The following is a 107,787-nucleotide window of genomic DNA, read 5'->3' as shown; positions in this document are numbered from 1 at the left end:
TTTTCTCCTTTCTCCCTGTTTCCCTTGCTCTCTCCCATCTCCTCTCGTCCTCTTCTTATTACTCTTTGATTTCTCTTTTTCTCTTTCTCTCTCTCTCTCTCTCTCTCATGACGTCTGTTTCTCCTATTTTCTCTTTCTTTCCTTTTTTTTTTTCTCCTTTTTTCTTATTTTTTCTTTCTTTCTTTCATTCTTTCTCCTTGTTTCCCTGGCACTCTTTGGTCTCCACCAACTCTGATTTCTTTCCTCCTTTTTTCTCCTTGTTCTCTGCACTCTCCACCAAATCTGACGCCAACTACCTAAAATGATTTGGTTTAGTTTAGTTTTAAGAGAAAGGATTTTAGTCACGTTTTTAGAGATTTTAACATAGGGTGTTCTTTGTCATTTTTATAAATTTTTTATTTTAAAAATTTTAGTTTAATCTCTTATACTTAATGAAACCCCTAAAACGTCCCTAATAATTCGAGCCTGACTCGACTTGTTAGGCAGGCTCGAACTCGGCTCGTGTTCTCTCACGAATCGAGCCAAGTCGGCTTGATTTCAAACGAGGCGAGTCATTAACGAGCCGTACTCGAGTCGAGCTGAGTCGGCTCGTGAGCGGCTCACCTCATTGAACAGCCCTAGTAATTGCCCTTTAAAAGGTTGAGTTTCAATATTGATTTTTTTTTTTTTTTTTTTTTTTTGCCTAGCCTATAGTAATTCAATAATATTAGTTTCACTGACACTTCTCACTAACATCATATGACAGTTTGTAATTAGTTTAGTCAGGCGAGACTCATTGTTAGATAGATGAGACTTATGCGAGTTTATAGTAATTTTAGGAGTCGAGTCTGATATAACATTATTAAATCAATATTTTAGTTTTAAATAAAGAATTTTTTTTTTACCATTCCCATTGGTGTTACCATGTCCATTCTAATAATCTAATTCCAATTCCTATTTCCTTTTTCTACTCCCATTCCCATTCCATTTCCTATTCCCATTCCCATTGTCTTTGAATTTTGCAATCAAAGTAAAGAAAGTGGCTACTTTAATGTAGGACAATAACTCCAAACTCTAACTAAGAACGAAAATATCGTTTTTCCCATTGCCTTTGTCATTGTCATTAGCATTCCCCTTCCCATTCTTACTGCCATTCGCTTTCCTCTTCCTACTTCCGTTTACAATACCATTCTTATTCGCAATTCCATCACCGTTTCAGTTCCCATTCCCATTCCCATTCCCACAACCTTTTATATTCTGTTATTCCTATTGCCAATTCCTTTCCTATTTCCATCCCCATTCCAATGTCCATTTATTTGCCCATTTCCATTTCCATTCTCAATATCATTTGGATTCCCATTCCCTGTACCTTTCATATTCCCATTCTCATTGCAATGTCGATTCCCCTTTCCATTCTCATTACCATTTGGATTCCCAATACCTTTTCTATTCTCATTCCAATTCGGATTCCCATTTCCATTTCCCAATACCATTCCCATTCCGTTCTCAAGACCATTTGGATTCCCATTCCCAATGCCTTTCGTAGTCCCATTCCTGATTCCCAATGCCATTCCATTCCTGATTAAATTCCCAATTCGATTACTATTCACTTCCCATCCCATTCTCAATACCATTTGGATTCCCATTTCCATTGGTATTACCATGTCCATTCTAATTTCAATTTCCATTCCTTTTCCTACTCTCGTTCCCCTTTTCTTTAAATTTTGGAAGCAAGGTAAAGAAAATAGTTACTTTAATGTGGGCTAATATCTTCGAATTCCGACTAAGTAGTAAGTACAAAAATATCGTATAACGGTTATCTTTATCTGTCTCTACTATAATTTTACTGTGGCAAAAAGAAAGATTGGACCAATATGTCTTATGAGAAGACTATCGAGCAAAAAGATATAAACGGTAACTTGATGTAATATTAGTTAGTATACATCTAGATATCTGTGTTGGTGTTTTATGTTGTGAAAAGTGATTGGTGGAGGAAACTGCCTTCTTTCATGGAGAATTAGGTTTTAATGTGTTCTCATATCTTGTTTTCCTAACTGGTTAATTACTAGATGTGAAGTTCTAGGCCCTCGGAGATTTATTAAGGGATGTGCAAACTTATCTGAACACTAAAAAAAAATGTTATACTTATAACTAAGTCATACAAACAGACAAAAAATAAATGATAAAGTAGTTATTTTACATGAATTTTATCTTATTTTTGTCTATTTGTATGACTCAATTATAAGCAAAAGTTTAAAAAAAAAAAAAAATTAAAAATTAATACGATTCTTACACTTGGTGATCTTTGTGGTTGTTGAAGGCTAAACGGTTATGATAGTTAGTTTGAGAGGGCGGTTTGCATGGAGATGGTGGGGTTCACACTTTACACACACTGGTAGGGTGACCTAAACCAACACACTTTGGCACAAATGGTGTGAATACTTAAATTACAAGTATGCCATTCCCTTCCTCTTTTCTTATATGTAATTCTGTTCATATGTCTTTTGCATTAATATTCCGAACACTCCTTCTCTATAACAGTGAGAGAAAAGACATTCATTCTTTCCTTTTAAGACTAGCTCTTGCAACATTTCAGTTTGATAGGAGGATCTCGTACAATTCTGTGCTTCCAGTACTACTTATTTCAATTTTCTAAGGTTAAAGTTTTATCCATAACCTGTAGTTACTTTTTGTGAAATTTATTCTGCTTACATGTATTGTTTTTCTCATGCAGAGATTAGACTCCATGGCAGAGGGCGCAGATTCTGGGTTTCCCCAAACTGTGGAAAACAGCAATAAGAACTTTTGCTGCGGAGCGACAAAGGAGAGAACAGTTGAATAATAAGTACACGGCCTTTAGGAATTTGGTTCCTAGCCCTACCAAGGTACACGTTTCTGCTTCTTTTTAATTTCATTGTAATGTTTATATTATATCATACCAGCTGCTAATATAACAATTTTACACATATAACAAAGTTCGATAGAGTCTCAATTGTGAGAGATGCTACTGAGTACATCAAAGAGCTTCAAAGAACAGTTAACGAGCTCAAATTACTGGTAGAGAAAGAAAGATGTGGTGGAGAGAGAAGCAAGAGGGACAAGACAGAAGACGATGCTGCAGGTGGTAACATAATGCCTCTTGGTGATCCCAAGCAGCCCTACAATGGTTTCAGCTTCAGTTGGATCTCCACCGTGTTGCCTGTGGCCACGTTGGCCATTACTATAGCTTTATATTTATTTCTTAATTATGATGATAGGTATTAGACCTTAAATAATAATTTTAGGTTCTTATAATAAGCTTATAATTAAATTTGTAGGAAATTTGTTATAGAACATTGCGTGGTATAAAATTATAATATATTTGGCATCTGATGGTGGCCTGAAAATTGAGTGAAGCAAAATGAGGGAAATAGCTGTTTCTGGGGAAGCCATTTGTGTGCTTTGCATTTCTTGTTTTGTTGCAGGGTTACTCTAAATTTCCAAAATAAAGAGACAAAGATGATGAACAAGTTCTGATCAATATTTGAAGACAATAAGATTTACGTATGGGTGGAAAAGGGGCTCCCTAAAATCGTGCAATTTGAAGATAATACCTTTTCCTTTTCCGTGCAAAAAAATCCTTATTTTCAGCCATTGTCAGAATTCGAAGATATTATCCCACATTGAAGTAGCCACTTTCTTTAACTTTCTCACAAAATTTCAAGGCAGTATGAATTATGTGTTGTTGGAAACAAGCCAGCCTAAAATCACTAAATTTGATAACATAAGATATTGATTTTCGAAAGAACAAAAAAAAAAAAAAAAAACCAGGATTTTCGGGGCTGTCTTCAAAATAATAAGATATTATAAAACATTGAATAGCTCATTTATTTAGCTTGCTTGCGAAATATGAAGACAATAAAAGTTATGTGTTTTATCCCTTGTTTTTCAACCAAAAAAAAAATCAGTGTTTTCGATCGTCAAAATTTGAAGACAATAAAAATATGAGGAAAAAAAGCCTTTGTTTTTTGCCGCATAAAAAATGGGTATATTCAAGCGTCGTCAAAATTTGAAGATATTATCCCAGGTTGAAGTAGTTTCTTTCTTTAGCTTTATCGCAAAATTTGAAGGCAATAAAAAGTTGAAGGTAATAAGAGTTTTGTGCAGTTGGAAATGTTCCATAACATTTTCCTCCCATAAAACATAATAAGAGCTGTGAAGATTCAAGCGGGATTAAAGACACAGTCCAAATATATAGAAAATCAATTGGAAGGTGGAATGAAAGCTACAGAGGTAGATATGCTGAGTTTGGTAGTTAACGCGAGGGTGGAGGACTAGAATGAGCCTCTCTTTTTTATGGTTGTCCCTGTCCGTTGCCGTATTGAACTAGGAAGGAGCGCAATATTAATATAAATGAATAAACTAACACACTATCCTAGCCTTCTACCTAAACTAACACACAAATGGTGTCAATACTCAAATTACAGGTACGTCATTCCCTTCCTCTTCTCTTATATGTAATTCTGTTTATATATCTGCATTATTCCAAACACTCCTCTCAAATTACATGTATTATTTTTCTCATGTTGACTGATGCAGAGATTAAACTCCATGGCAGAGGGTGCAGATTCTAAGTTTCCTCAAGCTGTGGCAAACAGAGAGAACGCTTGATTAATAAGTTGACGGCCTTGAGGAATTTGGTTCCTATTCGTACCAAGGTACACGTTTTCTTCTTCTCTCTAATTTCATGGTAATGTTTATATTATATCATACCAGCTGCTAATATAAGAATTTTAAATATTTATAACAAAGTCCGATAGAGCCTCATTTGTGGGAGATGCTATTGAGTACATCAAAGAGCTTCAAAGAACAGTTAACGTGCTTAAATTACTGGTAGAGAAAAATAGATGTGGTAGAGAGAGAAGCCAGAGGGACAAGACAGATGACGATGCTGCAAGGGATGTTGAGAGGAAGTCCTACAATGGTTCCAGCTTCAGTTAGATCTCCACCATGTTGCCGGTGGCCACGTTGGCGATTACGATAGCTTTATATTTATTTCTTATGATGATAGGTATTAGACGTTAAATAATAATTTTAGGTTCTTATAAAAAGCTTATAATTAAATTTGTAGGAAATTTGTTCGGAACATTGCGTGGCATAAAATTACAATATATGTGGCATCTAAACAAAATAAAAGGCTTTTAGAGATAACTTCTCAGATTTTGTTTGCTGAGATTTTATTCAAATTTATAGTAACCATTACAACATGATCAGCAACTACCTAATTGTGGATAAGATACAGGAGAAAGTGCATGCTGATTTAATGCTATAAAATAGGAACAACTGAAGACTAGTTCCACTCAACCTCAACAGTAACCCATGAACACACGTTGCTTAAACGTAGGCTTTGAAGACTGAATCTTGAACTTGTCAAAGGTTTATCCAACTTCTTTAACTCGCCCTCTCAAACGAAGGGGTGATTCTACCACACCAAGTTTGTCACGCAAGAATTCAAAACGAGAATGTGACAAGGCCTTCGTAAGACAATCTGCAATCTGATCATGTGAGGGTACATATCGGATTTCTTGCTGTTTCCTCAAAACCATGTCTCTAACAAAGTGAACATCAATCTCAATATGCTTAGTTCAAGCATGAAACATGGGATTCGTTGCAAGCGCGGCTGCACCTAAGTTGTCAACCCATACAATTGGCCTGGAAGAGAGAGGAAACGAGAACTCTTTCAACAAAGAAGTCGGCGAAGACAATTCTGCAGCAAGATTAGCTAGTGATCGATACTCTGACTCTATGCTTGATCTAGCTACTACATGTTGCTTTTTAGAAGACCAAGAAACTAATGTGTCACCAAAATAGACACAATAACCTGCTATTGAGCGACGATCATCAAGACAACTAGCCTAGTTTGCATCAGAAAACCCACTTAAAAGAAGTCTGTCATTGTGCTTGATGTGCAAGCTGACAGAAATAGTGTCGTTTAAATAACGAAGAACTCTTTTCACTGATTGCTAATGAACCATTGTGGGTTGTTGCTGAAATTGACTCAGTTTGTTCACAGTGAAAGCTATGTCTGGGCAAGTGTGTGTAAGATATTGGAGAGCCCCTATAATCTGTCTATAGGATTTAGGATTCTACTTGATTTCACCATCTTGTTTAGATAGATTTTTACCAACTGCAAGTGGCATTGGGCAGGCTTTGACATGTCCCATTTCAACTTTGTCAAGTAATTCTTGAATATATCTTGATTGTGTAAGATACATCCCAGTTTCATCCCTGCAAACTTCAATTCCGAGAAAATAATGTAGGGACCCTATGTCTTTGGGAGCAAAAACCTTATTTAACTTGTGAATGACAGTTTGCACAAGTTTGTTATCATTGCATGTTATCAATATGTCATCAACATAAATGAGAATAAACAAGACTTTGGTTGTAGATTTGAAGAAGAATAGAGAGGTGTCACATTTGGAATTACAGAACCGCCAATCAATTAAAGTGTTCCTTAACCTGTCAAACCAAGTGCGTGGAGCTTGTTTAAGCCCATAGATAGCCTTGTCAAGTTTACAAACAAAATCTGGTTTCTTAAGATCAACAAAACCCTCCGGTTGCACCATATAGACATCTTCAGCAAGTAAACCATTAAGAAATGCATTATTTATGTCTAGTTGTCTTATCTCCCATCCTTTGGAGACAACTAGAGTGAGCATAATTCAGACTGTAGAAGGTTTAATGATAGGGCTAAATGTCTCAAAGAAGTCAATACCAAGGGTTTGGTGGAATCCCTTGGCAACTAACCAAACCCTTGGTAACTAACCTTGCTTTGTAGTGTTTTATACTCCCATCAGGGTTGTATTTTAGCTTGAAAACCCATTTGCTGCCAACCAAGGATTGAGATGTAGATGATGGAACTAGATGCCATGTCTGATTTTGTATTAGAGCATTATATTCAGTTTGCATGGCCTTCTTCCAATTACTATTGCTGAGAGCTACTGAGACAGTCATAGGTTCCATAGAATTCAGACTTTCATTGGTCTCGACAATACCTATGTAAAGGGATTTTCGCTTGAATATTCCACTCTTCCCTCGAGTCATCATAGAGTGGTTGTTGTTTTGAGTGTCGAAACCTCTTTGCCTCTCATTTGTTCTATTTCAGGTTCAACTTATGACTCATCTATTTCTGCTTGACTTGAGGGCTGCATAGGTTCTGCATTTAAGGGAACTGTAGTGGCAAAATCTTGAGATAAATCTCTTGGTGAGATAGAAGTTAAGCCTCGGGAATTTGATGATGCTATTGAGGAAGTTTGATGTTGGCCTCTACGAGCAGAATCTGTTATGTGATGACAAGAACTTGATGGTGAGTGCCATGACAATGGTGAAGAAATAATGACATGATTTATTGTTGTTTTGGTATTTAGGAACCCAAAATGGAAGGGAAAATCTTTTTCATTGACTACTACATGTCTAGAAAGATATATTTTTCCAATGGAACTGAGACATCTATATCCTTGAAGAATTCACTATAACCAAGAAACACACACTTTGTTGAATGAAATTGGAATTTATGAGTTTGATATGGTATAAGACATGGGAAACAGCTACAACCAAAAATCTTTAGAAATGAATAATCTGGAACTTTGTTAAATAATTTTTGCATCGGTGACATATTTTGAAGAATAGGAGTTGGCAATCTATTTATCAAGAAAACGGCACTCTCAAAAGCTTCCCACCAGAATTTTAGTGGCATTTTAGCCTGTGCTAAGAGAGTTAACCCCATTTCAACAATATGCATGTGTTTCTTTTCTGCTCTACCATTTTGGACTGAGGTATATGGACAAGTGTGTTTGAAAATGATTCTTGACTGTTGAACTATTTGAGAAAAGGGTAGATACTTGGTTCCACAATCAGAGTAGAGTTGTCTTATTTTAGTTCCAAATTGATTTTCGATAAGATTTTTGAAATGACTAAAAGCCTGAACAGCGTCACTTTTGAGTTTGAGAGGATAAATCCAAGTGAAACGACTAAAATCATCAATGAAATGTATATAAAAACGATATCTAGAGGATGAAAGTAATGGTGCAGGTCCCCAAAGATCAGTGTGAATTAATTCCAATACGGATTTTGCATGTGAATCAGAATTGTTAAAGGGCAAAGCATGTGATTTTCCAAATTGACAAGCATCACAAAAATTTATTTCATTTGATTTGAAATTGACATTGACATTGCATTGTTTTAAATTTTGAAACAATACTCTTTTAGATGGATGGCCTAGTTTCCTATGCCATTCATCCTCTTTTGAGAAATAAAAAAGACTGACACATGACTCTGGACTTGACAAATTAGCAGAAAGAGAAATGGCTTGAGAACATGAAGGCTTTGATTGTGAAGGTTTTGATTTTGTGATGTTGGACTGATTTGAAATGGAAACAACTTCAAGCTTGTACAGACCATCTTCAAGTTTTCCTTGTAGCATCATTAGTCCTGTTAGCTTGTCCTTTACAAAACAACCAAAAGAATTAAACTCAACATTTACCTTATTATCAACTACCAACTGTGATATACTCAGCAAATTCTTTGTGATATTAGGCACACATAACACATTATTAAGTAATAAATCTTTCTGCTGAGTGGGTAATTTTAAGTTACCGAAGTGACTAATATCAAGCTTGTTTTCATTGCCTACCACAAGAAAATTCTTACCACTATAATCTTGTTTTTTATGCAGATTTCCCAAATCATTGGTGACATGATGACTTGCTCTAGTATATGCATACCATGAGGGATCTTCAAGTGTTTCAGGTGAGGCAATAAAAGCATTTGTTGACTGGTTTTTGGGCTGGTCAAACTGATTTGATGTGTTGCCCATGAAATTCTGATCAAATCGGTTCCAACAAATTAAGGCAGTGTGCCCTATTTTGTTACAAATTTGACATGTTGGTTTACTTCCATTACTTCTTCCTCCTTTTTCACTAAATCTGCCTTTGGAGCCTTTACTATAGTTGTTGTTTGGTGGTTGACTCTGCCTTCTGCCATAACTGAAGTTGGATGACTTGTTTTCAGGTCTATTTATTGCAATATGGGTTGTAACTTGGCTCAAATTGTTGCCGCCATTTTGATAGGTATTGAGTTGTTCTAACCTGCTTTCAAAGGTTAGTAGAGTAGTCTACAACTCAAACCAGGATAGTGACTCTTTGTCACGAGTTGAACCACTATTGGGGTGTACTCTGCATCAAGACCACTCAAAATTTGGGTGATTAGATCAGACAAGGATATTGGGCTACCTACTAAGGTAAGGTTGTCTGAAAAGGCTTTCATGGTGGTCAAATATTCCTCAATCTTCATTCCCCTTTTCCTTGTTTTTTGCAATTCACCTTTATAGTAAATGACTCTTGACTTGGTGTGTGCACCTGAGAGCTCCTTCGTGGCATCTCATAGCTCCTTAAAAGTCAATTTCTGCATTAGCTGAGAAGCTATGTCTGGATTCATGGTGTTGTACACCTATCCTAAGAGCAACTGATCATTTGAAATCCAGTCTTCATAATCTGGATTGGGTATTTTCACTGTACTGCCTGGTGTGGTTCTTGGCAGATATTCAGGAGGGCAAGGCTTTGTGCCAAAGATATAGCCAGCTAATTTGTGGCCTCTAATAACAAGTAGGACCAGTGTTTCCCATAGAAGATAGTTGGTTTGGTCAAGTTTGATGGAACTGTAGGGAGTAAGTGAGATTTTGTTTGAAAGTTGCAAATCGGATAAAGAAGATGCATGGTTCACTAGTACTTGGTGATTTACTGTTGCTCGGAATGTTTGGAGGAGTAGCCATGAGGGTGATGGGTCAGCGTTTGTTTTTGTTATTGTTGATGGCATTGGCCAAGATCTGCTCTGATACCAAAACAAAATAAAAGGCTTTTAGAGATAACTTCTCAGATTTTGTTTGCTGAGATTTTATTCAGATTTATAGCAACATTACACCATGATCAGCAACTACCTAATCGTGGATAGGATATAAGAGAAAGTGCATGCTGATTTAATGCTACAAAATAGGAACAACTGAAGACTAGTTCCACTCAACCTCAACAATAACCCATGAGCACACGTTGCTTAAACGTAGGCTTTGAAGACTGAATCTTGAACTTGTCAAAGGTTTATCCAACTGCTTTAACTCATCTAAATCTAATGGTGGCCTGAAAATTTAGGGAAGCAAAGTGAGGGGAAAAGTAGTTTCTGGGGAAGCCATTTTTGTGCTTTGCATTTCTTGTTTTGCTGCAGGGTTACTTTTAATTTCCAAAATAAAGGTAAAGATGATGAACAGGTTCTGATCAAACTTCCAAAGCATGAAACCAAACTAGCAGAAGTATTAATGATTCATGGATCATGATGGTAACTACTTGTATATGTGTATGACAAGAATTTTTTTTTTTTTTTTTTTTTTTTTTGTCATCGGAGGTGTCCGAGCCAGTTTGCACGTACCTCAACTAATCCATTAGGGTCATAAAGTTGACAGTCGGGTAAATCCTCTCAGTGGCCACCCCTATTAGTAACCTAAATGGATCAAACTCAAGACCTCTTAAGTAATACACCCAAGAGTCTTAATTGACCGTTGGACCATCCAGTGGTGGTTTATGACAAGAAGTATTCCCTCCTTCAATTGACGAAGCGAGAGTCACCCCTCATAACGCCAAGGTCTTCGTGTTGATCTAATTGAACCTGGTCGTGTCATTTGCTCCATGAAATTCTTCTAATTTTTGTTTATTTAAATAATGATGAATCATAGAAAATTAAATTTAATCTTCTTTTTTACTTCGTGAAATGAATTTTCTTATTTATTTATTTATTTGAAAGCTTAATGTTTAAGATTATTATATATAGTTGTGGCCTTTTTTTGATGGTTTATTTTGAAGAATGGTTGTAATCTCTTCCTCTCTTTGTTATATTACCTTGCGTTTGGCACACTACTTTCCACTATCTTATTCCATTATTCTATCCTAAGAAACCAAAAATGCATTTGTTTTAATATTTTTCAAGATCCAATCATATTTTATTCAACTCAAAACATTAACAATTACTTTTCTCAAAAAAAGTTTTAAAAATAACAAAAAACACCCACACTTACCCAAGCCACTATCATCTGCCAGTAGCCATCTTTGCTGCTACTGCCACCACCGACCTTCGGCGTCGTAACAACGCATGATAGCCAGATTTGGCCGATTGTGAGCCATCCCGACAGCTTTCGACCACCGTCCGACGATAGTGGCCAGTTGTTGGCAATAGTTGGGTGGGTGAGGATTTTTTGTCAATTTATAAACTTTTATTGTAGGAAGTATTTAGTTAAATTAACAAATTTAGAGAGTTAAGACAATCTACTGACTCCATTTGATTCACTATTTTGATGCTTTTTAGAATAGTATTTTGAAAAAAAAAAGTAAAGTTGCGTTATCTTTACAAGAAAAATAATTATTAATGTTTTGAGAATTGAATAAAGTATAATTGGATTTTAAGAATATTGAAACAAATTCATTTTTTTGGTTTTTAAGATAGAATAGTGGAATATGATAGAGATATTAGTGAACCAAAGGGGCCAATATTTTCAGAAATTATTTTTAAAAAATGTATCAAAAACGTTTTCTGAATAATATCCTATTTTCTAATAATGCTAATTAGAATAGAATATTATTCTAAAACACTAACTAAATGGAGTATTTTCGTAATCGACTTTCCTTTATGCTAAACTCTTATCTTGATGTAAGTATCTCTTCCTCTCTTTATGCTAAAGTCATCACCATCTGATGATAAAATATGAAAATGATAAAATAAAGATTAATCCTATATATAATAACAAAATATAAATGATAAAGATTAATCTCCAAAAAGGGAAGTAGTTGGCCAAATCAAATCTCACCTAACATGATCTCGTTAAAATAGAAACTAAACTGTTGTGTAATTCTGTGGAGGAGTTACAAAAAGTGAAGAAGCTAGCTACATAAACCAGGATCATCAGTCTGGGAAAGAGACTTTGATTTTTACAAAATTTAATTGTCCAACTCATCCCTAGTGTTTACTAAGAGCAAAGTTTAATTTCTAAGAACAACTCTCCAACAACAAAAAATGAGAAATATTGTTCAGATTTATCTCAGTATACTTGGGTGTCAATATTTGTATGTTTGAACGTCATGGGAGGATTGAATGTCAAGCGCATAAGTAGTTCTTTGGACTGATATGGATTTGATTGATTGATTTTAGCGTCCGAGGGCTTTTGCAGTGGCACCCTCTGTCAATGAAATATCGTTAATTTTAACTACTGAATGGCATATTAATCTTTACATAAATAAAAAATTTCCTCTTCGCTTTCTTCTTCGTCTCTCTCCTTCCTCTGCTTCCTAAGATCTATAACAAGAGCCGAATCCACCACCCGCGTCGACGCCCGATCTTGATTTCGGCTTGAAATGGCCGCACGTGAGGCCCCAAACACCGCCGCAAGGGCTGGCCAGCGTTTGAGGTTTGACGTCTGGCAAAAGCGCCACCATAAAAGCCTCGCATTTGACCGGGTGTTTTCGCTTGATAGTGATTGGATTAATGGCTCTCAGTGATGGTTATGGTTGTTTAGAATAAAGAAAGTTCATCGAGGATGAAGAAGAAGACGTGTGATTTTTCAAATTTTTTGTTGCTTGTGTATGGAGATTGGCGATAAGACAAAGAGTGATTATGCCATGGCTGCCCAAATTGGCAGCGCTAGGATTTCTTCGAAGAGGAAGAAACCCGTTTTCAAACCTGCAGGGATTTGTAAAGTTTAGGGGGCCCGATCAGATATTTTCCTGTAAATTCAAAGTTTTTAGTTGACTTAATTGTGTTTTTGGTAGTTTAAAATTTTCGATTACTACTAGTCTACAAGGAAGTTATCATTGCGGGGGCAAACAAGCTCAACTCAGTCTTCAATGGCGTCTTCTTTTCTGGCCGCCGTCGCCGGTCAAGGCAAATATGATGTGTTCTTGAGTTTCAGAGGCGAAGATACTCGCAAGAACTTTACCGATCATCTCTACGCTGCTTTACATCAGAAAGGAATCTTCACATTCAGAGACGACGAAGAACTCGAGAGAGGAACGGAAATTTCATCGGAGCTCTTGAAAGCCATTGAAGAATCGAGATTTTCGATTGTAATTCTCTCGAAAAACTATGCTTCTTCCACGTGGTGCTTGGATGAGCTTGCGAAAATTGTTGAGTGCATGGAGGTGAAGGAGCAGAAGGTTTTTCCGGTTTTTTACGGCGTAGATCCATCGGAAGTACGGAAGCAGACCGGAGAGTTTGAAAAAGCTTTTCGTAAACATGAAGAGGAGATCGATGAGGAGAGAATTGAACGGTAGAGATCAGCTCTCGGTTGACTTGGCAGAATCTCTGGTTATCATTTGCAGGACAGGTAAGAAGAGAAGTAGATGATTTTTTTATTTTTTTATTTCTGTGTTTTGAGTAGTTTTATACATAAATTTAAATTATACTGCTCACATCCATATGATTAAAAATTTTTAAAGTTATTTTAATAATCAATTTAAATTCATAATTCTCAAAAAAAGCAACATATTGAATACAAATTTAAAATTAAATTCTTGATTAATAATTTGAAGATGGATTAATTAGAAATTTAATTTATAAAGTTTCAATAGTGGTAGTATACTAAATTAAAGAAAGAATATTAAGAGTTTCAAATGTTTTTTAAAATAACTTTAACAAGTTGTGATGCCCTTAGTTAGGGATGGCAAACGGGCAGGTCAAAGTTGGGATCGCCATCCCCATCCCCAAAATAAATAGCATCCCCGTCCCTATCCTTGAGTCGGACAATTCAGAGACGGGGCGGGGATCCGGAATGGGGATCAGGTGTTCACAAGGATCTGATCCCCAAATTTAAAAAATAAAATTATTTTATTTTTTATTTTTATAATTTATAGTAACTTTTTTTACAAAATATTAAGTTTTAAGAACTCTCTTTTCAGTTTAATCTAAGTCATATATGTGAAATAAAAATTTGTTTACATTCAATGTTACTAATTATATTAATATTTATATTCAACATTTCAAATTATGCACTAACATACATATTTAAAAGTCTTATTTTCTAATTGTACAAGAAAAGAAACTAATAATTTACATTGAAGATTATTGAAAAAAAGAAAATTCATAATCACATACATGCACAATATTTATATAAAATTGGACATGCGCACACATTTTGGATAGAAGTTTCCATATATACTTCCATTAGAATTATAGTTTAAGTTTTTAAACACAATTAAATTCAAAAAGTTTAATTGTTACTAAGTTGTCCGTGTTAATCACATGTATATCAATTAAAACATATAATTTTTTTTTTAATTTATTAGGAAGGTAGGTTCATTTTTTTTTTTTTTTTTTTTTTACCTTTTTTTAATGATTTGGAATTAATTATTGACATCTTAATACAGACTAGAATAAAACATATTTTTAATTCATGATTTTTATTTCTTAGTATGAAATTTTGAGTATGATATTTTATAGCATTTATAAATAAATAATTGTTTATATATCTACAGTGTTCTTTAAATATTAATAGGTCTAGTTCCTTTGCAAGAACAACTCCTTTCTGAAGTCATAAAAGAAAGAAATTCACAAATAAACGATTATCAAGAAGGAATTAATTTGATAAGTAGTCGGCTTTGTAGGAAAAGAGTTTTTCTTGTTCTTGATGATGTTGATCAATTAGAACATTTGCTTGTAAGCCATGGAATAAAATGTATATTCAAGGTTGGAAGATTGAAAAATATTAATAAAGCTCTCAAGCTCTTTCGTTCAAAGGCCTGCAAAAAAAAAAAAAAAAGACACCCTCTGATAAGCATGTTGAGCTCTCCAAAAGTGTCGTAAGTTATACACAAGGACTTCCATTAGCTCTTGTAGTGTTGGGATCCTATTTGTGTAATAGAAGTGTGGAGGAATGGACAGTGCCTTGGATAGACTACGGGAAGTTCCAAATGAAAAAGTTGCAAAAGTGCTAAGAATAAATTCATCATCATAAAAAAAACGGAGAACTGCTATTTGGGATTGTAATATTGTTATAAAATAAAAAATATATTATACTAATTAATGTAAATGATATGTGTAGATGCAAAAAATCTACAATTATGTAAATAAAGTCTGATCCTGTGAGATTGAGGCCACTGACAATGTATTATACCTACACAAAGAGCAAACAAACGCGGAGCTTATTTGGACATCAGTGTGGTGTCTACCATAAATACTCCGACGCTCAAGTTAATAAGGATGAATAAGACAATTTGGTGAGGGTAAGGAAATGAGGGGTTACTAGAGGCCAAGTCGGAGACTAAAACCATGACGTAGTAGGATAGCTCTTAGAAGTAAGAGCATGTGTGTAGGTAGGTAATGTTGAGGCTATATGCCTAAACATGGGAGTGACCTTTGTTTATATAGTAATTGTAGGATCTTTGTATCTTGATAGGACTCTGAATCCTTAAGGGAAGAGATCTCGTGAATAAGAAAGAGCATGATTCACTTGACTTGATAATAACAAGAGTCCTAATTTGCCTAAGATTCATAATCTTGTCATGAGCTCTGATGCTGATTCAATCAAAATTTGATCTCAAGGTTGGACGGATATTGTGGAACATTATTGTCTAAGCCTAATAAGGTCTCATATGATTTTAAACTCCCACAATATGTCAAAATATATAGGATTACCATATGAATTTGTAAGGAATAGTTTATATAATTAGTTTTTTTTAATGTAACATTATTATTATTTATTTAAAAAACCTGAGTTGATGCAATCACAATTGGGCCTCATTGGGGTTGGAGGCCCAGCCCAAAAGTAGTTTTAAGTAAAATTTTATTTAGATATATTCTTACAAGCATTAGTGAAGGTAAGACGTACTACTACGTAGACCGTTTTTTTTTTTTTTTTAAGAAAGTAGTATAATATATTAAGATGCATATAAAAAATTCACAATAATAATATACAAGCTAAATAATGTAATAATTTGAAATACAAAACTTAGCTAGATAAAAATCTTTTTGGGAAATTTAATGAAAATTTTGAGTCATTTTGTTTCTATTAATAGTCAGTTTGAGTGGGTCATGCCATTTTCTTTCAAGGTTACTGTGTAGAACACTGGGTGGCCAGCGAAAAAATAATTTAATAATTGACTGGCATTCTCGTTGACTTAAAAGTCCTTTTTATGTCTTTTTTCACAATGTGATTTCACAAAAACAGCCTTTATCCTCCTCACCAAGAAAGACTCGTGAATACTCAACTCAGTCATCAATGGCTTCTTCCTCTCGCTGTCAAGGCAAATATGATGTGTTCTTGAGTTTCAGAGGCGTAGATACTCGTAAGAACTTTACCGATCATCTCTACGCTGCTTTGCATCAGAAAGGAATCTTCACATTCAGAGACGACGAAGAACTCGAGAGAGGAACGGAGATTTCATCGGAGCTCTTGAAAGCCATCGAAGAATCGAGATTTTCGATTGTAATTCTCTCAGAAAACTATGCTTCTTCCCCGTGGTGCTTGGATGAGCTTGCGAAAATTGTTGAGTGCATGGAGGTGAAGAAGCAGAAGGTTTTTCCGGTTTTTTACGGCGTAGATCCATCGGAAGTACGGAATCAGACCAGAAAGTTTGAAAAAGCTTTTCGTCAACATGAAGCAGAGATCGATGAGGAGAGAATTGAAAGGTGGAGATCAGCTCTTGGTCAACTTGGCAAGACCGCTGGTTATCATTTGCAGGACAGGTACGAAGAGAAGTAGATGAATTTTTATTTCTGTGTTTTGAGTATTTTTATACATAATTTTAAATTATATTGCTCATATCCACTATGATTAAAATTCTTTTGAGTTATTTTAATAATCAATTTAAATTCATAATTCTAAAAAAAAAAAAAAAAAATCAATATTTTGAATACAAATTTAAAATTAATTTCTTGATTAATAAAGAATATGATAAAAAAGATGAGATAAAAATTTTATGGGCTTTATGACATATTAAAAATATCAATAATGAATTTTTTTCCCATAAATTTAAAAAAAAAAAAATTTCATGGTAAAAAAATTCAATGATTTAATTTATAAAATTTCAATAATGGTGTTTTAAGTGACATCGAGCAAGTGTGACCTATTGAAGGATATACTGAACAAGAGCTTAAACGAGTTGTGTTAGACCTCTGTAACGGCAACTCAGATATTCAAGAAAAGTATCTGACTTGGCTAGGTGTAAAGCGACTTTTGGATGCTATCCAAAAGGCTTTTAGTCAAGGATGCACAAAGATTTTGTGTTTTATTTGCCGGATTTCAACCATTGAAGTTGTCGAGCTGGAACTTCGGAATAAATGGTTGGAAAAAGTTGAGGCGGTAATTCCTTATTGGTACCGTGAATCCCAGCCGGATCTAGATCCTGAATCATATAAAGAGTCGGACCTTGCAACTGAGTTGAGACCTGATTCAGATTGACCATGGGTGGTCAAGATGTTCTAGATCAGTTTGCGGCCAATCTGTGGGAAAAATACCCTGGATTACCTCCTGGATATGCATAGTTCGTAGCTAAAGGAACCCAAGGTGATTGGGAAAAGGCGTAAAAACTCTTTATGAAAGGTGTTAAGGAAGAAAACTTTATTTCTAAGGTGGATGGAAAACGGAAGGTTGATATTTCAGAAATTTTTACCTCGGATGTTGAACGAATCAGCAAGTATTATGAGGAAGAAATGAAGAAACAAAGGAAAGGAGAAGAAACTGGAGGATCGAAAATTACTCTAGGTCCTAAAAAGGTGGAGCTCGATGAGCTAATCTCGAGACTCGGGGAATCTGAGTTTAAGGATGATCCCCTTGAAGGAATTCGTAATCGTTTACATTCTTTCGAAGGATTCCTTAGGGAAATCTCCAAACCCGAATATAAACCTACTTATCCTACAAGGATAAGGTCAAAATTTATACCTGGGGGAATACCTAGAATGGTGGAGATACCGTCTAGCGGAAGTTTCCTAAACATCGATTATGTTACGAATGTGGCGGATGCAATCGAAGCATGGGAAACTGTTAACTGGGTTCATTTGCAAAATAAGAATTTTGGACTCAGTGATACTTATAGGTTTCTAAGATCCACACTGTAGGGAGCTGCATGAAGCTTTTGGAGAAGTCTAGAAGCTGGTACGGGTCTGTTAGATACTGTAAGGGACTTGAAGAATGTAGAGGCTATTTTTGCACTCTTCAAGGATATGCTCTGTAGAGAATTTACTGGGATAACTATTACCAGTAGGAATCTCGCAGAGGTAGTTACCTTAGAAGCTTTGACAAAGCTTAGGCTTTGTGGCATGTGTCTGTTTGAAAATTTTGTCTGTGAATATAGACGTTATTTTTATCAATTGCCTAGTGATACACAAGAAGTCATGAAGAATACTTTCTTTGCTAAGCTTCCCCAAGGATGGGATAAGGCAGCAAACGAGGCTTTTAAGCTTCTACTTGAAAAGAATCAGGTTGTTGATTCTTTGGGAGGAAGAATAGAAGCTGTTAGACAACTCGTGAGGACAAGATGTTTGAACGTCAAGTTAAATAAAGAAGCAAAAAAACTTGAGTTCAACGAATCTTCTTGTCAAAACTTAGATGGAGTGCCAGGACAATATGGTTGTGAGTCGAGGAATCCGACTAAACATCAAGATTGGAAAACCCATATGAAACAAAAAAGATCGTTTGGTAAAAGGAATTTTAAGCCGAAACGTTTTCGTAATATGGTAAAAAGACTTGTTACTAATAAACGGAATCTTCCAGATCATGGAAGGTTTATTAGGCAAACAGGGAAAGGTAGACTTAATGCTAAGGAACGCGGAGCGCGTAAGTTTTGTGCTACTTGCCCATCTGGAAAAAATGCAAACGATTGTAATTGTTGCTGGATTTGTGGTGACAAAAATCATTTTGCGGACAAATGCTCTCATAACGAAAAGAAGAAGGTAGTGGTACGATTTTTGGAAATCAACGCGAAAAGCCAAACTTTTGAATTTGAGCCAGTTTGGGGATACGAAATTGATTCGGCTGATGAGGTTTATGAATTAATTTTGAATTACTCTAAAGATTCAGATTATTCAGAGGATGACTCAAAAGATATTCCTTTTGAGGAACAATCTTCAGCGCATACGTATATTCATGCAAAAGGCTAGTAGTCTTAATGAATATCTTAGGAATAGTGGAATTGGTGATGAGGATGATCTTATCCCAATTAGAAATGAAGATGAAAACCCACAAATATTATTACAATTAATCACTAAACAACCTAGTTAATTAATTGGAGAGAAAAATACATAGATCCAGTTTTAATTAATACCTGGGTATCAATCTGCTTGAATGAACATTTCTCTTTGCTTCGAGTTTGCAATTTAAAAGTAAACAAGAGATTGAGAGAATGAATTTTTCACAAACTGAAAATATTATTAATTTTTCTCTAAGTAATAACATACATAAGCTCCTCTTTATATAGAGAAGTCCCGGATTTCAAATGAATTGAATCCGTAGGATAAAGAAAAACAAAAGTCTAAAGATGTACAAAAGTCTTAGTCATTAAAGATGACTTGACTAACAATCTAATAAAAATTAAAGACAACGACACTAGGGTCCACATGTCTTCCATGTGTCTTACAAGAAATACATCACAAACGACTAAAAATACAAAAGATAAAATATAATTACTATAGAAGTCAACATCCAATGCCTCTTTAAATTTGGGTCGTTGAAATCTGTCGGCAAAATCCTGAATGTCCACGTATTATTTTCCGCTTATTTGATACACGTTAGTGTATTACGTGTTGGACGTTTCCGGTTGTCCAAATCTCCAACCTCTTAGATTCGCATCAACCTTTGAAGTTATCCACTTCTATCAAATCGATAAAATCCTTCATAGTTTCATCTTCTTGTTGGGCTTCCTAGTCGTGGGCTAAGACCATCCTTAGAAGATCAATAGTACCTTCCATCAAGGCCTATCTTGGTAAATGGGCTAAATCAAACCCTTCTAGTAGCATTCTTAACTCGGTTTGGTTATGTTGAAAGAGCGTATCCTGGATCACTGCATGGTATTACTGTCACTATCTTATTATGGATATGGACAATAGCCAATTTGGATTTTACCAGTAGCATTTTGGCAATATGCAACCTGGTCCAATCCTCTTCTTTCCTCTGAAATTCTTCTAGTGCATAAGAACCAATTTTTATCTCACTATTTCACATAATTCGGTACCATGGTTCTCCTACAAGAAATTCTCATATCTGTACAGGCTGAATATTGTAGCTCTCTTGCAATGAGGAAGTAATCATGCAAGTGAATGTGTCGACTTTCCGATTCAATACACAGAGCGTTTGCTTAACCGCATCTGGCATATTCGGGTCCACCATTGCTTTCTGTACGTCAATTTCCATTGTATCGATCCATCCTTTATTCAAAAGATCTCTAGAATAACCTTTTCTAAAGAGTTTCCATGGAACGAACAATTCCATAGCTCCATTAGGATAAACTGCTAACCCTTGGACTAAATCTGTCAAAAGTATATTAGGTGTCATTGTCTTTAATTTTCCATTAAAAGAAAATATATTTCTTGTAAGACACATGGGAGACATGTGGACCCTAGTATCGTTGTCTTTAATTTTTATTAGGTTGTTAGTCAAGTCATCTTTAATGACTATGATTTTTGTACATCTTTAAACTTTTGTTTTTTTTATCCTACGGATTCAATTCATTTGAAATCCAGGACTTCTCTATATAAAGAGAAGCTTATGTATATTTTTACTTAGAGAAAAATTAATAATATTTTCAGTTTGTGAAAAATTTATTCTCTCAATCTCTTGTTTACTTTTAAATTGTAAACTCGAAGCAAAGAGAAAGGTTCATTCAAGCAGATTGATACCCAGGTATGAATTAAAACTGGATCTATGTATTTTCCTCTCCAATTAATTAACTAGATTGTTTAGTGATTAATTATAATAATATTTGTTATACCGGTATAACAAATATTATGTGGGTGACTTAAAATAAAAGATATATTAAACTAATTAATGTAAATGATGTGCAAAAAATATATAGAATTATCATATTGATTTGTAAGAAATAGTTTGTATAATTAGTTTTTTATTGTAACATTATTTTTATTTATTTTTTGGAATAAATTATATTTAAGATACCTGAGTTGGAGTCACAATTGGGCCTCATGGGGGTTGGAGGCCCAGCCCAAAAGTAGCTTTAAGTAAAATTTTATTTTAGACACATATGAATCTATTTAAGATATGTGAGAACAAATAAAATTTATAAAAATGCCCTATAACAGGTTATAGTTGGCTTAAATTGTACAATGTATACTGGGTTATTTTTAGGATTATGAAGATTAAAATTGATTATGAATAATTTAAACCTAGGTGAATACTTAGAAAGAGGCAAACAAGTGATGTGATACTCTTGGTAGTTTTCTAGATTTTTTTTATTAATGCCCAATTTATAAGACATTTAAAATTTCAAATAATTTATTAGCAAATATTTCCTTAAGTATATTTTCACTAATTAATCTAGTTAATGAGCTTAAGTTAACCTCTGTCTAGGCTTGATTTAATTTCACTTTCTTTTCTTTATTATTATTATTTAATGCTTTGGAATTAATTATTGACATCTTGATACTGACTAGAATAAAACATATTTGTAATTCATGATTTTTTAGTATGAAATTTTGAGTATGATATTTTTATAGCATTTATAAAGAAATAATTATTTATATATCTACAATGCTCTTTAAATATTAATAATCCTGAAGAGCTTCCTCTCACATAAAACTTATAGGTCCACCAGAGTTGTTTTGAACCGTTTTTATTGTTTGCTTATTTACCTATAAGGCTTCGAAAACCAAGTTTAGAGCAAATTAAAACTTGCCAAATTGATCATTTTTCCTCTCTCTATTACTCTTCTTTTCAGACATGAATCGCAATTGATCAAACAAATTATTGAGGAAATATCAAAACAATTAAAATCAGTTAGTACCAATAAGGGTCTTTTTGGAATGGAACCTCGTGTGCAGCATTTAATATATGGTTATTTACAAACAGAAGTGGATGATGTTCGCTTCATTGGCATATGTGGGATGGGAGGAATAGGTAAAACTACAATTGCTAGAGTTTTATATGAGACACTTTCGGATCAATATGAATGTAGCAGCTTTGTTGCCAACGTTAGAGAAGTCTCTGGATCAATAGGTCTAGCTCCTTTGCAAAAAGAACTCCTTTCTGAAGTCATAAAAGAAAGAAATTTACAAATAAGCGATTATCATCAAGGAATCAATTTGATAAGTAGTCGGCTTTGTAGGAAAAGAGTTTTTCTTGTTCTTGATGATGTTGATCAATTAGAACAATTGGAAGCATTGGCTGGAGAGCATGAGTGGTTTGGTTCTGGTAGTAGAATCGTCATTACAACTAGAGATCAACATTTGCTTGTAAGCCATGGAATAAAAGATACACATATATATAAGGTTGAAGGATTGAAACAAGATGAAGCTCTCAACCTGTTTGAATCAAAGGCATTCAAAAACAAGAAACCCTCTGATAAGTATGTTTGGCTCTCCATGAGTGTCGTAAGTTATACGCAAGGACTTCCATTAGCTCTTGTAGTGTTGGGATCCTATTTGTGTAATAGAAGTGTAGAGGAATGGACAAGTGCCTTGGACAGACTACGGGATGTTCCAAATGAAAGAATTGCAAAAGTGCTAAGAATAAGTTATGATTCCCTAGATCAAATAGATAAAAGAATATTTTTAGATATCTCATGTTTCTTTAATGGGAAAAACAAAGATCGAGTCATGGAAAAACTAGATGGTTTTGGTTTTAATTCAGCTATCGGAATAAAAGAACTCGAACAAAAATCTCTAATAACCATCCAAAATAATGAGTTGTGGATGCATGATTTGATACAAGAAATGGGTTGGGAAATTGTTCGTGAACAACATCGTGATAACCCTGGAAAATGGAGTAGGTTATGGCTTTCTAAGGATATCTTTCGTGTTTTGAGAGAAAATATGGTAAGAAATTTTTTAAGAGAATGAATTAATATACCATTATTTCAATATATGGCAGTTCATCAAGGTAACTTCTCTATTATTTTCATTTATTTATTTTTATTTTTTGAAGGGAACAGATTCAGTTGAAGGAATGCTACTGGACCAGCCTGAAGTTGAAATTGTAAACTTGAATGGTAAATCCTTGTCTAAAATGAACAATTTGAGACTGCTCAAAATCAGTAACGTGCACATTTCGGGAGACCTAGAGTACCTCTCAAATGAGTTGAGATTTCTGAAATGGCACAAATATCCTTCATATTCATTGCCTTCAAGTTTTCATGCTCAGAATCTTTGTAAACTCAACATGTGTTATAGTCATGTCGAACATCTTTGGAACGGAATAAAGGTATACATATTAATGCTCAATCTCTCTGAATGCATATCAATTATTAAGTTATGAAATCAATTTTTTGGTTCTTTGTAGTCTTTTGAGAAGTTGAAAATCATGAAGGTTAGTCACTCTTACAATCTGATTAGAACACCAGACTTCACACAAATTCCGAATCTAGAGAGGCTTGATCTTGAAGGGTGTATAAGTTTGCTTGAGGTTCACGAATCCGTTGGACTGCTCACAAAGCTTGTGCTTTTAAATTTGAAAGACTGCAAAAATCTTGTGAGTTTCCCAAGCAGCGTCTGTGGTTTGAAATCTCTCAAGAATCTGAATCTATATGGCTGCTCGAAACTTGAAAAACTTCCCCAGAACTTGGGGGAAGTCGAGTGTTTGGAGGAGCTAGATTTAAGTGGGACTGCAATAAGAGAACTGCCACCCTCTATTACTCTCTTGACACATCTTGAAAAGCTGTCTCTCCGTGGATGTAATGGGCAACAAAACAGAACATGGACTTCTTCCATCTGGTCATTGCTTTTGCCGAAAAGATACCAAGATTCAATGTGTTTATCGCTGGCTAATTTGATAGGTCTGAAGTCTCTTAGAACATTAGACTTGAGTGATTGCAATCTTTTGGAGGGAGCAATCCCCAATGATCTTTGTTCCTTAGTCTCTTTAGAAACTTTAGATTTAAGTAGAAACCATTTTGTTAGCCTGCCATCAAGAATGAATCAGCTTTCTAAGCTTAAAAATCTTTCAGTGAACAATTGCCAGAGGCTTGAGTCTTTGCCAGAGCTTCCATTTGGAATAATTTTTATTGGGGCACAAGCTTGCGTTGCATTGAAAACATTCTCAAGTCCACTAAGTCCAANGAAAAACTAGGGGATCCTGTTGGTTGTGCACCTCTGTAATTTCTACTGGTAGAATCCATTGCTCCGTAGGGTCTGCTTGATTGAACCTCGGAAGGACGCGTATGAGGCTTTAGCTGATTCTGGCAAAGAGTCCATCGAAATCGACACCACGAAGCATGCAACCAAGAACTACAATACACAAACCTCAACCACTTAATCTGGAAACCATAAATCATCAAAACAAATGATATGAACATGATCAAGGCTCGAATGAACACAAAAACCAGATCTTGATCACAAAAATCACAGCTTTCTGACTAGACCAAGCATTGATCCAAAGCAACAACGTAAACCCAGATACATAAAGCAAGATCACAAGGTAAAAGAGTGAGAACCCATCAAGAAAAACACAAGAAAACTAAAAAAAAGGGTATGCGATTTCAATGATCAAAACTGCAAAAGCTTTTCCTGGATCGAGAAATGGAGTTGTCGTCAACGAATGGAGCTGTTGCCGTCGATTGCTAGGGAGGAACGGAGCTGTTGTCGTCAATTTCCGACGAGGGAGGAAGACGTCATCGATTTCCGGCGAGGGAGTTCAGTTGCGACTTGGTGAATGCCAAATTTTGCAATTTCAGACTTAGGGAGTGGAGTTGATTGCGATTTGAGTGGGATTTCAGAGATAAATTTTCGAAGAGAAGCTGAGAAATCTGAGAGAAACTAAGAAAGAGAAGAAGCTGAGAAACAGAGAAAGGAAATCGATGGAATGGGCTGCGATTAGGGGTTTTTGAAATCATACCGGTTTATCCGCCGATCCGGTTGGACCCACGGTTCATTGACTTTATCCGAGTTTTGACTGGGTTAAAGCGGCTTAATGACCAAGAGATAGAATTTTGTTTTAACTAGATTAGATGGATTTGAGATGATCACGTATAATATGTTACATAATTAGTTTTTTTAGTGTTTAAAAACTGAATAACCAACATTTAACCTCTTTTTAAATGTAAAGAAATAAGAACCACATATGTGAAGTAATGCAGTTAATTAATTATTCTAAGTATAGTTAGGATTATGTTATATATACATGTTCATTTATTCTATCATATTCATCATCAAATAGAGTTGTTGATCATCACAGTAACGTAGTATCTCAATTGATAATGGAAAGCTCAATGGTGAAGATTGTCGTCTTGAAGATGATAATAATGGTAGTTTTAATTGTTGGTACATTGATTGAAATAAGTGAGGCTGGAGTTCCATTGTGTTGTAGATACAATCCAGAATGCTGTGAGAAGCTCTTATCTCATCCCGCTGTCAAATTCCCTACTAATAATTAATTAACTTCATGTTATGTAATTTTATATTATTAATGCTCGTATGTATGTATAATGGTTGTGAGGAAAATCTTACAACCATGTAATATTTGATGTTACACCACATTAAATGTATTTATATTAAGTGATGTAATTTCTTTACTTAATATATATATATATATATATTAACATCTATATTGTTTATAATATCTCCCATTTAGCATTGTTACTCAATATATATAATCTCTTTTGAATCAAATCCGATAGATTAGCTGCTTTTGTTAACGCATTCTTCCATCTTAACACCTTTTCTAAGCTTGCTCTTCATCACTTGTTGGGTTGTTATTTAATTAATTACATTGTAAAGTGGGAAAGATTTTTGATAAGAAAGAAGAGAACAGTTAGAAACAAGGATCAAGGAAAAGTTTTCAGCAAACAAAGCTGAACAAAAATCTCAAGTGTTAAATTAGCCCTTGTTCCTCTGCTTATCCGAAAAAGTCCTCTGCCTCTTACCGTAAGTTATATTAATTGTAAATTAAAATTACTTATGTTATAGATTTTATTAATAATTTGTATCTTACATGAAAAGAAAATAATTTTAGTTTCCTTGAAGTTTATTTTTACTTTTTAGGGAGAAGGAATTAGCTTAAAATAACAAATTTATTAAAAAATGAACTAACTAAATTAGACTGGAAGGTAATCAAATTCTCACGTAATTAACTAATGAAAGTTTTATGAAAATTATTAAAATTACTCGAAGGTTGTTGATGTAGAAATCTCTGTTTTAAAAAGGGGACCAAACCGGCAGGTTGGACCGGGACCCTGTAGCTTCTCTGGTCCGGTTCAGGTTTTAGGGGGGTTTTTATAATATTTCAAAATTATAAGGGTTAATGAATTTTATAAGAGTGTTTTGGAGATATGTCAAAAGTTTAGGGATTAATTGGTAATTTTTTTGGGGCATTTTTGAAATAAATAAGAATTTTAGAAATACGGCTTAATAAGTGATCTATCCGATGATGCATTGTGTTGTCCAGGAAGAAAAACATCATGCCAGGAGCAAAATTTAATTAAAGCAATTGGTGATATTGATATATAACAACCATCCCTCTTATTCACTTATGTTTAATTTGAAAGCAAATCATTCCATTGTGTGACTGGTTCTGATGTTTCCTTACAGAATAATACTACATATACATCATTCCCATACAACATTTTTCATACAACATTATGTGGTAAGATGTGACTGGGTGAAAGTATAATTTTAACTTTAAAGTTTAATTTTAACTTTAAATTAGTCAATCATATCTTGCCACATAATGTTGTATGAGAAATGTTGTATGAACATGATGTATGTGTAGTATTACTCTTCCTTAAAATGCAGAACTAAGGACATTCAAAAGGCTACAGCAATCAAGCACTAACTTATCAATGGCTGAAACTTCATTCAGAATATTGAAAGAAAGAAAATTGATGCTGATGAAACAAGTTCTCTCAGTGTCAGGTTTTCACATTTCCTCGATTAAATTTCGCTATCTAGCATGCTCATTCCATGATTTGTACTTTCTTGTCACCACAATGCATCATCGGATATGCATTGGATAATGTCTATCATCTATGGCAATTTATTTTCAAGAAAGCACATTGCAACAAGGAAACAGAAATATAGACCTGAGGAAGCTCACCAAGCAAATGTGAAAAACTAGACATTGAGCACTTGAGCGCCAATGAAGTTTCAACCATCCACCCAATTGAATTTGGTCCTGCATAACTTTTAATGCCCGAAAATTTGATGATTCTTTGTTCCTTCTTTAATCAGAATAGTAGATACGATGTGGTAGCATAAAGGGTAAGTATAACTAATTTGACTTGTCCATCTCCTTTCAATTTTAGATTCTTATATGAGTAATACTATATATACAACATTTTCATATAATATTTTTCTTACAACATGATGTGGTACAAGATGATTGGGTGAAAATTTAATTTTAATTTAAAATCAACCAATTATCTTTTACTACATTATGTTGTATGAGAAATGTTGTATAAAAATGTTGTATGTATAATATTATACTTCTTATAGGAGTCCCTAGCTATGGGTGGTTATTTTTATACCTTAGGTTTAGGTTTTGTTAAGGTAATCATATTATGAAATGATCTTGGTCCATTTTTGGGACCAAAAGTTGAAATTTTAAAGAAATAATGCACTAATTTTTTACTCATAAGTCGCTAAATTTATCTTGTTCTAGAATATAAATAATGTTATTGTGATATTGGTTGATGATGGTGCTTTGCGGTTGTGCTTCTATCTATGGAGGCCTTTCACTTTTGAATTTTTTATTAAATTTTTTTTTTTTTTAAAGAATATTATATGTTGAGGAAGAAATGAGTTTTCTAGACCAACTCAAACCCACTCCAAACCCAACAAGTTCAACCCAATATCGACCTAAATTTTTATGGGTCAAGCCCAGTTGAGTTGGGATGGGCAAGAACCAGCCAGCCCAATGGATTCTCTTACCATCTGAACTAAAATGTTCATTTCATTTTCGGAAAAAAACTTATTTCAAACCCTACTTAATCGATTTTTAAAATTAAAAACTAAATCTTTTTAAATTGAAATTTATATTAAAAAAAACATATTTGAACATTAATAATATTATTGTGGTTGTGAGATGCCAAAGCATTTATTTAAGTTCTTACATATTTTAATTGTAAATTTTCTTCTTTGTAATGCCTTTAATATATTAATAATTGTTTTGTTGGTTTTTTGAGAAAACTGGAAAACGGGGTTTTTTTATATATTTAAGAAAATAAATCTTGTTTGTCGTTTAAAACCAACGAGACACTGACTTACTCATGACAATGTTTTATAGAGATCGAATTTCTCATCAATGTTCACTACTTAATTGTATTTATATGTAATTAAGCATTGATTTATTTTTGGAAAAATACAATAAAGAATAAAGAGTTTGTCTAAAACTATGAAAAAACAAATATGACCAAAATCAGTGATGGAGTTAAGATTTTGTCGCAACGAGCGAAAATTTCAAATATTATCATCCATGGAAAGTTGTTAATAAATCTTTGTATACAAAATAATTTTGTATTTACTTTATAATAAATTAAAATACATTTGATATTCCAGAAGAACAAAATAAAATTAAAAATGGTGATATTGCTTGGACTTAGCCAATTTTGATAAAATAAAATAAAGGGGTGCTAATGCAAAAAACATAGAGTATAAGTGTACACAAAAAAGAGGTAAAAGTTGAAACTAGGGGTGGAAAAAAAAAACTGAAAACCGAACCGAAAAACCGAACCGAAAATCCTGTTTTTTTGGGTTTCGGTTCGGTTATTAAAAAAACAAAAAATCCGGTTCGGTTTTTTTTGAAAAATAAAATCCGGTTACCCAGAACCGGTTTACTAAACCAAAAATTTAAAATTATTTATTTATTTTTACTTTTTACGTTTTTTAGTTTTTACTCTACAGTCTACTCTTGTCACTCTCGTCTACTGTCTAACACTAACACAACTCTACAGTCTACTTTTAAAGTTTACACAACACTCTACAACAGTCACCACTCAACAGAATATAGATCTATACTCAATCTCATTTCTCTGATTCTCAGATTTCTCACCGCCGCACGCCATAGCCGCAACCGCAGCTGCATTCTCTGTCTCTTATTCTCTGTCGGACTCTCACGCCGCACGCCGCAGCCGCATGTTCTGTCTCTCATTCTCTATCCGACTCACCTCACGCCGCACGCCGCCACGCCGCAGCCGCATTCTCTGTCTCTCATTCTCTGTCGGACTCACCTCACGGGTCACTCACCTTAGACTCAAACCTCAGTATTTAGTAAGTCTCCCATCCTCTCTCAGATCTGTGTTTCCGGTGGGTTTTAGATATGGGTTTTCACTTTTCAGATCTGTGTTGTCACTTGTTTATTCATGTTTATTTGCTGCCAAACTGAAGAAATTTATGAATTACTTTTAATATATGATCCCAGCTCATCCGACAGGCGACAGATTAAAGATATACAGGTTCACTCTTTTTCCTTATGAAATCATATTACATAATGATGTCTACTGTGTTCTTGTGTCTGCATGATCGATGCAGCCACCTTATTTGAATTTAGTCTGATTAATAGCCACATATTATATATGAGTTAATGAGTTATGGAGAAAATTTAATTTTCCTTCTTCAGATTGAATCTAAAGTCTATATGGGATTGCTTTTTAAAAGTAATGTCTTCTCCATGTGAAAGTGACATCAAGAAAGCAATGTTGAATGTTGATGATATTTGAAACTTTTTTAATGATGTCTACTGTGTTCTTGTGTCTGCATGATGCAGCCACCTTATTTGAATTTAGTCTGATTAATAGCCATATATTATATATGAGTTATGGAGAAAATATTATTTTCCTTCTTCAGATTGAATCTAAAGTCTATATGGGACGGGTTGTTTTGTTTCTTTCTTATAAAGCAATGTTGCACTCCCATTATCTTCCTTCTTTGTCTTCCTAAAAGTTGCTCAATTTGTTTTGTTTGCTTTGGAATATTCATTTGTTAATGACTCCTGAAGCAGTCTTGTGTTATTTATATGAATATTCATTTGTTAATGACTCCTCTTCGGCGGTACAAGTGAAGTTGCAGAAAGGGAATACGTTACATTACAGTTATCACGACGAACGAAAGTGAAAGCAAGAAGGAGATCTATATAGCAAATCAAGTTTCATTTCTTTTTGAATTTTGAGGTCGCTTATTTACTTATTATGCCATATGAAAATATCTACTTTAATTTTCTGGTTAATAAATAATCTAATTGTCTAAGCAATTTGCACTTTTCTTTGTAGATTATTAACTTTTCCCGAGTCTTAATTTCTAGTGCATTTAATTTGTGAATTCTAGCTTTCAAAATGAAACGGTGCAATCCTATTGAAGGACTGAAAGAGGCATACGAGAAGTTGTCCTCTCCTAGGTAATTTAATTACTTCATTTTTAGTGTAATTGTATTTTATTTTGTTCATTATTTGTATTGATTTTTATGTATAATTAATCGTTTCAGGAATTCAAGTGAGGAAGTCCCAAGTACTACTGATTTAAAGAGGGTTAGTGAGCTTTATTACATATGTAATTTTGTGTACATGTTGAAATAGTTAATGCATATTCCTTTTTTATGCCATTGTATATATCTTCGACTAGTGATAACAACACATCCACTTTTGACACTTCACATGACACTCAAGCACCTACACCAAGACCACCCATACCTTCAGGTCCTAAACGTGCGAAATCTACCACTAGTAGGAAGAATACGTCTGAAATGTGGGATCATTTCACAAAAAATGAGTGTGAGAATAAGGATGATTTGACGGCAACATGTAACTATTGTGGGAATGTTCTTGCTTGTCCAAGTAAAAGTGGTACAATCTGTCTACGTAACCACTTAGGTAGGTGTAAAAAGTTTCCTTTGAATGTGGTGGCATGTGCTTGGAGTTTGACGGTTATTGCTTGCTTGGAGGCCTTTTTTGGAATCTTTTTGTGGATTTGTTATATTTATATTTGCTAGTTTGAAATCTTTTTGTGGATTGGCATGTGTTTGCTAGTTTTAATCATGTGTTTGATTTACATTTCATTTTCGATCCGTAACAAGGTTGCAATCATATGATAAATTTATGCATAACAGCCACTCATTATCTTGGTGAAATTGTAATAATTTGCCAAAATAAATTGTCGAAGATAAGGACAAACAATAATATGCTCAGCGGTGTCTAAATGAGATTATTGAGTGACTTTGAGGCCATAAATTAAGGTTTTCCAACAAGCACTACCTGTATGGCACTTGTATTATTTCCCATGAGATGTAGCTCTTCAATTACTGGAAATGAAGGCTTGATTATTTCAACCTGAATATCAAGAAAAATATGGTATTTCAAAATTGAAGTATATGAATAAAACATGGAAAGAAAAGAGGGAAGGAGAAAATAACCTGCCTGCACCCAATTTATACCAGTATTGTTTAAAACTAAAATGCAGATGCCTTTTAGACTTTTAGTTGTGGCAGTCCAGGGATATTCTTTGACATTATATTGTTAGAAAAATTGATAGCAGTGAGACCTGGTAACCCATAACTGTTCACAGATGGCATGTATCATGTATTTATTTTTGCAATCTTTGATTTGTAATTTTAAATTATTAATATTTGATGTACATTAAAATTATATGAATTCAAATTATTCAATTACAATAAATATAATTTTAATTCAAGTTAAAAAAAAAATTGGAAAAAAAATGGGCCAAAAACCGAATTGGGCCGAAAAATGCAGCCCATAATTCATAATTGGGCCAAAAAATGCAGCCCAATATATAACCGGTTTAAAACCGGTTAACCGAATAGAATTTTCGGTTCAGTTTATAACCGATTTTTAACCGAAACCGGACCGGTTTCGGTTCAATTATTTTTTTGAACCGAAAACCGGTTAACCGGTTTTTTCCACCCCTAGTTGAAACAATATTTTACTTATAAGTTCAATGAAATAAGATAAATTGAATTACCTCACAGTCGGTTTATCGGTGGGAAAATCGACACCGCTGTGAGGAAAATCTGCTTTGGGTAGTAAGATAAAGCTAGATTTAAGCATTTCTCATAAAGAAAACACTATAACTTTTATATGGTATAACTTTTGTATTCTTTTTACTTTATAAAAGTTTGAATTAGAAATTGTGTGCATTTGTTTCCCTATTTTTACCCTATCATATTCTTATCATTTCAAAAATACACATTTGTTGCTCTATTCTAAAAATAGTATTATATTTTATTAAATTTTAAACCCTCTAAATTTGTTAATTTAACTAAACACTCCCAAAAAAGTTTAAAAATTAATAAAAACACCCCCACCCATTAATCAAAGACTGTGATGATGAAGGCTATTGTGTTGAAGATGATAATAATGGTGGTTTTAATTGTTGGTACATTGATTGAAACAAGTGAAGCTGGAATTCCATTTTGTTGTAGGTATAATCCAGAATGTTGTGAAGATGATAATAATGGTGGTTTTAATTGTTGGTACATTGATTGAAACAAGTAAAGCTGGAATTCCATTTTGTTGTAGGTATAATCCAGAATGTTGTGAGGAGGCCTTATCTCATTCCAATGTCAAATACTCAAATTCCCTACTAATAGTTAGTTAACTTCATGTTATGTAATTTCATATTGTTAATGCTTGTATGTATGTATAATGGTTGTGAGGAAACTCTTACAACTATATAATATTTGATGTTACACCACATTAAATGTAAATATAATAAGTGGAGAAATCTTTTTATTTACTCAATATATATAATCTCTTCTTCTTTTTCTTATATATATTAACATTCATATTATGTATAATATCACCCATTTTACATTGTTACTCAATATATATATAATCTCTTCCTTGAAAGGGATTTGAGAAGGAAAAATTGATTAAGGATGTTTTGTAATAGATAAGGGATTTATCTTGACATTATTGACAATTGCTTTAAAAATAATAATAATAATGTCGTAGTTACAAACTTCTCATTCAAACTGATGTAGCAACCTTGTATGTTTATCATATAATTTCTTTTAATTATTTAATTCATTTTTAATTTAAAATCATCCAATCATTTTTTATTACATCAACTTGTATGAAAAAATTTAGATAAAAAGTTTATAAATATAGTATTATTCTTTCTGTATTGATCACCAATAATTGAGATATGGGTACCACAGTATATAATAGAAGTGGGGGGTTATTTTAAATTTAGATAAAAAGTTTATAAGTATAGTAATGTATTGATCACCAATAATTGAGACATGGGTACTACAGTATATAATAGAAGTGGGGGGTTATTTTTTAGAGCATTTCTTGCATGGGGAATGAAGACGAAGAAGAAGACTGAAGAAGAAGAAGAGCGCAGATTTTCTCGAAGTGACTTTTTTGGTAGTGGTAGTAAGTTAAACATGAATAAAGAAATTAGGCATAATTATTTAAATATATAATTATATACGTCACCAATAAAGCTACGGACACCAAAAATTTTGCATTGAAAATGTATACCGGCCTACGTGTACGCGTGACTCACACCAGCAGTCAGAAGCCTGATTTTTTTATAAATATTTTTCTAGTGAACGCCCGTCCATGGCATATGGACGACCGTTCACTCACATGGACTCCCGTTTATATTATATGGACGGGGTCCATATGCCATGGATGGGTGCCCCCATTTAAAGGATGCCTATCCATAATTAAAATACAATAAAAAAATTTTATAAACATTAGGGACGGCCGTTCATCCGTTATGGATGGTTGTTCCTTTATTTTGGACGGGGGCCCGCAAATAAGGGACGCATGTCCTTAACCAAAATATGAAAAAAAAAAAAAAAAAAAAAACTTTGGGGATGGTCATCCAAACCCTTACGTTGGTCCATTATTTTGGTTTTTATACAGTGAGTGCGAGAAACCATGCATGCGAGGCTAAATTGTATGATATTCAGACGACGGTGCCTTTGAAAGAGCAGCATAAACTGTAATATCGTCCTTTGAAGCTTGGTACCTAATACTAGCAACACAGCAAAATGCTTAAAATTCTTCAGGCGAAAGTAACCATCATTACCATCACTACTCTTGGGAGCACACAGACAAATATACGGCAAAATAGAACTCACCCAGTAATATAACTACGAGTCAGAAGGTACTCATCAAGTTTCTTTAAACCAGAGGCTGAGTTAAGATCACCGAACACGACTGCCATCTCCAGCAACTGAGGTTTTTTCTGGAACTACAATCATAGAAATCAAAACTTAAGCATCCATTTCCTTTACTCGAACCATAAATTTTGAGAAACTAAAACTTATAGCAACATTAAGCTATCTCCAACAGAAACTATCATTTTTAGTTGCTTTAAACACTGAAAACTTAGAAAAATTAACCCCCAAAAAAAAACTTTTTAATCTGTAAAATTAATAAAGTGGTACAGAAGATCATAAGAGCTCCAATCGCTTTGATAACAAATAAACATACAGCAACCTTAACCAGAGGATAAATTATTATTCGAACAAATCTTCTGATAACAAATAAACATACAACAACCTTGATTTTTCATGCAAGTAAAACTAAACCATTGATTAACCGTACTCAAAAGCGCATTCATGAGACGGACTCCAGTCCATAAATATCCATGAATATCTTCAACTTCCCCAATTAGCTCTCTCACTTCATTAATCATTCATTTCTTCTCCNAAAAAAAAAATCTCTAAGAACCCTAAGTCTCTCTCTTGGCCAAATTTCTTCTTCCCTTGGTGTGGATACTCTTTTGCTTAATTTCTCTTGAAATTAAGAGTCTCCAAGGTTGCTAAGGACTTAAGGTAACATGTTCTACCTTACTTATTTCAATTTGATTGAATTTTTTTTTTAAACTATGACTATACTTGTTATAGCATGATATGCTTGATTCTCCATGCATCCATCTTTTAGTATGTATAAATCTTTAACCAAAAAAATAAAAATAAAAAAAAATAAAACCTCGTCTGGTTCTGGGTACACTACACAACAAAGTATCGAATTTGAAGAGAATAAAGTGAAGGAGAGTAGCAAACTAATGAGACCTCTCGATAGTTTCTTTTAGTTTTTACCCCAAGTTCAACGCCAAATGCCAAAGGAAAAGGAACCCAATACAAATACAAAGCTTTGAGTTGAGCCTAAACATGTTTAATGGACAATAAAAATGAAAACTTTCGTTTACTTAATATTACTACTTCTTACCCACCCACACCCCACTCTGGATCCATGGGAAATGGAGTAAACACTAAAAAGCGACCGAGAAAGGAAAAGAAAAGGTTTTTGCTACTTAAAATATCAAAATTCACCATTTTTATATGTGCTCTTTATGGAAAAACAAGGAGCAGGAAGTGTTTTGCTGAAGAAAAGGCGACATGGAAAAACAAGGAGCAGGAAGTCTTGGCAGACTGCTCGTTCTTTCTTGAAGATGAAGACGCAGTAGTGGCTGCTGTAACGGCTGCTATGGCAGCAGCCACTGCAGCCACTGAAACAGCAGCGTGGAGCTGCGCATTCTGGGCTCTGCTTTCTTCTTTCTTCTTCTCCTGAAACGTGCTTGAAACAGTTCAACCTTCAAAATAAGTACAACCTAAGAGAAAATGGATCCGTCAGCACTATTCGCCGACTAGGCATGAAACAAAATGCAACTGCAGCTATCATTTCAAACAACAAAGAAACTTCTATATCCAAAGAGACTTGGAGCTACTAATCAAAGGTGTGATTGAATATCATTTCCTGTGACAATAAGAACACATCACTCTTTCATTAGTTTAAAGGCATAAGTGGTGCACATGTAAATAGAAATCCAGTGATACATTTGATTCCTCTAAAAAATAGTTGCACTGATTCAAGCAGTCATCAACTAACAACACCATAAATCTAGCCAGCTTACCTGTACATTCAACAGAAAGTACAGGTATCATGGTAATACAGTTCTAATGTTGTCTACTTCTCAGGTAAAAGACTCCTCATGCAGTGTGCATGAATTTTACTGGAGTAGAAACGTGCTTTTCAGGAGAAGAAGAAAGAAGAAGAAGAGGTTTAGAATATATATATTTTTTTAAAAAGTACGGACGGGCTCCCGTCCAAATGTAAGGGACGCCAGTCCAAACGTAACGAACAGCTATCCAAAATTTATGAACGGCCGTCTCCAAAGTTTTTTTTATTTTTTTTATTTTCATATTTTGGTTAAGGACGGGCGTCCCTTATTTGCGGGCGCCTGTCCAAAATAAAGAGATGGCCGTCCATAACGGATGAACGGCCGTCCCTAATGTTTAAAAAATTTTTTTATTGTATTTTAATTATGGACGGGCATCCTTTAAATGGGGGCGCCCGTCCATGGCATATGGTATATGGGAGTCCATGTGAGTGAATGGCTGTCTATATGCCATGGACGGGCGTTCATTAGAAAAATATTTATAAAAAAATCAGGCGTCTGATTGCTGGTGTGAGTCACGCGTACACGTAGGCCGTACACATTTTCGGTGTAAAATTTTCGGTGTCCGTAGCTTTATTGTATACGTCACATCGCCTGCTTTATTTTCCCATCAATTATTGGTTAAAACATGGACTCGACAACTACCTCTCACATTAGTCAATTTTTTCACGTAATATAATAGTTTATGTAATCTTTCAAATCTTCACATTTCAAATATACTCTCCCCTTTTATGATAATAGTGGTTTTAGGTTGATGCACAACTTTTACTGAAGTAATTTTTTCTCCCTCGCTCTATCTCTTCCTGACTCCCTCAGAAAATACGGGTGGAAAATATTTGGTTTTCCGCTATCTATAAGTTTGAAAGTGTTCTATTCTTCTATCTCTATTTTTTGGTTACTCATCATGGTTGAACAATGTCATAGTAGAAGTGTGCTTGGGGATCGATTTGAATATTTTTCCAACTTTAGAAGCTACGAATGAAGTTGATGACATAGCTAAGGAAGTTAATATGCACGTGAGTCGGAAAAACCTCACAAATGAATAAAGACAAACTATTTTACAAATAGGTTCCACACAAGAGTAATCCTTCTTAGACTCAGTTTAGGAGATATGAAGAGTTAAATGGTGTCTGAAAGAGAAAGAAAGAGAGTAGATGTGAAGAGTTTAATAGCGTTTGAAAGAGAAAGAGAGAAGATAGAGGGGCCACAAAGAGAGGAGACAAGTGTCAGAGAAAAAGTGAATAACTTTTTAGTCAAACGCCTTTTAAAAAAAATAATAAGTTTAGAATGATTATTAATATGAAATGGAGGGAAGAATAATTTTGTTATTGTATGGACAAAAAAATCTTACTAGATTTTGTCAGACCCACTAAAAAAACAAACACTATATACGAACCAATGCCATATCCCAATTTCGATTGAACCAAAAATAGTTTATAAACTCTTCTTCTACGGGAGCTTTCAGCTTTTTTCTCCATAGAAATTTCCATACATGAATGGAAACTATAACAGCCAATGACTGCATCACTCAGCGCTTAATTAAGTCGCAGGCATATTTATACATTGCTCTACAAATTTTTTAATAATCTTTTATAAATTAAAAATTTTGATTTAAAAAGGTGTTGATTGGTTAACATTATGTTCAATCACATCAACCCTATATTAGCCTTTACTTGGCATCCATCACGCTATTGACCACTTTTAATGCCATTAAATCATAGTAATTCAGACATGGAAACAATAGCAAGCTATATATATTTTTTCATATAACACAGATTTGGAAGGTTTTATTTTTAAAACTTCTAGGACTTTTTAAACGTCAACCCCGAGCCATTAAAGTTTTAAACTTTTCATTTTCACTCTCAAAATCTTCGTCGTTGTCTAGTTCTTCTTTTTCTTCGAGTTGGCTACTTCGAATTCCTTCATTTCTTACATTTTTTTTTTTTTAAACTACGTCATTTTGTCTCTGTAACTGTCGGCGGCCAGGGAATATCGATCTTCAGACTTCGTTTTTTTCACTCGTTTTCATAATATGTGGTAAAACTCTTTAAAGAAGCTAGTTTGCCAAAGTAACAGATTAATGATGTCAACTTGGAGTAAAATTAAAATGGTCAGCATAATTGAACATAAATATTGTTGAGAGTAGGTAGTGCGGCACAAACTTTCCAGGAATTGTAAAATAATGGAGCTGGACTTGTATTTTGTAGTTGCAAAACAAAAATAAAATAAAATTAATACCTTCTTACACCTGCTGATCATGGCATCTGTGTGGTTGTTAAATACTAAATGGTTATAATAGTTAGTTTGAGAGGACGGTTCGCATGGAGATGGTGGGGTCTCCACACACCGAGAGGCTGACCTAAACTAATAGTAATTTACAGCTCCCACCTAAACTAACACACACAAACGGGGTGAATACTCAAACTACAGTCTACAGGTACGTCATTCTCTTTCTCTTTTCTTATATGTAATTTTGTTCATATGTCTGCACTATTTCAAACACTCCTCTCTGAAACAGTGAGAGACTCTCTGAAACAGTGAGAGAAAAGACATTCAAGTTCGATAGAGCCTCAATTGTGGAGATGCTATTGAGTACATCAAAGAGCTTCATAGAATGGTTAACGAGCTCAATACACATACCTAAAACTGATAAAACAAAAAACAAATCTAATTGTGGCACCTTGATTAGTGAAAGTTTCAACAATTTAAGTTTTTAAAAGTTTTAAGAACGAATAACATAGAGAAAGTGAAAGAAAGTATGAGAGAGTAAATAATTTTAGGGATAAAATCATAAAAAATAGATGGACGTAGAAAAGAGTGGAGAGAGTTTTAGGGTGCGTTTGGCTTATTATTTCATACCCTATTCTCAATCCTATTCCCAAAATATTTGTTTGTTTAATTATTTAGGAAATACTATTATATTTCTTTAATTTTATTAATTTCATTAAATACCCCCAGAAAAAAGTTTAAAAATTAATAAAAACACCCCCACCCATCCATAATTGCCAGATTCCGGCAACCACCGTCGGTGATAGCCGGAATCTGTCACAACGGCCTACAAACGACCGAAACATGTTGGTAATTCACCGATCTCGCCTTTTCTGGCCAAATTGACGGCCATATCTTTGATCTGGCTTTTTGCGGCCGTTGACGGCTAGATCTGGCCTTTTCGGGCCAGATCTGGTCAGAAAAGGCCAAATCGACGAACATCTGGCCAGATCCGACCAGTATGCGTCGTAATGCTAGATTCCGACCAGATTCTGACGGTGGTGGCCAGAATCTGGCACTATGGGTGGGTGGGGGTATTTTTGTCATTTTACAAAATTTTTATATATTGGGGAGTTTAGTTAAATTACCAAACCTATGAGGTTTTTTTGTTAATTTTTAAATTTTACCTCGTAATAATCATCCTATTCAACTATCCAATATTATTTCCAAAATCATATCTAAAATAACAAACAAAATGCACCCTTAAACTTTTAATATGATGAAGGCGTAGAATATATATATTAATAGCAAGTTTTTTATGAGTCTAGATATATGTATAATATTTCTCATTTTTTTTTTTAAATTTGAAGGTAAGTTTGGATACATATATATATATATTAATAAAAAAAATTTATGAGACCTATATAAACAATTTTTTTTTTTTTAAATGTGAGGGTAGGCCTGGGCCTACCCGCTAAGGGGCTGGGTCCGCCCTTGCGTCCCTGTAGGGAAAATTGCTAGCTCTACCTTTAATTACTAAGTACAAACTAACTCCTCTGAACTAAGACTATCTCCAACCCATTGCATCAAATTAGTGCAAGTTTCACACTAAATTAGTGTGATTTTTTATGTGAAACACTATTGCATCTCTAATCAATTGCATCAAATATTACATTAAAAAGAATATTTTCTTTCTTTTTCTTTTATTGTAATAATCAACAATTAATCTATTTTACTCATTATTTTTATATATATTAATTAAATATTGGGAATGATATTTTTATTAAATAATAATTACTTTGAAAATTATACTAATTTAATAAAATTAAACATTACATTTAGTATAGAAAAACATTACATCTAATATAAAATGATACAAAAAAAAAAAAAAGAGACAACAACAACACAAAAGTAAAATTTCATATTGATAGTAATTTAATGTTCCGAATTAGTATATTCTTCCCACATATGATCAATTAATGCATTTCGAAGAGCATGATGAGCCTTTGTATCCTTGATTTATCTATGTCGAGCAAGAAAATTTTGAAATTGGACATTTTCATCTACGACAATTTCAACTTTGGGAGTTGGCGCTTCTATCTGATCCTCAATCGATGCATCAACATTACGATCATCCTCGATCATCATGTTCTGCATAATAATACACACAATCATTATATCATGTAATATATTTTTTCCCCAAAAACATGTCAGTCCTACCACAATTGCAAACCGCGATTGGAGAACTCCAAACGCATGTTCTACATCATTCTTGTTTCATTGCAAATAATTTTTTTTTGGGACCACGTGGATCATGAATAGTTTGTACGAGAGTAGACCACTTTTGGTATATACCATCAGCTAAATAATAACCCATATTATACTCTTTTCCTTGAATGATATAATGAGCGGGAGGAGCAATACTTTGAGTAAGGTTGCCAAACAGATGAGATGCCTCCAACACATTAATGTCATTGTTGGAACCTGGCAAACCAAAAAATGCATGTCATATCCAAAGATCATAATCAGCTACAGCCTCGAGAATAATAGTTGAAAATTCACTACGACTAGCATATTGTCTTGCCCAAGCTATTGGACATTTTTTCCACTTCCAGTGCATACAATCTAAACTACCCAACATTCTTGAAAAACCACGTTGTTCACCAAAATGAAGTAGCCTTGCAACATCATTGTTATTTTAGTTTATGTTGTATTTTTTTTTTTTTTAGTGTTTTTAAATTAGTGTTAATTTTTATTTTGAGTTATTGTAGTTTAATATTTGCATTGAATAAAGTTTTGTTTTTAATTTTTCATCATTTTTTGAATTATATAATTATTATGAATTTATTATTATAAATATAACTATAAATAATAATCAAATTAACTTAAATATAAATAACAAAAATAAAAAAAATATTTTTTATACTTTTTGAACAGTGCCACTCCAAATTGGTGTGCATGAACAGTGTTACACCAAATTTGGCATGGCACTATACATGGGCATCAAATTGGTGCTGGGTTGGAGGCCCCTTTCACGCTATTTTGGTGTTTTTACACCAAAATAGCGCTGGGTTGGAGATTCCCTAATGTGTTATAGTATGATAGGATCACTTAAAATAAAAAATAAAGATTGGTTGACAACTCAATTTCAAAAAATTTCTCTTATAACCTTAATATGATAGCTCTCAGTTTTTTTTGATGAACTTTGAATTTTGAAAAATTCATCATCATAAAAAAACCGAGACCTGCTATTTGGGATTGTAAGAGAATGTTTGTGAAATTGGGTTATCACTATAATATTGCTATAAAATAAAAAATATATTATACTAATTAATGTAAATGATATGTGTAGATGCAAAAAATCTACAGTTATATAAATAGGGTATGATCCCGTGAGATTGAGGCCACTGACAATGCGTTGTACCTGTACAAAGAGCAAACAAACGCAGAGGTTACTTGGACACTGTAAAACCCCCCTCTAGTCAGGTATCCTCTGAATATCCCTCAATGAGAATCCCGGGGATACATGTCTGTAGAACGAGTTGTATTTAGAAAAAATCTGTCTAAGGATAATAATAATAATAATATCCAAAACATGCATATAAAATGTCATGCAGGATTAGAGCTGGGCATTTGGGACCGGGCCCAAAAGCCCAACCCCAAAACCCGGTCCTAGGACCGGTCCTTGAGGAGGCCTGGTCCCAAAACGGGATCAGGCCTAAGGAGGAGGGCCCGGGCCCTCCACTTGGCCCGAGGCTGGGCCCAAATTTTTTTGTATTTTATCCTTTTAGTCCCCTATAAAATGATATTAAACCCCTTATTAATTTAAATAAGTATAAATTACAAGGGCTAAAATGAAATTTTACAAAATTTATTAAAAAAAAAAAAAAAAGAAAAAAGTATTTTAACTGTTTATAACCGTTGGCTACCAACGGTCACAGCAGTCAGCAGCCAACGGTTATAAGATAATTATAAGTTTTTTTTTTTTTCATCCCCCCCCCCCCCCCCCCCAAAAAAAAACAACTACACTATAAATAACACCTAAAATCTTTCATTCTTTTCACATTCTCTCAATCTCTCATTCTCTCAATCTCTCTACTCCAAATCTCCAATCAATTTCTCATTCAATTTATATTTATAATTTATTCATATATTTATTTATATTATTCAAAAAATTTCTTTTTTTTCAATATTATCAAATTTCATATTAATTTAATTTTCTTTCATTTTAATTATTATTATTTATCATAAATTTATAATGTCTTCCCAAATGAGTTTTACGTTCCATCCACCGAAGAAATTGAAGGCTTCAATCCATTTTCACCCTTTCCTCCAGAGGAAGCAGCTGCAATTCCACAACCACATCGGTCGGGACGAGGTGTAGCCAAACACATGCGAGCTGCGAGAACGGGCACGAGCATAGCCCAACCCCCCGACCGTCAAAGAGGGTCGTGTCCGATGTTTGGCGATACTTCACAAATCAAAAGGCCAAAGACAAATGGGGAGGGGGAAGAATCGTGTGGGATATGTAATTGTGGAACCATTATGGCGCTAAGAGGGGACTTCGACGATGCGACGACACGTAGAGAAGAAGCATCCCCAAATAAATGCATCTTCAAGCGAATCAGGTAGACAAATTCAAACTCAACTAATTTTAATCAACAATCCTCAACTCTTCAACATGGCAATACAATACACATGTTGTACGAGAGGAAATAGCAAGATATATAATTGCTACGGACTCTCCCATTTGTTTATTTGAAAATCCTTTTTTTGTTAATATGGTTTAAAACTGCATTTTGTCTAGCATATACCCCTGTTAGTAGAAGTACAAGTAGAAGGATATACTAAAACTTATAACAAAATAATAATAAACTTAAAAACGAATTTCAAAATTTTAGGAATATATCATTGCACTTACATCGACATAGGAGCTTGTAGATCAAAAACCGATTTTTTAACTGTACAGTACATTTCTAGATAATAATTGGGGGTTACAACAAAAACTGATAGGTTTTAAACCATTATATGAAAAACATAGTGCTGAAACTATTTATTTTACAATTCTTGAAGTTTTGCAAGAATATTTATTACTGATAGAGTTGTAGCGCTAACGCTTGATAATGCAGCTGCTAACACTGCGGCAATCTCTTTATTTGAAAAAGGATTGGATCCGCTTGGTGAAGGCAAATTTTATCACCAGAGTGTGCTTCTCACATCATCAATTTGATAGTAAAAAGGTTAGATGCTATACATTCAAAGAGAAGAGGGGCGTAGAGCTATCGGTTTATCGTCGGCGGTAGCAATAAAAGATGGCAGGAGTACGTCAAATATTGAAGCAAGATGAGCCACCGGTTCGACCTTTGAAGTTATGTACAGACATGCCTATCCGTTGGAACTCTACCTACTGATGTTGGAAAAAGCTTTGCCAACCGCGAAACAAATTACAGATTTCGTCAACCGAAAGAACACATCCAGAGGAAGTTGTCAACTACAATGATTGGGCGGTTTGTGAACTTTATTCATTTCTTAAAATTTTTTATGATGCTACTAATACATTAAGTGGTATTTATTACAACTACTAATTTAGTGTTAGATATTTTAGTTCAAATTGCTAAAACTTTTGCTCAATATAGAAATGATAACATTTTACGTGAAATGTTTTAAGTATGGAAGAAAAATATAAGAGATATTGGTTAGATATTCCATTCTTATATGGTTAGGCCTTTTTCTAGATCCTATGTTTAAATTATCCGTAATTAACTGTGTAATTACTGAGTTAGGCCGGCATTTAGGATATGATTTTACTTTTATTGATTGACTTTAAACACAAATTGGATAGACTTTTTTCTTTATATCAGAAAAGATACAATGGAAGTGGAAGTGGAAGTGGAACGTCTAGGAGAGGCGATCAGGACCTTGATGCAGCCCCCCTCAAGGATCAAGCAAGTGGGCGTATGTGGAACGTGACGGAAGCTCCAGCTGTACATACATGGACCAAATGAGCTGACTCGCTACCTACAGGTGGACCTGACCTTTATGACGATGAAGGAGCAACTTGATATGGAATTCTTCAATGGTGGAACCAACATGAAAGTCGATTCCCCTATATCCCAAATAGCACGTGACATTTTATCTGTGCCAGTTTCTACAATGCATCCGAGTCAACATTTTCAACGATGGTCGGATTGTTGAAGACAGAAGATGTTCTTTAACCGATGAGATGATTGAAGTGATAACGTGTTTACGGGATTGGACTCATGCAGAAAGAAGACTACAACAGCACCCTGAAGATCCCGAACTATTCGAACTCTTTAGGAATGCAGATTTGAATAATGTAACTAGTGTTGACGATGAAATTGAAGATGAATAATTTAATAAAAAAATTATTTAATTGTTTATTTGTGAAGCGTGAATGTGTGAAATGTGAATATACATTGTTAAAAATAAAATTAACTATTAATTTATTATTTTCAAATTAATTAAATTTTTAGAAACTTCTAATAAACCCCTACAAAATACTAAAAACCCCCTATAAAACTTCATTTCGCCCCTAAAATAAAACAAGATTGGGGGGGGGGGGGGGAATTATCCAAGCCCATAAGACCGGTCCTGGGCCCATAGGACCAGTCCCGACCAGGCCTAGGGCCTGGTCCGGGTCCTGGTTTTTCTTATGGGCCTGGGACCGGTCCCAGGCCCATGAGTGACTGGTCCCATTTGGGACCAGTCCCAAACGGGCCCAGGCCTGGGCCCATAAGGGACCTGTCCCTGCCCAGCTCTATGCAGGATCCAAACTTATAATTTCAAAAACTTTAAGAATTTATTCGGAAATTACACAATCTAAACATATTTATAGGGTGGAAGCTTCCAAAAGGTGTTTCATAAACATTTATCATTTACATCAAGATAAAAACATCAAGATGACAATAAATCATCTCCCCTCATGTGTAGCCCCGTTGTCTCTAGCATCCTTCGCTTCTGGTCTACTTGCAAAGGAATCAACAATGAAAGGGTGAGCGCTAATCGCTCAGTAAGGAATTATCCATTTCATTCTAAATGTGCTATTTGACCTTTATTTTAACATATTTGTTAACACACCACTTATCTTTTACATCTAGGTATACTTTTTTTGTTTTTGTTTAATTCATATATTTTTCATCATTTTATCCCATGGCTATATAAACATCAATGTTTACAAATACAAATAAGTATGTAAACATAGTACATACACATCACATGTCATGATATAACATCTAAAATCATCTAACATGAGTATAAATCATCTCATGATGTAAATAGCATAATAACTCATGTAATGCAACTAAATGCATATGAACCATTTAACATCTAGCCGATCGGACTTTTCTTAGTGTCTTAAGCACTTCATATCATGTAGCCTCAAATTCATCTATAGCTCATATCATTGGGAGGTGTGCTTACGCGTTATTTAGCATCTAAAGCATATATTCATCTTTCCTTAACCGGTATACGAAAATATGCTTATGCGTTTTCCATCATGTCTATATGCATCTCTAACATCTTATGACATGTAAATACATATTTTGGTGAGCTTAATACTTTTAATTCATCTATGGATTATCAATCCATTTACATTACCGCTTGCTCACATACCTCATCTTAAAACATGTATTACATTGCATCTTCATGTCATTTTATAACATTAATCATGCATTGACATCATAATCATGTATATCTTTCAAAGATCATCTAACTAATAGATAAACATTAGCACATGACATAATTACAATAATACAGTAATAATCAATTCATAATCATAAGAATTGATCATGTTAAATCTTAAACTTTAATAACCAGAAGTTTATATTTCCGACCATTTTCCATCCATTTTTAAAACGAAATGGCTCTTGGCATAAACATAAAAGTTGTAGGGCTATCTCTTAAATTTCTGGTGCTTTAAGAATCATCTCATTTTGATTTTTATAATGCAAGTTATGGTTGAAATACTGAAACATATTTAACATAATCCCTAAGCTTACTAAGTCTGAATTTTTCATATTAAACTATGCCACATCAATTCCTATTGATAATTAACCAATAGATCAACTTATGGATCAAATAAACCTCCCCTTAATAGTCTTTAACATCTTAAAGAAAGTGTAAAATCTCATTCCCATAATCATCAATTATTGTTATAATATTATAAACTAATGCAAACAACACATCAACACTTCTAATAGCAATCATTCAACACCATGTGGCCTCCAATACTACAAGTTTTGCCAGAATCAACATCAATACTTCATTTTCTTCAATTAAGCATAACAACTCATAAAACATAAATTCAATAACTTCATGTATAATGAATTCAAGGCAATAAATAATATGAATGAGTTCAACTACACTTGTCATCAACTAATTCTATGCCTTAAAGCCTTAATTTAAGGTTTCATAAAAATCTACAAACCGTAGCATAATCCCTAAAGTCATGAGAGGTTCTTCCTTACCTTTTTAAAGAATTCCTCCAACAAATCCTTTGCCTTTGTCTTCTTTTACACCTTAATCCTACATGTATAACATTATACTTCAACATCTACTTCAAATATTCAAATCATATCAAAACTAGGGTTTTTAATCCTTACCTTAAACCCTTCAACTTGAAGATCCAAGGCTGCTATCTTGTTCTCCTTGAAAAATTATGTAAAACTCCTTTAAAACTTAGAGAGAGAAGACTTGTTTCATGGAAGATTTGAGAGAAAATGGAAGAAAGATTGAAGAAATGCTCTCTCCCTTGGCTTGAACGAATTTCCTCTCATTTATAGGAAAATATTTCATTTATTTTCCAAAATTATACTGTTGGCCCAATTATTTTAATTGTATAACTCATAAATCCTTAATTCTTCATATAAGGGCATTTTGGTCATTTCGTACTAAACATAATTATTACTTAATTAATGCCATTAAATGCAATTAAGCCTACTCATCCTTGACTTTTTTAATGCTTATCCATAGGCAAAATCACTATTTTTCCCCTAATGCCTTTCTATGGATAATTGATTCATATCGTTCTAAATGAATTGACTATTTTGCCCTTAGTTAGATTTTATGCTTTTTAACATAAAATTAACATCTAAAGGACTGTTTTGAGTTAGGAACATACCTTTGACATCTTGGGTATTACAGACACTAGTGTGATGTCTGTCGTAGGCACTCCGACGCTCAAGTCAGTAAGGCTGAATATGACAATTTGGTGAGGGTAAGGAGATGAGGGGTTACCAGAGGCCAAGTCGGAGACTAAAACCACGGTGTAGTAGGATAGCTCTTAGGAGTAAGAGCGTGGGTGTAGGTAAGTAATGTTGAGGCTACATGCATAAACATGCGAGTGGCCTCTATTTATATAGTAGTTGTAGGATCTTTGTATCTTGATAGGACTTTGAATCCTTAAGGGAAGAGGTCTCGTGAATAGGAAAGAGCATGATTCATTTGACTTAATAGTAACAAGAGTCCTAATATGCCTAAGATTCAGAATCTTGGACGAATTAGGATAAAGTAAAACAGGAAACACGCTACTTACCTTAGTCTGGAAAGCCTAGCCTTAGGTGGGCCGCTGGAGTCGCCCATTTTGGAGGGAAGTTGGATCTGGAGGTCGCAGTTCGGCCTAAGTCATGAGCTCTGATGTTGATTCAATCGAAATTGGATCGCAAGGTTAGGCCGATGTTGTGGAACATTCTTGTCTGGGCCTAATAAGGCCTCATATGGTTTTAGACCTCCTCAATATGTCAAAATATATAGGATTACCATATGAATTTATAAGGAATAGTTTGTATAATTAGTTTTTTTTTTTAATGTAATATTATTCTTATTTATTTTATTTGATTATATTTAAAAAACCTGAGTTGATGGAGTCACAATTGGGCCTCATTGGGGTTGGAGGCCCAGCCCAAAAGTAGCTTTAAGTAAAATTTTATTTAGATATATTCGTCTTAGTATTAGTTGAAGCGCACTTAGACAATTTTTTTTTTTTTTTTTTTTTTTTTTTTTTTTTTAAAGTAGTATAACATTTAAGATATATATAAAAAATTCACAATAATAATATACAAGCTAAATAATGTAATAATTTGAAATACAAAACTTAGCTAGATAAAAATCTTTTTGAGTGGTTCATGACTTCATGCCATTTTCTTTCAAGGTTCCTGTGTAGAATACTGGGTGGCCAGCGAAAAAATAATTTAATAATTGACTGGCATTCTTGTTGACTTAAAAGTCTTTTTTATGTGATTTCACAAAAACAACCTTTCATTCTCCTCTCCAAGAAACACTAGTGAATACTCAACTCAGTCATCAATGGCATCTTCCTCTCGCGGTCAAGGCAAATATGATGTGTTCTTGAGTTTCAGAGGCGAAGATACTCGTAAGAACTTTACCGATCATCTCTACGCTGCTTTACATCAGAAAGGAATCTTCACATTCAGAGACGACGAAGAACTCGAGAGAGGAACGGAGATTTCATCGGAGCTCTTGAAAGCCATCGAAGAATCGAGATTTTCGATTGTAATTCTCTCAGAAAACCATACTTCTTCCCCGTGGTGCTTGGACGAGCTTGCGAAAATTGTTGAGTGCATGGAGGTGAAGAAGCAGAAGGTTTTTCCCGTTTTTTACGGCGTAGATCCATCGGAAGTACGGAATCAGACCGGAAAGTTTGAAAAAGCTTTTCGTCAACATGAAGAAGAGATCGATGAGGAGAGAATTGAAAGGTGGAGATCAGCTCTTGGTCAACTTGGCAAGGCCGCTGGTTATCATTTGCAGGACAGGTACGAAGAGAAGTAGATGAATTTTTATTTCTATGTTTTGAGTATTTTTATACATAATTTTAAATTATATTGCTCACATCCACTATGATTAAAATTCTTTTGAGTTATTTTAATAATCAATTTAAATTCATAATTCAAAAAAAAAAAAAAAAAAATCAATATATTGAATACAAATTTAAAATTAATTTCTTGATTAATAAAGAATATGATAAAAAAGATGAGATAAAAATTTTATGGGCTTTATGACATATTAAAAATATCAATAATGAATTTTTTTCCCATAAATTTAAAAAAAAAAAAAATTTCATGGTATAAAATTTCAATAATAGTGTTTTAAGTGACATCGAGCAAGTGTGACCTATTGAAGGATATACAGAACAAGAGGTTAACTGAGTTGTGTTAGACCTCTGTAACGGCAACCCAAATATTCGAGAAGAATATTTGACTTGGCTAGATGTAAAGCAACTTTTGGATGTTATCCAAAAGGCTTTTAGTCAAGGATGCACAAAGATTTTGTGTTTTATTTGTCGGATTTCAATCATTGAAGTTGCCGAGCTGGAACTTCGGAATAAGTGGTTGGAAAAAACTGAGGCGGTAATTCCTTATTGGTACGGCGAATCCCAGCCGGATCCAGATCCTGAACCTATAAAGAGTCGGACTTTGCAACTGAGTTGAACGTGATTCAGATTGACCATGGGTGGTCAGGATGTTTTGGATCGGTTTGCAGCCATTCTGCAAGAAAAATACCCTGGATTGCCTCCAGGATATGCACAGTTCGTAGCTAAGGAAACCCAAGGTGATTGGGAAAAGGCGGAAAAACTCTTTATGAAAGGTGTTAAGGATGAAGACTTTATTTCTAAGGTGGATGGAAAACGGAAGGTTGATATTTCAGAAATTTCTACCTTGGATGCTGAATGAATCAGCAGGTATTATGAGGAAGAAATGAAGAAACAAAGGAAATGAGAAGAAACTGGAGGATCGAAAATTACTCCAGGTCCTAAAAAGGTGGAGCTCGATGAACTAATCTCGAGACTTAGGGAATCTGAGTTTAAGGATGATCCCCTTGAAGGAATTCGTAATCCTTCAAATTCTTTCGAAGGATTCCTTAAGGAAATCTCCAAACCCGAATATAAACCTACTTATCCCACAAGGATAAGGTCAAAATTTATACCTGGGGGAATACCTAGAATGGTAAAGATACCGTCTAGCGGAAGTTTCCTAAACATCGATTGTGTTACAAATGTGGCGAATGCAATCGAAGCATGGGAAACTACTAACTGGGTTCATGTGCAAAATAAGAATTTTGGACTCAGTGATACTTACATGTTTCTAAGATCCACACTGTAGGGAGCTGCAGAGAGCTTTTGGAGAAGTCTAAAAGCTGGTACGGGTCTGTTAGATACTGTAAGGGACTTGAAGAATGCAGAGGCTATTTTTGCACTCTTCAAGGATATGCTCTGTAGAGAAATTACTGGGATAACTATTACTAGTAGGAATCTCGCAGAGGTAGTTGCCTTAGAAGCTTTGACAAAGCTTAGGCTTTGTGACATGTGTCTATTTGAAAATTTCGTCTGTGAATATAGACGTTATTTTTATCATTTGCCTGGTGGTACACAAGAAGTCATGAAGAATACTTTCTTTGCTAAGCTTCCCCAAGAATGGGATAAGGCATCAAACGAGGCGTTTAAGCTTCTACTTGAAAAGAATTAGGTTGTTGATTCTTTGGGAGGAAGAATAGAAGCTATTAGACAACTCGTGAGGACAAGATGTTTGAACGCCGAGTTAAATAAAGAAGCAAAAAGACTTGAGTTCAACGAATTCTTGTTGTCAAAACTTTGATGGAGTGTCAGGACAATATGATTGTGAGTCAAGGAATTCGACTAAACATCAAGGTTGGAAAACCCATATGAAATGAAAAGGATCGTTCGGTAAAAGGAATTTTAAGCCGAAACGTTTTCGTAATATGGTAAAAAGACTTGTTACTAATAAACGAAATCTTCCGGATCATGGAAGGTTTATTAGGTGAACAGGGAAAGGTAGACTTAACGCTAAAGAACGCGAAGTGCGTAAGTTTTGTGCTACCTGCCCATCTGGCAAAAACGCAAAAGATTGTAATTGTTGCTGGATTTGTGGTGACAAAAATCATTTTGCGGACAAATGTCCTCATAAGGGAAAGAAGAAGGTAGCGGTATGATTTTTGGAAATCAACGCGGAAAGCCAAACTTCTGAATTTGAGCCAGTTTGGGGATACGAAATTGATTCGGATGATGAGGTTTATGAATTAATTTTGAATTACTCTAAAGATTCAGATTCTTCAGAGGATGACTCAAAAGATATTCCTTTTGAGGAACAATCTTCAAATCTTCAACACATAGGTATATTCATGCAAAAGGCTAGTAGTCTTAATGAATATCCTAGAAATAGCAGAATTGGTAATGAGGATGATCTTATCCCAATTAGAAATGAAGATGAAAACCCACAAATATTATTGCAATTAATCACTAAACAAACTAGTTAATTAATTGGAGAGAAAATACATAGATCCAATTTTAATTCATACATGGGTATCAATCTACTTGAATGAACCTTTCTCTTTGCTTTGAGTTTGCAATTTAAAAGTAAATAAGAGATTGAGAGAATGAATTTTTCTCTAAGTAAAAATATACATGAGCTTCTCTTTATATAGAGAAGTCCCGGATTTCAAATGAATTGAATCTGTAGGATAAAGAAAAACAAAAGTCTAAAGATGTACAAAAGTCTTAGTCATTAAAGATGACTTGATTAATAACCTAATAAAAATTAAAGACAACGACATGGGGGTCCACATGTCTCTCATGTGTCTTACAAAAAATATATTACAAACAACTAAAAATACAAAAGATAAAATATAATTACTATAGAAGTCAACATCCAATGCCTTTTTAAATTTGGGTCGTTGAAATCTATCGGCAAAATCCTGGATGTCCACGTATTATTTTCTGCTTATTTGATACACGTCAGCGTATTACGTGTTGGACATTTTCGGTTGTCCAAATCTCCAACCTCTTAGATTCGCATCAACCTTTGAAGTTATCCACTTCTATCAGATCGATAAAATCCTTCAGAGTTTCATCTTCTTGTTGGGCTTCCTGGTAGTGGGCTAAGACCATCCTTAGAAGATCAATAGTACCTTCCATCAAGGCCTGTTTTGGTAGATGGGCTAAATCAAACCCTTCTAGTAGCGTTCTTAACTGGGCGTGGTTATGTTGAAAGAGAGTTTCCTGGATCACTACATACCTGTCTGGTATTACTATCATTATCCCATTATGGACATGGACATGGACATGGACAGTAGCATTTGCTTTTACAAGCTCTTCCAGTTTGGATTTTACTAGTAGCATTTTGGCAATATGCAACCTCGTCCAATCATCTTCTTCTTTCCTCTGAATTTCTTCTAGTGCATAAGAACCCATTTTTACCTCACTATTTAACATAATTCGGTACCATGGTTCTCCTACAAGAAATTTCCATATCTGTACAGGCTGAACATTGTAGCTCTCTTGCAATGAGGAAGTAATCATGCAAGTGAATATGTCGACTTTCCGATTCAATACACAGAGCATTTGCTTAACCACATCTGGCATATTCGGGTCCACCATTGCTTCATGTACGTCAATTTCCATTGTATCAATCCATCCTCTATTCAAAAGATCTTTGCAATAACCTTTTCTAAAGAGTTTCCATGGAACGAACAATTCCATAACTCCATTAGGATAAACTGCTAACCCTTGGCCAAGTCAGTGGACATCCAGGATTTTGCCGACAGCTTTCAACGACCCAAATTTAAAGAGGCATTGGATGTTGACTTCTATAGTAATTATATTTTATCTTTTGTATTTTTAGTCGTTTGTAATATATTTCTTGTAAGACACATAGGAGACATGTGGACCCTAATGTCGTTGTCTTTAATTTTTATTAGGTTATTAGTCAAGTCATCTTTAATGACTAAGACTTTTGTACATCTTTAGATATTTGCTTTTCTTTATTTTACGGATTCAATTCATTTGAAATCTGAGATTTCTCTATATAATGAGAAGCTTATGTATATTTTTACTTAGAGAAAAATTAATAATATTTTCAGTTTGTGAAAAATTCATTCTCTCAATCTCTTATTTACTTTTAAATTGCAAACTCGAAGCAAAAAGAAATTTTCATTCAAGCAGATTGATACCCAGGTATGAATTAAAACTAGATCTATGCATTTTTCTCTTCAATTAATTAACTAGGTTGTTTAGTGATTAATTGTAATAATATTTGTTATACCGGTATAACAAATACTATGTGGGTGACTTAAAATAAAAGATCTATTAAACGAATTAATGTAAATGATGTGCAAAAAATATATAGAATTATCATATTGATTTGTAAGAAATAGTTTGTATAATTAGTTTTTTAATGTAACATCATTTTTATTTATTTTATTTAGCAGATAACATTTGGAATAAATTATATTTAAGATACCTGAGTCGGAATCACAATTGGGCCTCAATGGGGGTTGGAGGCCCAGCCCAAAAGTAGCTTTAAGTAAAATTTTATTTTAGACACATATAAATCTATTTAAGATATGTGAGAACAAATAAAATTTATAAAAATGCCCTACAACAGGTTACAGTTGGATTAAATTGTATAATGTATACTGGGTTATTTTTAGGATTATGAAGATTAAAATTGATTATGAATAATTTAAACCTAGGTGAATACTTAGAAAGGGGCAAATAAGTGATGTGATACTCTTGAAAATATAAAAAATTTTTTTAATAAAAACCAAATTAAAAAAAAATTAAAATTTTCAAATAATTTATTAACAAATATTTCCTTAAGTATATTTTCACTAATTAATCTAGTTAATGAGCTTAAGTGAACCTCTGTCTAGGCTTGATTTAATTTCACTTTCTTTTCTTTATTGACATCTTGGTACTGACTAGAATAAAAACATATTTGTAATTCATGATTTTTTAGTATGAAATTTTGAGTATTATATTTTTATAGCATTTATAAAGAAATAATTATTGATATATCTACAATGCTCTTTAAATATTAATAATCCTGAAGAGCTCCCTCTCACATAAACTTATAGGTCCACCAGAGTTGTTTGGAACCGTTTTTATTGTTTGCTTATTTACCTATAAGGTTTCGAAAAGCAAGTTTAGAGCAAATTAAAACTTGCCAAATTGATCATTTTTCCTCTCTGTATTACTCTTCTTTTCAGACATGAATCGCAATTGATCAAACAAATTGTTGAGGAAATATCAAAACAATGAAAACCAGTTAGTACCAATAAGGGTCTTTTTGGAATGGAACCTCGTGTGCAGCGTTTAATATATGATTATTTACAAACAGAACTGGATGATGTTCGCTTCATTGGCATATGTGGGATGGGAGGAATAGGTAAAACTACAATTGCTAGAGTTTTATACGAGACACTTTCGGATCAATATGAATGTAGCAGCTTTGTTGCCAACGTTAGAGAAGTCTCTGGATCAATAGGTCTAGCTCCTTTGCAAAAACAACTCCTTTTTGAAGTCATAAAAGAAAGAAATTTATAAATAAGCGATTATCATCAAGGAATCAATTTGATAAGTAGTCGGCTTTGTAGGAAAAGAGTTTTTCTTGTTCTTGATGATGTTGATCAATTAGAACAATTGGAAGCATTGGCTGGAGAGCATGAGTGGTTTGGTTCTGGTAGTAGAATCGTCATCACAACTAGAGATCGACATTTACTTGTAAGCCATGGAATAAAAGATATACATATATATAAGGTTGAAGGACTGAAACATGATGAAGCTCTCAACCTGTTTCATTCAAAGGCCTTCAAAAACAAGAAACCCTCTTATAAGCATGTTTGGCTCTCCATGAGTGTCGTAAGTTATACGCAAGGACTTCCATTAGCTCTTGTAGTGTTGGGATCCTATTTGTGTAATAGAAGTTTAGAGGAATGGACAAGTGCCTTGGACAGACTACGGGAAGTTCCAAATGAAAGAATTGCAAAAGTGCTAAGAATAAGTTATGATTCCCTAGATCAAATAGATAAAAGAATATTTTTAGATATCTCATGTTTCTTTATTGGGAAAAACAAAGATATGAGTCATGGAAAAACTAGATGGTTTTGGTTTTAATTCAGCCATCGGAATAAAAGAACTCGAACAAAAATCTCTAATAACCATCCGAAATAATGAATTGTGGATGCATGATTTGATACGAGAAATGGGTTGGGAAATTGTTCGTGAACAACATCGTGATAACCCTGGAAAATGGAGTAGGTTATGGCTTTCTAAGGATATCTTTCATGTTTTGAGAGAAAATATGGTAAGAAATTTTTTAAGAGAATGAATTATATACCATTATTTCAATATATGGCAGTTCATCAAGGTAACTTCTCTATTAATATTCATTTATTTATTTTTATTTTTTGAAGGGAACTGATGCAGTTGAAGGAATGATACTGGACCAGCCTGAAGTTGAAATTATAAACTTGAATGGTAAATCCTTGTCTAAAATGAACAATTTGAGACTGCTCAAAATCAGTAATGTACACATTTCGGGAGACCTAGAGTACCTCTCAAATGAGTTGCGATTTCTGAAATGGCATAAATATCCTTCAAATTCTTTGCTAACATCTTTGGAACGGAATAAAGGTATACATATTCAGTAATGCTCAATCTCTCTGAATGCATATCAATTATTAAGTTATGAAATCAATTTTTTGGTTCTTGTAGGCTTTTGAGAAGTTGAAAAGCATGAAGCTTAGTCACTCTTACAATCTGATTAGAACACCAGACTTCACACAAATTCCGAATATAGAGAGCCTTGATCTTGAAGGGTGTATAAGCTTGCTTGAGGTTCACGAATCCGTTGGACTGCTCACAAAGCTTGTGCTTTTAAATTTGAAAGACTGCAAAAATCTTGTGAGTTTCCCAAGCAGCGTCTGTGGTTTGAAATCTCTCAAGAATCTGAATCTATATGGCTGCTCGAAACTCGAAAAACTTCCCCAGAACTTGGGGGAAGTCGAGTGTTTGGAGGAGCTAGATTTAAGTGGGACTGCAATAAGAGAACTGCCACCCTCTATTACTCTCTTGACAAATCTTGAAAAGCTGTCTCTTCGTGGATGTAATGGGCAACAAAACAGTACATGGACTTCTTCCATCTGGTCATTGCTTGTGCCGAAAAAATATCAAGATTCAATGTGTTTATCGCTGGCTAATTTGATAGGTCAGAAGTCTCTTAGAACATTAGACTTGAGTGATTGCAATCTTTTGGAGGGAGCAATCCCCAATGATCTTTCTTCCTTAGTCTCTTTAGAAACTTTAGATTTAAGCAGAAACCATTTTGTTAGCCTACCATCAAGAATGAATCAGCTTTCTAAGCTTAAAAATCTTTCAGTGAACAATTGCCAGAGGCTTGAGTCTTTGCCAGAGCTTCCATTTGGAATAATATTTATTGGGGTACAAGCCTGCGTTGCATTGAAAACATTCTCAAGTCCACTAAGTCCAACTAGTTCTGCAAACATCTTGTTCCAGTTTTTCAATTGCTCCGAACGGGTCACAGATCAAGGCAGCACGACCAACATCACGTTGGCAGTTATGTTCCTGAAACTACGGCTTCAGGTCAGTCTCTTCTTGCATCCGTCCCTAATTACTTAGAATACTTTGTCGATTAAAGTTAATAATTTGTATATCTAGAGCTACATTGATCTACATATTTACATGCAGGAACTCTCTAGTCAATCTGCTCAATTTCATATTTGCCTTTCTGGTGGTGAGATTCCAGAGTGGTTTAGCCANATTACTCTCTTGACACATCTTGAAAAGATGTCTCTCCGTGGATGTAATGGGCAACAAAACAGAACATGGACTTCTTCCATCTGGTCATTGCTTTTGCCGAAAAGATATCAAGATTCAATTTGTTTATCGCTGGCTAATTTGATGGGTCTGAAGTCTCTTAGAACATTAGACTTGAGTGATTGCAATCTTTTGGAGGGAGCAATCCCCAATGATCTTTGTTCCTTAGTCTCTTTAGAAACTTTAGATTTAAGTAGAAACCATTTTGTTAGCCTGCCATCAAGAATGAATCAGCTTTCTAAGCTTAAAAATCTTTCATTGAACAATTGCCAGAGGCTTGAGTCTTTGCCAGAGCTTCCATTTGGAATAATTTTTATTGGGACACAAGCTTGCGTTGCATTGAAAACATTCTCAAGTCCACTAAGTCCAACTAGTTCTGCAAATATCTTGTTCCAGTTTTTCAATTGCTCCGAACGGGTCACAGATCAAGGCAGCGCGACCAACATCACGTTGGCAGTTATGTTCCTGAAACTACGGCTTCAGGTCAGTCTCTCCTTGCATCCGTCCCTAATTACTTAGAATACTTTGTCAATTAAAGATAATAATTTGTATATCTAGAGCTATATTGATCTACATATTTACATGCAGGAACTCTCTAGTCGATCTGCTCAATTTCATATTTGCCTTTCTAGTGGTGAGATTCCAGAGTGGTTTAGCCATCGGAGTCATGGAGCCTCAGTAAGAATCCAACTACCTCCACACAAGTACAATGATAACTTCATGGGATTCATTGTTTGTTTAGTGTTTTCACTGTCTGATTATTCAGATCAAATAAGTGAGGAGTCGCGACAGTTCTTCCAGATTCGATGCTTGTTAGAGATTAAATATATAGTTTCTTTCTCTTTCACATTTCTCACCCCTAATTCCTCAATTGTCGAGTCTGATCACCTTTGGCTAGGGTATATTTCACATACAGAGTTTGAAGGTATTTCAATAAGGAAAAGTTGGCTTCATGACATTAAAGCAAGCTTTAAAGTCTATGGACATGGTATGCAAGGATGCAGTGTCTCTGTGAAAAGGTGTGGAATTCATCTTCCTTACAAATAGGAAAACAGAATAAGATAAATTTGGAGACATAGTTTATATATTTTTATGGGATAACTCTTGAATTATTTCTTTAGAGATTTTAAACATCATTAGCATACTAGTTTTGACATAAATCCTCCGATTTAATGATGCTGATTATCATTTGTCATGATGCTAACAGTTTCCTTTCAGTATTTGTTAACAACTGTGACAAACATATGGATTCTTGATTTGATTTGTTAATACTTAGATATGTTATGATAGAAATTGGTTTATTTTAATGTCTAAAAATTTGATGATTCTTTGTTGTTTTTTTAATCAGAATAGGTACAACGAAGAATAGTAGATACGATGTGATAGCATAACTAATTTGACTTGTCCATCTCCTTCAATTTCAGATTCTTATATAGGAGTTCCTAGCTATGGGTGGTTATTTTAATACCTTAGGTTTAGGTTTTGTTAAGGTAAACATATTATGAAAGGATCTTGGTCAATTGTTGGGACCCAAAGTTGAAATTTTGGAGAAATAATGCACTAATTTTTACTTATAATTCACTAAATTTACCTTGTTCTAGAATATAGATAATGTTATTGTGATATTGGTTGATGATGGTGCTTTGCGGTCTATGGAGGCCTCTCACTTTTGATTTTTTTATTAAAATTTTTGTTTAATTGTTTTTTTTTTTTTTTTTTTTTTTAATATGTTGAGGAAGAAATGAGTTTTCTAGACTAACTCAAACCCACTCCAAGCCCAACAAGTTCAACCCAACATCGACCTAAATTTTTATGGGTCAAGCCCAGTTGAGTTGGGATGGGGAAGACCCAGCCAGCCCAATGGATTCTTTTATCATCTGAACTAAAAAGTTCATTTCATTTTCATTAAAAAAAAAATAAAAAATGTTATATTATTTGAACCCTACGTAATCAATTTTTAAAATTTAAAACTAAATCTTTTTACATTGAAAGTTATATTAAAAAAAATATATTTGAACATTAATAATATTATTGTGATTCGTGAGATGCCAAAGCATTTATTTAAATTCTTACATATTTTAATTGTAAATTTTCTTCTTTGTAATGCCTTTAATATATTAATAATTGTTTTATTGGTTTTTTGAGAAAACCGGAAATGGGGTTTTCTTTTTTATATATTTAAGAAAATAAATCTTGTTTGTTGTTCAAAACCAATGAGACACTGACTTACTCATGACTAAGAAAAAAGAAAGGAGAATAAAGAATAAAGAGTTTGTCTACAACTACGAAAAAAGCAAATATGACCAAAATCAGTGATGGAGTCAAGATTTTGTCGCAACGGGGGCAAGCGAAAATTTCAAATATTATCATCCATGAAAAGTTGTTAATAAACCTTTGTACACAAAATAATTTTTGTATTTACTTTATAATAAATTAAAATACATTTGATATTCCAGAAGAACAAAATAAAATAAGAAATGGTGATTGCTTGGACTCATTGTTTTAAAAGCCAGATCGGAGGGCAACTGCTCTGCTGCCCGAGTCACGGTTCAACCGATCTAACCAGTTAGACCGTCGGTTGGACTGGTGACATCATCAGACATTATAATGATGTCAGCATATTTTTTAAATTTTTTTTTTTTTTTTTAGATTTCTATTTTTTAAGAAGACAATAACAACTTAATTACTATCAAACATAATTCAAAGTTCAAATTCAACAATAATCTCAATATAATTTAAGTATTTAACAACAATCCAAAGTCTAAATCTAAACATAATGTTGTATTTATATATTAAATGATAAAATACATAATAAGTAAGAATATAATTCTCATATTAGACGCCACTGAACATAAAGGTAATCAAACTATAACTTGATGATGAAATTTCTGAATCAAGGTCAGAGAATATAACCAAAATATGGCAGGGACAACATTCCAAAATCAAATATACTCGAAAGGTGGGATTTACAATAGAAAGAATAATAATTTCATTCAATAAAATGTATGAACAATTAAAATACAACACTTCAGCATACACACGAGATTATGAAAATCATGTTGACAAAAATTGTTGGTTTACAGTTTACACACTAAATTTTATTTGCACCTTTGCCGTGAAAAACTAGGGGATCCTGTTGGTTGTGCACCTCTGTAATTTCTACTGGTAGAATCCATTGCTCCGTAGGGTCTGCTTGATTGAACCTCGGAAGGACGCGTATGAGGCTTTAGCTGATTCTGGCAAAGAGTCCATCGAAATCGACACCACGAAGCATGCAACCAAGAACTACAATACACAAACCTCAACCACTTAATCTGGAAACCATAAATCATCAAAACAAATGATATGAACATGATCAAGGCTCGAATGAACACAAAAACCAGATCTTGATCACAAAAATCACAGCTTTCTGACTAGACCAAGCATTGATCCAAAGCAACAACGTAAACCCAGATACATAAAGCAAGATCACAAGGTAAAAGAGTGAGAACCCATCAAGAAAAACACAAGAAAACTAAAAAAAAGGGTATGCGATTTCAATGATCAAAACTGCAAAAGCTTTTCCTGGATCGAGAAATGGAGTTGTCGTCAACGAATGGAGCTGTTGCCGTCGATTGCTAGGGAGGAACGGAGCTGTTGTCGTCAATTTCCGACGAGGGAGGAAGACGTCATCGATTTCCGGCGAGGGAGTTCAGTTGCGACTTGGTGAATGCCAAATTTTGCAATTTCAGACTTAGGGAGTGGAGTTGATTGCGATTTGAGTGGGATTTCAGAGATAAATTTTCGAAGAGAAGCTGAGAAATCTGAGAGAAACTAAGAAAGAGAAGAAGCTGAGAAACAGAGAAAGGAAATCGATGGAATGGGCTGCGATTAGGGGTTTTTGAAATCATACCGGTTTATCCGCCGATCCGGTTGGACCCACGGTTCATTGACTTTATCCGAGTTTTGACTGGGTTAAAGCGGCTTAATGACCAAGAGATAGAATTTTGTTTTAACTAGATTAGATGGATTTGAGATGATCACGTATAATATGTTACATAATTAGTTTTTTTAGTGTTTAAAAACTGAATAACCAACATTTAACCTCTTTTTAAATGTAAAGAAATAAGAACCACATATGTGAAGTAATGCAGTTAATTAATTATTCTAAGTATAGTTAGGATTATGTTATATATACATGTTCATTTATTCTATCATATTCATCATCAAATAGAGTTGTTGATCATCACAGTAACGTAGTATCTCAATTGATAATGGAAAGCTCAATGGTGAAGATTGTCGTCTTGAAGATGATAATAATGGTAGTTTTAATTGTTGGTACATTGATTGAAATAAGTGAGGCTGGAGTTCCATTGTGTTGTAGATACAATCCAGAATGCTGTGAGAAGCTCTTATCTCATCCCGCTGTCAAATTCCCTACTAATAATTAATTAACTTCATGTTATGTAATTTTATATTATTAATGCTCGTATGTATGTATAATGGTTGTGAGGAAAATCTTACAACCATGTAATATTTGATGTTACACCACATTAAATGTATTTATATTAAGTGATGTAATTTCTTTACTTAATATATATATATATATATATATTAACATCTATATTGTCTATAATAGTTTGCATTGTTACTCAATATATATAATCTCTTTTGAATCAAATCCAGATAGATTAGCTGTTTTTGTTAACGCATTCTTCCATCTCAACACCTTCTCTTCATCATGCTTCCTAACATCTGACGGATCCACGTGATAAAAAATTGGCATTACAATCATATCTCTCAATTCTTTGTATTCAATGATCTTTTCAAGTTCTTCAAGGCATCATCTAGACGTGACATGCCCTTCCAGAAGATAATGACTTGATGGCATTCAAAAGTGTTTTTGAAATTTCATCTCCTCTTTCATGATCACAACTATAAATAAACTCAAAACTATATAGAGATGACTTGTAAAGTCATCACTTGTATCCTCACCTCTCAAACTAAGAAAAACATGATATTTTTTTCCTTTTCTCTAGTGTAATATTTAAAATTTAAATGCTTCTTTTAGTGACAGTATGCTCTCTTCGCCTGATTAATTTTTATCAACCTTCACGGCAAAACGTAGTATTTATTTTCTTCAAGTTCCCACAAATCACCATTGCCAAGCTTGTAAGAACTCCTCGTGTGTTAAATTAGTCCTTGTTCCTTTGTTTACAGAAAATTGTAAATTAAAATGACTTATGTTATAGATTTTATTAATAATTTGTATCTTACATGAAAAGAAAATAATTTTGGATTCGTTTGGTTCATTATTCTGATACTTTTTAGAATAATATTTTGAAAGAAGTTAAATTTGATGGATATTACGATGTAGTATTTGGAAATTAATAAAATACCCCATATGTTTGTTTATTTATTAAACACCCCTATAATACAATATTAAAAGTTAACAAAAACACCCCCAACCCACCCATTAAATACGGACAGCCGGCCACCACCGCCGCCGGAGGGTTGTCGGAGTCGCCGTATCAGCGCATGACCGGCTGGATCTTGCCAGTCGTGCGCCGATATGACCTTCTTCGGCTAGATCCACCGTGGATCTGATTGGAAAATGTCAGATATGGCCATTGACGGCCAGATCTGGCCGCATTTGGAACGACAGCCAAAGATACGGCCATCATTGACGGCTGGCTACGGCCAAATATTTGGCTATTGATGGCCAAATCTTTGGCCGTAGATCTGGCCTTTTCCGGCCAGATCCATTGTGGATCTAGCAGGAAAAGGCTAGATCAGCCAGATTCAACCGGAGATTCCGACCAGCTTTCGACAGTAGTGATCGGAATCCGGTAAATGTGGGTTGTTGGGGTGTTTTTACAATTTCTTAAAAAAATTTGGGGATGTCTAATTAAATTAATAAATTTAAGGGGGTTTAAAAGAAATTAAATAATATAGAATAATATTTTGTGAATAAGCCAATTTTACTGTTTAACTTTATTAGGAAAATGCAGAATAATATTTAGAAGAGTGTATCAAACAGAGCCTTTAGTTTCCTTGAAGTTTATTTTTATTTCTTGCTTTAATATTTTCACCTCTAAAATTATAAAACCAGGCCTATTGATACGTTTAGGGAGAAGAATTTGCTTAAAATAACAAGGCTCCATTTGATACACTCTTCCAAATATTATTCTGTATTTTTCCAATAAAGTTAAACAGTTAAATTGACTTATTCACAAAATATTATTCTATATTATTCAATTTCTTTTAAACCCTCCTAAATTTATTAATTTAACTAAACACCCCCAAAATATTTTCTAGAAATTGCAAAAACACCCCACATTTACCAGATTCCGTCGAAAGCTAGCCAGAATTTGGTATAATGGCGCACTACCGACTGAATTTGGTCGATAGTACACCGATCTAGCCTTTTCTGGCCAGATCCATAGTGGATCTGACCGTCAACGGCCAGATCTTTGCCATAGCCAATCGTCAACAACGATCGTATCTTTGGCAGTCATTAACAACCAAATGCGGCTAAATCTGGCCGTCAACGGTTAGATCTAGCCATAGATCTAGCCTTTTTCGGCCAGATTCACGGTGGATCTGGCCAAAAAATATCATATCGACACACGACCAACAAGATCCAACCGATTATGCACCGATATGGCGACTCCGACCACCCTTCAACGACGGTAGCCGGTTGTCCGTATTTAATAGGTGGGTTGAGGATGTTTTTGTTAACTTTTAATATTTTATTATAGAGGTGTTTAGTAAATAAACAAACGCATGAGGTATTTTTGTTAATTTCCAAATCCTACATTGTAATACTCATCCAATTTAACTTTTTTTCAAAATATTATTCTAAAAAGTATCAGAATAATAAACCAAACGGACCCCAAATTTATTAAAAAATGAACTACCTAAATTAGATTGGAATGTAATCAAATTCTCTTGTAATTAACCAATGAAAGTTTTATGAAAATTATTAAATGCCATTTACTCGAAGGTTGTTGGTGTAAAAATACGGTTTAATAAGTGATCTACCTGATGATGCATTGTGTTGTCCAGGAAGTACAACATCATGCCAGGAGCAAAATTTAAATAAAGCAATTGGTGATATTGATATATAACAACTATCCCTCTTATTCACTTATGTTTAATTTGAAAGCAAATCATTCCATTGTGTGACTGGTTCTGATGTTTCCTTAAAATGCAGAACTGAGGACATTCAAAAGGCTACAGCAATGAAGCACTAACTTATCAATGGCAGAAACTTCATTTAGGACATTGAAAGAAAGAAAATTGATGCTGACGAAACAAGTTCTCTCAGTGTCAGGTTTTCACATTTCCTCAATGAGTCCATCGATATAGATTTCTTTTATTCTCTTTTTCAGAAATGGAACTCTTAAGATACCATTCATGTGCAATCTTTTCTTAGACAAGTTTACTGAAAAGAACTTTTGATTAGCATACGTAAATGGGATTTCTTCAACAAATTAGGTGGAAAGCTCGCAAAGCAAATGTTAAAACCTGATATTGACAAACTTGTTTCAGTAGCCAAATTTTCTGTTTCTTACAAGGTCCCCAATGAAATTTATACCATTGATAATTTGGTGCCGATTTGAATGCTTTCACCTCAAGCGTTTCGTCTGGTAATCAGTAATAGAACTTCTAATTCCACAATGGAATGATTTGCTCTCAAATAACCATCAATAAATGAAGAAAAACATAGAGCATTTAGAGCAGGTATAAGTAACGATGCTATAGTTTGTTATCTATTACCAATTTCCTCGATTAAGTTTCGCCATCTAGCATGCTCATTCCATGATTTGTACTTTCTTGTCACCACAATGCATCATCGGATATGCATTGGATAATGTCTATCATCTATGGCAATTTATTTTCAAGAAAGACACATTGCAAGAAGGAAATAGAAATATAGACCTAAGGAAGCTCACCAAGCATGCAAATGTGAAAAACTAGACATTGAGCACTTGAGCGCCAATGAAGTTCCAGCCATCCACCCAATTGAATTTGGTCCTGCATAGCTTTGGCCTTCGGTATTTTCTCTGCTTGGTAAAGGAGTTTTAAATTCTTGGCATAGCTAGCATGAGTAGCAAATGAATTCTGGATATTAAAATTTAAAAGAAGCATAACAGTCAAACAATTCTCTATCCACTCTCAGATTGGAACATGAATAAATGAAGAAATAAAACAGATCAGTGACTGAGAATAACTAACCGACTTAATCTGAGCAGCAGGCAGCCCATTTGAATCCTTTACAGAAAATTCTCAGCCAATATACCTCACTAGGAAATCCATTCTGCATATGAAGAAACACAACATAACCAGGTAAAACTTTCTGAGATAAGCTTTTAATTGAACACACAATAAATGGAAGAATTGGGAGAGGTTACCAAGCATAACTAATTAATTTGATGTTCCAGGCAGATACACTATTTGACTCATTTCTGATAACTTCCTGATACTATTCTCCATGATACCCAATTTGTTTCATCACCATCATTTTTTCTTTCTTACAATGTCCTCAATGAAGTTTCTGTCATTGATAAGTTAGTACTTGATTGCTGTAGCCTTTTGAATTTCCTCAGCTAATCAGTAACAATATTTCTAAATACTAGCCTCACTAGCATGACTAACAATTATTGAATCAGTTCTGCAGTTTAAGGAAACAACAGAACCAGTCACACAGTGGAATGATTTGCTTTAAAATTAAACATCAGTGAATGAAGAAAAATATTGAGCATTGAGAGATTATAAGTAACCATTTGAGTCCAATGATCAATTTATCAGTAGGCGTCATCCACAATGAAAGATTGTAACTTCTTTTTCCTTCCTCTGTGAAGAGAAAGTAAATAACTAAATAAAAAACAATTATGGTATCTCAACAACTGAAAGTGCATAAGAGGGATAGTGTATGTAAATCATGCTATACTTGTTATATATCACCAATTTCTTTAATTAAATTTTGCTTCTGGCATGCTCCTAACATGATGTTGGACTTCCTGGTCAACACAATGCATCACTGGATGATCACTTAACACGGAAAGCAAACTGTGACATGAAAAAGAAACTATTATATTGAATCACAGATGACAGTAATGATATTCTATATGCCGTGGATAGATCCTTTCACCAATTACAAGTTCTTTTCAGCAACATTGTCAAAAACCAAAAAAAAAAAAAAAATGGCCTAGTGTCAATAACAACATATTTTTTCAAGATAGTCAAAAACAAGAAGGAAATACAATTATAGATTTGAGGAAGCTCACCGAGCAAATGTGAAACCTAGACACTGAGCGCTAGAGTATTTTCTCTGCTGATTGGTAACAGAGCTTTTAAATTCTCAGCATAGCTAGAATGAGTAGCAAATGAATTCTGCATATTAAGAAAAAATCATAACCAGTCAAACAGTTGTATGATATGCTTTCTGATTGGAACATAAAGAATAAAGAAAGAACAGAGCGCAGTGACCAAAGCATAGCTAACCAATTTGACTTGCTGGTTAGGCACGCCAATCAAATCCTTTCCAGTAAATTTCCAGTATAGTTAGCCTTAGAAGCAAATCAATTCAGCATATGAGGAACACAACACAACATAACCAGTCAAAATTTTCTGCAATATGCTTTGCCATTAAACATAAATAAATAACACTCATCTTTTCTGATCTTGTTAATTTTGACCATTCTATTTCATGGTTAAAGAGAGGTTTTACTAATATTTCCTAAAACATCAAGGAAGGTGAGAGATAATAAATCTTATAAGGATTTATGTTTGTTGAGTATCATAACAAATTGCCTTTGCGTGTGTGCTCATAAGTCTTCTTTCTGCCTGCAAAGTGTTTGTATTGTGTAAAAGGTAAGAGAGTTTAAATGGTTCAAGTTAGCAAGTGACGATCTTCCTCACTCTCTGCCCTCATTATAATCACAATTTAGCTTATCAAATTCAAACCCATCTTCAGCCATATACAGTTCTCATGATATAGTAGTATTTTATTCTCAAAACACCTCTGTCTGAATTAGATAGGATCAGAATCCTCTCCTAATCTGAGCTTTAATCCTGCGTAAATATAGACTTGCGATCGGTACTTCTATGGCAGCTTTGTCTCTTGAAGGGAGTTTTCATCAATCTAACTCTCGTGGAACCGCTCGGTCTCACACTCATCGAGGTATATCTCTGTGTTCTATTCTCAAATGTTGTATTGACTGAATCCTTCAATTCTTAGCAACATTCTGAATCTTATAAAAGGAGCACTTGACAGACCTGAAAAAATTCTGAAGCATTTTAAACATTTAAGCCTAAATATATCAAAAAAATCTTAATATATCAAATCTTGCAGGCAGCTGCCTATGATCTTCGTATTGTTGCCACAAAGAACGGGGCACCTGTGGACATTGTGAAGGTTCCAAATTTCTCATCCTTTATAAAAAGTTGTGGTAGACGAAATGCATGCCTAGACTAAAATTATGCAGAATTCAAAAATACCTCATCTTATAACACTCCAAACTATGAAATCATGACAGAAATAGCTTTGATGGGAAATTTTGGCCACCTAATTAATTAATCATAGTATCACCTTATGACTCAGACTGATAGTAACAGAGGACTCTGTTTTACCAGGCGTTTAACAATGGTCTCCTAATTGACCCGCATGATCAGAAAGCCATAGCAGATGCCCTCCTAAAGCTGGTTGCTGACAAAGACATGTGGTCTGATTGTCGAAAAAATGGACTCAAGAAAATCCACCACTTTTCATGGACAGAACACTGCCGTAACTACCTCTCACATGTAGATCACTGCAGGAACCGTCACCCAACCACACGTCTTGAGATCATGAAAGTTCCTGAAGAACAAATGAGTGACTCTCTAAAGGATGTGGAAGATCTTTCTTTAAAGGTCTCCATAGAAGGAGACTTCAAGCTTAATGGGGAGCTTGACGCAGCAACGCGACAGAAAAAACTCATTGAAGCCATCATCCAAAAGGCTTCCTTCAATGGCAGTGCCAGTGTCACTCACAGTCCTGGTAGAAGGCAGACACTCTTTGTAATAGCTGCCGATTGCTATGACAGCAATGGCAATATCACAGAGAAGTTTCAAACAACAATCAAGAATGTGATGAAAGCAGCAGGATTGAGTATAGGCTTGGGCAAAGTAGGCTTCATATTGGTAACCGGTTCAAGTTTACAGGAGACTATGGAAGCAATCAAAAGCTGCCCAGTAAATATAGAAGATTTTGATGCAATAATATGTAACAGTGGAAGTGAACTATATTACCCATGGAGAGATAATGTGGCTGATTTGGACTATGAAGCCCATGTAGAATACAAATGGCCTGGTGAGAATGTGAGATCAATGGTGATTAGGCTTGCGAGGACAGAAGCTGGAGATGAGGATGATGACATTGCAGAGTACGTGGATGCATGCAGTTCCAGATGCTACTCTTACAGCATAAAACCAGGGGCCAAGGTAAGATTTTTATGACAATGTTCAAAAATACTGATATAAATTGTAGGTAATACCTTGACAGATGCATTTTTTGGTCAAAAAACTAAAGACGAATTTAACATACAAATGGCAGACTCGAAGAGTAGATGACCTTCGCCAAAGGCTGCGGATGAGAGGATTCCGATGCAACCTTGTCTACACACATGCAGCATCAAGGTTAAACGTGGTACCAGTATTTGCAAGCTCTAAGGTTAGACCTCTTTTCACTGCATATCATATATTGTACACAATCATCCAAGAAGATCTAGATCAATCAGTTGTAGTAAAGTGAAACTTGAAATCTCCGGTACATTTATGTTGCTACCATATGCCGTGCAGGTATTTATCAATTAGGTGGGGAATTGATCTTTCAAAAACAGTAGTGTTTGTGGTGACACAGGAGACATAGACTATGAAAACCTGCTGGCTGGCCTCCAAAAGACTGTAATTGTAAGAGGTACCATGGACTGTGGCAGTGAGAAGCTTCTTCATGGTGAAGAGAGTTCTAAAAGAGAAGATTCAGTTCCACAAGACAGCCCTAACATTGCCCTTGTGGAGGGAAGTTATGAAGCCCAGGATATCTCTGCGGCTCTGAAGGTTCTTGAGATCAAATGATTATGATCTTTAATATATTTTCCTTTAAGTGCTTACATTCTCATCGTTAATGCCACATATACAAGAATATACATCTCAACTTGTGAGATATTTCAATTGTACAAGTACAATAGAATATTAAACATAGAATACTATGGAATGTAAATTTGTGTATATGGCATAATTTCCTTACTAAAGTCTTAAAAACAATCTGAAATAATATTTCGGAATTATAAGCAAAAGATGTCATAATCCCTCACATTATAAGTTCTAAGGATCAATTACTAGTTTCGTTTCGCATTTGATTACCTGTCAACTAAAGTCTTAGAATACTATGGAATGTAAATTTGTGTACATGGCATAATTTCCTTACTAAAGTCTTAAAAACAATCTGAAATAATATTTCAGAATTATAAGCAAAAGATGTCATAATCCCTTCACATTATAAGTTCTAAGGATCAATTACTAGTTTCATTTCGCATTTGATTACCTGTCAACTACAAATTTGTTTCTTCAGCCTTTTGAGTTGTCTAAGTTTCATTGCTATTATACTTTTATAAGATTAAAGATTCACTTCCACCTTGTATTCCTCTCCACAATCACAGTTCAGCACATAGGAAAGTCCCTGTAATAAGCAGAAGCATCAATTAGAATATGATAGTATGATATAGAAAAAGTAATCACACGTTTACTAGAATTCGGAATGACTTTTAGTAACTAGAAGGCATAAACTTTCCCAACTGTAATTGAGTTTCACAACCATGAGCAACAAAACCCCACTGTATTAAGAGTTTCATTTTTAGCCACCAAATGAGGACCTTTTCTTCTTAAACCTTGCTTTGGTCAAAAACCAAAGGCCATTTCAGGTTTTGATCAAGTAAACCCTACAATGCTTAGTTTATGTATGATAAAGAAAAAACTACCAACTGTATTCACCTTGACTTGCTCAATTTGGTCCTTTAGGCATTCCCAAAACTCGGATTCTCCAACCTTATCTGATAGAAGAGCTGTGTGGTCCTCTTCCAAGGTCTTTATATCCATTGCCAACATCTCTGCCTATAGTTACCCATATTTAAAATAAGATGCCAATAATTAGTTTCTACATACGAGTACATGAAATAGAAAACTAGGAGCCACCACTCACGACTCAACTACTATCCAAAAGATATGGACGTTGAACAATATTTCTATTGGGCAACCCAATCTCTCCGCAAAGAAAACATTATATTCGGGCAATAGTTGATTTCATTCTATAGTGATAATCTATGCACAAGCCTGAGGGCAATCACATGAAAACATTTACATGATACTGGGTAGAGAACTAACCTTCAATTTGTTTGCCCTGCACTTCACTTGCTCAAAGGAATCGTTCATCTAAAAACACGTCCAAGATTAACGAATGAATATAAGGGATTGATAAAATTAAAAACAACAACATACAAGCAGTTTCTTGTGAAGAATTAGATCCACTTGACTAGGAACGAAATGTATTGATACAGTCACATGTAAGTCTTACACCACTGGGAAAAGCAAAAAACATTTAAGCTTCAAAAGAAATTTGCCCAATAAGGAAGGTAAACCGAAATGCAAAAACAGTCAAAACATTAATTCAAGAAGCACTTTCATCCACTCTCAAGACAATTAGTTTTAGGAACCTAAACTTATAAACAAATTCAATCCAAGATAATCAAGTGACTTACGTTAGCGTCACAAATTTTAAATTGAATTTACTCAATGAACATCAATGTTTTACATGCTACACTTGGAATGCATACTTTGATATAAAGTCAGACAAATAAGAAAAACAGCTTTTCACTTGATGAAATACATTACAAATGATGAATGGAAATAAAAAATGTAACTTTTGGCATTAACCAAGACTGGAGACAAAAATTTAGCGAATTGAAATTAAATCGAAGCAATAAACTCTTTCTACACATATAAACTACAAGATTAAGTAACCCAAGCCCCAATTGGGAATTAGTCTCATACCTTCAGGTGTGGGGACATCTCGAGGCTTTCACCCCAAAAAAAAAAAAAAGTTACTGAAACCAAGACATGGTCTATCTACCAAATAGGAAAAGACATATACATTCAGTTAGAATCTTGCTTAAATAACCTTTTTGTTCTCCTGAACAGGTTTTAATGTCTTCTGTGCAATTTCGTCAAGCTTGTATTCAGCAAAAACCAAATTGGCCATCAGGGTCTTCCTAGCTTCACTCCTCTGTTATCCCGAAAATTAATTAGAAAATTGCAACACTGTATATCTAATGATATCAATAAAAGTTATTTACCTTATTGTCCATGAAGTTATTGTTATCAATGCTGCACTTCCCTATAGGAAAAGTTAAATAAGATGAAAGAATAATATTGTTTCTGATTTATAAATTTTAGACATCAATGACTACAATCAGGTCAGAGTTATCAGTTTAAATAGACCACCACTCATCATAAGAACATCTTGCAATTTTGAGTTAGCTCTTTGTGATGAAGTTCTGTAAACAAGACATGATCTTCCCTTATTTCTCTTCTTTTCTCTTTCTCATGTATGTCACAACTCGTACCACATATATAAGATTTTGAGCTTAGAAATCATATGAACCTTCCCTCTCTATAATGCACGCCTACATTTTGTTGTACAGCTACAAAGTTCTAAGGCAAGGCCCTTTTAAATAAACATTGTTCTCTAAAAGCCTACATTTTCAGTAAAAGGTCCTCAACAGACATCCCCTATGACTCATGGAACAGAAAAGTCTTGCCCCTTAACTATGAACAAACCTCCCTAGCTGTCCCTACCACTGGTAGTTCAGATCGTTCATTAAGGGATGTTTGATGACCTTTGCAAAAATAAGGAAAAGCATGATAATAACCAAAGTTTCTGGCTAGAATTTAAGCCTGCTGATTGAAATTGAGGCATAAGTAATGCAAAGGTCTTTCCAAAATATTCGCTTACTGTAAGCAACCTGCAAACAATTGTAATATTAACATTCACCTTCTGGATTAAGAAAAATTTTGGTATATTGGTATACAAATATTCAATATCAAAAGCGTTTATCATTGGACTTGTTTTAACATTGTAAAATTTCGAGGTAGACAAACAATTAGGAATGAGGGAAAATGCACCTGCATAAAGCGTGTATCTGCCTATGAGTGTTAATAAAAAACTAAAAGTCATCAATAACTTAACATTTGCTCAGGAAAATTGTATCAAATCCCAAATCACCAGTTCATGGTTAAAGCCAGCTTCTTCCTTAAAATCAAGTACCTTCAGTTTCAGCCATTTGCTCATCACTTATACCCTCGACCCGAATGATTTCTAATCATTATAATCGCACAAATTTAATAATCTTAAAAGTTTTATCTATACGCTATAGTGAAAAGTAGAATAGATGATAGCAACACAGAAGAAACCATAAAACCCTATCACAGTTACATGATTATGAATTTGCAATTAAAATTGAAATTGCATTGCAACAAAAATACATCAAGAGGTTGAAGACAATAGCAAGATCTAACTATCTTTAGTACACTAGAAATACAACATCAGGTTGGATGTTGTGCCAACCCTTAAGCATACAAGAGACTACATAAACAGAAGGGATTTCTAAATTACGACAAATTGATCATGCATATATATACAGGCTCACTTCCTCTGTGGTTTTTTTTTTTTTTTTTTTCTTTCTTGGGCAGGAAAGAGACATGCATTAAAGAGAGGTGTATCTTTAAGGATGTGTGTCTACTACCACATCTTCAACCGTGAGACGTTATTCCCAAACCCATCATCACCACTCAAGCAATTCCAATTATCAAGGAAGTGGTATAATCCGAATAAGAAGCTGCTAGAGCAATATAGAAAGATATTCAACAAGCAAAACTGAAGACCTTTGTTACCTTCAGCTGGTCAGTGAAAACACGTTGGATCCTAAAGACTAGATGCACGATTAATTAATCATAAACATGGGGAGTCAATATCTTCATTCCTTCCGTCTCTCTCTATTTGGAGCACATACATTTATCATGAAGAGACATTAAAAAAAAGGTAAATCAATGAACTTAACAAAAGATTTAGCGAATGAATACCGGTTTATGCTCAGTCATTTCTCTAGTCCTGTCAAATTCGAACCAGTCCTACATAAAATATGAATGAGACAATCAACTGCAATTTAAATTTTTGAAAATAGAACAGTGGATTCAGATGAAGAGGCTCATGAAATATAACCTGTCGTTTCTATAGTTTTAACTTGGTATCCTCTGCAACTTGAGTATAGTCAGCTCTGTTGTAGTTAAGAAATTATGGCAATAACTGTCCATAGCATTCAGTGAACTTAACCAATGCAATATATTCTTAAATATTACTTCTTCACTGCTAGTTTTTTAGATGAGCTAACTCTTTCTTGTTGTATAAGCTCCATTGTCTGCGCATGTAAAAGAACAATGATAAACCAAGAATATACAACCCTGAGATTGAAGAAACTGTTTCTTCAATAATCCATTTCCCATAATAAAGAAGAATACATACAGAAACAGGAATTCCCCATAGTTAGATATTATAGGATTATGGCAAGTTAGGGTAGCGACAAAAACATTATCAGAACATAAGATCTATTCCAGCTAATAAATTATTTTATAGCATACAACATGAAAGATAGTTGTGCAGGAGTTTCTATCAGTATGTCTAGCTCTTCAATTGTATAAAACTTCTAGCCCAAACGTTTTACTGAGCAAGGATGTCAATAAAATATAAGAAAGTGCACCATCCGACAACAGAAGTCTTATCAACTCAGGTTTACTGTGCAGGTGTTCTCGTACTTGAAAGTAAGCTACTCAAGGGTAAAAAAAAAAAAAAGGCAAAAGGAAATGTCCCATAACAGGGATATTGTAGGCTTCCAACTAGAGGGTCAATCCAGCTCCCGCACAAAGACACACAAAAATAGATCTCACCTGGTTAAGGGTGGACGAATCAGACTCCAGAGAAGAAATTTTTCTTTGTTTTGCCAGTATCTGTGCACATATCTGACCCTTTTCCTTGTTCATCTTCTCAGCTTCTTCTCTCAGTAACTTTGTTGATGCAAAAATAGTGGGAAACAGTTCAGCCAATCAAAACAACTACTATAAAGAACTACATCATATATACAATTGTTTCCACAACTGCATAAATGGATTGAACCTACATAAATGTATTAAAATCATCCGAAATATTTAGAGGTAAAAAGGCCTCTGAAAGCAAATTCGATTTTCTAATATCATTAAAAATGCATGAAAAAATTGTCCCAAATTTGCAGTATACACAAAAACTTCAAAATACTAATTAATGGAGATATTAAACTCAAGGTAATCCACATGAACATGCAAAAAGAAAATGATTATTATTAAAGATAAGTTTTTAGAGTGCTTTCAATAGCATCACCTAATTGGCAAAAAGAAACTTTTGCTTATCTACAATAGCACTCTGAAATTCACCCCCAGTTTTCCAAAGCAAAACAAAAGGCAAAAGGTTTTCAAATCACTTAATTTTCTGTTAATGACCATATGAATAAGATTGATGTCAAGGTAGATTACAACTAAAACCCCCAAAATACCTATACTAGACTCTTTTAATTTTCTGTTAAGGCAACGTAACAAAACAACCTAAGGATGCTTTCCGAAGTAACTGTGGTGCAGCTAGAAAAATTTACAGTATTTGATTGAAAGGATAAAAGTCTTTTTGAAATCAAATTTATTTAATAAAAAAATAAAATACACACGCACGCACAGTAACACACAAAGCGTCCTAATTGAAGAACATTTGTAAGTGTTTCTACAAAAAACACTTTTTGGATGAAAAAATAAAACTTTACATTGAGAGTAGTTTCATGAGCTTTTACTCAAACAAAAACTTTTTTCTACAAAGGCCGTCCCAAACACACCTATATACAATTTCAAATAATCAAAAGAACTTTTCATATGAATCTCACAGTATTTGATGCAATGGATAAACCACTGTTTTGAATTTATAAAGAAAAAAAAAAAAAATACTAGGAGTACTGTCCAAAGAAGCACTAGATAAGTGCTTTAGTAGAAACATTCATTTATAAGAAACACATTTTAGTACTTCTCAGACAATCAATCTATCATTCTTGATTAGTTCAACTGATTTCAATACTAATATACATATAAGCACCAGAATTTTCAATTAAGCAAAATAAATTTCAGTTTCCGATTACAAATTAGGATCCTCTCCTAATCTCAATTTCCATGAACTTTCAAAATGTAGTGAGGATTCTTCAATTTCACAAAAACTACCAAACAAATTTAAATTCATTTCTGTAATAATCAGTTTTATTTTCAACAAAAACCCTAATAATTAACAAGGTCATTTTCTATTAATTAACACATTGGTATACACACCACAATTTTAATTAACCTAATAAAATTCAATTTTCAAGTAAATCTTTAGAAAAATACAAACAAACTACATTCCTTATCAGTAATAATCATTTCATATAAGTACGGAATTGGCCAAAAAAACGACTTCGTTTTCAAAAATCTTTTATGATGCTATTAACCTGATACAATTCAATCTTCAATTAAAATATGAATAACTACCAAACAGATTCACATTCATTTCAAACATTAATTTAATTTTCGAACAAAAAAACCATAACTAAACACAGAATTGGCCAGAAGCGAGGCCGTTTCCATTGACTAACACACCTAAATTCATTTCATTCAATTGCGAACTAAACTTAGAAAATCGAGTTCCAATTATATCATAAAAGCACCAAAAAAAATTCACGTTGATTTTCAAACAAAAAAGAAAAAGAAAAAAAACACGCCCGAACAAAATCTAAGTAGAGAATTGACCAGAAACGAGGTCGTTTTCCATGGAGTTAATTATGGTGATCAGCATTTGCTCTTCAACCGTGACCTTCGTGGTCTGATCCTCCACCTCTGTTTCATTAAGTTTGAAAAAAAATACGTTACAATTCGAAGCCGATTTTGAAGCGTGAATGTGAGAGAGAGAGAGAGAGAGAGAGAGAGAGAGAGAGATAAAGAGATGTGAACCGTTCATTTGATGGCGTAAAGTCTTCATGTACTGTAAGCACTCCTCCATCGTCTCGATCGTCTTGCTGTAAATTGTAGATTCGGAGATATTAAACGAGAGAGACCGTTAGGTCTTTGAAATTGAAATGTGAATGTCGATTCAAATTTGTTGGAAGGGAGGGAGGGCTACTGTAGCTATACTCCGGTTGTGTGTATCATAAGTCAGTGGTCTTTTATTGTATATATATTTTTTTTAATTCGAAAAAAAAAATAAAAAAATAGGAGAACAATTTACAAGTTAACGGTCTTTTTTTTCCAGTTTTTTATATTTCAATTTGAACAAAATTAAGATACGAGAAACAATTTATTTACAAGTTAATGGTCTTTTTATTTTTTTATTTTTATTTAAACAATTTACAAGTTCTAAGTAGGCTTGCAAACGAATCGAACACGAATGAACACCTTATTCGATAAACACAAAAGTGTGTTCAAAATCATGTTCGAACTCGAACGAACACAGAATGACTGTTCCAGTTCGTTCGATTAACCAAACGAACAGTTCGTGATCGTTCGAATAACTTGTAAATATATGTTCGAATAACTTAGGGTTGTTTCAGTTCGTTCGATTAACCAAATTAGGGCTATGATTGAATTGGATTTGGATTTTGGGTTGGGTAAGGAAAAATGTGGAATTGGATTTGGATTTTTGTTTTAAAATTTTGGCTGGACAGGTTAATTTGTTGGTTATTGGGTTATATATATATATATATATATATATATATAATGTGCAATTGTGTATATACAAAATTATTATCATATATATATTAATTATAAATTAAATATGTTTAATATGTTATTAAATTACCAAAATTATAGGTTATCATATATTTATTATCATTACATAAATTATCATAAATATTTTAAATGTTTACATATATATTTTGTATCAACACCCATAAATTCATAGTGAAATGAGGGTCTATTATAATATATGATCAATACATATGTGTGATTAATTTGTTATATATAATGTGTAATTGTGTATATACAAAATTATTATCATACATATATTAATTATAGATTAAATATGTTAAATATATTATTAAATTATCAAAATTATAGGTTATTATATATTAATATTATTATTATTATTACTGTCTACATATATATTTTGTATCAACACCTATAAATTAATAGTGGTATGAGGGTCTATTGTAATAAATTATCAATATAAATATATCATTAATTTAAGTTTAATTAAGCTATTGTGTTATTATATCACTTGATTATACAATATGTTATGTTCATAAATTTGTCATACTATATTTAATTGAGCTATTATATTATTGAATTTGTAATGTATATATCACTTGATTATACAATATATTATGTTCATCAATTTACCTTATTATATTTAATTAAGCTATTATGTTATTAAATTTGTCATGCTATATATCACTTGATTATACAATATATTATGTTCATCAATTTACCATATTATATTTATTATTTACTAATTGAAATGTTATCTTATAATATTTAATTATTGATTACATTTGGAAAAATATGAAACTATTATGTTATTAGATTTGCTATGTTATATATCACTTGATTATACAATCTATTATATTATTAAATTTGTCGTGTTATGTATCATAATAATTTATTATATTTTAATTACTATATATTTAATTATTGATGACATTTGAAAAAAAAAAAAATCCAAATATATTACAGTAGAACCTCTCTATAATAATATTCTATATAAGAATAATCTCCGTATAGTTGTAAAAAATTATGGTCCCAACTTGAACAAGTTATAAATAAGAATAAATTTCACATTGTGATAAGTTATAATTTTCCAAAGTCTCTTCTTAAGGAACTTGTATCTACATAGTAATAATTATATGTATATTGCAAACAAAGCATATGCTATGTTACATTAAAGGTTTAAGATGAAATAAAATATTTATCTAAAGTTATGTTGGGATAGTGATTTATGTTTGAGAATTGTTACCACATCTTTTATCTAAAGTTATGTTGAGACAGTGATTTATATTTTAGAATTGTTGTCACATCTTTTATCTTGTGAGTGCGTAATAAGTTGCTAGCATAGATACCTTCTTGTTGAAGCAAAAATATTTCTAGCTTCTCAAGTATGTTTAGAGTTTCTTGACATTAAACTTTTGGTATTTTCATACTATCATCCTCAAAATTATCTCCTTCCTCTTCTTGTCTAATTCCAATGATAATTTCTTCTTCAATTAAAGTATACATGGCTTGTTACTCATTTGGATAAATGAGAAAGACATTAATATCAATTTCATTAGTGTAGTGAAGTTGTCGAATTTATTCACTCAATTCATTTGTACTCCTGAAACATGAATTATAAAATAAGAAATCAAAACAATAATTCTTGTAATTATACCTCTATTAAATTATAACCTCCTTATAATAATAAATTTAATTGGTCCCAACATTATGACTATAAAGAAGTTCTATGATATATATATAAGAAAAACAAAAGCATCATGATATTTTATTATTGATTACCATTAAAAAAAATTCATCCGAACTAAACCAAACATAATATAAAAAAGAAAAAAAAAATATAAATATATATAATGATGTATACCATGTTTTTCGAACATGAACGAACGAATAATCGAACAGATTGTTCGCGAACGGATGGATCAGTCGAAAGCAGTATGTTCACGAATATAATCGAACGAACATCCTATGTTCGAACTCAAATCGAATATATTATCAAACGAACATCGAACTGTTCGTGAACAGTTTGTTATCGAGTCGAATAGAACAGTTATCAAACGAACATCGAGTTGTTCGTGAACATATCGATTCGTTTGCAACCCTAGTTCTAAGTCTTTTTTTTAAGACGATATTAACCCTGAAGATATAATACAATAACAAAAATCTCTTGAATTTTATAAATAATAGAAATTCCTCACTTTTAATAACTGTTAATGAACGTTAAAATTTATACTATTATAAGTTAGTAAATATTATCAAATTATCCTCCTATTATTTATTTTAACACCTAAAATTTAACGAAAAAATTATTCCTATTATTTCTGAAAACTTAGAAGAATTTTGTCATTATCTATACCTCTGGGGATAAATTCGTTACTCTATGAAAAAAAAAAATTGCTTGATTTTTTATATTCTATCTTTTAATTTAGAAAAAAAATGAAATACCATAAAAAAAATTAAAATAATATGAGAAATAATTTGTTATTGGCTTGTTTCTAGATATGGGCGTTTGGCCCGCCCGGTCGGGACCTGTCCCGAACAGGGCGAAGAGTCCTTGAAATAGTTGGGGATTGGACCGCGGCCGGGACCAAGAAAATTTCTCGACCCCGAGGACAAAGGTAGGCTTGGCCCTAACCGACCCATTACTTAAAATATATTCATATATATAAGGATGATATATGTAATCCAAATAATATTGATTTACCACAAGTTTTACCCTATCTTAATTGTTTAAAATCATAGTTCTAATTTTTAAAAATCACAATTTAAGTTCACTATTCTAAAAATATATATATCGATATTAAATTTCATTAATTATTGTATAAAAGATAAAATAGCTCTACATAAACACGAAATAAAGTAATTAAAGGTCAATTTAGAATATTAACTTAAATATTTGATACAAATTTAATCTATCTTAATATAATGGTAGAAGTTATATATTTTTAATGTCGTCGATACATCATATTTTAAACACTAATTTTTTATGCGTATGAAAAAAAAAATGTCAAGTGAATTGAGTGGCATTATTTTCACAGTTACAAAAATTTATTAGAGACCACCTCTAACACTCACTATGTATTGTTTCTTTGCCATAATTATAATAAAAAGACAAAATTACTCTTTACCAATCAATTTATAAATAAAAATGATACAAATGGATTTTCATTTTGGTCCATCTATGTAATCATAAGTAGGTTTAGCATCCACAAATTATTATGACACAATACATATGAAAGCAAAAAAGGATAAATTAAACTATAAGTTATATAATAATCAACAATAAAAGACTCATGTAATAAATAAATGAAGAGTTCTTATACGAATTGTACGGTCAAATATTATATGTATGTATAATGATTGTGTGTGTGTATGTATGATGGTTGTGAGGACAATCGTACAACTATATAATATTTGATTTTACACCACATTAAATGTATTTATAATAAGTGGAGTAATCTTGTTTAGTTACTTAATATATATAATCTCTTTATATATATATACATACACCAAGGGATCACAGGATCGTTGTACACAAAGAGGAGATACGTAGAGATTAAATAAAAACTTAAATAAACATTAACTTAAATAATCTTACAACTTAATAAGATAACGGCGGCAAAACCACACTAAAATCATATTAAAAAGTAAGATTAATTCTTAACCAGGTAACGGCGGCAATGCCGCATTGGAACCAGGTTAAGTGATGAGCAAAAATTTAAAGAAATTAAAAACACAAATAAAACTTTAAATAAAATTTAAGTAAACATTAAAATCAGACATGATGAATGATGAATGATTATAGAGAATAATTAAAGAACTGAAAGATTAAACATTAAAAGATTATTGAAAGATTTAAGGAAATTGAACTTACGAAAAAAGCTTTATTTTTGGAGAGCTTTGAGAGGTTCACATGAAAAGAGAGTGAGGGAGGAGAAAGTTTCAGAATTGGCTTTCTAAAAGCTTGGTTTACATTGCACGAGTTTTTTCAATTTATAGGAATCTTATCTTACTATAACCTCACATGAATACTATTGGATATTTTCATTTTCATTTTTTTTAAAGAACATTAATGTCTCTTTTTACAGGGAATCTCTGACGCTTCATTATTATGCCAGATATTCTCTGATTCGGATGTCGCTTCTTTGGCTTGTCTTCTTTTTTAGAGAAGAGGTAATTTTGAACTGTTTGGAATAACTTAGATGATACCATAATAGTCATCTTCATTGCTCTGGGCAAGATTGACCGAGGCATCGGAGCTTCGGTTAGATTCTTCTTCTTCTTCTCGGAGTTGTGAAAGAATAGTCTTGAGGTGGTCTTTAAGTTTTTGTTTTGTTTGGGCTCCTGCTAAGGATACTGATGTCATAGTCTTTTTCTGTAAAAAATTGGTGATTTCAACGGTAATGGCCTGGGTTTGATGAGATGAACTTAAGAGTCAAGGTTGAATTTTTTCTTTGGACACGTGGGATGCATTATATTTATCCCACCACTGGACTTTAAATTTCCGAATCAAATTAGGGAGATTGTTAATATTTTGGACAATTTCATATTCCCATTGTAAAATCCACGAGAGGTGGAACTTTGCTGAGAAATGAAGTGGCGGAGGGAAATTTGAATCTGCTTCGGAAACTTTGAATTTGAGCTTGAACTCACTGAATCCTTCATGGACAGTTAGGGGTAGGATTTCGGGAATTAATCCAAAATGATCCCACCATTGGGAAAACCAATTGAGAAATTTGAGTAGACTGTTTCTTTTGAAGTAAATCCTCCAGGAGTGCCTGTGATGACACTAGAGGTCCTACCGGGAAGAGGCAGAGATTTAGGATTGTTAAATACATGGGTTGGTCAGTACTCAAAATAATTGATTGTTTTTTTAGTGATCAGAGCAAGGGAGGAGGCAAGGATTTAGGATTGTTAAAATTTTGTTTATTAATTATTTTGAGTACCGAGTCATTTTGGGTTGTGTTGGGTTGTAGGATGTAACCGTTGTAAGTCCCTTAGATCAACCACTGTAGGCAAAGAAATAGATGATAAACAAAATTGAAAACTTTTCTAGATCTATGCCTACTTCCAGTTCAAATACTAGAGATGAACAAATTGTTCATCAAGAAGAGATTTGTATAAATCAAAACAACAACATAATTGAAACAAGTCACGCTTGTACACAAAAAGATAAACAGATCATAATACCTCAAGATTTACAAAAATATTTTGATAAATGGAACATTCCCAAAATTTCTGTAACTGATATTTACAAAGAAGGAAAATTATCAAGTCTCAATAGAGTAAACCCTTTAAACAAATCAAAATACATAATTAAAACAGAAGAAAAGACTCTTAAGGTAAACAATTCAACTCAAATAACTCAATTATCATCTACGGAAATAGTTGAAAAATTCAAAAAGAGTTACAATTATCTTCATATAGGATTAGTCCAAATAGGACTCAAACCTCTAAGCATTGCAAGCATGGACACTGCCATCTTTGCCTATTTAAAAGATCGTAGATGGCTAAGATTTAGAGATTCTCTATTAGGAACAATAGAATCCAACCTATCCAATAGACCAATTTATTTCAATTGTTATCCTGATTTAACTTTAAATATTAAAATGTTTAATTATGACTTAAAACCAGGAACCATCCCTATAGCAGCCATTTATAGGATCCAATATAAAGTAATGCAATCTGCTTTTGAAACCAGAGCCATTAATCATGACCAAAAAGGCCACATAGTGTTATTTCAAATTGATTTAACAAGATCAAACATAACAGTTTCTAAAACAATAAATTTGGACCAAATAACCTTACCAGAGGATTGGGGATTAGCTAACGCAATCATACCTTAAAAAATGAGAATTCCGAAACCTTTAACCCAACCAATCCAAAATACATAGATTTAGAACATAACTAAAAATTTTGATGGAAGTGTTCGGACTAAGTTTAGTAGGCCTCCAAGAATAAGTTTTGATGACTCACACTCATCCTCATCCTGATTAAATCCCAAAGAACCTCTTGAACAAAGAAGATTTTCTTGTTCAGTAAGAGCCCCCCTAGACCCAGCCAAGTTAAAACAAATATTCAAGGAATAGATAATTTCTCAACAATACCACAACCTTATTATTCAGTGCAAACACCCTCCCAACAAGATGAGGAAGAGACATCACAAAGAATGTCTCCAACCTATTCCCAAATGACAGATTTGCCAGAATTAAACATGATTGAAAAATTTGAAATTGATAAAACCTTCTTAAGAAAAGATTTTTGTTAAAAAAAAAATCAAGAATTAAGAGAAACATTCTTCAAAAACTTTAATAAAAAAGAAAGAGATATAATTCAACAAAATTATTACAACTTTATAAAAACACACCGAATTCTTATACATTTCTTTCAATGGTTTGATAGTGAAAAAACAATCAATGTCCAAACAAAAGCAAAACAGTGAAAAATCACAAGAGGAAAAGATAATAAAAAAATAGAGTCAATTCATCCACCTTTAGTAGAAGTAATGATTCCTTTATATATATATATATATTAACATCCATATTATGTATAATATCGCCCATTTTGCATTGTTACTCAATATATATAATCTCTTCCTCAAAAGGGACTTGAGAGGGAAAAATTTGATTAAGGATGCTTTGTAATAGATAAGGTCATAAGGGATTTATCTTGACATTATTGAGGATTGCTTTAAAAATGATAATAATAATATTAATAATACTATACGTATAAGTTTCTTATACAATCTCTCTCATGTAAACTGATACAACAACTTTACATGTTTGTTATATAATTTCTTTTAATTATTTAATTTATTTTTAATTTAAAATAACTCAATTTCATTTATCACATCAATTTGTATAAAAAAAATTGAATAAAAAGTTTATAAGAGTAGTATTATTCTTTCTATATTGATCACCAACAATTGAGACATGATAGCATACAATTATAGTATACAATAAAAGTGAGGGGCTATTTTCGAGTGCATAACGATAACGATTAACAGTGGTAAAAGCAAGAGCTTTTAACCATGTGGTGCCCGATTTAGGAAATGTGACTAATATTATGTCACTGTCTTGTGCTTGGAAACGCTTCAGGAAGGAGATGGTGCCAGGAAGGAATTCGGATGGACACCAAAACCCTTGGTATTGACAAAGTTCACCACCATTCCAGTTGGTCGCTTTGGGAAGCTGAGTCAAGAGTTGCTCAATCTCTTTGCTAAATTCCTGCTCTTCCACTGCAGGTGAAGGATTCTCAGAGTCTCCCGATCTTTTCTCCATGAAGATTTTACACTAGGAAAACTGTACTTACTGTGAATAACAACAAACATTGAACACATTTATATAGTTGAATATTTTATACAGCCTTGTGTATTTTATGAATGTTTTTTCCCATAGTGCTGGTGGTTGTCAATTAAACATAAAGAAATTAAGCAATAATTGGTGATGGGAAGATACAATAATGTAATGAAAGTGTCAGTCATGCTTAGATGTCATATTCTAAATACATTTTGGCAAAATAGTAAATCAATCTCTATGTCTGCTATAAGCTAGAGAGATAGATAATGCACCAAATTAACCAGGTAATTAATTATAAGGATATAGTTGTATAACAATTTAACTTAATTTCTACAACTAGCAATTACTAGTATTTGTCTATTATTTTATAATGACCCTTCATTTTTTTTAAAGCTATTTGTTGGATTAAAAGATCTCTGAATTCTAGCTGTAATTCAATGTTAGACACCTCTGTAAAACAGTAGAACAGAAAAGTATTTTATTTCTGCAGTCTATGTGAGGGAGAGCTATTACATCATTGATCATCACATCACATAATACATAATTTTATTTTGGCCAGCTAATTTTGATGACACAAACATGCATGACACTCATATATATATATATATATCTTGTTTAGATTAATTAAGAGGGATTTTTCCGTCACCTGCCAGCTACATAGCCTATTTTGTTGTTAGACTATGTGTATTAAAGAAAGAAAGAGTGACAAAAAACTTGTACTAATATTTAAAAATTTCATCTAGTCCAGTTAAAAATAAATTCGTAGCTAGACAATGCCCTTCTTCCCGATGAACTCCTTTAATCAAATTTTAAATACAAAACAAAACATATTATAAACAAAATCAGAGCATTGAAAGAAATTTCGATATTCATGCCAAAGACATAAAGAAGATTGATAATTAATCACTAAATAATATTATATATCCTTTTACAACATCTACCACTCTCACACAACAAGTTGCATACTAAAGTTTTCTCCTCAGCCCGATCACATATATCAGACTCATCAATTAGGGAAGTAGTCTTTAATTGTTCTGGTTTTTCAACACTCTTAACTACTTCAAAATCAAGCATATTTTCCATGTTGAAAATATTGTTCATATTTTCATCTTTTTTTTTTAAACTTACGAGCAAGGTCATGAGGCAAACCAACTTGTTTAAAACAAGAGCAAACCGAGGGAAAGAAGAAGCATACCTTTGGTCAGGAACACGCATAATTTTATCTCCCTCAACTTGTAGTTTGAGCACTGCAGTGCACCCATACTCTTTAAGACATTATAGCTAAAAACCTTCTATAATGCTCTTCTTGCTTAGTCTTCATCAACTATCGTTGAAAGAATGTCATGCTCGTGCTTAACTGCAATAGAGACACACCTAGTAAGTTCTAGTCTTATCAGATTTGAACTAAAAAAATATATATATTGAGAAAAAGAAACATGTGAAACACTATAAATAAATCAAGATTTATCAGGCCTGGATGTTTGAGAATATCAATGAATGAAGTTAAATAGTTGCAACATACCGTCGTCCAGTAAACTGATCAGCTTGAATAGATGACTTAAGCGGCTACCATTATTATCGTAATTGAAGTAAAAACCATTCCACAATTTCTCATATACAACTTTTGCTACCTGAAATTTGCACCAGAAATAATCCTCAAACCCTTAAGACGCACTTCATGTGCAAATGCTGATGTAGCTTGCAATGTTGCCACCTCCACTGTATGCACTTACAACATAGATAGATCACGTATCGTATGTCTGATCAGGGAAGCCATCATTCTCAGTCATCCCATCACCATCCCCATCAAATTCAAACAGATGAAAGTGTTTATTGAAACTTCTTCTTACCGTAACCAAAATAGAGCATTTGGGCCGCTGGATTAACTTTTGCAGGATTATGCTCCGAAAAAAGTTTAATACTCGCTAAAGTTTATCACGTAAACTTCAATTTCCATTTTGGACTGGAAATTGAGGAAGCTGGTTCAAACATTCACAATAATTTTCGGCCTTCATTAGTAACTGCATGACTAAGGACATTGTACATTCAGTCGGCTTCACATTTCTCTCTACCATCTTATCAAGGAGGTCAACAACTTTTGGTATCTCCTTATTTTTGAGGAAACCAAAGATAAGCGTATTAAATGTGATTGCATTTGGAGCACAACCTTTTTCCTCCATATATGAGCACAACCTTTTTCCTCCATATATGACAACAACTCATTTTCCTTTTCTAGTTGTCCTTTTTTACACAGCCCATTGATCAAAATGCTATATGTTACAACGTCTGGAACTAGGTTTCCATGAAGAGAAAATTTCTGAAATAGGTCCCAAGCAGCTTCGAATCTCCCTGTTTTACATAATCCATCAATGAGGGAACTCAAACCTTCAAGACTAACTGCAAACTTATTATTTACTAGAGTATTAAACATTCCCACCGCTTCCAAAACACATCCATTCTTGTAATGTCCATCAATGAAAATGTTATATGTCCAAGAATCAGGAGAAGCACCGTTAAGTCGCATCTCACCAACTAAATTCCTTGCATCTTTTACCTTACCTTAAAGAAAAAGCCCAGTTAACAAGGTGTTATACATAATCACAATAGGCATAATTCCTTCAAAAATCATCCTTCGATAAAGATAAAGAGCTTTGTTGACTTCTTTATTCTTGCAATACCAATTGATTAAAGTATTGTAGCAAACAACATCAGGTCTATACCCCTTTCTAGTGATAGAATCAAACAACTCCGTCGCATCAACAATTCTATCTGCCAAGCAATAACCATTCATTAAAATGCTGTAAGTATAAATGTTAGGAACCACACCTCTCTGAATCATAACTTCCAAAAATAATTGTCTAGCCTTCTCAACCAATCCAGCCTTACAAAGACCATCAATTATAGTACTATAAGTAACAACATTTGGCCTACAAATAACACCAAATTCTTCATTCCCATTAATCATCTCTTCATGTAACTTGATAGCAACACTTGTCTTCCCTATTTTACACAGTCCTTCAATCAAAGTCCCATTAGTAATCACATTAGGCCTACAACCGACAGCAACCATTTTCTTAAGCAATTCCATTGATTCCACAATCTCTCTCTGCACACAGACCTTTAATCAGACAAGTAAATTTCACAGTGTTTGGGCTAAATCCCAACTTCAAAATCCCCCCAACAACCGCAAAACCACCAGAAACCCTTTTAATTTTACACAAGCAATCGATCAACATGGTCAAATACATTAAATCTGGAGACAGGCCAGTTGAATTCAACCACTTATAAAGCGAAATCACTTCATAATAATGCTTCTTCTTTGCAAGTGTAGTAAAAAAAGTAGTGAAGGATGAAATTGGAGAAATGGGTTGCGAATTCATCATGTAATAAAAAAAATACAATGCTTCATTCAGAGTAAAGTTACCTGATCGACAATTTTCTTTGAGGAATTTAGCAAGTGAGGATCGTTCAAGGGGTATTTCGAAAGAATACAAAACTTCATTTTTGGAGCTTCAAGTTGTGAGGCTGTGTCAGTGAGCTAACAAAAATAAAACATTAACTTTCAGAGATGGGTTTTGAGAGATTGTAAACGAACGAAATGAGGATCTCAGAGCTATGTTTGAAGAGGGTTTTTTGTGGGTCGTTCTTCCGGTCATTGCAAAATGCAAATGCATTAAAGAGAAATCTTTGACAAATTTCACAAACAACCTTTAAGGTTTTTAAAATTGCTAACTAATGACAAGTATCGATCTTTCATGATTTCGAAAGTTGTTCTCACTTTGCACCCTAAAGGTTAAAAATGTAAATCCACCTTCAGGTGCTTTTCGGTTTGAGGTGGTTTTCTACTAAATCCAAAATTATCCAATTGATCAAACAAAATACAATCCAAAAAAACCAATTTATATAAGTATGCGATTGGAATTTTTTTTTCACTTTTTTTTATTTATTTATAAAATTATAAGATTTAAATAAATCTTGATATTGAATTTGGATTTAATTTACAATGATATTAAATTTTTTTTTTTATTTGTTCTTCAAACTTTTGAATATACTGAAATCGATATTTCACATAGTAGAATATGATATGCTAAAAATTCAAAGAATGTTGCTTTTTGCTTATTAGAAGTTACATGAATAATATTTCGTTATCATATTATCAAAATTACCAAACTATTTATAGTACTGAAATATTTGTATTATTAAAATAATACAATATATTCGTTATAACTACTGATTCTACATTATATAAAAGAGTTATATTGATGGCCTTGTAATTTGATATAATAAAAATAATCTAATTTATGAAATAATAAAAATCCCTATCATTAAATTATAGGGGTTAAAATGATAGAATGAGAGATATTTAATAAATATTTATTAGCCTATTTAGCACACTAATAGTTTATTACTAATAAAGGGAATTTTATTATTTCAAAATTTAACTTTAGAAATTGGCGGTAAATAATAAGTACAGCGTGATTTATTCTGCACTTTCAGTTGTTAAGATACCATAATTAATTATTTTTTTATTTAGTTATGTTACTTTCTCTTCACAGAGGAAAGAAAAAGAAGTCATCGCTACATTGATTGTGGATGACACCTACTCATAAATTGATCATTGAATTCAAATGGTAAGTTATAATCTCTCAATACTCAGTATTTTTCTTCATTCACTATACAGTATTCTTCAAATTGCGGCCATATTTGGATTAATCACCTATATAGTATTTTTTAAAGCTCGGCTTTAGGCCAAGTAGGAGAATGTAAGATTTGGTGTGGCCATATACCACAATTATGCAGTTGAGAAAATACAGTTGAAGGTGGTTTAAAGAGTTATTTAACTGTCTATTTTAATCCTTGATGGGAGGTTAAAGACAGTTGATGAGAGTTATCTTGGTCCCTAGCCTAGCCATTATAAGTATATCATGTTCTCCATCAAAGTGGTATAACACAATACAAAATTCTGGAGGCATAGACTATAAGATATCTCTCAAACATTCTCTCACAAATCATTTACATTTTGCTTTTATTGCAATTCACATTTGGCTTTCTACAACACTTGAACGATATAGTTGGAGGTAAGTCATTAAATTTCACATTATATATATACATGTAATATTCCACAAGCAAGCGAAAGGATTAATGTGGTTAATGAGAAACTGAAAAGAAAATGAAGTTTGTTTGGCTAAAAAGAAAATATAGATTTAAGGTTTTTTTTTTTTTTTTTTTTGGTTTGTTCCTTTAATAAATAGTATGTGCAATTAATAAAAAATTTCATCTATAAATTAATGATTTTAATATATGCGACTAGGACACACATTGAAACAATTCATATGAGAAAAGCTAAAAGTAATACCACGCCCACAATCTAATCTCACAACTTTCTCTTACATTTCTAACGTGACAATCGAGTTAGCAATGGTTACGTCATCTCTCACTATACTCAAGACACTAAATGACTTGACCAAATACTAATAGTCGTTTCTTAAGGACGAACGATCGCTTCTTTATAAAGAATGAATGTTCCTTACGAAGAAATGACCGTTCTTTTATAAGGAACGAAGGTTTCTTATGAAGGAAAAACCATTCCTTATTAATAAACGGACATTAATCCTTAAGAAACAGTTGTTCATCTATAAATAAATGTTGTTTATGTTTAGTCAAAATCTTCAGTTGACGTTGTTGTCACGTTAGGGTTGTAAGAGAAAGTTGTGAGGTTGGGCCGTAAACGTAGTATTTTTGAAAAACTAATATTTGGAACTTTGTTTAAAATAAATGAATAATGAGGTTATTACAAATAAAACCTTGCAGTATGGTTTAATATAATTTCCCTAAAAAATTGGTAATCATGCATCTAACCCCAAATCCAATCCAATGACCAAGAGATAGATTTTTGTTTAAACTATAATAGATGGATTTGAGATGGTTAAGTATAATATGTTACATAATTGGTTTTTTGTTAGGGTTTTTAAACTGAATAAACAACATTTAACTTTTATTTCAATGTAAAGAAATATGAACCACATATATGAAGTAATGCAGTTAATTAATTATTCTAAGTATAGTTAGGATTATGTTATATATACATGTTCATTTTTTCTATCATATTTATGCATATTGATCGTCAAACAGAGTTGTTGATCATCACAGTAAGGTAGTATCTCTATTAACAATGGAAAGCTCAATGATGAAGGGTGTTGTGTTGAAGATGATAATAATTGTGGTTTTATTTGTTGGTACATTGATTGAAATAAGTGAGGCTGGAATTCCATTTTGTTGTAGATATAATCCAGAATGTTGTGAGGCGGCCTTATCTCATCCCAATGTCAGATTCCCTATTAATAATTAATTAACTTCATGTTATGTAATTTCATATTATTAATTCTTGTATGTATGTATAATGGTTGTGAGGAAACTCTTACAACTATATAGTATTTGATGTTATACCACATTAAATGTATTTATAACAAGTGATGTAATTTCTTTACTTAATATATATATAATCTCTTTTTCTATTTTCTTTTATATATTAACATCTATATTGTGTCTAATATCGCCCATTTTGCAAGTTGTCGATATCAAGTTTTAGATTACTGGATTTTTAAAAATAGTATTCGAGTTTGGATGCCAGCTCAAGATCAGCCTCACGAAAATCTTAAATATTAGAGACCATTTTTGTTGGTTGCCAATTAAGAATTAATAGTGGCAGTTTAATCATCTGGTTTTCATGATTATCCTCAACTGTTTGCCTTTAGCAGGTATATAGAATGGCTTATTGTCCCATTCCTCCCCGAAACTTGAGAAAATATCAAGCACGATCCCATAGGTGTTAGAAATCATCAGCTATCTCCCCTCACATTTCATAAGATCATCACTTATCTCTCTAGATCTTGTTAATTTTGACCATTCTATTTCATGGTTAAAGATAGGTTTTACTAATATTTTCCTTTATCATCAAGGGAGCTGAGAGATAATAACACTTACAAGGATTTATGTTCGCTGAGTATCATAACAAATAACCTTTGTGTGTATGGTCCTCAGTCTTCTTTCTGCCTACAAAACTGGGGTGAGTATGGGTAAAAGGTAGAACTATAACTGGCGGCTACCCACCTACCAGTTCCAAGTAAGAAATGGAATCAACCCCGTTAGGGTCTAGTATTAGTTCTGGAAAACTGGTATTGGGAATTTCCGATTTTGGTTCCGGTTCCTATAATACTGGAACCAAAAACTAGAACCAAAACCAAGTACCTAGATAGGAATTTGACTGAATTATATTTTTTATAAACTATTGGGGGTACATACTTTTTTCAAAAAAGTTGGGGGTAATTGAATTAACCCAAGTCCCCGAAACCAAAACCTATATTTCAGGTTTCAGTTCCAGATTTCTAGGAATCGGAACCGGCCGGTTCTAATTCTGATTCCAAAACTTAGGAACCGATCAGTTTCGGTTCTAATTCCTTAAAAAAATACAAGATACTAGGAACCGATCATCCCTATTGCAAAGTGTTTTTGTGCAAAAGGTAAGCGAGTTTAAATGGTTCAAGACTTCTAGTTAGCGTCTGATAATCTTCCTCACTCTGTGCCCTCATTATAATCACAATTTAGCTTATCAAATTCATACCCATCTTCAATCATATACTATTATCACGATATAGTATTTTATTCTCGAAACACCTTTGTTCGAATCGGATAGGATCAGAATCCTCTCGTAATCTGAGCTTTAATCCTGAGTAGATACAGACTTGCAATCGGTAATTAAAGAAAAGGAATATAACATGAGAAAAAATCTTGACCATAAATGAATTACACCACACGTCACAAGATCTTCCAAAGCTCAGGTGAGATGGGATCATACGAGGATCCACATTCTTTGACAAAATGAAAATTTCTGTAGAACAAACCAATAATGCTTTCAAAAGGAGAAAAAGAATGCCATGATATAAATTATGCAAGTTCCACAAGAATCAAATTCAGGTTCCAGAGCTGCCCCCAGGGTAAAATAGGCAGTCTGGTCCAGTAGATTACACTATGCATAAAGGTTTTCTCCGGGATCATCATAATTATCTTCGGCCATATTCAGATTCTCACGTATCTTGCATTCTTGTTGCCAGACAACAGTTGGCCTTCTGTAATTCGCCATGGTTCTTACAGCTAGAGGTTAATCCATATCGAGTATCTCTTCAGGCAGGAAAACTCTGAAAACAGCATAGTGATGATTCAAGCTTTTCTCCCCTTGTAGTCTATGAACACTGCCCAATGCACCGGCATTGGGATTCGGGAAAGCGTAAAATATACGTCTAATTCTTTGATGGACAAGTGCCATCGCACACCTTGCATATTGAAAATGTAAATATATCAGATTACAGAAACCAACCCCATTTGCAGGTGATAGAAACTTTTTTAGGATATGAATATAAATTTAAAAAAAAAAAAAAAGGCATTTGGTTTGAGAATCTTACATTACACAAGGCTCCCAAACAAGATAGATGTCATATCCAGTACATAAATAAGGTCTTGCTGATGTGGAATAAGAAACTTCAGTGTTAGCTTCGGATTCCTCACCATTCTCAATCTGAAATAGCATGAAGACATAAATTCCAGCCTATATAAGACACCAAGTGAAGCAAATGATTGTAGAAACACAATTGGTGAAAGCTGGGAAGCTGGGGTAGAAACACAAATCATTTTTAGTAGATTCATAGTTTAGTAGATTCTATTTCATGGTTAAAGAAAGGTTTTACTAATATTTTCCTTAATCATCAAGGGAGCTGAGAGATAATAACACTTATAAGGATTTATGTTCGTTGAGTATCATAACAAATAACCTTTGTGTGTATGGTCCTAAGTCTTCTTTCTGCCTACAAAATAGGGGTGAGTATGGGTAAATGGTAGAACTATAACCGACAGCTACCCATCTACCAGTTCCGAGTAGGAACTGTACTCAACCCCATTAGGGTCCAATTCTGGTTCTGGAAAATTGGAACCAGGAATTCCCAATTTTGGTTTCGGTTCCTACAGTACTAGAATCGAAAACTGGAACCAGAACCGAGGTCCGAGTACCTGAATAAGAATTGGACTGAATTATAATTTTTATAAACTATTGGGGGTGTAAATTTTTAAAAAGTTTGGGGTAATTGAATTAACCCAGATCCCCGAAACCTAAACCTATATTTCAAGTTTCAGTTCCAAGTTTCTAGGAATCGGAACCGGCCGATTCTGATTCCAAAACTTAAAAATTGGTCAGTTCCGATTCTAATTCCTTAAAGAAATACAAGATACTAGGAACCGATCATCCCTACTACAAAGTGTTTGTTTTGTGCAAAAGGTAAGCGAGTTTAAACGGTTCAAGACTTCCAAGTTAGCGTCTGATAATCTTCCTCACTCTCTGCCCTTTTTATAATCACAATTTAGCTTATCAAATCCATACCCATCTTCAATCATATACTATATTCTCACGATATAGTATTTTATTCTCGAAACACCTTTGTTCGAATCAGATAGGATCAGAATCCTCTCGTAATCTGAGCTTTAATCCTGAGTAGATACAGACTTGCAATCGGTAATTAAAGAAAAGGAATATAACATGAGAAAAAATCTTGACCATAAATGAATTACACCACACGTCACAAGATCTTCCAAAGCTCAGGTNCGGCCCCTAATTTTTGAAAGAGTTAGTACCGACTCTGGGGTTTCATTAATGAACAGATTCGCCCTTACATACATGGGTATATTTTTCTGGGATTTCTTGACGCCCTAATGTTTGGTTAAATAACAAAGTTCCCATGAGATTTCAAAAACAACAAAAATTCTCCTAGAGTTAACCTTTCCTTAGTATACCATTAGAAAGTGAGTCCTCTTTTCACAAACTTTCTCTCACAACCCCAATATGGTAGCTCGCAGTTGGTCAACCATAATTTATCGAGTGGGACCTAGTTGAGACTCATTATGAGTTGATAAATTATAAGCTGTCACGTCGGGGTTGTGAGAGAAAATTTGTGAGAAAAGGTTGTGGGTGTAACATTTTCCTTGGTTTATAATGTGATAAGTGAATAAATATTTATTTGGAGTCTGTTTGCCCGAGCTTATAAAAATTAGTTTATAAGCAGTTAGTACTTATAAGGTAATTTGAGTTTATAAGCATTTAAAATTTAAGTAGTTACATGTTTGGTTAAAGTACTTATAAGTGACTGATAAGTAATTAATGTATTTCGTAAAATGTAGCTTATAAGTATATTTTATTATTAAAATGATAAAAATGTACTACATTATTTTATCAAATAATAAATAAGGTTATACGATGGAATATTAAAATTAAATAAGAGTAATGTGGTAATATATTTAGTAAAGTAGATTATAAGCAAAGTGCCTATAAACAAAAAAAAAAAAAAAAGTTGCTTCTGCCCAAAAAAAGTTATAAACAATATGTCAGTTTAATTTTAGAGCTTATAAATTGGTTTGACCAGCGTATAAGCTCAGACAAACAGCCCATTAATTATTATTGTGTATTTTAACATAAAAAAACGATGATAAGAGAATTCTATTATTTCTCTAACTTCAAGGCGTCTTTATAATTACATCATTGATGAATGTAAAAACTTTAGGAGAAATTTTTTAATTAAAAGATTAAAAGGAGATTTTTATTAAAACTCCAAAAAAAAAAAAAAAAAAAAAACTGTCATTAGCACTTTATTTTAATAGAAAAAAACATCTTAATCACTTTATTAATGTTCTTTTTTTAAATAATATACCCTATTAAATTCATTTAATTCTAAATACCTATATGTAAGTAACACTTCTTTAAATTTCAACCCATATTTTAGAAGAGTAATATTACATATACAACATTTCTCATATAATATGATGAGACAAAAGATAATTGGATGAAAGTTTATTTTTAATTTAAAATTAGTCAATTATCTTTTATCACATCATATTATATGAAAAATATTGTACAAAAATATAGTATATACAGTATTATATATTTTACAAACACTTTTCTTAGTTTCAACTTTTGAAATATGCAGTAGAGTACACTGTACACGACACATTACTACCCCAAGGTTTGGGGAATCTACAAGTTTCTACCCCTGATTTTATTTATTCTAAATTTTTATCCTTAAATTAATATTATTTTATTCCCTTTTTAACTGTCAAAAGTCGAAATAAAGAGAAACACTTCTCTTAATTTCAACTTTTGAAACATGCGAAACGTCTGCATGGAGGTTCTGAATGTTGTTTGACAGACTAAACAGTTTGATTGGAGTCTGTCGGGTATAGAATTTAACTACACTACTTTGTTTTGGGAAGTTATAAAAACAAAATTTGGGAAGACTAGGTGCTGCGTCTAACCTTTTTGAAGATAGTTTCTAATAAAATCCTGAAAGAAAAAGTGTAGAAAAAACTGTAGAAAGCCAGAAAACTGAATTCTTTTTTTCTGTCGGGTTTAACCTTCGCTGTGAAATTCCATTAACATCACTAGAATTTTGTAAGTGGCTACGCTTTGTATTGGAGTGAATCTACTGAAATGTAGTGCTTTGTTTGATTGCTTTGAACGTTGTTGTAGTTTATAAAATACAAGGTATTAGTTGCAAAATCCTCATGGTGTCTAAAATGATTGTCTCAGTCTCTTTATTACACAATACACATTGGTTTTTGCCCAATGTTATGCCTGGGAAATCAAGGGCTGACGTGGGAAATCACGTGAGGGAGTGTAACCCACTCCTATCAGAACAGTAAGCGTGCGCCAGGCCTGCCAGACGCTGTGGAGATCCCACGTGTCTATTCCCTACTCCAAATCGCGCTAAATCAGTTTGGAAGGTGGGCAATATGACATAAAGAAGGATTTGTCCTGACATTCATACCAACCCACAGATTTAATGATGATTACTTACACTCATCTCACTATAAAAAGAAGAAGACCCTTCCATTTAAGGGATTCGCCCATTTTACTTTAAAACAGTTATTCTCTCTCTTGTATTTACTTTAGCAAATCATTTGTAAGTCAGTCCGCTATTGCGACCTGACCTTTGAAATTAATATAAACATCAGTGGACGTAGGACATGCTACCTTAGCATCCGAACCACTTTAAAAAGCTCTTTTCATAGCATTTACTACGTTTTATATTTCCACCCATGTGTGTTTCCTGAGCCTATCAGCGTTTCACACGTGCTTTTTGGTTGGTGTCAAAATCCCGCATCAACAGTTTGGCGCTAGAAGAAGGGCCTGATTTAGTGTTCATCCTTCACTGGAAGAATCTCTAACTTACTGGTCCTACAGCAACAAATGGCCCACCAACCTGAACCTGAACAAGCTAGCCTGGGTGCTGAGGGAGTCCCCTTGACCCAGGGGGATACCTCTTCCAAGATACTTCTAGTTCCGCAAAATACTGTGGTGGATATCCCGTTAACTCCACGACTTGACCCTGCCATCAGAAGCTACCTGGAGAGGTTCGACAACACTCTCTAGACGGTCAACCAAAGGTTGGACCATTTGGACCAAGGTGTGCCATCCAGATCAGCTGGGGCGGTGCAACCGCCAAAAACGTCTGCAGGTCACACAAAAGCGCGACAAAGGGAAATAGCCCGTGCCGTGAGCATTGTAGCGCATAGACGTAAGGGAAAGTGGTAGCGTGCCGAATGCACCAAATTAATTAACCTTACTGACCTAACTATTGAATTGTATAAAGGGCAAGCAAGGGTCGATCCCACAGGGAATGACTCGATTAATTTCTATATTCTAAAACAATAAAAACAACAAAAACGCAAATTAAACTCTAAACAGAAAACCTGACAACAGTAATGAAAGGGGGTTTGTAATCAAGGCAAACAAAAGTAAAACAGAGAAATAAAATATCAGGTTAAACAATCAGATCTAGGTTCAAAATCCAACTAAACATGCATTGGACATAAAGTAACCGTAACACTGTTCTATCTCATCATTATGAAACTACTAACCCTAGGAAACAACAAGCTCTGTTACCCGAATTCTCCCTTAGTTTGTCACTATCAAAACAAGCTCTTCGAGTAGATACTAACCCTTGAACAACCTAGAACAAGCTCTCTAAATTTAATTCAACGGCAGCCTTAAGAATTAGGAGAATAGATCAATCTAAGCAACAATCACGCAAGCTCGGATTATTTAACTTAGGTTATGTTATTCAAGACAATAGACCGAAAACTTGTCCATAATCAGCTATCATCATGTGTCACTCGTTGAATAGAAAAAGGACAATTACGGATCACAATTCCTAATTCTAACAGGTAAATTCTGATTAAACAATTTAGCAGGCCAAAACTAAATCACTCAAACAAGAATCACAAACAATTAAAACAGAATAACATAAACAATTCCAATAAAAACGAGATTGAGAACAACGTTACTGAAGTTAAGTTACACCAATGACATGAAATTAGGCTTCAAAATCCCCTTGAACTGAAGAAGGAAATTAGCCGCACATCTTGATCTAGAACACAAAAACTCTCTAAAAATTAAAACTCTACTGTACTCCCCTGTTTAACCTAAAAACTTCTAATTAAATAACATGTGTTTTCCTTAATTCTTCCCCAAGAATCACGGAATTTCTTTCCTAGACGTTTCCTAGAAGATAGACTTCCAGATTTGATAAAATCTGATCAGATATGGATTCCATAATTTGTCTCCAGCTTGCAACAGGATTCTCGCAATGTAAAAGATATTTTCTGGGCTCCATACTTCATGAAAATTGTAGTCAGGATGTGTAGATGAATCTGGGCTTTTGAATCACCCGTTTTCGATATCTGATGCTCCAGTTAGGCCCGTTCGAAGATTCAATGCTCAGCTAAGGAATCCTTCTGCGACTAGGATTCCAGGTCCGGGTTTGCAACAACAACTGAGAACCCAAACGAACTCGGATTCTCACTAATAATACCTTCCTGAAAAGCTTGATTTGTTTGCTTTAATTTCTCTGAAGACCACTTTTGCAATTGAGGAATCTAGCTCCATGGAAAACCTGGAAAACGCAGCACTGGTCAGAAGAACGAAAAATCTGGAAAATCTGGAATTTTTTAATCTTTTATCACCTACTTCCTAAAGTCTATCCAACTATGCCAAACTCACAAAATAAACTCTAATCAATTCAAATAAGCATAAAACATAACAAAAAACATAATATGGAAGGAATAAATATATCAATTACACTCTTATCAGAAAGCAAGTGGCAAAAAGCAAGCCTTCGGGCTCCAAAGAGCCAGCAAACACAAACCGTGCCCAGAGCAGGGGGCCGACAAAGCTGAGACTCGGTGAAAAAGTAAATCCCGAGCTGTCCCATGCCACGTCGCAAGTGAACCCAAGTAAAAGTGCTGGGCGGGACGATTCTTATCACCGCCAGCAGAACGATCCTAATCGTCATCATGCGAGTGGCTCCCACACCTCGCAGGGCAGTTCGTACCACCGCGAGGGTCGTGAAAATACCTTGCACCATCCATCGCCTTCACACGCATCTAGCCAGCGTGTGTCGAGAGCGGCCAGAAATGCCAGTCGAGGCGAAGAGGAGTCCGACCTCCGGACTTTCCTGGACCATAATGGCAAAGGTTGAACTCGCATGGGTGAAAGCAATCCCCGACTGGCTCCATTACCGCAAATTGAGGAGCTACAGCGAGCTCTAGACAGACTAAGAGAGCAGTAAAACGAGTAGGGAAAGGTCGCATCTGCATCCCCCTTCTCTCCCAAAGTGTTAGCTGCTCTACTCCCGCACGGGTTCAGGATGCCTGATATGCGGGTGTTCGATGGGAACCATGACCTATAGGATCATTTGTATGAATTCAATGACCTGATGGAGCTTCACCAGGTCTCGGATCTTGCAAAATGTTGTTGTTTGTCCGTGACTTTGACTTCTCATGTCAAGCGGTGGTTAAGGTCGCTTGCAGCGGGATCGATCAGTTCGTGGCCTCAGACGAGCACGACGTTCCTAAGGCATTTTCAAGAGAATCAGAAGTTCTCGATGCCTTTGAGTTATCTCAGCAACATAAGACAGGAAAGGGATGAATTCCTACAGTCCTACATCGACCGTTTCCACAGGGAACTCAACAAGGTGGCTCATGCCCCCGAAGAGTCCATCCGAACACTCATAATAGCAAGAGTTCGTCCACAAACCGACCTGTGGAAGGAGTTACAGGCTGAGGACGATGTATCCCTCACCCGATTCTATAATCTCGCGAAGAAATACCTCCAGATAGAAAATTCACTGGCGGCACTCCGCCATCATGACCCTGGCGCTACAGGAAGTATGTATGGTCGGGGGGAAAGAAGAGCCGATCGCGGAAGGGATGCTGACGATCAGCGAAAAGGAAAGAAATCTTGCTACGAGTCTAGAAAGTCCTATGCTCCTATTCCTCGTCACAATCTCGATAGAAACCAATATACTCCACTGAACGCCTGTGTATCTGCCATTCTTGAAAAGTCCGAAGAAGCCAGTCTGCTCGGAAAGCCCGAGCCCATGAAAACTCCTGCGACAGCCAGAAATAATAAAAAGTATTGTCGCTATCATCGGGACAATGGACACCATACCGATGAGTGTCGGGCTCTAAAACAAGCAATCAAGGAACTCATCAAGAAGGGGCATTTCAAGGAATACATCGATGACTCAGCTCCCTCGCAGGAGAAAAACCCTAGGGAGCCGAGTAAGAAGCGCCGCGATCAGAAGGGTGTGTGTAGTCTCAATTTGATTTTTGGGGGACCGCACTTCGCTGGAAACTCGCAAGGTGCCCGAGAAAGGTACGCTTTTGAAGCATATCACGACCCTATTAGAGTGATGAATGCAGAAGAGCGACCACGAAAGGTTCGCAGGGAGGTGGAAATCTCCTTCTCCGAATAGGATGCTGCCATGCTGCACCATCCCCATGACAACACCCTTGTCATCACACCCCTGATATGACGCTATAATACCTAGAGAATGTTAGTGGATAACAGAAGTGCTGTGAACATCCTGTTCGCATCCACTTTCAAAAGAATGAATCTAGACGAGGGCGACCTGAAGCCTGCCTCGTTCCCATTGTATGGATTCACGGGAGACCATTTACTCCCTAAAGGTACGATCTCACTCCCAATCACACTGGGCGATTTTGACGAAGTAACTAAGGTAACTGAGTTCCTAGTAGTAGATTGCCCATCAGCCTTCAATGGGATCCTAAGGCGACCTCTGCTAAGACAGTTCAAGGCGGTCACTTCAATTTACCATTTGAAAATGAAATTTCCCACCCCAACGAGAATCGGGGAAGTCAGCAGGTCTCAATGCGCATTGCGCGACTGTTATGTGAAAGCAGTCCAGATGGCGTGCAAGGGAAAGGGCACGTCGCGCGGAAATCATGGATAGGCAATGGCGATCAGCAGGAACGAGCCACGATCTGGTCCGACCGAGGACAATATAGACCCTTGCATCCAGGACTGCCCTTCCAATGGGCTAGTTGAGGATCTAACTGAAGTGTCGGTTGATAGCAATGAACCAAGCAGGGTGTTGCAGATCGATAAAAATCTCAACTCCCGGCTCGCTACCGAACTGACCAGCTTCCTCAGGGAGAACATCGATGTGTTCGCATGGTCGCACACAGACATAGTCAGGATCAGCCCGAAGATTATCTGCCATGCGTTGAACATCGACAGAGAGGCCAAATCAGTTCGCCAAAAGAGAAGGGCAATGGATTCGGAGTGATATGCCGCCTTAAAGCTGGAGATGGATAACCTCTTCCATAACAGGTCCATCCGAGAGGCACTCTACCCTACCTGGGTTGTCAACCTGGTTCTGGTAAAGGAGCCCAATGGCAAGTAGCGAACCTGCGTTGACTTTAGCGACCTCAACAAAGCTTGCCATAAAGATAGCTTCCCCCTACCAAGGATTGACCAGCTCGTGGATGCCACCTCGGGGCATGAGCTGCTGAGTTTCATGGACCCATACTCGGGATATAATCAAATTTTGATATATGCATCAAATGAAAAGCACACATCTTTTGTTACAGATCGGGGACTATATTGCTATAAAGTAATGCCCTTCGGCCTCAAGAACGCCGACGTGACCTACCAGCGATTGGTTAACTGGATGTTTTTCGACCAGATCGGTAAGTCAATGGAGGTCTATGTTGATGACATGTTGGTCAAATCCCATGTCGTTTCAGATCACGTGATACATCTCGCAGAAATGTTCGACATCCTCCGACTGTATAGAATGAAACTGAACCCTCTGAAGTGTTCGTTTGGGGTATCCTCGAAGAAATTCCTAGGATACATGGTTAACCAACGAGGAATAGAAATCAACCCCGAGAAAATTCAAGCTCTCCTCGATATGGAAAGCCTGACCAGCAAAAAACAGGTCATGAGTCTTAACGGGCGAATAGCAGCACTTAGTCGCTTCATATTGAGGCTAACAGACCACTACTTGCCTTTCTTCAATGTTCCGAAGGCTAGTAAGAAATTCGAATAGACTCCCGAATGCGAACAGGCATTCCAAAGTATAAAAGATCACCTCGGGAAGCCACCTCTCATTTCCAAGCCTCTTTCGTAAGAGATCTTGCCTCTGTACCTGTCCGTCTCTCAGTTCGCGGTCAGTGCAGCCCTGGTTCGAGAAGAGGAAAAAGTTCAATGGCCTGTATACTACGCAAGCAAGCGCTTGTTAGATGCTGAGACGCAGTATCCAGAAATGGAGTGGTTAGCTTATACCCTGTTGATCACTTCCAGAAAGCTGTGACCTTATTTCCATGCCCATACGATCCCCATAATGACTAATTTTCCCCTCAGGCAGGTCCTCCAAAGGCCAGAAGCCTCAGGTAAACTGCTCAAATGGGCCATGGAATTAAGTCAATTCAACCTGAAATACAAACCAAGGTCAACCATTAAAGGCCAAGCTATTGTTAACTTCATTTCCGAATTCTCTTATTTTCCAAATTAGTCGGAGCGACAGCCCAGCGAGGCCATCCAGGAAACTATTCAAAATCTATCGACCTGAAGCCTCTATGTCGACGGGTCGTTGACCAAGAAGAGGGCAGGTGCAGGTCTCCTTCTCTTGAGTCCCGAAGGGGCTCGCATTCACGGCATCCTGCGGTTTGGATTCAAGGTGACCACCAACGAAGCTGAGTATGAAGCTCTGCTTGCTGGGTTATGGTTGGCCAGGGAAATGGGCGCAACCACGATCAATATCCACAGTGACTCTATGCTGGTAGTCAATCAAATCCAAGGAGAATACCAAGCCAAGGAAGAAAACATGATCCGTTACCTAAAAGAAGCTAAGGTCGCACTCGAGCCGTTCAAGCACTTCGCGATCACCCAAATCCCCAGAGATAACAACTCCGTGGCGGATGCCTTGGTAAGGATAGCATCATCGCTAGACTTAAAGGCACCAGATAACATTCCTATTTGGTTCATCGAGGCCCCGAGCATCAACCCGACCAAACAAGCTGTAAATGTAGCACAATCAGATTCCTGGATGACACATATCTACCGGTATCTCAAGGATAGGATCTTGCCCGACGATAAGGTCGAGGCACAGGTCCTACGAACAAGATCTGCTCATTACTCTCTCATCGAAGACTAGCTGTACAGGCGAGGATTCAGTGCCCCTCTCCTCCGATGTGTGACTAGCGAAGAGGCAGATTACATTATGAGGGAAATTCATGAAGGGATCTGCGGAAATCACACCGCCGCACGATCTCTCGCGAACAAGGTTATTCATCAAAGGTATTATTGGCCCTAGATCCAAGAAGATACCCACAATTTTGTTAAAAGGTGTGACAAGTGTCAACGATTTGCTAACATTCCGCGAGCCCCCTCTCACGAGCTAATAACGATGACTAGCCCCTGGCCGTTCTCCATGTGGGGGATCAACCTTATCGGTCCCATGCCAGTCGGAAAAGAGGGAGTCAAGTATGTCGTGGTCGCTATAGATTATTTTACCAAATGGGTGGAAGCTGAAACGCTGGCCGCGATCACAAACAGGAAGCTAAAAGACTTCGTTTTCAAGAATATAGTGTGCCGCTATGGAATTCCTCACACCTTTATTTCGGATAATGGGAAACAGTTCAACAACAAGGAGTTCAAGCAATTTTGCAACGAGTTGGGCATTCATAAAAAGTTCGTCTCAGTCGCAAGACCTCAAGCAAATGGTCAGGTTGAAGCTGTCAACAAGACCATCAAGCACACTCTGAAGGCCAAGCTCGGCGTAGCCAAGGGGAATTGGGCCGATGACCTTCCCGAAGTCCTATGGGCATACAGGACAACTCCGAGGACTTCTACCTCAGAAAGGCCTTTTTCGCTAGCCTATGGTTGTGAAGCAATGATTCCTGTGGAGGTAGGAACTGGTTCATTTTGGAGGGATCTGTACAGTGAGGATGAAAACGAAGCACTTATGAGATAAAGTTTGGATCTTGTTGAGAAACACCGTAGCAAGGCATCGCCAAGGATACCAACCTACCAGCAGCGCGCGAAGAAGTTCTTCGACTCAAAGGTTAAGCGAAGAGATTTCCAGGTTGGCGACCTTATGCTTAAGGAAGTTCTCTTCGGTACCCGGAAACCAAGTGCGAGAGTACTAGGACCGAATTGGGAAGGTCCGTATCGTGTCAACAAAGTAATAAGACCGGGGACTTATCATCTCAAAAGGTTAAACGGCTCTAAAGTACCCTGAGCTTGGAATGCCGACCACCTTCGGCCATACTACCAGTAATCCTAAAACTTGACTTTTATTGTAAATTACTTTCTGGAATGATTTCCTTGTAAAATGTTATCTGTTCGTTGTAACAGTTCGCATGTAATATTGTTCGCGTAAATGTGTTAGCATTCGAAATTGTACTGCAAACTTGTATAATAAAGCAAACAAGAATTGTATAAGTCAAAATATATTTCATTAAGAGTGCAGGTTTACAAAATCAACAAAAGCCCTAAATCTCCTAAAAGCCTGACCTCTAAGGCTAGTCGGCCTGGGGTTTTTCAGAAGCTTGACCCGAACCTCCCGCCTGGTTGGATCCTTGAGCAGCCACCACTTCGTCATCTTCCTTCGCTAAGGTCTGCAAGGTTTCCTGCCACTCCTTCGGGAGGTCGGACATATCCAGATTTGGGTTCTTTGGTCGCAGGGCGTAGATAGACCCGATCGCCCAGTCGACGACCTTATCCTCAACCTCCTCTCCCTGGCTCCGCATTTCTTCGATCAGGGAAGCAAATCTTCCCTGGCTCTCCTGAAGCTCGGCCTCAAGAGCTTGCCTTTTCTTTTCGGAGGCCTCCATTTCTTGTTCTGCTCGCTGAGCCCGCATTGAGGTCGTCTGGAGCTCCTGGTCCTTCTCTCCGACCTCCTTGGAGAGTATGGATGTTGTCCTTTGAAGCTCCTTTACCTCCTCAGGGCGTCGCTCGAGCTCTGCCTTTTGGAAGTCCACCGTGTGCAAAGCTGCGTTCTTCTGGTTCAAATATCTGTTCGCTACGTCAGCGAACAGTTGTCTTTCTGCTTCAATGGCTTCCAAGTCTTTTTTAAGCTTCGCAATCTCCTCTTTCAGATAGCTCTCCCCCTTCGCGGCGCCTAGCCGAGTCTTCTCCAAGGACATCCGTATGGCAAGCAGAGCCTACGAACAAGAAATAAGTTAGGATTAAAATTGGCGAACGAATTCCATGCCAAAGACAGTTCGCTCACCTTGCTTAAATGTTGAACCGATATGGTCATCAGTTTAACATCACCCGAATCAGCGAACTCATCGTACAACTCCGATAGTCCACACTCAAATAGAGAGTAAACTACTGGCTGCAGATATTCGGGCAGGTTCCCCGGCGCATCCAGCACTATGGTGTCTTTCTTCACTTCTTCAGCGGCGGCCATCTCATCTACAGGCTCCTTGCCTGACCTCCTTCTGACGCCCTGCCGCGACCTCTGGGGTTGGTCACCCTCAGATTCGGTCTCTGACTCATTGACCTGAATTTGTTTCCTCTTCTTTGATCGCCCAGTTAGAGTCTTTCGCCTCGGGCGAGTAGGCAATGGAAGGGCGACCTGTTCAGCCCTGGTCAATGCTTCCTCGGGATAGGGCTGGGAGGGTGGGACAGCTCGTACCAGTTGAGCTGATATGGAGCAAACAGCTTCAGCCGCCCTGGCCTTCTTCGACCAGGGAAAGTTAAACGGTGCTCGTCGAGGCTGTTCGGACTCTTTCGGAGGCATGGTCGTTGCATGCAAGTACTTTAGCAAAAAAAAAAAAAAAAAAAAAAATTCACTCTATGAACAGAAGAGAACCAGTCGGCATAACTTACACTCTGGGGACTCCAAAGACGCGTTCTTGTTGAAAAAATCGTACTTTCGTATTTTTACAGTCGTCACAAGCTTCTTCATGTCACGACTTTCCTCTGGGAGAACTCCGAAGGACACGATCTGGTCTGGGTCGGAAAGCAGGTCTAGACTGGTCGTCTTATTAACTGTATAGGAAAGCAGGTCGTTAGAAAGAGAAATGCACAGTTAATAAGTTTAGCGAAGAAGAACCTACTTGGATCCTAAAAGCGACAGTGGCCATCGTAACGAAAGAAGAAAAACTTCGTTTCATAGGTCCCCACGTTGCTGGGATAGCTATGTATCCCTGCGGCAATGGTAGGTCACCAAGACAAGTAATATGAGTCCTTGTCCTTACTCCTCTTGAGATAATAAGCGCAGCCGAGCTCCATTGCTGTTAACTCACCCAGATCGCTCTCGCGACACGCGATGTACATCGCAACAGCGATGACATACGCGTTCGTTGTTAGCTACATCAGTACGATCCCGAAGTGATCCAGGACCAACCTGATGAAAGGATAGAAAGGAATCAATCCCCCACCCTTGAAGATCTCTTCGGAGATCACGGCTAAACCACTGGAAGGGTACCACGACGACCGAGTGACATCGAGGGAAACCTCCACGCGAACGCCGAATTGTTTAACCACCCTCTCGAGCTCGTCTCGGGTGAGAATCGAGAAGACCTCAAGGGACGCATCCGCAGGAACATCCCGTGAAGACGAGCCAGTTCCTTCCTCGGACCTGGACGCTGAGGGTCCCATTCTGCAATCTACAAAAGCGACAAGCAGAGGGTCATTTAGCCATCGTACATCGTTCCGTGTGATGACATGGAATAAAATTCCTTAAACCCCAACAGTGCGACTCGAGCCGCCATCCATGGCTCGAGCCAAACCCCATCACGTCTTTGATGAGATATCAGAAGACTTGATGCCATTGCACCACCACGAAAACTGAGAAAACAACGACAAATGTTCTTACCTCTTGGAGTGCGGAAGTGATCTCTATTTCGAATATCGGAAAAGCACCGGATTGGAAGGCAGGAGTTTTAATCTCTGAAAATCTTTTGCTCTCAGTAAAAAAGACTTTGGTGGCATCGTCTGAGAAGGGTTTAGGCTCTTATAGCAAATGAATCGACATTCACTCTCCCAAAATCAAAACGACGTTTTGGCGGCAACAATCTCACCGTTGAACGCTGACGTGTCGCAGATCAGCAAGAAAGAGAGAGGGTCGCGATAAAGGGTAATCAAACCATCATCTCTTCCGTTGAGAAACCCAAACGATCGCTCTTTCTCTCTCTCAGCATTAATTGCAGCCCAATCTATAATTAATGCTGTGATAAGGGTTATCGTTTCAAGCGTGCCATTCATTTAATGCTCTAATAAAGTGAATACGTGTCAGCATACGACGCATTTAATGCACCTGGCAAACATTTAACACGCGCGAGACACCTGTCAACGCAGGGATTGCTCCATTAAATACATCTATCCTGAGGTACAACGAACATCTGACGAAGTCAGGTCGCTTGGACGACGGCCATGCGAAGTCATGTTCGTGAAAAGCCCCATCGTGACCTACTTTCAATCAGGTCGGAGCCAATAGAACTCCCTGGAAACCTTCGATCAAGGCATGACTTGTAGTTTCCAATGTTCGATCCTCAAACCTTAAAAACTAGGGGACTTCTGTTATGCCTGGGAAATCAAGGGCTGACGTGGGAAATCACATGAGGGAGTGTAACCTGCTCCTGTCAGAACGGTAAGCGCGCGCCAGGCCTGCCAGACTCTGTGGAGATCCCACGTGTCTATTCCCTGCTCCAAATCACGCTAAATCAGTTTGGAAGGTAGGCAATGTGACATAAAGAAGGATTTGTCCTGACATTCATACCAACCCACATATTTAATGATGATTACTTACACTCGTCTCACTATAAAAAGGAGAAGACCCTTCCATTTAAGGGATTCGCCCATTTTACTCTAAAACAGTTATTCTCTCTCTTGTATTTACTTTGGCAAATCATTTGTAAGTCAATCCGCTGTTGTGACCTGACCTTTGAAATTAATATAAATATCAGTGGACGTAGGACATGCTACCTTAGCATCCGAACCACTTTAAAAAGCTCTTTCCATAGCATTTACAACGTTTTCTATTTCCACCCACGTGTGTTTCCTGAGCCTATCAGCGTTTCACACGTGCTTTTTGGTTGGTGTCAAAATCCTGCATCAACATCCAAGGAACTTTTCCTTCTTGAAAATGAAGGATTTACCTTCCAGTTAAGCAACACCATACATCTTCTTCTTATCAATCAGCCTCAACCATATATTTCTTTGCATCCCTATACATCCGATTCAATAATTCAACTTATTTTTAACAGGGTCATTATATATATATGAATATGATAAAACATATTATTACTGAATTAATTTTT

The 107,787-nt window shown here is 34.8% G+C and overlaps 5 protein-coding genes and 1 long non-coding RNA gene across 6 annotated transcripts; 4 read left to right on the top strand and 2 right to left on the bottom strand.

Annotated features, from left to right (window-relative positions):
* The first annotated feature begins 12,896 nt into the window (after positions 1-12,896).
* Positions 12,897-13,367, top strand: LOC116113480 (toll/interleukin-1 receptor-like protein). Its single transcript, XM_031399634.1, has one exon. It carries the CDS (start codon positions 12,897-12,899, stop codon positions 13,320-13,322), a length of 426 nt encoding a protein of 141 aa, XP_031255494.1. The 3' UTR covers positions 13,323-13,367.
* Positions 13,347-24,274, top strand: LOC116113479 (TMV resistance protein N-like). The gene is made up of 5 exons (XM_031399633.1): positions 13,347-13,375; positions 16,214-16,731; positions 21,930-23,025; positions 23,135-23,410; positions 23,489-24,274. Exons 2-5 carry the CDS (start codon positions 16,265-16,267, stop codon positions 24,272-24,274), a joined length of 2,625 nt encoding a protein of 874 aa, XP_031255493.1. The 5' UTR covers positions 13,347-13,375; positions 16,214-16,264.
* Positions 24,275-34,000: 9,726 nt separating this feature from the next.
* LOC116113467 lies at positions 34,001-34,804 on the bottom strand. The gene is made up of 3 exons (XR_004125417.1): positions 34,665-34,804; positions 34,241-34,353; positions 34,001-34,128 (listed from the first exon to the last, which is right to left on the bottom strand). It is a non-coding gene; the product is annotated as an uncharacterized LOC116113467 (long non-coding RNA).
* A 13,768-nt stretch (positions 34,805-48,572) lies between these two features.
* Positions 48,573-54,557, top strand: LOC116113466 (TMV resistance protein N-like). Its single transcript, XM_031399625.1, has 2 exons — positions 48,573-49,064; positions 54,313-54,557. Exons 1-2 carry the CDS (start codon positions 48,598-48,600, stop codon positions 54,362-54,364), a joined length of 519 nt encoding a protein of 172 aa, XP_031255485.1. The 5' UTR covers positions 48,573-48,597; the 3' UTR covers positions 54,365-54,557.
* Positions 54,558-55,721: 1,164 nt separating this feature from the next.
* Positions 55,722-68,449, top strand: LOC116113477 (disease resistance protein RPS4-like). Its single transcript, XM_031399632.1, has 6 exons — positions 55,722-55,738; positions 55,820-56,167; positions 56,885-57,424; positions 57,530-57,619; positions 67,281-67,343; positions 67,562-68,449. The coding sequence occupies exons 2-6, from the start codon at positions 55,841-55,843 to the stop codon at positions 68,420-68,422; spliced, it is 1,881 nt and encodes a 626-aa protein (XP_031255492.1). The 5' UTR covers positions 55,722-55,738; positions 55,820-55,840; the 3' UTR covers positions 68,423-68,449.
* On the bottom strand, positions 64,885-76,244 carry LOC116113476. Its single transcript, XM_031399631.1, has 14 exons — positions 76,064-76,244; positions 75,863-75,949; positions 73,961-74,094; positions 73,376-73,434; positions 71,314-71,395; positions 71,139-71,243; positions 70,346-70,393; positions 69,956-70,075; positions 69,510-69,644; positions 66,431-66,513; positions 66,214-66,319; positions 65,338-65,995; positions 65,162-65,243; positions 64,885-65,047 (listed from the first exon to the last, which is right to left on the bottom strand). The coding sequence occupies exons 1-9, from the start codon at positions 76,110-76,112 to the stop codon at positions 69,582-69,584; spliced, it is 747 nt and encodes a 248-aa protein (XP_031255491.1). The 5' UTR covers positions 76,113-76,244; the 3' UTR covers positions 64,885-65,047; positions 65,162-65,243; positions 65,338-65,995; positions 66,214-66,319; positions 66,431-66,513; positions 69,510-69,581.
* Positions 76,245-107,787: the final 31,543 nt, after the last annotated feature.

This window comes from Pistacia vera, unplaced genomic scaffold, assembly GCF_008641045.1.
Source record: "Pistacia vera cultivar Batoury unplaced genomic scaffold, PisVer_v2 Contig68, whole genome shotgun sequence".
Lineage (NCBI taxonomy): Eukaryota > Viridiplantae > Streptophyta > Magnoliopsida > Sapindales > Anacardiaceae > Pistacia > Pistacia vera.
The sequence above is the reverse complement of the archived record's forward strand: the minus strand, read 5'-3'. Positions and strand labels throughout refer to the sequence as shown.

Coding starts and splice junctions, on each gene's coding strand:
- LOC116113480 (XM_031399634.1), top strand. CDS start 12,897: ATGGCGTCTTCTTTTCTGGCCGCCGTCGCCGGTCAAGGCAAATATGAT.
- LOC116113466 (XM_031399625.1), top strand. CDS start 48,598: ATGGCATCTTCCTCTCGCGGTCAAGGCAAATATGATGTGTTCTTGAGT. Junction 49,065..54,312: donor GGTTATCATTTGCAGGACAG/GTACGAAGAGAA, acceptor TCTTCTTTTCAG/ACATGAATCGCAATTGATCA.
- LOC116113477 (XM_031399632.1), top strand. CDS start 55,841: ATGAAGCTTAGTCACTCTTACAATCTGATTAGAACACCAGACTTCACA. Junction 57,620..67,280: donor ATCGGAGTCATGGAGCCTCA/GTAAGAATCCAA, acceptor CAAATCTTGCAG/GCAGCTGCCTATGATCTTCG. Junction 67,344..67,561: donor CACCTGTGGACATTGTGAAG/GTTCCAAATTTC, acceptor CTGTTTTACCAG/GCGTTTAACAATGGTCTCCT.
- LOC116113476 (XM_031399631.1), bottom strand. CDS start 76,112: ATGGAGGAGTGCTTACAGTACATGAAGACTTTACGCCATCAAATGAAC. Junction 71,244..71,313: donor ATAACTTCATGGACAATAAG/GTAAATAACTTT, acceptor TCGGGATAACAG/AGGAGTGAAGCTAGGAAGAC. Junction 69,645..69,955: donor ACCAAATTGAGCAAGTCAAG/GTGAATACAGTT, acceptor TGCTTATTACAG/GGACTTTCCTATGTGCTGAA.